The sequence below is a fragment of the Hippoglossus hippoglossus genome, chromosome 16 (assembly GCF_009819705.1).
Source record: "Hippoglossus hippoglossus isolate fHipHip1 chromosome 16, fHipHip1.pri, whole genome shotgun sequence".
Classification (NCBI taxonomy): Eukaryota; Metazoa; Chordata; class Actinopteri; order Pleuronectiformes; family Pleuronectidae; genus Hippoglossus; species Hippoglossus hippoglossus.
Genome location: NC_047166.1, coordinates 23099552 through 23221447, shown reverse-complemented (window position 1 = coordinate 23221447; position 121896 = coordinate 23099552). Strand labels below are relative to the sequence as shown.

Below are 121896 nucleotides of genomic sequence, written 5' to 3'. Positions count from 1 at the left end.
TACTTTTTTTTTTCAGATGGACCACCTCATCACTGGTAAGAAGGACTGAATTTAGCTAATGATACCATAATGACTCAGGGAAAAAAATATTGACTTAGTATAACATGAGATAAGTTTTTAGAATGGCATTCTATGGAGCCAAAACCAAAGCAATGTGTTTAAAGAAGCTATACAATTCTGTTGACGTAGTCGGAGGATAGTTATCTGTATTTGTTGCATTGTTATTATAAATATATTAAATAAAGCACCTTCAACTGCTTTGTAATGAAACAAAATATAATACCTTCCTACTACTGCTACTGCTGTATAAGGCACAAACCTCTTTGTTGTAGTATAAAGGTGAATCTAGGTTACACTTTGATACAAATATAAAGTTACTTCACCACTCACCATAACCACAGAATTAGGTCAAATGTCAGGTGCACATTGTCTTGGTGTCTCATTTAATGAGGAATTCTCAAAATAAGAAATTTGATCCGCGGATCCCCGGCTCAGACCGCCCTCCTGTTGACGTCTAACAAGTGAATCTTTCACACCCACCAGCACCGTACATGCAGTACCAATAACACAGACATGTTTGTTTAAACACAGAGCCCCAGAAGTTTTGAGAAAGAAAGCAGAGTTTTGTACTACACAAACAACAATCAGGTCAAAGTAGTGCCCCATAAGGTTCTGATGTTTTATCAAAACACTGTCCTGTGACTGGATCTCAGCGCGTGTTTCTCATGGATATGTGATATTTCCCAGTGTATCAGAGCAGTGAGGTCACACAGTCAGCAGATGTCATTAGAGGTGGACAGATTTGGATCGGCTCACCCTGGAACATTTAGACTTTTATCCTTTATTTTCTTACTAGAGTGATGCATCTCACAACCAGACAATACACACACACAGTTTACCAAATGTTAGGAACATGGGAGCATTGGCTTAACATATAAATGCTAAATAAGCATTCTTTCGAAAGATTCACATTCCCATGCTTCTTCATAGGATGAAGGTTATCACTCAGAATATCTTTCAAAATATACAGGAACAACCAAGAGCTTGTCTTACACACAGCCTGGTAAACTGTCATTTCAGAGTTCTAATGTGGCTAAACTATAAAGTCTGTTTGTACATGACACTGCAGTTTGTGTTTCAAATGCAGAAGAGGGTGAAACTAGAACAGGAAACTGGTGCTTGATTAATTAGTCATACAGACTTCAGATTAAATTCTCCTGAAGTGAGCAGGAGATTGAGCAATCATTTCTCAGACAAAGGTGAATGTTGTTGTTTCTCCACTCATCCATTCAGGTTTTTCTTTTAGTTTTCCCATCTGTTTAATTTGATCAGATTGTATTTCACTCTATTCCCATTTATACGTTTACCAACTATCTCTCAAGTGCATTCATGAATGGAATGGGAACATACAATATCGGAGCCTGTCGACTATCGACTGACGATGAATTAGCAAATGGCAAAACACATACTTAAAATAATAGGAACAACTGCAATTATGTCAATGAAAAATACTTTGAACCTGCTAAACAATGGATCTAAGGAGTTGTGTGACACAATTGTGCCATTTTATCCACTCTACAAAGAGTATGTTGCATTTCTCAAAAGATAAACCTGGTTGTGTGTATTGAGGGACTTTGCTAAACCTGATCCATCATGTAAAACGCCACAAACTCTAATTAACAACACAACAGAATGTTTTTCTGCGACAGGAAAGAGCAAAGATTTAATTGACATTTGGCAGAAGTTAAAATTTCCCTTAATCCCTCGTCCTGGAAGGATCCAATCAGAATTATTTACTGCATCAAGAGTAATTTGCTTCAACACATGCCTCAAAGGAACATTGTTGTTATGTCTGAAGGAGGGAACAAGTAGTACCAGTCAGTGCAGAGGTGGGTACAAGGGCAGTCAAATGAAATACCATCCAGTGTAGTTACTGCCCAACAGGGGTCATTCATTTGAGCTGGAATTCATGGTGAACAAAAGCCAGGCCAACCCCTGACCAAACACCCACTCACAGAATCACAGACAGCTGTCCACAGTCATCTTCTGCTTGGATAAGCTGGGGTGGGGTTGTGGGTACAAACATCATGTAATAGTCTTTTCCAGCTGAATCTTCATTTACTACAACAATTTTCTAAGCTCCCCTTCTTCCATCTGTCCCTCCTCTCTCCTCTCTTCCTTCCTTATGCCCTTGTTCCCTTCCTCCACCCACCCCCACTGCTGAGAACTTTGGCTCCTGCACTGGATCCCAGGCTCAGCCCTCAACAGTCACATGACACAAATCCAGACATGTGGACTGGTTAAGTTCAAAGCATAATATGCATTCATACTTCACAGACAGGAACATCAGAAGGCCACAGTGATTTTACACATCTGAACGGAGAAACTTTTCATACTGGTTTCCACTGCACTTGACCCATTGTTCACCAGAACTGACTCTGCACTCCCACGAGCAGGTAGGTGGCATCTTGTGTAATGTGGGATGATGAATAGTTGTAATTCAAACCAAAGAAAGCGGTTGAGACACTCCAGCTGCCTAATCTCAAGAGGAAATATTTCAGGAAAAGAGTTTGGCAGATTTCCCACAATACAGTTTTTCAGAATTTAGCTTGACTGCACCTAATGCAGCTTATGCAACTGTGCAAAATGTGTTTTTGTTGCTATTGTACTTCAATCATATCTACTATATGATACATACAAGTATAATTTGACATTGGTTTGCTGTTTTATCACACAAATGTTACTTCAATAATTGACTTTGATGTTTTTTGATTTGTGTAACTGCACGATGGTTTCGAGACAACATTATTTTAAATGTTTTGAATTCACAAAAAACACAATTTGTCAACTGTGCACAGCATATGAAAAGAAGAATCTTTGAGTAATGCTCTAAACAATAATCCTTTTCATTTGTGTTGCTCTGTAGCAGTCTGGCATGCAGCCAATGATCCTATATGTTACTGGCAGCCTAGAAAAAAAGTACTTCAAATTGTTTCAACCCCTTGTGGGCGCTAGACTAAAACTCAGATGATCACCAAAGTTATGAGGATTCATCTTCTGGGGACCATGGATGTTTGTTGTCAATCAATGTTTCAGAGATTTTCAGTCTCAAATTTTCAGAGTGACTGAAGACCATCATTGCCATCCCTTCAGCTGCACTGCTAAAACACAGACACTTTATTATTTACACATTAAAAAATATTTTTAAAAACTTGACTCTGCATCAGAGTGTTTGCCCTAATATTTGGTATGTTCAGAATAGTTAAACAACTAAACAACTAAATGTTGTGACTGTGCAATTGAACTGATTTATATGTCATATCTGCACTGGTAAAGTTGACAAACTGGTCTTTACAGATGAGGACATGTGATCATACCATAAGTGATAGGCATGAGAAAAGCTGACTCATGCTACAGACCTGCTTTTACAGTTAAAATTCCAGGACAGACTCTTCCCGCCATGCTGAAGCAGAGACAGAGTCAATGTGATATTTCTAACTATATATCACATATTATGACTCTTATGGTGAAGCTACTGTGGGGTTAAATGAGGGTAGAATACAAGGTCGCATGCTGGTTGGGGGAGGGAAGTAAAGGAGGAGCTATTCTCACTGAGACCATCCTCTTAGTTCTCTTCCCTCCTATTGGTGAGCCCCAGGACACGCACCCCCACACACACACACACACACAGACCATGTGGCTGGATACACTTGGATTTTGAAACCACCCTCCAACGGTATCATGGAGGTTGAGCACATGTGCGCCTGTGCAGTCCCTCCCACTCCTGTCAAGTACAACAGAGACACGGAAGCAGAGTGTAAACCGCCCGCTCTCTGTGTGTGTGTGTAAAGAAAGGGAGAAGGACAGCACTCACACAGAAAAAACTGTGATCACAATGCAGTGAGAGGCTTTTGAGTGGAGAGAAGAGTCTGATCACCTCCTGGCTTTGTACTGAACGAGGTAAGATGATACAGAACGTTGTGACAGCACCGAACTGAAGCATTAGAGGAAGTCAGGGTTATTGGACTGCTGGGTTATCCTTGAACCACAAGGCCTGTTTTAGTCTGTCTGCTCCCATAGGGTGTAACAAGAGGTCATTGTACAGTCTTACATTTGAGATTCAGAAGCAGTTTTGAGGAAGTTCAGTCAGCACTAGTTTCTTGTTTTGAATGTGACTGATATGTTTGATATAAACATTTTCATATTGTATTTTTAATGATCTGGTTGCTGTAAAAGTTCCTGCCCTCTCCCAAGAGGCAATCGTTTAGATGTCACAACAGTGGATATGTAGTTTTATGTGGCACCTTCACCGTCATTTCCCTTTAATGTGTCTGTTTGTGTCCCGACCACATAGTGCTGTATGTGAGCAGCACTGTGTCAGTGTGTTAAAGGTCACGCAGCCTTCTCTTACCAGAGAGCACATGAGAAAAGGATGGAATTAGAGGCAGAGAAAAGGGCAATACTGGGAAAGTCAATCCCAGCCACCAGGGCCACATGTTTTATATTGAATATTAAATGATGTATGTTTATTTTTTACTTTACTGAAACTGTTTATGCATATGTTGATATGTAGTTACCAAACTTCATCATCTTGGTCTTTTTTAAGCCATGTCAGAAGCTTATGGCTTAATGAGTTGCAATTACGCAATCGGCATTTAAATGCAGCCTCCGAAGGATGGGGTCCCTGAATTGAGACAGCTTTTGTGATCATTGCGAATTGGCAAATGTTACTATGCTAACATGCTAAATTAATTAATTAATATTTTTTGAACATCAGTAAGCACGCTGATATTGGCTTTAAACTAAAAGCAACACTACAGTGCTGCTAGCATTTTTGCATTCAAAGATTAAGTTTGTTTCAATTCACCTGATCCAGCACCTTTTCTGGTTAAATAATAAATAATCTGAGTCGAAAAAACTGTTCCATTAAAGGGATAGTTCACAGAAACATTTTAATTCACTCATTATCTACTCACCACTATGCCAATGGAGGGGTGGGTGAAGTGTTTGAGTCCACAAAACACTTTAGGAGTCTCAGGGGTAAACAGTGTTGCAGCCAAATCCAATACAATTGAAGAAACTGCTGATACATTTTTCAAACGTCACAAAACAACAGAAAAAACATGCCTCCATACAGCTCCTGTGGTGTCATCCAAGTGTCCGGAAGGCCCGACATTCAAATTCCACTTGAAATGGCGTCATTTACACCAAGTACTTAGCCTAAATGTCCTCTGTGATCCTCCTCTGAGCCACGTTCACCAACCACACAAGCCCTCACCCAAGTACAGGCGTGGGGTGCGCGTTAGAAATTAGCAATCTAACCCTAAACCAAACTGTGCTTCATATAAAACTGTAGATTTTTCAGATTGTAAGGATCCCTCAGGTTATACATTCTACAAATCAAACTGGCTCATATTCTGTCTGTTTTTCAGAGAGCGGACGTCAACTTTTCCTGATCTTCCTCAACCTGCCTCCATCATGTCACTGCTCACCCACGTGCTGGCATGTCTGTTTGGTATGGGCTCCTGGGTGGCCATCAATGGGATGTGGGTGGAGCTCCCCCTCATTGTACCAGGGATCCCAGAGGGGTGGTACTTGCCATCGTACCTAACAGTCCTAATCCAGATGGCCAACATCGGCCCTCTCTTCATCACCCTGATGCACCGCTTCCGTCCAGGGGTTCTAGATGAGCGACCGGTCATCTATTGCATTGTGGGGTTGGGGATCATTGCTACATTCCTGCTGGCTTTCTTTTGGAGGCACACAGTGACAATAGGGGGCTCTCTGCACAGTGTTCCCCTGCTGGTGCTAAGTTTCCTGCTCTCTGTAGTAGACTGCACCTCCTCTGTTACTTTCCTGCCTTTTATGATGCGGCTGCGTCCACAGTACCTCACCACTTACTTTGCAGGTGAGGGCCTCAGTGGTCTGGTGCCTGCACTGGTTGCTCTGATTCAAGGTGTGGGTGTGGTCCAATGTCAGAATGCCTCTTTGGCTGTTGGGGCCAACAAAACAGCTGATAATTCAGAGCTACAAGCCATTTACCTGCCGGCTAAGTTTTCTGCCCAGGTCTTTTTCATCTTCCTCAGTGTTATGATGGTCGTGTCCCTGGCAGCCTTCATCTTACTCAACCATCACCCAGCTGTTGCTCGGGAGAGAATGAATGACCTCTACTTCAGTGAGGATCTGGGTGTGGGGAAGAGAGAACAAGGCCTGTCTCTGCATGCTCAAACACCAGAGCAGAAGCCCATGATCAGTCCCCTGGAGGCGGTCGGAAGGGTACCCAGGAGCACTTTTGGGAGGGGGACGTACAGCAACCTCCAGTTGGTGTTCATCTTTGTGGTGCTGGCCTGGGTCAATGCTCTGACCAATGCAGTGCTGCCCTCAGTGCAGTCCTACTCCTGTCTGCCTTACGGGAACAAGGCCTATCACCTAGCTGCCACCATGGCAGCTGTCGCTAACCCAGTGGCCTGCTTCATTGCCATGTTTATGCCAATTAGGTAAGAATGATTTGTGCAACTACCTCTTTACACAAAGGCTCCTTTATATGAAGACTTATGATTGTTTCAGTCTCCTCACAAAACACTAATTTCAAAAACTATAAAAATAAGATGTAATTTCCAAGTAGTGCAGTGTAACATACAGTTTGAATTGCTTCCAGATCTCTCATCTTCATGGGGTTCTTGACCATGTTTGGGACTGGATTTGGAGCCTACATCATGGCCATGGCTGCTCTTAGTCCCTGCCCCCTGCTGGTCCACAGTGCTTCAGGAACTGTGGTCATAGTAAGACTCTTTCTCTAAATGAATTCAGTCAGTTCTTTCTTGTACATGAGATCGCTTACTCACATGAGTAAGATAGATACTTGTCGACTCAAACCTGTCTGACTTTAACTTTTGGAATGATAGTTTTATTGCCAAAAATAGCAAGAAGGCAGGGTCGCAATGAGCATGTCTCCAGCTCTGAAATATTCTTATCCTGACAGGTTTTGAGAGTCCATTTCCCTTTAGTTAAGCATGTGACCTAACAAATCTGAAATTTGTATTAAAAAACTTTAAAAAACAGCTTTAAACTGAGTTACAATGTGCTTAAGAGTAATACAGAGTAAACAAATTGAAGTACTGCCAAATATTTAAAAACTGTTAAATCAAACATGGTAGTGAACGCCTCCTGATCTGACCTGTTTATGATGCAAGGCACTGACAGTTCTTGAGCAAGCTAATATGTTGTCATCAATGTTACAACCTTAATGCTGTCTTTGTAACAGGGACTGGATGTTGTTCGGATAACTGATATTCATCTCTTTTGTGCTACAGGTGCTGACATGGATCCTGTTTGTCCTGTCCTTGTCCTACGTGAAGGTCATCATTGGGGTGATTCTGCGGGATGAAGGCCACAGTGCCCTAGTGTGGTGTGGAGCAGTAGTGCAGTTGGGCTCCATGGTTGGGGCAGTATCCATGTTCCCATTGGTCAGCACCTATGGACTTTTCAAGTCAGGTGATGCTTGCAACACCAAATGTCCACTGTAGACTATAGATATGTTTATGAAAAACACTGCTGTACTAAACTTAAATCCAAGTTGCACTTACTTTGGTAGCACTGAACTTATTGTAAGAGATTAACATGTTCCCAACTTGTTTCATCAGAACTAAGATGTTACAGGTAAATTATCTGCAACTATAACAATGTTGCACAGATGTCTGTATTTATTGACCGATGAACTGTACATATGCTGACATGACATCTAGGGTCATTTTTACACATGAAAGTTCGGACCATGGTCAGAATAAATCCTTAAAACTTTGTTACATTGTTTACATTTGATCCGCTTAGTTTTGATTTCACATTGAAATTTAGGAAGCAGACTAAAGACTGTATGATAAACATTATACTGTTGTCATCACCAACGTAGGCCGTGTCTATCTATACTTGACATTGATTCATTTGTAGACGAGCAAGTTTCTGATGTTGCCGTATTGTCAATTAGGCTAATTGTTTTCACTAACGTTTTATTAATAAACTGTATAGAAAAAAGTAATATTTCGATTTGAATGGAGAAAAATTAGTGAACTGTTTCACTATATTGATTTTGTTGCCTCTGTAATATAATTATGGTATTACTGCTAGATAAATGTTGTTGTTGAAACATTACATTGGCAGAGGCAAAGACTACAAGAAATCCTGTAAGTCGCTTCTGCTTCTTATCCTCCTTCTATTGTTTATAGCTGTCTCAACTTCCTGCAATAGGTCAGAAAGTATGAACTATCCCAAATAATGTTTTTTCACTGCAAACACTCTGAACCATGGTTCGTTTGATCTGGACTGAGACCACCTCTTTTGGTCCGACTCAATTTTGGTCTGTTGATCCGGACCGTGGTCTGAGTCATCTTTAACGTCTGCTATTATGGTTCAGACTAAACTGAAAAGTCTAAAGGTCCAGACCAAACGAGGTAGGTGTGAAGGTGCCCTGAATTGTCATTGCTTTGGACGACACAAGATTCACTGAATATTACTGTACTGCTGAGAAAATTACAATTCCTTCTCAATTCAGAGGTCAAAGCCATTTTACTTGAATTGTTTTGAAATGTGGAAGTATAAACAATTGATGTTGTTTTTTTAAGAACCTTACTCTTAAAAATGTGCCTTAATTTGACACTGACAGATGTGAGTTTTTTTGGTTGTTTAACATTAGTACTTTATAGCTTTGTGGATGTTACTAGAGTGGAGAAACTGTTCAACAATACCAAATAAAACCTTTTTATTTTACTGCTGCCTAAATAAGTTATTTATAGTGCAATTGATCTTAAACCTACACCTCATACGACAGAGGGGAAAAAAGGGAAAAAGACTTCTAATATTACAAGAAAATCTTTTTAAATTTACAAAAATAAAGTCATGTTACCAGAAATTATAATTTTAGGCTACGTTAAAAGGAGCATAAAGTTACGTACATAAATATAGGTTTCACAAATAACAGATTGTGACCTCATTCTCGTAATATACATTTTTTTTTCCTGATCGATTATTTTCCTCATAATATTACCCGTTTATTCTCCACCTTTTAATATTATGACCTTACAAATCTCTGCATTTTTGCCTCTTGCAGTATATGCCAGGGAAGAGCCCATTGAATTTTAGTGCAGATCCAGATCAGGGCTCGATCCAAGATTTTTCCTTTATCATTATGAGATTGCAGCAACTTTCAACATTGTTGTTGATTTCTCAGATAATAACAATAATAATAAAAATTAGGCATGTTAAAGGGACTTATATTTAAGAGTGTGTGCATTTTGGTGCAGTTCCAAATGAAAATCAGGATCTAGCAAATTAAAATGTGATTTCATAAGGGGACTGTTGAGCCTTTAGCAGAGGTATGAACACTGTAGTTAAGTTATAATTTACTATAGGTTTCACAAATAATGAAATCTGTAATCTTTTTTTCATCACCACATTATCCTAAGCATCAGGATTTGAAAAGATTGTGAAGAAACTGTTTCTCTTCTGACTTAAAGGGGTTTTGAGAACAGATTTTTTTCTTTACACTTGTAATATGACTTATTTGTAACTCATTTTATAACTTTAGTGTTATATTATATATTTTTCTCTTGAAATCATGACTTTACTCTCATAATATGATTATGTTCTTCTCATAATATTATCACCTTATTCTTGAAATCTGTTTTTTTTTGCTTTTGTTTATTTTCTGCCACTTCCTGTTTTATTTTGTTACTTGCCCTTGTGTCTCATTGCAGTTGACTTTACTTCCGGCTCTCCCGCTCCTCGCTGATTACAAGCCCTGCCCTTATTGGTTTCACCTGTCTGTTACTTCCTGTATTTAAACCACGTGTTTTCACCTCTTCATCAGTTCACCTCTTCAGTTTCCTTGCAGTGTTCCAGCAGTTTCTTAGTTTGATCTCAATGCGTCTATGATTAAGCTTTGTTTTTTGACCCTGTCTCAAGTCTCCTGTACCTGAATGACTGTTTGATTACTGAACTTAAAGACTTTTTCTTTAATTTGTACAAGTTTGTGTAGAGTCCTGCTCTTGAGTGCTCCACCTTCCCTCAGCTGGTTTCCAATACAAAACAAGTTTCCACTAAACCTTCCTATAAAAAAAATCTACCACCACATAAATAAGCAAGAAGTTATCTGCAAAAATGAAATCATAATAAACCAATGAAGTTAGAATTGAGGTGAATAACATCTGCACATTCAGGTTTTTTAAATTTTAATTCTTACCACAAATAATAAGCTGAGATCACATTTATTGATGTTTCTGTGTAGATTTGCTTTCCCAGGCTAATATTTTGTGTAGGATTTTGCAGACCCGTGATGGTTTGAGATGTGTTGAAGTATTTTGGCTTAGTTAAGCTTGTTTTCTACTATAACTGTTGATTGAAATAAATGATACTTTAACTGAAACATGAAGGAAAGCATGGTAAACAGACAAGGTAAATACACACTACAGCCGTGTCTCAATTCAGGGGCCACATCCTCCGTCGACTGCGTGGACACCGTCGGCTGAACCGAAATGAGACAGTCTAGTCTTATTGCGTCACCAGCTTGTTCTGTCCTTACAGCCGTCACCAAGCAACAGAGTTACGGACAAAAAGCTGAAAAAATGGGGTCAGAAGTTGTCATTTTCTTTATTTTGTTTTTGGAGGAGCTGAGGATGCTTCACCGCCACCGTCGTCGTGTTGTACATTTCAGGCTGAGAGGAAACTATGGGCCGGTAAAATAAACCATTTCATCTGTATAGCCTGTGCAATTAGCCACCAATAATGTTGAATTAACTAACGGTTATTTCATGTATGATTAATGTTGTTTTAATTCTGCAATAAAATTTCATATTTAGGATAACCAGTGATAGAATGTATTTGAAAACATTCACTCATGTACTGCACTTACCTACAAATTTAAGGTACTTGTACATAAGTATTTTCCTTTTTATGAAGCTTTATACTTCTACTCGAACACCGAATCCGAATAACTATTTGCAGATTCCTGGCAAATTCACAAATCTCAGTAGACATTTAGAGATTATTTCCTACATTTACATATCACATTCAACTGTCATGTTTGTGGGTTCTCTGAAGTTGCCTCTGAAAAGGAGTATTTTGCACATTTGCATCTCAAAGCCAATGAAACAGTACCTTGTATGTTCAACAGTTGTACTTTCACGACAAACATTTACGGGACATTTAAATCGCATAAAAATAGAAAGCACCACGGCTACTCTTACAATAACTTTAAACCTGGCATAGTTGTAGTAAGAGACGGTTTTGAAAGTGCAAGTCTTTCAGGTGAAAATGAATACAATGAAATATTGGAAGAAGCCGAGCTGGAGGAGCAGTCAAGTTTTCAGACAGACATCTCAGAAAATGTTGAGAACGTGATAGAAGAAAAATTTGCATCCCGTTCTGCATCCCTGACTCCATTAAATGCCATTGTTTCAGATTTTTGTACCGTACTTTCCGGACTATAGAGCGCACCTGTATATAGGCCGCACCTGCTAATTTTTTAAAGAAAAAAGAAATTGTACATAAATAAGCCGCACTTGTCTATAAGCCGCAGGTGTCCCCGTTGAAACATGAGATATTAACGCAGAAAGATGTTACAGGAAAGTTTTTTTTAAACTTTTAATTAAATACATGCCGGTAACATCCACAACAACAACACAACATACGCAAATTATTTTTTCAGAACAGTGCTTTTAACAGTACTAAAGTTGTCTGCTTCAGTATCGGAATTGAACAGCCTGAGGTTATGTAATTCCTTCGTTACACATTTTATCGGCGAAAATATAGGAACCTACCAGCAAAAGTCATTAATTAAATAAAATCATTTAAATTAAATAAATGCCGGTAACATCCACAACAACACAACTACGCAACATACGCAAATGCTTTTTTTCAGAACAGTGCTTTTAACAGTACTAACGTGAACCTACCAGCAAAAGTCATTAGTAATTAGTCACTATCGCCATCGTCCTCCTGTGCACTAAAACCATCGAAGTCCTCTTCTTCAGTGTCTGAATTTAAAAGTCTCAGAATTGCTTCGTTGCACTCAGTCTCTCCTTCGTTTGCGCTCTCAATGTCACTTTCATCCCGCGTCAAATCCGCCATCGAGCTTGCGCTGTCCTCCTCATCACGCAGCAGTCCAGCCTTTCGGAACCCGTTGGTGATTGTGGATTGTCTGACACTGCTCCACGCTGTTAGGATCCACTGGCAGACTTGAGAAAAAGTTGCTCTTCGCATGCGGCCAGTTTTTGTAAAGGATTTCTCGCCGCTCGTCATCCAAGCCTCCCACTGAACTCGGAGTGCCACCTTAAATGAACGGTTCACACTAATGTCGAGGGGCTGCAAATACTTTGTTGTGCCCCCAGGAATCACAGCTGGAATTGAGTTTGTCTTTTTGACGGCCGCTTTCACAGAATCTGTGATATGGGCCCTCATGCTGTCCAAAACAAGCAATGCCTTTTTTCTGTGAAAAAAACCCCCCGGTCGCTTCCCGTAGCATTCATTCAGCCATTCCTTCATTAGGCTTTCTATCATCCACCCTTTCTTGTTGGTTTTCACAGCGATTCCTTTCGGGAATTTTTCTTTTGGCATCGTCATCCGCTTAAAAATCACCATGGGTGGAAGCTTTAGTCCGGATGCTGTGCAGCTCAGAACACAAGTGAAATGCGTTCTCTCATGGCCAGTTGTTTTCAGCGTGACGGACGATTCACCTTTTTTGTTAACAGTCCTAGTGAGAGGTAGGTCAAACGTCAAAGGTACTTCATCCATATTTATGATGTCATCTGGTCCAATGGAATTTTCGGCTATCTTTCTTTGAGTGAATTCGATGAAGTTTGTAATTTTTTCCTTAAAGTTGGGAGGGAGTTGCTGACACACAGTCGTCCGTGCCCTAATTGACAGGCCTTTTCGTTGCATAAATCTGAAACACCAAGATGGTCCACCTCTAAAATCTTCGATATTCTTTTCGGTGGCGATTGTTTTAGCTTTCAGTCGGATCTGCACGGTGGAAACACCTTGGCCGTCTGCTCTCTGTGTCTTCACCCAGTCTTCAAGTACGTTTTCAAGTTCGGGCCATCTGCTTTTCTTGCCTCTGAAAGCTTTTGTCGTCTTTTTGCAACGAGTCAGTTCTTCATGCTGCCGTCTCCAGCGTCTCACCATCGATTCATTGACGTTGAGTTTACGTGCAGCAGCTCTATTTCCTTCTTCGACAGCCAGACGGATCGCTTTTAACTTGAAACCCGCATCATGTGCAGATCTTCGTGTCTTTTCCATGATGAGGGTGCGTGCATGAAGCGCAAAATGGATGATCTGAAGAATTAGGTTTAGTTTGCCGAAACAGTTTCATTGGTCCACTGTGACCTGTTCGGCAATTTCATTGGTCTGATATGACTAGCAATCGTACAACATGTGGCGCCTTACCCACAATTCTCAGGTGCACTACGTCACACACACAACAGCTTTCTTAAAGGGGCAGGCCATGCCTGCAACACTATGAAAATCCATCAATAAGCCGCACCGTTGTAAAAGCCGCAGTCTCACAGCGTGTGAAAAAAAGTAGCGGCTTATAGTCCGGAAAGTACGGTACTAAGCATCATCTTGGTCTGAATGCGGCAGAAATTGAGGAACTGGCCTCTGCTGTCTGCATCTCTAACCCCTTGACAAAAGCAATTGGAGATCGAGGCCCATTTTGCACTGCTTTTAAGCGGAAACAGTACTTCAAAAACAAGTTCCAAGTAGTTGAACCAGTTGAATATGTTTTGGATGAAGAGCGTAACCATACCTACCAGTATGTACCCTTATTGCAGTCACTGCAGCAGCTTCTAAGCAAAGACGGTATAACAGATGATGTTGTAGAAAACTATAGTGCTCACTCAAATGAAACGTCACAACAAGAGTACAAGTCATTTCATGATGGAGAGTTTTTCAAACAAAATCATTTCCTGTCTGCAGGGGAAATGAGAATATGTGTGACCCTTTACATTGATGACTTTGAAGTGTGCAACCCCCTGGGTACTTCCAGAAAGAAGCACAAACTTTGCGCGATATACTGGATTTTGAGCAACTTATCCCCAGGCCAGCATTCGTCTTTATCATCCATCTACTTGGCATTACTGTGTAAAAGTAGCTACATCAAGGAATATGGATATGGAAAGTGCTTGAACCTCTTTTGCGTGATCTGGTTGTCTTGGAGGAGCATGGGGTGTTTGTCCCACAAATTGGAAAAAATATTAAAGGCACAGTACAATGTGTGGCAGCAGACAATCTGGGGGCCCATGGCATTGCAGGCTTTGTGGAGAGTTTTTCAGGAGAATATGTTTGTCGATTTTGTAGAGGACGTTCTAGTGACTTTCAAACCAAGCCGGTTCTGTCTGGTGACTTTAGTCTTCGATCCAAAGACAGACATAAAGAAGATGTTAAACATGCAGTGGAGAGTGGAAAGCCATGTGTTGGAGTGAAAAGGCCATGTGTGTTGACACAAAATCTTGCTCATTTTGATGTAACAACTGGATACCCCCCTGACATACTTCATGATCTATTGGAGGGTGTTGTTCCAGTGGAACTTGCACAGTGTCTGGGCATTTTAATATCCCAAAAATACTTCTCTTTGGACTCTCTAAATAAAGTGATTCTCAGTTTTCCCTACAAGGGAGAAGATAAGACAAACCGTCCCCATATTGTGCCACAAGCTTTTTTAAGGAAAAACACAATAGGTGGCAACGCAGCGGAAAATTGGACTATCTTAAGATCGCTGCCTTTCATGGTTGGAGATGTTATACCTGATGGTGAACCGGTGTGGGAGATAATTTTGGATATAAAAGAGATAGTGGAACTTGCTGTTGCCCAGATCCACACAGAAGAATCCATTGGATATCTTCAGTTCAAAATTTCTGATCACAGACAGACATATCAAGAAGTATTTCCAAACCGAAAACTTTTACCAAAGCATCACTACTTGGAGCACTACCCTCACGTGATCCAATGTTTCGGTCCTTTAGTTGGAGTCTGGACCATGCGATTTGAGGGAAAACAGTTTTTTTAAGGAAGTTGCACGTCACACCAAGTGTTTCAAAAACATTGCATTGTCAAGGAAAAAACAGCTGATGATTGCCTATCACATACACTCATTACGTCCACAGAAACCTGGAATTCAAGTGTCAAGTATATCAAGAGTTCCTCTTGATGTGCTGAGAGATGATCTATTATTGCCTATCCAGCAGATGTACCCAAACATGGCCGAAGTACACATGGCTAAAAGTGCAGATTTTAAGGGGATCAATTATAGAAATGGAATGATAGTCATCTGTAGATTTACTGATGGGCTACCTGAATTCGGAGAGATAATAAGGATATGTGTAGTTCAGGATACACTGAATTTCATTGTCAGGGCATTCTCAGCTTGGTTTAGGGAGCACTACCGGGCCTTTGAACTACAACCATGTCCAACTCGCAAAATGCCCCTGATATCACATGAAGAACTGGCAGAGAAGTACCCATTACATAACTACTTCATTGGACCCCTTCGACTGGTTACGTTTAAAAGATATCCTTATATCAAAAGCATATGTTGAATATGTGAGTAAGCTTCTGTAATTGATGGCTTAATAAGTTGATGTGATTATTTGATGTGCACTTTTTTCTCTCCAGCATGAGCACCTAATACCTGTCATCTTATCCACTTGGACAAGCTGTATAGTGACTACTTCTAACACTGTGGTAAGATAGCTTTTAAAACCTAATTAATTATGTGTACTTGTATTTTTGTCTCTTCTAGACCGAAGCATTTGGATGATGGCTGCACCAGTAAAACTGCGGATTATTCTTGGTGCCAACAATGCGGAAAAACTGACCATAGAATCGGGCATGCTGGAGTCTGTGGAGGATCTTTCTAATGAGATCAAACGTCAATTTCTTATCGACGGGGCCATTAGACTTCAGTACATGGACAGTGACTTTGATAATAATTTAGTTAACCTCAACCAAATCAGCGATATTCAAGACAGGGGCACAGTGAAAGTCATCTGTATGTCAGATGCTACAGACCTCAACTAATGCAACATGAACCAGAGTGGGGAAGACACCTCTTCGTCATCTTCAACAATAATACTCTCCAGCCCTGATTCGCAAACTGCTCGATCACAGTGGCCAACAACATTCCAAATCCCAAAGTTTCCATATGATGTGGAGATTCAACTTGAAAGCGCAAACCAGGCCTTCTTATCAGATGGAGTTTTTTTTAACCCAGGTCACAAACTCAAATCGGACATCTTAGAAAGTCTTGCTGAGCAAATCATTAAGTTCAAAGCATATCCTTCAAACTTAGAAATAGAAGATGTTGCTGAAGCTTTAATCAAAGCACATCCATGTTTGAGAGAACAAGGATCATTTAGTGGTTTCTATGGATGGAAAATAAGCCTTAAGTACAAGATGGCAAACTATAGGACAAAGCTTAGAAACTTGGGGTGCCCAGAACTTAGCATTAATTCCCTTAAGCACAAACCCACAGATAGATGCCAGCCTGCCTATAATGTCAAAAAACCCAGAAAGGCAGAGGTCAACTTTTGTCCTTCCTATCCTGCTGGGGAGACCCAGGACAGCCTTGATGGTGAAAGATTGGCATTGTTATCTGAGGTCAAGAGACATAACGAAAAAGTAGTCAAAGAGAAGATGGCCAAGACCTTTGCATACAGGAGGCAGGAGGTCGTCAGAGACAAGCCAATGATGGTAGAGTTCAAGATCAGATCAAGTGTCATTCCAACGCTTAATGCATGTTACTGTGACTGCTTTCTGAAAGAGCAATATAAGACAGCTGTAATGTGTAAAGCGCAAGTCTGTACTGTAAGGAGTGTTAAGAGTTATTTCAAAAGTTAGCACTGCATTGTTTTCTGCTGTTTTCCTCTGAAGTGCCGCCGATTCGCACCGCAGCAACCCGCGGCATTATGGGAGATGTAGTTTTCTTGTGGGATTTGTATAGAACGAATGTGAAGTGCATTGTTACCTTTCTAATGTTTGTGAACCCACATTAAGTCATTGTGTTTACTCTGTGATGGGTTAGACATGTGAGGCAGGGCTTATTTGTGTTTATTTTGTCCTTTGGTTTACATTATTATTTCATGCATCCTTTACAGTAGTCTAAGAAGAGGATGTGAACTGATGCAGTCCCTGTCACATGTTGTATCATTACAGGTATGATTGTCAAAAATGAATCACTATACGATCGTTTCAATTGACTGGTTTTGTCTACAATGTATACATGTTTTGTTATACTCTGTCTGCATTTGGAGCTGAAAGAGACAGTAGTCTGAGAAGAGGATGTCAACTGATGCAGTCCCTGTCACATGTTGTATCATTACAGTAAAAGAGATCCAAAGAGAGCTGTGGTGTCGGAGTAATTTTTTGGTGTGTCGCAGATTCGCTACACATTGCTGAAGAAAAAGCATGTTGAAGCTCATTTAAAGTTTGCTGCACAACATTTATACAAGCCTGTGAAATACTGGGAGAATATAGTCTGGTCAGATGAGACCAAAATTGAACTCTTTGGATGACATAATACACACCATGTTTGGAGGTCAAATGGCACTGCACATCACCCCAAAAACACCATACCAACAGTGAAGTTTGGAGGTGGGAACATCATGGTGTGGGACAGTTCTTCAGCATACGGCACTGGCAAACTTCATATAATTGAAGGAAGGATGAATGGAAAAATGTACCAAGACATTCTTGATAAAAATCTGCTGCCATCTACCAGGATGATGAAGATGAAACGAGGGTGGACATTTCAGCAAGACAATGATCCCAAACACACAGCCAAGGAAACTCTCAATTGGTTTCAGAGAAAGAAAATAAAGCTGTTAGAATGGCCCAGCCAATCACCTGACTTGAATCCAATAGAAAATCTATGGAAAGAACTAAAGATCAGAGTTCATAGAAGAGCCCATCCACTACAAGCACACAAGCAGACAGACAGAGAGAGAAAGAGAGGTGGGGGGGGCTATGAAGACCATCATTTACCCCCGAACCCCGACATTCAACGGGTACAACAACAAGCGGAGAAAGCAGAATCGCAGGCTGACCTTATATATACAGTCTATGGGGCTGACCAGCGGAGAAATGCACGTCCCGTGTGAACAGCCAGGCGGCTGCGCGCTTGAGAACGGCGCTGCGCTGCCTCGCAGCGGCGCTTCCGCGTCCGGTGTACCCCGGCGTAACGAGTGGGGGGGCTCTGTGTGTTTGTGCCAGTGTTACAGTAGTGCTGAACACTGCAGAAGTCTTCCACACTGTTGGCTGTGTGGCATTGACACAAATTCCAGCTCACGCATGGGAGAGCAAGCGGTCTTGCCCGAGCAACTGCTGCAGCCTCCCAGTCCCAACGATCCAGACAAATGCCACATGTGAGTGAATCGCGGGCTGACCAGCGTGGAGAAATGCTCGTCCCGTGTGAACAGCCAGGCGGCTGCGTGCTTGGGAACGGTGCTGCGCTGCCTCGCAGCCTCCGGTGTAAACCCGGCGTAACAAGTGTGGGGGGACGGGGGGTGAGGTGGGGGGTGGGCCAAGGCCATGTAGGGAGACTTCCAGTGCCTTGTTACGACACAAAACCCAGGAAGCTCAATCGAGTCACCCAAGCATGACGTTTCTGACTTAGAGGAACCATAACAAAACGCGCGAGTGTTTTTTTCCCAGAGTTTTTGGGTTGGTAGACATGCCAGATACCCACATTAACCTGTAGAAGCACTAACAAAGTGGAATTTGCATGCTATGTCCCCTTTAAGTGTGTGGGGATGCCCTTCGTGTGAATAATATTCTTTAGTGCTGCCACAATTGAATCTGCTTTCCCGTCAGTCAGGCAAATCAGATCCAGGAATTGGCAGAAGACCTTCCCCTCATTGTCCAAGTATCTAATAATGTCCATATGATACAGTTTATACATTTCAATTAACTGTATATTGAAATTGTATTGGTCAATGAAATGTTACACTTTGGGTAGACCTACCTCACATGAATGTCTAGCTGTTTGCACACAGAGACATCTGTGGTCTCATCAATCTCCAAGCCTATGGCTTGTGACTGAGAAATAGCCCTCAATATTGGCTTCTCGATGACAGCGGCCAGAATTTCCAGCATTTCATCAACTATTCGATGTGACCTATAGTTGGTGCTTTTGCCAATCTAAAAAAATGTTGGAAAGGTTAACATTCAAAGACGCTTGACAATTAAATGCAATATATGAATTCTTTAATTTTATGCAAGAAAAATCCAATTCATTGTCAATATAGCCATCGCATAAGACAAAACAAAACAAAAATATGGTAAACATTTACAAAAGAAGCTTACATTGAGCTTGTCAAAATAGGTGCAGCCCAAAAGATGAGCTAGTTGCAGCAAGGCTGAATAGTTGATGTGGTGGGCTATTTCATGCTTTATTCGCCAGTACAAGCACTTGAATGCCCCCACCACAGCCTCATGCTCCAGGACAACTGTGGGCTCAAATGATGCAAGGACAGTGTTGCCTGAAATGACATGCATCATCAGCATTGAAGAGCCAAACATGTTATTGATCAAATCATAATAGAATATCCTATTCATTCTCTATGAACTGTATTTTATCTATCTATCTATCTATCTATTTATGCATGTAATGTATTTAATGTATGTATGTATGTATGTATGTAATGTATGTATTTACTGACTTCCATACCTAACCTGGATTGCCTGAATCCGGAAACATTTTTGGATCCGGTACTTTTGTTTATCCGTCTACACGAAGCCCTGTCAAGAAAACACGGAAACGCTGGAGCGGAGTGGTGGAAATCGCTGTAAAGACGTCATGGAGCATGCACATAAAGTGAAAGAAGACAAAGGTCGAGATCCTACTAGCAATCTTCCCATTGCTGAACGACTTCTCTACCACCTGAAATCACTGTTACCACAGCAATCAAACAGGACTAGTTAGAATTGCGCACTTCGCCATAACCCTCGTTTGTGTTAAGTTACCGTTTTGAAACTTCCGTCTATAATTAAAATCTTTTCACGTCAGATTTGCCGGTTTTGAACAATGGTCCGATGAAAATAGATTAAACAGTGATAGATTAAAGTGTTGCTTGGTAATGTCATCCCTTTCCTAACCAGCTTCTTAACAACATCGATTTGGTTTATGTTGTTGCTGTTATGAAGTGACGCAGCGGGGTTAATAAGGGTTCAGGCTGAGGTTGCGAGGCGTGGTGCGTTCACGTCATCGGGTTAGAAGATGTGCGAACAGGGATCCGCTGGCGGGTTCGTGTGGAGGGAAGGCAGGTCCGACAACATTTCTTTCCAGATTCAGGCAATCCAGGTTACGTGTGGATGGGCCCTTACTTACCAAGATCAGTCTTGTACAGCCAGGGGGAGTATTTCCCCTCTGACAGCCAAGCTGGGTCAAAACCTGTCATCCGGTGGTGACTGGACTGATGCTTGTCTGGGGCAGAGCGTGCAACACTTGGGCTCTTTTCTGCACTTGGACCCGAAGCAGGAGAGCTACTCCGGCTGCTACTCGCAGGAGAGTGAGTGTTGCCATCTTCACCACCCTGGGAGCGTTTAAAAAACGCGGATATTTTATCTGCTTTTCAGGTGGTTAATGCGACATGTTTTCCGATGGATGCTCTCTGTCCGCTGGTGGGACTGTGCTCACCTGTGTGTGCACGCACGTGTCTGTGGAGATAGAAACGGCGCGAATGCAGGTGACAGAACATTTCCTGTCCCAACCTGTTACTTCCCCTGTGACCCAGTTCATGTGGGGGTTATGTTTGGAGAGCCATGGAAAACCCAGAATGAGAGGGTGTGATGGAGAGTTAAAAAGGTGAAAGCTCAGAGATTCAGTATGTTCTTTGGAGATAGTAATTTGAATCGGATCAGTCCGGTGAGTTATTTTACACAGTAAGCGTCCATCTAGAGCGTGAGCCTCTAATGGCTTGGGAAGAGGAATTCATTTTAAATTTAATCTCTTAGCTAACCTCCAGTCCATAAAGCTCTCGTCAGCCCCGGAGTCAACTAAGAAAGGATAAATGACAGTCTGAGATGGTGTGATAAGCACTGCTTGCATGAGAGGTCGAACAGAAGAAACAGTAGTGTGGCTCACCAGTGTATATCTTGCAGTTGCCTGGTCCCTCGCTGGACAGCCTGAGAGGTAGTGGCCCATCTGCCCACAATAGATGCATCTTCCCTCACGGACTCGACGTTGACGCTCCTCTGGACTGAGCTTGGTACGACCCAGCTGCATTGGCTCCTCCGTACCCGCAGAGGGCGCTGGTGCGACGACCGCGGGTGTGAACCGAGCCGGAGCTCGCCAGGACGGTTGAGTGGTAGTCGACTGTCCCCTCTGGAAAGGTGCAGAATAGTCAGGCCTGGATTTCCCACGATCCTGAAGACGTTTATCAATCTTGACGACCAGTGCTATGAGAGAGTCCACATCTTCTGGCAATTCGCGATTGATTAACTGATCCTTTATGGGCTCCGCTAACCCATACAGGAACGCGTCAAACAAGGATTCCTCATTCCAGCCACTATCGGTCGCCAATGTGCGAAATCCAATGGCATAATCAGAGACACGCCGATTGCCCTGGCGAAATCCCATCAGTGCTCTCGCTGCCTCTCGACCTGGGTTAGTGGTGTTGAAGATCTTGCTCAGTGTATTCGTAAACAGCTGAACCGAGGAGCAGACGTGCGAGTTTCTTGCCCACTCGGCAGTCGCCCATTTCTCTGCCCTGCCAGAGAGATATGATATCACGTAAGCCACTTTGGAGCATTCTGTCTGGAAAGATGGTGCATTTAATTCAAAGTGGAGACCACACTGGACCAGAAAGGCCCGACAGTCTCCAGAATCCCCAGAAAATCTCTCGGGACGGGAGAGACGTGGTGGGATAGCAGGCGGAGCAATAGTGGGAAGTGAAACTGGAGTGGGAGCTGTGGCTGAAGCTGGAGCTGGCTCTAGAACAGCATTCGGAGCGGTGAAGGTGTCAAGACGATCCATGAGCTGTTGGACCGATCAGTCAGAAAACTAACCTGACTGTGAACATTCTCCTGGCGTTCCGACATCCCTTGCATCTCGAGGCGAACCGCGTTAAATTGTTCCTCCGTCTGATGAAGTCGTCTGCCTTGTGCCTGCAGTGCAGCGCGCACGGAATCGGAGTCGGCTGAATCCATCTTTATGGCCAGTTCGTACTGTAATGTACTGAGAGGTGTTGGACTCAAATGCTCGACTCGGAGACAGAGATGATCAAGAATAACTTTTACTGTATGGTTACGGTACACGGAGTGGCAGTCCAGTAACAAACACAATATTCCAATAAGTGTCGGGCAGCAGCAGAAGTCGAAGGAGATCCAGTCCAGGTTCGATACACAGGTGAGGCAGTCCAATAACAAACACACAATTCCAATGAGGGTCAGGCGGTAGCAGGGTTCGGTGAAGATCCAGTCCAGGTTCGGTACACGGGTAGACAAAAGTTGAACAGGCAGAGGTACCGACAGGGAGGAAGCAAAAGCGGAGTCGATTACACAGACCGGGGTCGGAATCACTAGAGACTTAATTAACATGGAAATCGCTGGGACGCTTGAGACACGGGGAAACAAAGGCGAACTGGCAACGCGACACAGGAACACACAGACTAAATACACTAGGTGATGAGGAACAGGTGCAAACAATCGGGGAGGAGCAGACAATCAACAAGGTGGAGCACACACAAGGCAGGGAGTGAGGAGTCTGAAACGAGAGGAGAGATGAGTAACCAATCACAACCCAGAACAGAAGAATAAACGATAAACATCAGGCCAACTTAACTAGTACGCAGGGCTGGATGTAACAATAAGTCCATATGCCCCGAAAGCACAAGATGCTTTAAAACACATTTGATTTCATATGGGGCAACACCTTCAAGAATGACATGCATGATGTCTTGTGGGGTTTGATTGATTATATCAAAGTGAGGAAATTCTGTTAATTTGCTTCTCCTGTTTATGCCATATGTCATTTTTAGTTTGTCTTTCAGAAAGTCAGTATTTGCCTTTTCAATGTCATTGCATTGCCTGTTATGACTTGCCATTGTCCTTTTAACAAACAAATCTTCATTAAATTGCTCCTGCATGTCTTCAAAGTTGCATTCGCAGTGCCTGCATTTACTGTAGGCAAACCCCACTCCTATCTTAAATCCAGCCACTTCATGCTGAGCTAGAGTGTCTCCGCACACAGACATAAGTGCCCCATAAATTGTCCTCTCACCAGTTGCAGTGACAACCTGGACACCATCATACAGCTCAGTTAAGTCACGGTTAATCCTCTCAAATATCTCATCAATACCACAATGGGAAAGATCTTTTGATTTTACCATGGCAAGCAGACGAATGGCAGCAAGTCTTGATCTGTATTTAGGGTTGATGTTACCTAAGCTGTAATAAATCAATAACAATTTGTTTTTGTTTGCCCGAGATCCAAGAGGATTTCATAGCTCAATTTCATCTGTATATAAAACCAACTGCAATGCTGTGGGAAATTTCAAAAACAGTGGGTGCGACTTAAAAATGTCTCCATCAATGAAATCATGATAAAATCCATCCTTGCATGTCTGTGGCCTCTCATCAATCATTGCAATAAATCTTGGATGTGATAGCAGCTGCTCCAAACTTTTCACCAACGGTATATAATGAAAACAATGGTCCTTAATGGTAAGAACTCTGGAGTCTCCATGTTTCACATAACATACTGTTTGTTTTGCGACAACAATCTCTGGTTCAACTGGTTTTAACAGTTCTTTGATGGTCTTATCCTGCAAATGGGTGGAAGCAATTTGACTGAAAGGGTCAACAAACTGGTCAAATATCCCCATTGCATCACTCTTTAGTTGATCCAGGTCCCCAGAATGTCTCTCAATCATGTCGCTCATTTGCTGTTTTAGGTGCTCCAATAATGCGGCCTGATATTGCTGGACTCCACTCACCATTTGGGGAGTAGAGAACAAACAAAAAAAATACTACATTATAAAATTAATATAAAAATGCAGTCAACATGCAAACTCACAGACACTTTTTTTTTTTTAAAGTAACCTTTCAATTACATATTGTTAGTGACATGCAATGATCAAAATAGGCTATTTCCAGCAAAACTATCATGAAATAATATTGCCTTCTGCAGCTTTAAGACCTTGTTTACACTTGGTCTTAAAATGCTGTACTGCTTGGTCTTACCTTGAATTGTATGAGCTAGAATTTTGTTTATTGATTTTGTTTATAGTTTCACTCAAGTGAGTGAGAGTTAAAAGGGAACCAGCTAAGGTTAAAGTGCTTGATTTTTATTCCAATTCTGTTAAGGAATAAGTTCTATTTTACTTTCTACCTTTTGAGGTAAATAGACTTACCTCAAGTAACCCCCTAACCCCCCTAACCACTATGGACCTTTGCCTAAACCTAAACCTAAAACCTTCTAACTTGAGAACAACAGTGTTTATCTAAGTCCAGATATTCTGTACAACATATTCTCCAAATTACACTAATCAAAAATCAGTTTGTCTATACGAAATTTGCTTAAAATCACAAGTCCCAGTTCCATTATTAAAAAAAAGACAATTCATAGACGTCACCAAGTAGTATTAACATGATTTATTACAAAAACAATACATGGATGTAGACAACTCAAATAAATAACATGTAATTTGATATGTGAGTTAAAACAATCATAGTTTATCTATACGAAATTTGTTTAAGTCACATGTCACAATTTTATTTTAAATAGAATATAAATAGATAAATATTTCACTTAAGTCCAATAAAATATAATATATTCTATTAGCATTACAAGGCATTAACGCCAAATACTGTTTCACCGGCACTCAGCTGCATCAAAAATCCCCTTCAAAATAAAAGAACAGGATTTTGTTCTTAACATTTTTTTTTTTTTTTTGCCCAGGCAAAGGCCCGCGACCCACTGGAAACGTTAAACACTGGTCTAGATAAAGCCAATGATGTCCAGGATGAACTGAGTAAGATTTATGATGCAGTTCGCAGCCAGCACTCTCCAGACTCTGCGTCCTGGACTTCTCTCTGACCGCTGCTGTATAGGGACAAATAATCACAAGTTATACCTCATGATCATGCATGAAAAAGATAAACAATCTTTGAGATTTTCATGAAATTAAACAAGAGCTTTGGTCAAAAAAGTTGCACCGACAGCAAAACAAGAGCTTTTCTTTACACCCTCAGAACACTTTGCACAACATGAAATACATGTCAGACATGATCAGTTCGCCCTCTGTCTAAAAATGGGGAAATATTCCAGGAATTCCCACATGTTATCCTGGAGAGAAATATTTTGAGCATTTTTATGTTATCACATCACTTCACTCGTTTCTAGGTTGTAAAATATCAGCTCCCTGCGCCACTGACCTGCTCCTTCAGCTGCTGCAGAATCTGCGAATGATGAGGAGCTGCTCCCAGGTTCGCCCCTCCTTTGACAGTAGCTGGGAAAATCTTCACATTCTGACAGTGTTTGGTTTTGTGTTTTAATAACAAGCCTTGACATTGGGCGGCTGTGTGTCTAAGCATGCGCATTTTCCAGGCAAAACAACGCCTTTCCTATCTGCCCTTCAGACTCTGGGGCAACTGCTTGAATTCTTTCTAAGGGTAGGTCACAGTTTCTTATGAAAACAGTGCATTCATGTATGTGTGATGTTTGAATAAAGCTAATGGAGTTTAGGCTGTAATATAGTAAGTTAGGTATGAGAACAAGTTAAAGTACAGTGTATTGTATGCCACAGATTTACAGTCTCCACAACAGGCATTATCAGACAGGTGCAAGACTGAACTGCGATGTGACGCACACACACTAACCAACTTCAAGATTAAAACCAGCCAGCAACGGCTACTAAAAGTCACTATGTGAAGGCCACACATTCTCCACATATTCAGCCCAAACTGCCCCTGCACCCACCCCTGTCTAACATACTGCATTTGTTTAGAGTTCAGTTTCATTGCCATCTTCACAGACACACACACAAAGAAAAACATAGATTTTAGTCTTAACATCAGCCTATCATTAGTGGTGGTCAGCGTTCCAATAATGATGGTCTGCTGCTGATTCTGTTCCTATGAATAGGAATATACATGGAATGGTTATGAAGATATCCTGAGGAGCAAATAAATAATGTATATAAACAACATCCACGTATCCTTTCTGTACCTCGAGAGCCTGAACACGTTCACGTCGACTGGACTGCTGCTTCTTCTCCTGGAATTACACAAAAAAACAGTGAAATCACAAGTGCCTGTTATAACACAGGAAGCTTCAACAAGTTTACAGAGAGGACTATTTCCCCAAATCAGTTTTCAAAATGTAAACTATCTGATCAACCTCACTTCAGATGAGTTGGTAACTATCTCTGTACATTTTCTGCCAGGAGTCGACAAGCAGCTTCAACTAACATGCAAATAATTAACTTAATTTGAATAACAGCAGACAAAGTTCACATGAATTGTGCTTTAAAATTTAAAATCAAAGAAAGTTAATGAATGCATCAAGTTTTCCTTAATCAACAGACATTAAAATTACTCCAGAATACGTACATTTTCACCACTTTCTAATTTTCTGCAAACTTTGGTAACGATTTGAGCATGTTAAAGCCCTCAAAAAGCCAATTCATTTGCCTGAAAAAAAAAAAAAATTAACTATGCCCTTGCTTAACCATGCTTTAAACCCCATGTCATTATTAGCCGGGCTAAAGTGTTCATTGCCCCAGATAGGTGAAAAACAGGACAACACTGGGAAATCTCCAAGATATTTATGCACTTAATGCCAGACACAAAGGGATTAACTGTGTTTTTTCTTAGTTTCTTAAAGGGGACATAGCATGCAAATTCCACTTTGTTAGTGCTTCTACAGGTTAATGTGGGTATCTGGCATGTCTACCAACCCCAAAACTCTGGGGAAAAAACACTCACGCGTTTTGTTATAGTTCCTCTTAGTCAGAAACGTCATGCTTGAGTGACTCGATTGAGCTTCCTGGGTTTTGTGTCGTAACAAGGCACTGGAAGTCTCCCTACATGGCCTTGGCCGTGTAGGCTGTTCACACGGGACGTGCATTTCCGCGCTGGTCAGCCCCATAGACTGTATATATAAGGTCAGCCCGCGATTCTGCTTTCTCCGCTTGTTGTTGTACCCGTTGAATGTCGGGGTTCGGGGGTAAATGATGGTCTTCATAGCCCCCCCCCCCACCTCTCTTTCTCTCTCTGTCTGTCTGCTTGTGTGCTTGTAGTGGATGGGCAGAGGGGGACATTTAATTATGTGATTGGGAAAATTAAAACTCCAGGACAACAGAAGGGGAATACAAAGTATGGGATGCATATTTGATCATTTATATCATATAAAATAGGTAATTTATATCGTTTAAAATCATGGGGGGAGAGGGGGGAGCTGGCTCATTAGCATTTAAAGGAACAGGCACTCAAAACAGGTCACTCTGTGGAGGGCTGTTTTAGACAGGGTAAAAAGGGGTGCTGTTTTAAATGATCCTTGTGGTATTTTGACCAAAGTATGTTACAGACATTTCATTAAGACCCCAAGGAACCATATCAACTTGTGGTAAAATGGGCATGCTATGTCCCCTTTAAGGGTAGCCGAGTATAAAAAGCTATCCAGCGTCAAACCCTTTGAGGACAGCATTTCAATTTGTAAAACCAAAACATTGCAGCCCTCAATTGTGCAGACCAGTAGTACCACTGTAAATTTGGTAGTTGTAACCCTCCCCTATCATAAGGCAAATATAAAAGAGAGAGACTAGGTCTTGGCTTCCTGTTGTTCCAAATAAAGTTTGAAGGTGGAGGAGCTAATGGGATTGATTGAAAAATGTATAAAAATGTAGGCAATATATTAATTTCAATGTTGTCCATCTTTGGACATCTTCTGACAGGTTAGCTAACATGGGCTCATAATTAGTTGCACTAAGGGTGTTTATCTTTGGTGTTATTCTAATACCCAGATATTTAAAACCGTCTATAGCATTTACAAATGGGTGGGATACCGTTGGTTTTCTTCTCTCTTGTTCATTTAGAAACATAATAGATTTATCTTTGTTCACCTTAAAACCAGAGAAGCTACCAAACTGGCTGATCAACTTTAAGAGGGATGGTATTTATTTAACAAGATCTGATAAAAATACAATGGTATCATCTGCATACAATGCTATATGATGTTCCAGATCTCCTGTCTTAATACCACAAATTGAAGGATGTGATCTTATTGCTATTGCCAACGGTTCCATGGCTATTACAAAATGTAAAGGTGAGATTGGTGAGCCTTGTCTCGTGCCTCGAAAGAGCTTAAACGGTTGGGAAATCAAATTACTTGTAGATACTACTGCAGATGAATCAACAAACAGAATTTCAACCCATCTACGGAAGTAGTCACTGAACCCAAAACGCCTAAGCACCTCCAGTAGAAAGGGCCATTTGACTCTGTCAAATGCCTTCTCCGCGTCGAGTGACGGCAGTGTCAGGGGCCCCTGACGATTTTTAACAAAGCCATTTTGGTCTGTGTGTATCATGGGTGGTAGGGCGCTTTCAAGTGTCATAGCCAAGGCTTTAGCAATGATCTTTGTATCAGAGTTCAAAAGTGAGATTGGTCTGTGGGAGCCACATTCTGTTGGCGGTTTACCTGGCTTTAGAATAAGCGTGATCAAGGCACTTCTTAGCGAAGGGGGTAGGTAACCCTGTTCAAAGGATTCTGCATACATATCTAACAATGGGGCAATTCATTTTTCTTTAAATAATTTATAAATGTCTATTGGGAGCCCATCGAGGCCTGACGCCTTACCGCCTTTCATGTTAAGAATGGCGTTAGAAACATCCTCTAAATTCAGATCTTTATCCAGCTCAAGTTTTGTATCTTCAGGGATACAGGGAATGTCTAGCCTATCTAGGAAACTGTTCTGATTTCCTGAATTTATTGGATATTCAGACTGATAGAGGGTCTTATAGAACGAGACAAAAGTATTGTTAATTTCCAATGGATCTGTAGTTATTACCCCCTGTTCATTCCTAATTGCATGTATGGCTCTTTCTGAGTTAAGGTTTTTAATTTGCCAGGCTAACACTTTACCGGGTTTTTCACCCTGGTCGTAAAAGGTTTGCTTAAGCCTTATTAGACTGTTCTCAGCTTTTAGTGTGGAGAGCTCCTCATATTCAGCTTTAAGGGCAAATAATTATTTTTTGTTTCTACCGAATTATCAATGCTACTCGTTCATTTTCTGTTTGAATTTATTAAATTTGGGACTAGTGAAATAATCATTTGCCCTCTAATATATGCTTTAAAAGCCTCCCACCTGATGACCGCAGATGTTTGGTGCGTATTTATACCAAAGTAAATGTCTATGTGTTCCCCACAAATTCTATCATATATGCAGTTAGTTATATTGGGTAGTAGAGATTAAAAAATAATTATGTGAGTGTAGGTTTTAAATGCTGAGGAGTAACATGAGTATTCCATTTTATTTGGGTTTTGAATCGTCCAAGGGTCGCAGAGGTTCAGATCTTTTATGAACTGTTAGCCTGGTAATAACCTGTTTCAATTTAGTCATTTTAACCATCCCCCTTACATTCCAAGAAGTGAATTTTAGATTTGTTTGTAGTAATCTTAAACTAATGATAAACCAGATTGACCAGATATTGTCTGCTCTATATTGTAACAAACCTGTTACTTTGTTGTGGGAATTACATGTGCCATTGTACAAAGTTGTATTGTAAAAAAACACAGACATACATGAAAAATAAACAAATTCTGCCATAACCAAATCCCCTCAGCCGTCATCACAAACAGAACAGCCTCACGTACCCTCCCCCCCCCCCCCTTACCTTGGGATGTGGCTAAGTGCACAAACTGATCCAGTGCAAGCAAGGGAGCAGTTAAACCAAACCAAGCCGCCGGTGTGCTAAAATAAACACCAACAAAACGAGACTTCTGTGTCTCCTGGCAAAAATAAAAATTACAAATAAAAAAACAAAACAAAGTATCCTCTCTCACAGTGTAAGTCTAACGGAGCTCGAAAGACAAGCGACAGCTACTAAGGAGAACGTCTACCTCTCTGTTAATCTAAATGGAAACTATCAGCCCTCGTGAGAAAAAGCTAACATCATAGTAAATGGCGCTTGTCATTAATGAAAATCTCCATAGTACCATTTTTAGCTCCTCTGTGCGTCTTCTGAGTGTTGTATGCCCTGAACGAAGCTCTCAGCGTCTGCTGGGGAGTCGAACTCACGTGTTTGTCCATTAATCGTCAGACGACGCTTGGCTGGGTACATTATTCCATAGCAAATGTTCAGGGATCTCAGTTGTTGCTTTACCCCGTCGAAACGCCTCCTCTGCCGGTGCAGCTCCGCCGATAAGTCCGGGAAGAACATGACTTCTTTTCTTCCGCACAGAACTTTGGCCCTGGCTGCGCGCATTACGCAGACTTTATCTTGAAAGTTCAAAAACCTCATAATAAGGACTCTCTGTGAGGAGGTTCGATCAGACTGTGTCCGACCGGGGAGTCTGTGTGCTCTCTCGATGACAGGTGGTGTAGGAAAGGCTGCAGTTCCCAGTGCTTCAGGTAGCCATTTCTCAAGGAAAGCAACTGCGTCATTATTTTCCACTTCTTCGGGCAAGTTAACCAGCCTGAGGTTGGATCTCCGCGAGCGGTTCAGTCTTGCCTTTTTCTGAGTTAACTGTGTCCTCGACCTCGCTAATACGTTTCTCTGCCTCATCCATGTGACCGGAGAAGTCCCGCACATCCCTCTGGACATCTTGAATTGCCTTAAGGTTTCCATCAATCTTTCTGGCAATGTCATTTCTTATCAAGTCAAGCTTTTGAATGACATCCAAGTTATGAACCGTTTCAGCAACCGCCACTTCTGACTGGAGGGTAGTGTTAGGGCTAGCAATACCTGTTGAGCCAGCAGGGCTGCTAGCTTGGCTGCTAGCATCCAACTCGTCATCCTCCTCGATTGGGAAAAAGTTCGCTTTAGCGGCGTTCTTGGCCTTTTTCGCCTGCATATTAACGAATATGTACACTGCAGAGGTATGACAAACGATTGGTGTTCGTGTCCGTGCTCTTAAGGGATAATGTCAAGGAGTTTAATCGAAAATCGGCAGGAGCTCACAAAAAAGACGTGTGCCTAGTCTACCGCCATAACCGCGCCCCCTCGGCCATTCAAATTTTACTGATCAATTAAGTTGAAATGAAAAGTGCAATAATAAAGGGACATGCAACAGATTTGCTATATTTATTTTGTATGTATATTACATACATAAACGGATTTCTTTACACAAGTTGGTCTGCCTCCCATCTGGATTATTCCATATCATCAGCTACATGGATTAGTGGTCCCTATTTGGGGGGGGGGCACCATTAGTGATGTCATTGAGCCCACGGTAGTTGATGCAGGGTCTCAGCGACTTGTCTTTCTCAATTTGACCTTCTCAATAGATATATTGGGACTGGATCATGAGATAACAGCATCACTTTCACACAAATAGTGCCGTGCGTCAAAACAAGTAATGTCATCCCAGTTGAATATCCAGTTTTTCGCTTCAATGTATGTGGGTGGTACAATGGCAGCACAGTCTTGTCCTTTTAATTTAGTGTCCCAGGCGGCAATTTGGGTTCCCTTTTTTCCAGTAAGTGGCATCTAATTGGAGTCCTTTGTTGTTGACCCACACAAATACGAAGACACATGTCCCTAACTGTTTTTTGTACACGTCTGCAACTCGTGGTGCCGGGGCTGCCCTTTAGGGGGCGCTAGTCAGTTATTTTGCCACGCCCATTCCTTAAAACCATATGAATATTTTCAGGGGGGAGGTTGTTGATGCACAAATGTAGTTTGAGGGACACTGAAGCATGAACACTGAAGTTACAGCAATTTCGTGTGTCACGGCGAGTTGATGAACGTTGACGCCATGCCACTATTATGGCGTCTTGCTATGTTGTTCAATCTAATTTTGCAATACCACACAAAAGCCATCTTCACCAGAACATGGACATGATTAGCTTCAACACACATGTCAAACATGTGGCTGTGCAGCTGTTTGAAGAGATTATTTTCAGAACAATCAGAAAGAACCTGGGTAACTATAGATGCTGTTGTTCCTTTTCCCCGTGGAGCCTTGCCCTCAGTTTTTTAGAAGCCACTGGAAGCATCTTTCCGTATCTTGACAAACTGCAGTTACGCCTGTTGAAGGTTTCTGTAAGCCACCTCTGTTCTTCAAAGTCACAAATTGATACACTGAATCCTCTGAGGTGAGTGCTTCTGAGCAAGGCATACAGGTGACCCTCTGTTTCATCTTTTTCACAATAAAGCCTGTGACATAAGAGATGGCTGCCTCCTTGTACTCAGACAGATTGTCAACATCTGGAAGGAGAGAGAACACATCATTCTCAGGCACTTCCACGGGTTCCACATCCACCATGCGTGCAATATTAACAGTTGCAGGTGTTGAGTCAAGGATGGTAGTATTGTCACGAAGGAGACAGTTACCTGTGCCCCTTTTCCCCTGGTGCCTCACAAGGAGGCGCTTAAATGCCCCTCGGAACTGCCTTACATTAGGGTTGTTGTTGTAACCTCCACGTGCTCTGATAGCAGAGAAGAACAGCTCCAAGTGGACCTGACTGAGTTTGTAGGTCAGAATGTATCGGCATGGGGCAGCTGGCTGCTCTACCAGGTCTTCGTAGATGCCCATGACACTTCTGCAACAAGCAATGAACCCATAGATGGGTGTCTTTTTCTGAGTGGAATACAAGTGTACAAGTCTGTTGCATTTGTCTTTAACTTTCAGCCCTCGGAGAAGGGACTCAGTTTCATCTAGAATGGCTTTGGCACGGTGTTTTGTTGATGGGTGCTTTCTGTCCTTTTCCAAGTGGGTTACGGCTGTTAAGGACATCAAAGGCTGCATCAATTGTGCGCAGAAACTGAGCGGTGGCAGCACATCCACTGAACTGAATATTTTAGCTCCTGCTCACAATAGTCAAGGGCATCAGCCACACTGCGACTGAAGAGCTGGGCTGCAAGATGGACTTTCATTTTTTTGATTGCGCCACTGAGACGAAAGCCTTCCTTCTCCTGAGGTTTGTGGAGCTCCTGAATGTACTGGCACTTTATCTGCTGGCCATCTTCTCTAACCAGAACCTCAACTGTTGACAAAACATTTCGAAGAAGTTTGAGCATGTTACATGGATCCAGGAGCACAAAGATTTTTTGTGTGTGATCCTGAGGATGGATAAAGTAAGATCTCATGTCAATGATGTCTAGGTTGGCACCAAGCTCTCTGATCATTGTGATGTTTTGAGAGGGACCATCACATGTCAAGGACACAACCCTAACTCCAATTTCATGGAGCCTAAAAAGGCTCTCTCGGATGAGGTTTGCTCGCTCCGCTCCTGTCATGCTGTTGATAAAGAAGTAAGCAATGGGGATCTTCCAGGACTCATTGATTGCAACAACCATAAGAACCAATGCTTGTGTTGCCACAACATTTTCCATCTCACCAGCACCGATGTCAACATAGCCATAAATTTGGTCTCCCCCGATCTCTGTTTGCTTATGAATGTACATTTCATCCATCATTAATGCACAAACTGTCTTTTCCGTCCTTCTTCTGCTCAGCAACATGATCTTTTAAAGCTATGAATGAAGCAGCAATAAATCCGGGATCTGCAGAGATGCTACTGTACCAATTTTGTATGGTCTGAGGATGAGGCAGAGCCAAGTGAAACTTCTCTTGCACTTATTCATAAGCCTTTGGAGAGTCGAAGTTCAGCGTAGTTGCCAATTGCTTCAAGGTTTCTGTAAAGACTGCCTTTTTCCTCTTTTGTAGTCTCTGAAAGATCTCTCTGGGAACATCATCAAGGCTATCAAGAAGAGAGGAACATTCAGTTGAAATTAGGAGTTTGTTTTGAAGAACCTCTATAACATTTTTCAAGGAAGAAACTCTTGCCTTCAGTCTCCTTGTCAACTGGAATTTCATCCTCAGCTTCTTGCGAACTGCACACAGCTTTTCCTCTGCAGCAGAAGCTTTCCTTTTAATGGCTCTTGGAGACTGAAAAATGGTGTAGCTGTGATCACTCGTAAAGCAGCCAGACAGCTGTGTTCAAACTGTATAAGAGTGATCTAATGCTGAGTCTGTACATTTTCCAGTCAGATTTTTTGCCTGTATGCTGGTACCCACAAAAACATCGTCACATACATTTACTGTGAGAGAACTGTCGTTGTCCATTGCATTTGAGTAACAAAACCTGTTCAGGTGTGTCTGCCATCATAGCCACATTGCCCTGATCGACAGTAAGATTTTTGCCACTACTGCCATTGTCTACATATTCAACCTCCTTCGTGCTTTTTCCAACAGAAATAGGAATGCCACTTACCTCCTCATTCATACCTACCATTATACTTACCTCTCCCTCTGTGTTGTCCTCTTTGCCCTTGGAGTGTGAGAAAATGGTAGGCACAGTGGTGTTCTTCAGGCATGCCCTTCCCTAAAAAAAATAAGAAAAAGAATATTATTATGTTATTGCACAGTGTGGCAGTGGACCATGCCACGGGGCTCTCCCACACACAGCCAGAGACACAACTGTTGCTTTTAAGCATACTTTATTAACAACCAAAACAAACTCACGAACTCCAAACATAAAGGGCCAGCAATCTCTGCTGGCGACTAGCTTTTCAGCTCAGTGTCGGAGTCCTTCTGAGTCCTTCCCTGTCTGAGGCAGCTCAGACGCCGCCTTTTAAGCATGAGGATCAATCAGCTAACACCTGCGCTGATTGATCCTCTGTGGTGCAGGTGAAGGGTGCTCTCCCAGCCCCCTCACGTCCACACACAGTAACTGAGCATGAGCATCAGAACATCAACTGTTATTGATACAAAAGGCTTGTGTGTTCAAGTTCTGTAGATAAAAAACTCTGTATGTCAATGTGGTTTAAAATTCAGTGTAGAAATGTACAGTACACAGTTCATGCTAAAATTGTAGTTGCTATGTAAATATAAAGATTAAACAATTAAACAATTTACACCATCAAGTTGCTTGTTTTCTCAGAAGTTATTAAAACATTACTGTGTACCCTTGTGTCAATGCTCAAGTGTTGTCTCTCAAAATGTTCACTGCAGAGACGAGAATTCTTCTGCGGAGTCCAGTTCTGTCTCTTCATATTGAGCATCCACAGGTCTAGCCTCTCAGGATCACCTAGAGGAAAACTACACAAATATGTAAATTAATATATCTGTCAGGTTACTTTCTTCATACTTATTTATTTGCAAACATTAAAATGTCATTAACTTCAGTCTCTGTAGATATCACAGTTCACATAATCCATCTGTTGCATTGCCTCTTTTGTTACACATATTTGAAGTTATTTCATATTCAAATTGTTACTATTTCATGCCATATTCACGTTTCTAACACAAGTGACATAAGTTTAATAGTTGTTACTGAGTGTGAAAGTGGACTGAATGCAACCCACAAACTTAGTATTCACTGAAACCACACATAATGACACATCAAGTGAAACAAACATATATATATATAAATATTATAAACATTATTATATATTATTAGTATATATAATTATTATTATTATCATATACCCTTGCCAGATGTAAATAGCATTAACATTAACAAACTAATGCTAAAGAGTTAATATAAGGCAACATTTAAGCTGTTATTCCTGTGACCACGCTTACATATGTGCGTAGTAGTTTTATATGACACACCAACATTGACCGCTGTAATTTATAATCCCAAATTCTACATTGAAACACTTCTCGACTATGTCTAGAATGCCCACCGGTTTACTGTGACTAGCATTCACTCTCCGTAATTCAGCATCAGGACCGCATAGGGCTGTGCTTCTCAACGGCGAACACAAGCTAATTAGCTTAATCTCAACATAAGCTAACAAGCCATGCATCGTGAGCAATCATACCTGCTAATTACTGCTAAGGTTCTAATATATAAATTAAATAAAAATATTTTTTCACTCACCGGAAGAACTGGAGAACAGATTTGTTAGACGGTCTGTTAGTACAATTAACTGCACAGCAAGCCATGTTATGTGTCCAAATTAGCATGCAAAATATTTGCATGCTAAAAGGCAAAAAGGCACTGAGGCCATGTAGAAGTCGAGTGCAGTGGCGGGAATCAGCCGACTTGAACCTATGAGTGGACCTAGCAGCTTGCAGGCGGCTAGCTTGCGGCTAGTGACAACTGTGCCAGCATCATAGACTGTGCCCAGGTGTGATGGAATTGTCATGGTGACACCTATAGCCAATAAATCAAACTTAAATAATGTGTTATGAGTATTATTACATTATCGACTCTGTTTAAGGATTTTTAAAAACCTGACCAATGATGTAACAACTTATTACATTATGGGCAAAAAGTTATTACGTTATTGGTTCAGAAATGTTTTTATGTTATTGGCACGTTGCTACATTATTGGCTTTTATTACATTTCAAATGGAAAAATTATTAGGTTATTGGCTGCTACAATCCCCCCCACATTTTTTTAAAAATAGAAAGCTGTTCGATGAATGATTGAAATCAGCATATGTGTTTCCTCCTTGGAGGGGCAACGGGTGGCAATTTTTATCGTGATAAAAGAGGAGACATCAAAGTGCAATCCAAATATAAACATTTTATCAGCGACACAAAAAGGGAACAAAGCTCAGAGAAATAAAAGGACCTGTATTATGTGTAGTTGTGTTGACTAACTACCCCTGGACTTACAAAAAATGGTTTAACCTTAGTGCTCAGCAGCCAATGAGACCTTGAGGCAATCAACACGTTGAAACTGGGGAAATTACCAAAAGGCTAAAATACACATGAAACGTGTAGTTTGTGTTGTCTACGCGTAAAAAATCGTCACAAGTTCTTAACGTGTTCTTTACGTGTAGTTTGCGTGTGACTAATTCACGTGTTTTTAAACGTTTTAGAGGCCTATAACAACTATACAACACAAATTTGGATGGAGGGCATGCTAGCCAACAGTGAGCAGGAATCAACTGCTCTCAGCAACATCTTTGGAGATGACCCTTACAGCCAAGAAAATCTGGAAGCTTGCTTGGCAAGACATGGCATACAACTCACCCAGTTACAAGCAAACAGTGAAGACCTTTAACGAGCAGTGATTGTGTAACCACCACTAAATAACCTAGGCTTTGAACAACAGCAGGATCTTCAGTATGCAATGGATGGAACAACAGATATAAAGGACAAGTATCTGCTAGAGAGATTCAAAACATTCTTCAAAGAACACAACATAGTTAAAGTGCAGACAGCAATACAGTGTTTTTTAAGAAACAAACACACACAAAACTTAAGACATTGCTACGCAGTAAAAAAACATTTAAAGGGGACATAGCATGCCCATTTTACCACAAGTTGATATGGTTCCTTGAATCTTAATGAAATGTCTGTAACATACTTTGGTCAAAATACCACAAGGATCATTTAAAACAGCACCCTTTTTACCCTGTATAAAACAGCCCTCCACAGAGTGACCTGTTTTGAGTGCCTGTTCCTTTAAATGCTAATGAGCCAGCTCCCCCCTCCCCCCCATGATTTTAAACGATATAAATTACATATTTTATATGATATAAATTATCAAATATGCATCCCATACTTTGTATTCCCCTTCTGTTGTCCTGGAGTTTTAATTTTCCCAATCACATAATTAAATGTCCCCCTCTGCACAAGCACACAAGCAGACAGACAGAGAGAGAAAGAGAGGTGGGGGGGGCTATGAAGACCATCATTTACCCCCGAACCCCGACATTCAACGGGTACAACAACAAGCGGAGAAAGCAGAATCGCGGGCTGACCTTATATATACACAGTCTATGGGGCTGACCAGCGCGGAGAAATGCACGTCCCGTGTGAACAGCCAGGCGGCTGCGCGCTTGGGAACGGCGCTGCGCTGCCTCGCAGCCTCCGGTGTAAACCCGGCGTAACGAGTGTGGGGGGGATGAGGTGGGGGGTGGGCCAAGACCATGTAGGGAGACTTCCAGTGCCTTGTTACGACACAAAACCCAGGAAGCTCAATCGAGTCACTCAAGCATGACGTTTCTGACTTAGAGGAACCATAACAAAACGCGCGAGTGTTTTTTTTCCCAGAGTTTTTGGGTTGGTAGACATGCCAGATACCCACATTAACCTGTAGAAGCACTAACAAAGTGGAATTTGCATGCTATGTCCCCTTTAAAACAATGTTTCTTTGGTTCAGACAATGCAAACTGACTGGGACTATCTGCTAATCAAATCTCATGATACTGCTACTGTAAACCTGCCTGACATGGACTACACCTTTCCAAGTCCCATAGAGTCTCTTATGGCCTGGGAAAGCATCTGATGCAGTTCTTCCTCCTGTGTGATGCCTCTTGTCAGGTACAAGCACATCATGCAGGTCGATGCGTAGGGCATATGATGCTGGCCTGCCTCCTGTTGGTAGAAGTCGATGCAGGGCTTGCTAGGAAAGCCCAGGGCAGGAACTTCATCTGCTCCAGTGATGAAAATCAAAATTTACCTTCAATCATGTGAAGAACCATCTCCCAGCTGTAGATGGTGTCCTCCTCTGCCTCACGATGGTTGGTTCCTCTGCTGCTGTAATTGTAACTGAAGATGGCCTTAAAGGCTGCCTTTGACAGAGGTTCCTGCATGTTGGTGAACAAAGGCAGGGAAGGCAATCCAGTTCTCCTTGACCAGGTACACAGCTTCCCAAATGTATCCATTCCATCTGTGAACTGGTGTATATAGTATAACAGTAGTTAATGAATGTTAATGGACACTAAAAGTATGCATATTGTCTAACTATGACAATAACCCTGCCAACATTGTCAACTGTGTTAAATCCTGTCAACTGTGAGACATTTGATGGGTAACACAGTTGAGATTTCTTTCATTCTAGGCCCTTGTGCTAACTGCTAGCTGCTAACATGTCACCAAATAGCATTAATCAACTCATGTTTCTATACACTTTCTCTACATTTTTGTAAATATATTATTTAACTAAAGTACACAATAGCATGTTAATAACACAGTTGACAGGCAATTAATCCACTGCAAACAATATTATCGATGAAATATTGAAGAGGAGTAGAAATTTACCTCACTGTAATCAACATCATAGGATGTTGGACATGTGACTTTGGAGCAAACCATTGCTATGTTACAGGTTTTTTTTCAATAGGTAACACGGTTGACAGATTTCTCAGACACAAAGTGAATGATTTAATGTATATTAATGAGTCAAATAGTTTTTGATAAACCTTTGTCATGTTTTAATGATTATTTTACACAAATAATGATATTTAATAACATTAATATGTATATCAATGTTAATGTGAAGAGCAAAACTTGGTATTTACCAAATCGGACAGCACAAAAACTGCAAATTCCAGTATAGTATACATATTTTCTGCAAAATAAATGATGGAACCTGTTCACTTTTTGTATTAAATGAAAGATAAATGTTATATCTATATATAACTATTCATTTGATCATTGCTTGAAATGAATATTTAGTAAAATTGACAAATACAACCCATGGACATGAAATGTACCCCTAATTATAGAATGACTCATGTAATATGATTATGATAATAGATAAATCAATAAGTTTTGTTGTATAGTTTCAGGGTAACTTACCTCTAGTTCAGTCCGTTGTGACGACAGCGACTATCCCAGAGCAACAACACCGCAGCGCTAGCCGGTTAGCAGCAGCGGGTAGTATGAAGCCTACGTGAGCTAATCAGGTAACATTGAGCTCTGTGGGCGTGGCTCAGTTGTCAGTCGTCACTCAGCCGACCTCAGCTCCACTTGCGCTCCTCCTCTTAGCCCACTTATGGTAACCCATAAGTGGGCCAGGAACTAGGAGGAGTCAGGCACCGGCAAGATGGCGCTGGGTGAAACGCCCACTGAGAGCCTCATTTTCACTCTTCAGAAACCAACGGGTGACGTCACGGACACCACGTCCATCTTTATATATAGTCTATGGATTGAACACACCAACAACTGTTACTCATAGCTGTTACTGTAACGTTTCAAGTACCTACCATCATCAAACTTTTTTTCTTAACCTTGCCTACCTAAATTATGGAGATTCGACAACTGAGAATGGATGTAGCACTTTCACTACAAATGCCGTAACCACCGATATTCCCGAACTGAAAAAAATATCCAACGAATAGAAGATGAACCTTGGAAACAATACAGAACGAAACAGCAACTACTGCACGCTGAAAGTCCACACGCAGCTTTGCCCACTGGCGACAGCTGACGCTCTGCTCAGGGTTTTATTTGCCACTCCTTGATTTCAGAGTGGCTTCAGCTGTGCCAGTGGAGGTGCCAAGAGCAAACACCTGGAGGAGATGTGAGAGAGAAAGAAACAAAACACGGCACGTAACACCCCCTCCGTTACCCTCCCCGTTAACTGTTCACATAATTAACATACCACCTTACCAATCATTATACAACCACTTCACAGTTTCAATTGGCATGGTCTCACCCACGGAATAGCGTGTCAGCTACCACATTCTTTGCTCCTCTCTTATGCTTGATATTGATGTTGTAGCTCTGGGCAAGGAGGGCCCAACGCATCAAGCGCTGGTTGTTGTTATACATCTGGGCTAGAAAAACAAGAGGTGTAGACTGTCACTTGGGATGAACTCAAGCCAACATACACTTCAAAATGTTGTAGGGCAAGGAGCATGGCTAATGTCTCCTTCTCAATAGTGGAATCATTTAACTGATGTCGCCATACAGGGTTGCACACATCCCCACCACTGTCCTGCAACAGCACCGCACCAACTCCCTAGGCGCTGGCATCCACCTCAAGCTGGAAAGGGCAAGAAAAGTCAGGCGCCGCCAGCACAGGAGCACTACAGAGGAGAGACTTGGCAGCCTTAAAAGCATGTTCACACTCTTCATTCCACACAAACGGAACCAGAGGACTACACAACCTGGTAAGGGGAGCAACAACCACAGAGAAGTTCTTGCAAAAACAACGGTAGTATCCTGCCATACCTACTGCATGAAAGCATCAGGGGTAACAAATGCTGAAATGTCAGCTGCATGATGAGTCAAAGGGACTTGCCAGTACCCTTTGACTAAATCTAACTTTGAAATGCACACAGCTCACCCAGCCCTGTCAATACAGTCATCCATGCGGGACAAAGGAAAATAATCTGACACAGTAACAGCATTTACCAGTGTTGTGCAATAGTAGGTAGACTTGATGTTGGCTAATTATTAATAATCATAAAATATGATTATTAAAATAATAAAATGATTTATCAAAATAATAAAATTATTAATTAAAAACAATAAAGTTATCAATTAAGAATAATGAAATAATTAATGAGAAACAAAAAAATTATCAATTAAGAATAATACAATTTGTAATTATAATTTATCAAAGACGGGGCACCACCCTGGTATCAGGGACCAACAACCAATCTGTAAAGATCAGTATCTCAATATTTACTATTAATGATTATAAAATGAACAGTGAAGGTTTAAGTTCAAGCACTGGCTATCACGTTCCAGCTGTAGTCACATACATATGCACAAATAATCACACAATACCGGTACTTTAAATACAATAGAATTTATTAAAGATAATAACATCAATGTTAATTAATGACTATTATCCCAACAAGAATCCACTATATCAAAGATCACAACACTAGCACTTAACACGATTTATAACACACATGTAATACCTGTGTGTAGGTCTATGTGTGTGTGTGTGTGAGAGAGAGAAGGGGGAGTCAAGATGGCGTACGGAGTCACGGGGATGACGTCGTATTACTGAACTCAAGATGGCGGTCTAACCGCGTGGTGTCGTGTTACTGAATTCAAGATGGCGGTCTAACCACGTGATTTGACAGGATTGAATTCAAGATGGCGGTCTAACCGCGTTGTTTGACCAACAGGAAATGGAGAACAAAGGGATGCTTTTGTCTATCTCGTGGTTCAAAGCGCCGAATGGCGTCGAGATGCGGTCGCACTCTCTAAGTCCCCGAACGGGTATAACACGTGAATTATGTGGATGCAGGTCGGAACGTGTGTGCAGGTGGGTTTAGGAGAAAAGAGAGAGAGAGAGAGAGAAAAGGAAACATGCAAAGAATGATCTCAAACACCGCCAGAGACAACTTTGCGGGGACTCTACCACTCGGTACCCAAGCGGACGAACTAAGATCCGTCCAGCTGTGTACGGATCTTTTAATGGGTTAAAATCTCCGCAAAATGAGTCTGACGATCACACAGTGCGGCGCTATAGCCGGAAACGCAGATTCGTCACGGCGCGCTGGCACAAAACAAAGGGACTCGGCGGTCCTACAGAAATATACACTCAAATAATAACACGCTAATGTTTAAACTAGTCTCTGCCCAGACATAAGCCTCTTACTTGTTGCTGGTCCACTGTTCGTTTATGCGTGAGCAGCGCGTTCCGGGAAGACAAGTGAATTTGTGTTCGTGGCCTCTAGAACAGCTGATTCGCGCGGTGGCAGCGAGGATTGAGCTGGGCCGGTTAGGAGAGAATTCGTCTCGTTCTCCTTGGCGAATGTGTCCTGCCCTTTGTAGCGAATGGTTCTTGCTCTTTGTGGCGAATGTTCTTGCTCTTTGTGGCGAATGTTCTTGCTCTTCGTGGCGAAATGTTCTTGCTCTTTGTGGCAAATTTACTTGCCCTTCTACAGGAATGAACAGCTGGGGAGTAGCTGGGGTTTTGGATCCGGAGAAAAGTCTGTGGAACTCGGCCCGCGAGTGAATAGACTTTGCCGCGGTTGTTTCAAAATAAAGTTCAGGTAAAAAAAGAAAGTTGCATATTTGATAATTTATATCATATAAAATATGTAATTTATATCGTTTAAAATCATGGGGGGAGGGGGGAGCTGGCTCACTAGCATTTAAAGGAACAGGTACTCAAAACAGGTCACTCTGTGGAGGGCTGTTTTAGACAGGGTAAAAAGGGTGCTGTTTTAAATGATCCTTGTGGTATTTTGACTAAAGTATGTTACAGACATTTCATTAAGACCCCAAGGAACCATATCAACTTGGTAAAATGGGCATACAATGTCCCCTTTAAGGGGGTTCTCTGTATTTATTACCTGAGAAGTGTCCGGCCTCCCTCCAGGGGGGGCCGTGGGGTCTGTTGGCTCTCAGCCAATGGGAGGCCTGAGTTTAAACTCGGGCGGCGGTTAAAAAAACATGGAGGCCCCAGAAGGATTCTGGGTGCTCTTCGGCCTCACAGCAGGAAACAATTCGAGGCAGGCTGTTAAAGGCCCATGTAGGCCTCATCCTTCCTTTGTCTGGACCCGATACCCAACACCATGCTGTTTAATAGGGGTAGCATTACCCACGTCAATATCGTGCACCAACACATTGGTCCTTCACGTCCTTCACCACAGAAGGATATGTGTGAAGCAAGTTAATCACATCCTGTTTCCGATGTGCAGGAAGATAAGACAATTGGTGGTTTATAGTAGACAAAAGCTGTGAATTAGCTAGCCTACCACACTGATGACCATCACAGGGTGTCACCAAATCAGACTCCAACTCAGGTTGAACACATGTGAGAGAAGCCCCCACCACAGCAATCTCTGAGGTCTTCTCTGGCTTTTTCTGATCTGCCTCTCTGGAATGAAAAAGTTTCAACATGTTAATATGACACAAACGGGACTCCTTCTATGCTCAGGCGTACAGATGATATAATCTGTGTCCGAAACTTTACACCACCACATAAGGACCTGAGAATCGGGCAGTAAGAGCAGAACCAGGTGTGGGCAAAAATACCAACACTTCATCACCTGGCTGGTGAAAAACTTGACCAGAGCTTTAGTGACTACTGCAGCAGTTATCGTTCGTAGGGGGATTGCTTCAGGAAAACGGGTGGAAACACACATCATGGTGAGAAAAAATTGATTCCTAGATTTGGTTTTAGCCAATGGTCCTACACAATCAACAAGGACACGCTCAAAAGGCTCACCAACAGCAGGTAGAGGGCACAGGCTGATTTGGCTTACCAACAATCTGGCAGGTACTGCAGGTCTTACAAAAATGCACTACATCTGATTTTAGTCCTGGCCAGAAGAACTGTTTAAGGACACGGTTGTAGGTTTTGGTAATGCCTAGGTGACCTGACCATATGTGTTCATGAGACAACGATAACACCTGCTGCCGACAGTTAACAGGGATAACTAAATGATTAACAACTCCCCAATCTTTACCCGACTCAGTTGCCACACACTGACTGAAATCCACCTGCACATCAACACCATTCTCCACATGGCTGTTTTTTGTCACATTCAGACTTTTTGACAGCTGCAGTCAAACATTTGGTTAAAGATGAATCACTCTTCTGAGCTTTAATGAGAGCCTCACCAGTTAGCGGCAATGGTACAGCAGAATCAGACACAGATTCTGTTACCTTCATAGTCTTCTCCAAAGTGCAGCTCTCCTGTACCACCACCAGAGGGCACTTCTTTCTCAGACAGAACAGAAGCAAATAGAGAGTCAGCCAAGTCAACATCATGGGCCTGAGCTCTAGTTAACACACTTGCTACACAAACAAGAGGGTGATTTGTGGCTAAATCATCAGTATCAGGGATGAGAATATTAACAACCTCGGGAACTGGGTACCTCCTGCTATATCATTTCCCATGATTAAGTCAATGCCATTAATGGGGAAGCATGAACGGACACCCACCGTGAAAAACCCAGTCGCTATTCCTGACTTCACATGAATCTGATGCAGAACCAAAACCCATTTCAATACCCCTTACCACTGCACTTACATCAGAATTAACACTTAAGGGCAGAACATCGGAGAGGATAACTGACTGCGAGCAAGCAGTGTCTCGCAGTATCTTAACTGGATGCTGATCCCCCTTTGGCTGTCTCGGGGTTGACCCCTGCTGCTTCCGCTTCCGCTTAAAAACTGTTTTATGTACGAGCGTAAACTCGTCAGCAAGAGGGGCAGCCTGCTGTAGAGTGGGAACTTTCTGCTCATTCAGATAAACAGTGGTACGCTCAGGCAAACAGTTTTTAAACTCCTCTAACAACATTAATTCATGCATTGAGGACAGATCGTCAGCCTTGCATGCTGCACACCACCAGTTAAAAAGGATCCCTTTGTCTCTGGCAAAGTCAACATAAGTCTGGCTGGGTACTAAGACTGCTAAAACGCTGCCTGTAAGCCTCAGGGACTAACTCATAAGCCCGAAAAATAGCACTTTGACTTTATCATAATTCAATCCATCCTCCACAGACAGAGAAGAGCAGAAAAGCTGCAGCAATACGTTCAAATGCGCCGAAATTAGAAATATCGCAATATTAGATTTAGGCCATATCGCCCAGCCCTAGAGGAGGGATTACTTCTTTCACATGCTTCCCTTTTCTTTGATTTGCAATTAAGGTCAACTTTAAGAACAAGTCATGTCCTATAGCCCTAAGAGCCCTCTCATTCCACCTCCACTTCATAAAGCATTGGGCACCTTTAGAGGCACACATGGCTTGGTCTCCAAACTTGACCTGTTGGTTGTAGTAAGGCTTGGCAATAACAATCAAAACCTTGTAACAACAAATTAATTGATTAAGTCAACAGAAACGCTGCATTGCTTTTACTTTAAAAACTGGTACAGGCAGTTTGTGACATAATCCTCAGATAAACATTGAAACTGTGGTGAAAGGAAATTTTCTCGGTACGTAGAGAAAATAGGAGAGACTGCCTGAACCACACTGCTCGCTCAGGAAGTGTAGACACAATCAGTTAACATGGGCACCGAAATGGTTTATCTTTCTTTAAAGTACAATAAATGTGTGTTGTTTCCAATGAGTAATTGTGTTAAATAGTTGTGATTATACTATCGACCAAACTAATCGTGATTATGATTTTTCCAATGATCGAGCAGCCCTAGGTTTGTTGTCACAACACCCTGGCATCAGATGTTCTGTGGAGGACAGATGAACCCAGATCAGTGCTCAGAGTTTGATTGGCTAAAGTGTGTCCAGAAACCCCGACCAGCGACCACCAGCAAATTCAGTACATTTTTAATACACCGAGTACATCTAATGCCAGCGAAGCTTTGCTCAATAAAAATGATTGCTGCTCGTACATGTACTCTTCTCCCCTTTAAAGCAAATCATAGTTATTTTCATATTTTCTGGAAGTGTACCCCACTGCATTCTGGAGGACGGTCACCTCTAACCTCTACATGGTGTTTGAAATCAGCTGCCTTGCTCGACTGTTGCACTAATTCCGAATGACTTGACATATTTGGGCCTTTACTAAAAAACGAGCACGATGAGCTGGGCTTTAAGCAATGAAAAGGTGGTTGACACACACTGGAACTCCCTCTCTTTTCGTGCTTGGGTTCTGATGTATATGAACATTGTATAGAGATGGGTGTGTCTGTGTTTTTCTTGCTTTCCTTTTTTCAATTATTTGTTTGTGTATGTATTTCTGTTTGTAAAACTATTTGGCTGTGCAAAATGTGAAAAGGTAATATATTTTATTCTTTGCCATTGGAAGAAAAATATTTCTAATAAACTATTTATCATAAAATACTGGTGTTAGTGCACTGATTTACTGCATTACTAGTTCAATCTATCTAGCAGAGTCTTTTTACAGTAAATAATGAATTAGTATTTGTTGCCTGCACTTCTATAAAGCTAACACTAGATGTCACTGTATGATTGGTAGATCAGCTCGAGGTGTCATAGCTGCAGTCAAATTTAAAGATTTAAATACTACGGTGCATGGTTTTGATCTGTGGGACTAAATGACTCAGATTGAAATCTCATTAGGTAAATGACACTTTAAATTTTTTTTTGTTTTTTTGCATGCCCTTTATAATTCTGACTTTATACTGCTTTTTGTCATTCCAAAAATACACTAATATTGTTGAACCATACTGAAGGTGAGGAGTGATGCATCTCTCTGGGCTGTTTGCCCAAGTCACCATAGTCACGTCTGCATCATATCCTCCTCACACTAAATCAGAAAGAGAGTTTGTCTTATCCGTGTGTGTGTGTGTGTCTTTATTCTTCCTCCGGTCCACAGGGACATGAAGGAATGAGGAACTCATGGCCAGTCAGACTCTGATTCAGATCCCAGTGGTTCCTCAGAGAACATCTGGGGTCATCGGCGCAGATTCTTATATTTCACCTCTTCTGCTTATCTCTTCCTGTAGTTTCTGTGACTTATGGAGTGCTGAGTTCATTCACTGCTGAACTGCTTGCAGGGATTTTAGCCACAGCTTTATATCTGTGACACAAGGGAAACATTCAAGATTAGGTGGAATTTTGTTTGTGTGTTTCTCTGAAAATGTCTTATAAAAGAGGTGAAGACTTCCCTTTGAGTGTTATGCGATCCAAATCAGAATGAAATGACATTCAGATATGAAGTGGACAGTCTGCCAGTATGAATGTGGGCGGCAGAATGACAAGTAATATAAATAAGAGAAAGAGAGAGAAGAGTGCAAGTCCTTATCACTCTGCCTGGCCGTCTCCTCCCCTTCTTCACTCCAGCCATTTTTTGATATCTCCTTTTTAACCGCGGTCCTCGTCTTCCTCAGATTCATGCACATGGCAGACTCTGTGACTGTAATTTCAATTTAAAACACATGAGGGGAAATCCTAGCCCGTGCTGTTCTTTAATGGGCCGTCATGGGATTGGAGTATGCAGAGAATGATTGAATTTTGCGAGAAGGCCAGGAACGATCAAGTCTCGCCTGCCGTTATGCAATCGACCATTCCCCTCTCACAACGCGATGTCTGGTAAAACCTAGAGGAGGAGGAGGGCAGAGGAGGGTGGGGTGCTGGGGGCTGGAAACCTCTGTCTAGACCAAAAGAGAAAAATATTTTTTCATATAAATGACTCAAGATTTTATGAAAGACAAACTCGGCTATCATATAAAAAAAGAGCCAAATGAGATGTGATCCACCACATCAAACGCAGATTTGTTGAAATGGGCTGTTTTTAATGTTTTTAATGAGTCCTTTTACACCGTGACGCATGACATCCTATATTTCCTCGCAGACAGAAACATATGGATCCTATACAATCCCGGCCATATCGTTTTATGTACTTGATTGTGTCACGTCTGTTTTCTCCCTTGGCTCTCTCCACCTGCTTGGCCCATTTTGTCAACGTCGAGATAAAAACTCTGTTTTACCCCAAGGCATCGAAATTACCACTTTGTCCAAACTTTTTCACACCCACTGAGGTGGATTACACCGCCATGCTTCATCCTCTCAATGAAGCAACAGAGACTACCTTTCCCGTTAAGTCCATTATATTCAAATGGTCCGGGCCCTTTTCCTTTTTTCTCCCTCACAACAAGACATAAAGTAATCAAAAGTTAAAAGCAAACACTCAAGGAGGCACTTAGCAAAAAAGAAAAGCTTTTATGATAAAACATTCATATACAGTGCAGGAGACAGGTAATCTTTGAGGATGATAGGGTTGTCTTGTGGTCAGTTTCAGTATAGTATGGCTTGGGGAGCCTTGTAGATGAATGCTCCTAATAACATCCCCGCCCACCCATCATCCAGCAGACCATCCAGGCAGAACAACTAATACCTGAGTGTATTTCTTCAGTGGTGTGAAGTATGCCTTAAAGAGCTGTTGGAGGCTGCAGTAAAGTAGGGTTCATTACCTTGATAGACTGATGACAGCTAAGATGGGTTGAGATACACATGCACGAGCACGTACAGACACACATGCACACACAAACACTAAAGTAAAGGCTAAATCATCTGCAGTTAGACGCTGTTTCGCTACGCACACAGAAGGATTTTATATAAATCAGAATGCTTGTACACACTCAAATCTTTCTGGAGCTCTAAAATGTAGGATCAATTTCTTGCAAGTCCTTTTAAGGTTATTTACTAAAGACATCAACATCAGTATGTAATAAAAAATGCAGTGGGTGCAGATAAAATATCTGGATTTGAAGCTGGACTTTTAGGGAAGTGCACTTATTCACACTTTGCAAAGAGTTGGATGAGGATTAATGCCTCGCCTATACACTAAATATTTACTGTAGCTGGATCCAGCTGCCTGTTAGCTTAGCTTAGCATAAAGACTGGAAACATAGGGAAACTACTAGCCTGGGTCTGTTGAAAGGTTAAAAAAACATTCTTGCTAATATCATTACCTACTAGTTACCTTTACCCGCACCTGTGCATCTCTCGTATCTCATTTGTTTATTGATGATGAATCCAAAGTACAATAACAAGGATTCATGGTTAAACAGGTGTTAGACAGATGTTTTGGTTGGGCACAGTGTCTTTAATATAAGAAATAGTATGATTAAAGTTGGTGCAACTAACGACCTGCAAGACAGCTTCCAAAAGTGAATACTGCACCTTGATCGCCCACTGGTGGCTGGCTGCAGTATAGGTCATAAATCCTCCATTTTAGTGGATGGGACATGGACCAAATTAAAAAGTGAAAGTACATGTCACATACGTTTTTCTCGAAGATGCTAGGTTTTGCCATTTTAGGTAGTTCTGGTCACACTGATGTATGTTCACAAGTACATTGTTCCTGTAATTTTGGTTTGAATCAGTCATTGCTATATAAACAGAAACATGAAATGGCATGATTGACAGCTGAGACTGACTTACAATTGTATGAGCATGTGTATCAGTGAGACCACGCTACCGTGGATCCATCCCCTGATTGCTACTGCGCAGACACTGGCTCCAAATGCCAAATGGTAGTGTTCGTGTTCAGGATACTTTGGCTTCATTTCTGGAGAGTGGGAGGAAGTAGAGACACATGGTCCATCTTTATTTACAGTCTGTGGTCCTGACTGGTGACAAATCGAGCTTCTCGTTAGGCAGACTTTGATTCCTTTCGTCTGAGGAGGGTAACTAATATTTTTCAGTAAAATAATATAAGATATAAGGATACATTAAAGTCAAATTTAGTCTAACTATGTAACATATTTTTCTCATAATACAATGTTTGGATCCACTCTTTGCACTGGCAACCTGTCCAGGGTCTACCCCGCATTTGGCCCAATGTCTTTCTTTCTACACATTGTAAGGACATGATAAAACCTGTGTTATACTGAATTTTGGAGGTGCTGACAGGTACTTTTCATTACCTGCGGACAGAGTCAGACCAGCTGGCTGTAGCTCTTGCCCCAATAATGAGTTTAAACTCATACCCAAGATTCAGCTTCAGTAACCTTAGGCCATTTAGGATATATTTAAATCAGCATTAACACCACATGGAATTTGTGGTTTGACACTCATAATGACAGTTCCTTCTATTCTACATCACAACCATCTCAGTTAAACAAGACCGATTTAACTAAAGCAGCAAACTCTTACTCCATCATGTCGGGAAGTCAGTTTGCATGGGTTGCATGTGGGGTCAGCCTAAGGTCACACTGGGCATCCATTAGTGGCCTTATTTAGAGTCTTATTCCTTTAAGAGGAGTGATTGGCCAGCAAAGATAAAGAGTCATTACCTTTGCCCGCCCCCTCCCTGCCAGCAGTCAATAATGAGGGATCATTAAAATGAATAGATGGACATTCCCCTTTTCTCCGGATCCTTATTGCAAAATCAGTGTCAGGGGAAATGAAGATTGAGCTTTGAGAAGGCGTCTAAAAGCCTCACAGTGATTGTCGTGAACTCATCTCCAGTGCCAGGCTCCTTTATCTACTGTAAGAGTCTGCACCTGCCTGAACTCTTGACTAGAAAGGGCTTTTACTGAAGCCCATTAAGAGCATCCCTAATGTGCGCTACAGTGTACTTCAACGTAAACATTCTGCATATGTACCGAATCATTTACAGCAAACAATGGAAGAATGATTGGTGGAGATGTCTTGAGGTTTTTTTTTCCTTGAAGAAATGGAGCTCTTAGGGTGAACTAGAAGGGGCTCTTGGATCCACTGACTTTGATGTGGAGAACAGAGAACTCACGTGTTGTGATCGTATAAACACGCACTTAAAGATAATTCTCACTTTTCACATTTCTTAAGCTCGAACATCTGTCCGACCGCTAAAATTTTATAAATCCTTGCACAACATTTCACGCGTCACAAAAGAGAGAGTGAATCAAGCTGAATGATTGCAGATGGAGAATAAAAGACGGCACAAGATTTTCCAGGCCCCATCTGGTTGTCTTTTCTTGGCGTCTCTTAAAGTGTCTTTTAAAAAGGTGATTTGTCTGTGCGGCAGCGACGATGTCACCCTGTCAGCCTGTCAGTGGATCATCTCCGGTGCTGGTGCTGTCACATGTGAGAAGTCCCATGAAAGGGTCTCTGTACACCTGTGGAACCCGAGAGCCACACCCTAAACAGATTGAAAGCACACATGTAAACACACACACACACACACACACACATATGGTCCTCATCTTCTTCCTTTATCATCCTAAACGTAATTGATAAGACGGTCTGTTTATAGCCTTCTGACATATGTTTCTGAAGAATAAAAAGAAATCTCAAAATCTTTCTCAAGGGACCTAAGAAGATCAAGTGTAGAACTGGCTTATGGGACACAACTATCAAAGGTGCCTCAGTATGGTCGAGCAATTATCTCTTAAAGCATCTCTTAAAGCCACCCCCGTGGTTCTCTCAACATGCCCCTCATAACGGAGGTATATCGAGGATTTACTGCCTGCAGATGGCCGATGAGAGACAAGAGCAGGAGCTGTAGCACTGCGCCCATGCACTCACTTTATAAAAGGCCAAATCAAGGGCTCTGTGGGAATACAATCGAGGAGGAAGTGAGGCCGTAAAGCTGCTATAAATCCGCACAATGAAACTTCTAAGTTGTGCCCTCTGCCAGGTGCTGTGTGCATGTGGACCTCGGGGAGAAAATGGCACGCGCTGCACTCGCTGTGATTGCAGGGACAGACCATTTGCTCGTCTGCGCTGTCGTCTCTGCTTTGGCCATCAAGTGGCAGAGTCGCTGTCTGTCTGTTACTCAGCCCAGCAGTCGTTCAGTGAGATCACCGGGTCAGCCGTCAGTCCAGCATTTGGTCAGATAATCAGTGGAATCGTGTCTGACGTCGTAATATTTTACATTTTACACAAATATATTGACTTTTTATTTCTAACATTTATTTTTTCTCTTAATTTCGAAATGTTTCCTTTGTAAAATCACTGAAATCGTGGAAAAAGTTAGTTCTACATAAGCACATCCAATTCCAGCCGGAGAAAGATCAGTTGGCTTGAAGTTAGGAGAAAAAAAAAACCTTGAAGATAACAAATAAATCATTTTCATGCATTATCAGTAGCTAAAGCCAAGTCGACAACCTACCAACACATTTCTGATGCCAAATAAGAAAAGCCAGCATGACTCTTTTTCCTGAATCGCTTGTCAGTATCAGATAGGATGTGCAATAAAACACCTTTGCTGGCACACTGAAATAAAAATGCTGCTGCAGAGCTATACTGTGACCATCAGTCTTTAAATTAAAACACAATACACAGGCCTATGTGAGCCATTTATTTTCCTACAAATTGTGTAAGCCACACAGACACATCATGGGAACATATTCTAGGAAACAGACCAATCCTGCCAGTGTTTGATTCCTGCTTTAAACTGTAGAGCAATCATTCAGTACACTTATTTTCTTTCTTGTTTACATATAGGAAAAATCAATACCACTCTCAATGTTGCTCCATTTAAACCTTGGGTTTAAGAGACTTAGCTTAGCGTAGCTTAGCATAAAGCCTGACTACAGGGATAAAAAGAGCCATCCCAGCTCTGTCAAAGATAAAACGTAGCAATCCATACACAAATTAAAGTAGATATTGTCTGATTATGACTAACTTTAACTGCTTTCAGACATGTACTGAACAGTGGATCATCTCCTGAAATGATCCAGAGGAGCTGTATGTGAGATTCCAAAAGTCTGAGTCCTGCCAGCCCCCTAGTAAAAACTCTGGATAATGTCCGAATTAGCCCACGTGAAAAAAACAGCAGGAGATAATCCGGAGGAATTACTATGAGTGGACATATTGATGAAATAACACACAATTTATGCAAAACGGAATAAAATGAAAATTAAACAAAGATGTGCCAAACTAGTAGGAGACACTGACGAAGATGTCAACGTGGAAAAACGAGATTGGAGAGTTTTTGGTGATACGGGCCGATGCCAGTGTTGATGTTTTGTGTACAAAAACACATGATCTCCGCAGGGGAATTAATGTGAGCGCCTGCTTCCTGCATGATGCCTTGTCTAAACGCTCCAGAAATGTTTCTGTTTTGAAAGCTTATGACCGGAGAATCTCCTGCTGCTTTGTTCATATGTGACAATGTGAAGATCATGTCTAAAAATGGCTATAATCACTGGCTAGATTAGTTCAGAGGCACATTGTCAGAATTTTGAACAGTATGAACAATACCAAACATGTCAATTAATCTCAGATCGTCATTATCTGCTCAGTTTAATAATTTGAAAAATACATCATATGAAGGAAAGGATATGAATTGTCAAATCAATCTGAAGCTCTATTTGTGTTCATATCTTGTATATTTCACTTCTTTAGGTAGTGACCTGACACTCATCTGCTGCTTGGGCAATGGAAACCATGGCCCGGCGTCATCACTCCACTGTGTCAAAGGCGACGAGGCTGTCAGAGGAAGACTAAGGTGAGGAGAACAGGGTGCCAGGAAAAAGGGGCGTGACTGCATCTGTAAATAGCGCTTCTATTTTGGGCTTACCACGGCCGTACAGGGGAGCACCGCCTAGGCCTGCCTTCTGTCACTATGGGGATGGGCGCTTCATAACTTCGCTAGATGGAAAAAGTCTGCAGGACTGGCAGGTGGTACACAGGAGCGTGGCACAGCTCCCATGGTGGAGAGCTGTTTCACTCATAACTACCCACCACTGACAATACTCACCGGAAAACACAGGCCCCTGCTTGCACTTGGCACATCAGCAGCTTGTTGCGTTTTCTCTCGCTAAACTTCCGTGTAGGTTTGTTTGCATTTCAGTTTGAAACACGTGTGGAAGTCGAGACCAAATCCCACCTGTTGTGATTTGCTTCGTGCCCTCTTAAGCTCGCGCTGTGCTGCCAATGGCAAAGGGAAATTTAGCAACATGTAAAACTGTCAGTTTACTACCTCCAAACACTATTTTGTAGAAATGACTGTAAAAATGTTATTAAAGTAAAACAATACAGGCTTTAAAATTACAAGTACTAGGAGGCACTATTTTGTTGTGCACCTTTTCCCTTGTCAATGTCCAACTGTCCCATTTCAGGTTTTATTGGGGATATAGGTACAGGTTGGAAACAGTATAAGGTTTATTAAGGTCAAGCTGTATAACACAAGAAATCACACGGCTGGCTTCGTGAAAAAGCCTTAAAACTAAAGCACAGCCATATGGGCCATGCATGATATAGTAAAAATGTTTTAGCTTGAACTGAGAGGGGAGGAAGATAAAACGAGACAGAGTACATAATTTAAAAATAATCCCCCACAATGAAAAAAAACATTTTAAAAGTCTATAAAATCTTTAAGCTTGACTTTGAACAGGGATCATAAAAAGCCACAGTACAGCAGGGATGTACTCACTCATAATCATTTGGAACAAAGGAAGTGATGCTCACCTTTCACCTTTCCAGTAGAGGAAATATATGTTTTGTTTGATGTAAACACAAAAACACATATCACATCAATAGCTGCCATAAAAACAAAATGACAAAGAGGTTACTTATCCCCCCCCAAAATATATACACTGTGTATATATATATATATATATATATACATATAATAAACTATAAATAAATAGATTTATTTTCTAATACTTGTTACTTTTACCCCAATACACTGATCAGCAAATACCTTTACTTTCTTCTCCTCTATACTTGTACAATGTAATAAAAGTAATAAATTACGAGAGTGGAATTCACCAATCATAGCGAGCAGGACCCTGCATCCAGCAGACACAACGAAAATGGATTCAGTAGAGGTCACTGCTGGGACTCACTGTGGAACTTCACTTTTAATACTTCAGTCAAGTACTTACTACTTGTCTATATATTTGTTCATTTACTTGAGTCAAATGTTTGAATATTTCCTCCCCCCCTGCTTCAATGTAAATATAAAACCAAAATAACAGGACTTTGTTCATATGGTCACCATTATGCCATTTATTAATGAATTGTTGAGAACACATTAAATGCACTTAAAACACATTTCATTTTTCATAAATATCTCATATTAAAGAGAAACATGTTCCACCTTGTGCCTACACAGAAAAGCATTATAGAGTTGCAATGATCTTGTAGCCAAGAAAGAGAGTAAGGCACAAAATAAGAAACCTTATTCATACAGTTGTATCATGCTATTATACTATATGTCCAAAAATGTATTAAGAAGCTATATGGGAAGCTACTGACAGCTAAAAGATCCCCGACATTAGTATGTGTGCATGCTCCAAAAGACAGAAGACATGGAAAAGACTGCAGCTGTGGGAAAGAAGAGTCCATGTAGGTGCACTTATGACATGACAGTGGAAATCAATCTACAATATTTGGTCTGGAGGCAGGAAAACCTGCTCGGCTCCTACGGTAAAGTGCATAATGTTCCTTTTTTTAGTATGGGGAACCATTCTACACTAAAGTCTCTGACAGGAAAAGGAAACTCGGACAATAATTTCACCAAAGATAAAATCCTTTGGTTTGATCAGATCAATTATTGCCAACATCTAAGAAACTGCCAACTCCTCAGTGGAATCACCCAGATGATGATGTAAAACTGAGCCGGTGGCATAACTTCCATTACCCCTGTGCCTATTTACATGAAAACCTGCAGTGCAAGAAGTAACAGACAAATATATATATATTGTCCTGGAGTATTCTTGTTTAAATTCAGCAGGTAAGCATACCATTGTTCTTCTATCTTATAGCTGGAGGGAGGTGGAGGGGTGACTCCCTGCAGCCAGGAACTGTTGTCATAGGATATGTGTTATATATTTCTCTGATTGTCTGTGCATCATCATGTCATGATCTGGGCGGCGGACTGGAAGACCGGGACAGGATGATTAAAAATAGGCACTAAGGTGAAAAGCAAAATGCAGGAGAGTAGAAATGGTACAAATCATACGAGGGGGAAAACAAATGGGAGAAAAAAGGGAACGCTAACATAGCAAACAGCACGACAAAAGCATAAGGCATACATATTTTCAAATACATGTTTATACAAAAGAATATCATACAATAACATTCAGTATAAATGAACAATGGGATAATAAGGAAGCGAGAAAAACAAATACAATTCACATACTCCATACTCCCTATGTATTTTCTAGCCTTTGAATCAGTTTCCCTGTAAACAAATAATTTGAAATGATACAAAAGTGTCGTATAAAAACTTCCACTTTGGGTTACCGACCATTTGCATGTGTGTGACTGCTGCTGTTGTCTGCTGTCAATATCACTTGTAAGGCACCGATTAAGTTGTCGCGGACTGACTGCACAAACAAATGAACCAAAGTGATGAAGCACGACTCGTGTTCTCCCGTTAGTTTGTCCATGCAATAACATACAGATCACGCTCGAAATGAAGATTGTCATTTTTCAACGATAGTAGAGTAATTCAGTCTCGTTGTTGGTCCACTAAAGAATGTCTGCTGTGAATTATTAAGGCAAGTGTACTCGTATACTTTGCCCCTGATATCACTTCCCTTTTCTGTAAATATAACGTTCATCTATTTATTCACATGGAGTTTGCCAGTGATTGTCAATGTGAATCGGCAGCAAGTGTTTGAGAGAGAAGGATGGCAACGATGGTCCAGGGGGAGATCCTGGTCAAAAACGCTTTTCTTCATCATCTTTGTTGTTGTTGTTGTTGCTGCTGCTGTTGAGTGCGTGTCTGGACTCCTGGGCGTCTATGCATGGGTATGCACGGAGATGCTGGAGAGGTCGTTCCTGATGATCTCGTTAACTGTGGAAACAAAAGACAAGTTCATCAGTTAATTTTTGGCAAAGCAAGGTGGCCTAGAAGTTACAGATGTAAGGCATGTGATGGGAAGGTTCCAGAAGTAAATTTCCCATTCATTTTCTCCATTGACTTCAGAAAATCGGAATAAAATGACGCTGACCAGCTATGAGAAGAATTTAGACCATAGAACATTTGATTCAGAGCAAAAAACAAAAGGTACAAGACTGGAAAAGGAAAAGGGACAAGACTGTGTACATAATTATTTTAAGAGAGAAGGAACTACGCATCCCATAAACCATTGTGAATGATCCCTTTCCAACGACTTCCAGCGCACCTGCATGTAACCTAACATAATTTTGGACTCTTATTCTAAAAAAAACACAGCATGTTAGAGAGGGAAATCATGGTTGCTCTTTGGCAAACATAATATAACCCTGAAGCATCCGATTGTTGCTGACATGACGGTTGTGGTAAACATTTACATGGTAACAGTGGTCAGAGATGTTGCTTTTACACATGAGGATTACGGGTGGTGTAGTAGTGCTTCTTAAGGCAAATAAAGCATGTTTTTTCTTAAAACGTTGTTTGGTAACTTTTCCTTGGATGGTTACAGTATTATGGCTGATATTCAAAATCTCTATTCAGAAAATAAATGAGATTTTTACTCTCTTTTGGGTCGTACAACTAATCTTTGCCCTGGGCCAAGCGGCTGACATGCTGAAAATGTGGCATTTACTTTTATTAATCCCTTACCCCTAAAACTTAAACTGGAAATGATGTAACTCCTCAGTGTTTCCCAGGCTGCAATAAATAATGTCACATGTGGCCGTACACCACTGAATACTTGGCATAGATATGGTCCAGTTGAAAAATACTGGGTATCAGTAGTCACAATCCAAACATATCAATGTCATTACCAGCCTTTAAAACTCATATCGGCCCCGTACACCCATCTTTGTTTTTCAGTCATCGTCTTTCCTGCACCGGTTCCTGTGCCCTCGCCTTTCCCACACTCAGGCAGACACAGATCAGTCTCCTGCCTTTATCTGCTCTGTGTTCTTTGGCAAAACAGAGGGAAGTGACTGTGAAGACGGCGAGGACCCCGAGCTCTGTGGCCTAACGCAAACAAGAAGCTCCTCAGCCGCTGAGCTTCGCCGCGATAACGCGACCTGAAGTAGACAGAGAGAAGGAAAGAGTCTGGCGAGACCACCGTCCGCAGTGAGGAGCCGAGACAGGAAGTCCACCCACTCCGAGGTTCAAAGTGGGCATGCAGTTTGTTATCGCTAGATACTGCTTAGTGGATGTCGAAGCATCTGCGCTAATCACGACGAAAACACCAGTTAAAGAAAACAAGATGGAGCCTTTTTTATTACCCAACTATTTTCATGCTGTTAATGGTGATCGATACAATGACATATTGAATGACTATAGTGTGATGCTGATAAAATGCTGAACTGATCTATGGGAAGTGAACACAACACCAATATGTACACTTCTTGCAGAGGAGGAGGAAAAAATAAACAGGTTGCACTTTTTAAAGAAGAAGGCCACACACCTATAATAGCATACCCTGCTTTCTGTGTGTTGTCAAATACCCACCCACGAGTACACACACACACACACACACACACACACACACACACACACACACACACACACACACACACACACACACACACACACACACACACACAGGTTGGTTGGGATTCACCTCCCTAAACAGGAGGAGCTCCCTTTGGAAAAATCCGGCATGTGCCAACACTGCTGGCTGTTTTCACCTCTATTCTGCTGCGGGCTAAACAGGCATTTACACGCTGCACTTATTTTTAGTTCTGCCATCGCAGGACATAAAGGAAGTGCAAGCGCATGTAACAATTAAATGATCAAAACATTAAAATGTCGCTGCTCGTTACTGTTAGCTGAGGAGGGAACACAGCTCCAGGAGGGGAAGGGAAAACCCAACAAATGTACTTTCTTTTTATCTTTCTCAGAGGGAAAGCTGTGACCTCCTTTCTTCTTTTCAGTCACGGTTGAAAAAACCCAACAAGTGACGTCTCCTCCGCCCACATTTTAACGGCAGTTGCTTTATCAACTAATATTTTCCATTAGCATGTTCAATGATTTTCCATTCTTAAGAAACAAGTGATAAAGAGAAGAGAGGGTAAAACACTGGCCCCTGTGTTTTCGTCTTTGGAAATGTGAGAATCTCAGAAACAGGATGTGGCCGACTGTTACACCACAACACAATACCAGGCTGCTATTTATAGGTGTTTAATGAGGTAGCTAGTGTCGCTATTTTCTCACAACGACTTCTGAGAAATGAAGACATTTTACAGAAAAGGTAATGGAACCTACACACACAGGTAATGACTGTGAATATATCTGTGAGAAAAAGCTATAAAACACTTCATCAAGTCCCTTTTTAATTTAGCTTTCAATTTAGTTGAATTCAGTGATTTCTACCTTTCCTCTGCCACATAGCACAGCGCTTCTTTTTCTGACTTTGTTTTACCTTCCATGAAGTGACTAGATAACCACAAATATGCAGCACAGGGGAAGGCAGTCACACATGCTGGGGAACATTTTGTTCAGAGTGGAATTTGGCTCTAAAAAATCTATTCCCTCGCATATTGTGGATGGGCAGGGGTATAAGTACACGATTCCCTTTGCAAACTGGACCTTGTAAAGCTCATTTTAGTGTTTTAAAAAGCCTGCCAGGCAGTTGAATTCCACTTTTCATGATTTCTATATGTTATTGTAAAAGCACCCCTATGGTATGCTACACAATAATGATGCAACTGTCATTAACTGTCACATATGTACATAAATGAACTCTGAGTGGCCTGGCATCCGTCTCACCAGTATTGGAAACTTCTTTTTTCAGTTTCCCAGGTTAATAATGGAAAGCTGTTACTGGGAGGGTACCCTCTCATGAATAAACAAAAACAGCGGAAAACTGAGCTCTGAATATTCCCCTGGTGAAAAAAAAAATTCCTCGCTAGTCTGAGTTACCCAGAGTGACATCCTTCATTAGCCGTAGTGCCAGAGTAATCAGTAAACCACAGTGTGGACCTGTCAGGACTTATACTTTGGGCTGGGCGGCTGGGAGATCTATTTCAGGCAGGTGTGAGAGTGACACAAAAATACGAGTGTGCTTAACTGTGATGTCAGCCATGTTGAACAAGTTTAGTGCACAATTCAGCTCCTTTGTGTGGGCCTACCAGTGTTTTTGACAGTGGCTTATAACTAAACCCCGTCTCTATTGGGCGTAACTGTTGGTTGAATGAATGTTGACCTCACTACAATAATCTGTGATGGAAAATGATATGTCTCTGCCTGCTATAGGCGAGCGGAGAGCTTGCAGTGCACATGTTGCCATTGTAGTGCACACATGAAACAACACGATGTAGCACCCAAACGGGGGCAACAACTGACTCATTGTGAGCCGGGTTGTCCAAGATCAAACATTATTCAAACATAAGGTTCTGACTAAAGTGGGGATTCAAACCAATGATACTTATTAAACCTAAAACAACAACAACAAGGGGCTGCAGAGGTGTGTGCATGTGTCCGTCCACTGCTGCTGCTTTGCTCCAATGGGTACCAGTGACAGGCAACCCATACAGTTGTTTAGGTTGGAGGACTTGTTGGATTGAAGGCTTGTCAGACACCAGACACGACACAACGGTTTATAATCTGATGAGCCAAGATTTTACACAACTGTGGAAAGTTGCTACAGCAACAGTCAGTCTTGATGATTGTAAACTAAAGCCAGTTGAGCCAGTATTCTATTTTATTGTTTAACCAAAGACCTCTGTGGATGAATGAGTAGGATTTTTGGTGCAAATGTGCAGAGCAATTTTACTTTACAGGGAAATTAATGATGAGGCTTTCATTCCTAATGCCTTTTTGGTAACTTGACATCAGAGAATCAGGTTGGACATTGTCTGAAGTGGCCTTTTCATGCAGGCAGCACAGGTTATCTGTTTCAGTTGTGTTCACACCTACTGGAAATATACAGTTGGGTTTAGGCAAGCGTCGGCAAATGGGTTTCTCTGGGATGGGAAATGATAGAAATGTCATTAACATGCTCACTGGGTCGCCATGTATTTTCCATAGAATGACCTGCTCGATCCCGACATCTGCACAATCCTAAATTACACTGGCTTTGTACTCTGGAGCTGCCAGGGTAAAGTCTATCTAATGTCTGGTTCAACTGATTGTGATGTTTCCTTTCACACATACATATTTAGCCACTTGTAGCTTTTGTTTTTGTCTCCACCAACCGCTGAAAGGAAAACCAGGCTCTTTAGCTCCTTAATACTCTGCTTTGTTCAGCATGAGACTTTCTAACTCTGTCTGACAAAGACAGAAATTAACCAACTGAAGGAAAGACACACCTCCATATTCCCATCAGTGACAAGAGATAAATGGTAGGCTGATTATCAGACATAATTCATGTTCATTTTCTGCTTCTGGGAAGAAGGATTGTTTGCCCAGAATTTTAACCAGTAATTTCACAAAATCTGTCCAATTGATGTTTTTTTTTTTCCATCTACACAGAAGCAATGGTTGTGATATCTAGGATCTGCTAAGTCAATGTTTGTCATGCTTATCAACAACCATGTTGATTAAATATTTTTTCTTTCATTTTTGGTTATTTAGATTTGGCACTAGATGTGATGAAAAAACACTTTTCCAGCAGAGCAAATCTGTCATGGACGACTAAATCACCAGCTGCTTGAACGGCTACAAGAAAAAAAAAAGGGAAAAAAGAGCAGTGAATCTGGAACTGAGCTAAAATCATATGACACTTTGTGATTTACAAAGTAAGACAAAAACGTTATGGTGCTGCCATTCTGTTTGTTTTTTATTCTGCAATCCAAGCATGGAGTTCTGACTTCATTTGGCCACTCTGAGAGTTCAGCATGAACCTGACCTACACTGGGGGATTCAGTTAGTATTGTTAGAGGAGAATGCTGTGCATTGGGGTTCGATAACAGCCGGGCTTCCACAGAGAACAGAGGATGCCCTGTGGTCTGGTGAGACGCCGAGCGTTCAGGCCTGAGAGCTTCTGGGAGGTTCCTGCTGTCGTAACATGATCCCCCCCCCCCCCCATGCCAAATCTGGACTTACTGGCAATGACCTGGCAGAGAGTGACTTCACCTTTCCCTAGCTTCCCTCAGCTGGCGATCCAAAACACGACCTCTGACCTGCAGGTTGTAACGGAGGCTTCCTGCCAGGGGCTTCTGATCTCACATGAAGTCTCTTGATACTGAACTTCTCTCACTTTCACTACATGGATTAACTACAGCTGTGTTAGGGTCAAGGACCTTCACACGGGAGCGAAGGGAGTGTTTCCTCTGCTTACTTGTACCTCCTGTAGTAGCACAATCAGGTTTGTGAGAAAGAGGAGGTAGCTTCCTCCAATTGTGGCACTGAGACTCTCAGCAGCATGTGAGGAAGTGGGTCTGAGTCATAGAAGCGCTTTGATATGAACACAGATAAACACTGGCATCAAATCAGTGCAGGAGCTCATAGAGGGTAAAAGGCTGCAAGACAGACTCAAGAAAATAAACCTCATTTGAACTTGCGCTTTCATGCGAAATTGATTTGGTGGCGAGGCCAAACTAAAGCTCAAACTTGCCGGAGAGAGACAATTGAATTTCCTGTTACATATTACTTTTGTTTCCCCGCTATATCAAATCTTCTCTCGGCCTCAGCAGAAACACTTAATGGACAATTTGCTGCCTCCCACACACGGCTCAAACGGCCGGACGGAGAGGCTCGGACGACGTCACTTATCATGTGCTAGTAACCAGCAGCATCAAACCTCGGCAGGGGTCAAAGGTCAGAACACACACAAATGACACCAAGACGGAGCGAGTGAAAAGAGCAGGAGAGAACTGGAGGGAGACACAATCATTATTCCCACAGATAAACACGAACGGAAAGAGACAAAGCGTTCCACTAATGCTTCATCATGATAAAGTGCTTCATAAATTCATCTGAGCCTTGCAGGTAGACGGCTTCCAATCCATCTCAGGGATCCCTTTGGGCCTAATGATGTGATGATATGTACAGACAGCATATTTCATCCCCGCAGCTCAGCTGATGTGTGAAGCCCTGCGCTTTCCCATGTGGAAGCACTCAGTCTCCACAAACTGACAGAGGGGATGGAGGAGCACAGATAGGGCTGCAGACGGAGAGTTTGCTTTAAAACAAAGCTGAGTTTACACTGAGAGGTACTGCGGAGACACCGCTGTGCCATGGGCTGCAGCCAACATCCTCCTCACGCTGCTAAGGTGAACAGCAATGACATGAAATGTACGATTTAGATGTAGACTCCAGTGGAAAGAGAAATAGTTGACGAGCAAGGGCATATTTTCAGCTGGGAACATGTCCCCCTCAAAATCCTATTTTTGTCCCATTTCACTTTTCAGTTTGATTTACTTTCTCGAAATAGAATCATTGTCATGCCCAGATGCAAAAGTCCAGAGGGGAGAAAAAGGAGCTAATAAAAATGTTAATATGCTCATGTAAATCTCTTTTTTTGCGACGTTTTCACAATTTGTAAGTAAACTTACAAGCAGCAGTAAGTTATTTGTGGACTTTCATTGCCTTGTCTTTCAGCTCTCAGGCTACACACACACACACACCCACACCCACACACACACACACACGCACACACACACACCCACACCCACACACACACACACACACACACACACACACACACACACCCACACCCACACTCACACCCACACACCCACACCCACACACACACACACACATACATTCTCTCTATCCTCTGCTAACCTGGATAATACCTGAGAGAAAGACCTGCAGGAATTCACTCTGGGCTGGAATAAATACTCAAACATCTCTGAATGCCTGTTGTTTTACAATCAGTATGTTGGTAAAATACTTCAGTTGAGCATTAGACCAAGATTAAGTAGTGGAGGATTCTATCATTCAGTATCAGGTCTCTAATTCACATCATCAAGCCATGTAAATAATTACGTTTTGTGTCATCTAATTCATTGATAAAAACGGTAAACATAGGAAATAACACTGACATAGATACTTTAACATTTTTACATATTTTGTTTTGGTTTAAAGAACGAAACTTCCACCCAGTGGTGGGATGTAACAATATATATTTACTTTGTTACTGTACTTTTTTCCTGTATCTGTACTTTACTTAAGTAGATTTATTTGGGGTACTTTTAACTTTTACTCCACTGCAAATATCTGTACTTTCTACTCCACAATATTTTTTACAAAACATTGTGTTACATGTTCGCGTTGTAATCAATAACGAGAGGGTAATTGTTCCACTGATCCAATCAGAGCAGCGAGGTAACATTAGACTCCGCCTTCTGCTATCAGTTAGGGCCCGGTCAAACATACATGTTTGCATACATACACTGCAAAGCAAATATCGAGGGTCAAAGTTGAAGCAATTTGCTTGGTCTCAGGTAGCACATGTTATATTTTCATCCTCGCTTGCATAGATTGTAAGTGAACGTGAGGCAAAGGTTCCCCTCTGAAATATTAGTATGACCATACACTTGCTGGTGAAGAAACACCTGAAATTGATTCAGAGGAGGCCACACTACATGACTGTAATGATGTAGTTGACCATTGAATTAGAGAAGAGACTACACTCAGCTTTAAAAGCAAATATGTACTTACTCTTCATACATTACGTTTACATTTTTGTCTTTTTATTAGTACTTTTAATCAAGTAAAATGTTTAAGTACTTCCTCCACCACTGCCTCCACCCTTGTTCAGTGATTGGCAAAATGTCAAAAAGAAGAGCTGCGGGGGCACAGAGCGGCAATGAGACTGATTAGAGAACAAAACAGGAAGTGGTGTGTGTCATGTCGTGTTTGAAAACCAGCAGCAGAATTGTGAAGTTGATGCAACAGCTCAGACGGAGCCGGACAAGTATGCCAAGAGAGGAGTGATATGACCCTTCTTTTGAAGAGACGGAGAGAAAAGAAGAAATAAAGTTTGGAGTGTAAACACTAAGTGCTCTGGTGTCACTAAAGAGATTTGCGATCAATATGGCTGCTGCTGTTTTTAGACAAAGGCTCCTGGCTCGGTTGGATAGCAGAGATGAAGCATCCTTGAGAGAAAAAGCGCTGACATGCTCTCTGAGCCTCATGCGGAGCGGGGAGCCGGGCTCTAACCTCCACCAGTGAGTCTCTGAAGCGCCTCACTTTCCAGAGGACGTGCTTTATGGTTCTGTAGTCAGGTGTATCCGACTTGTTACCAAACCAAAGAGAGTTCAGCTGCCTGCCCGGTCCAGATTAACACTGAGTAGAAATGCTGTGTTCGAGGCTTGGGAACATTAAAACGGCCCAGTTTAGAAATCTAAAGACAACAGCTTTTACTAAGAGCCCCACCACTGATGTGCTTATTTTGGCGGCGGCGGCTGTAACCTTTGTGTTTGATCTTGCGCGGTGTGCTGTGCCCTCTCTCTATCTCACCTCGCTCGGCCTGTCTCTGTGTGAGCCTGCCACTTCCCTCTCCTCCTCCTCCTCCTCTCATTTCCTCCCAGGCCCAGGAGGCCACGGGCGTGCTTGCTCGAGGCCGGTCCCAGGGGAGGATGAGGGGGAGGTGTTTACATGGTTGGAGCTGCTCTCCAGTGTCCTCATCACTGACTTCTCTGAAATCATTGCAGAGTTTGTCAGGACTGCGTCGCAAATGATAACAAAGTCAAAAAATAGACCAAAACATCAGTGATTTGACAGCGTACAGTAAGCTCTTTGTTTTATATGAGTATGAATAACTATACTTAGCATTTGTGGGCATTATTGTCCCACAATGCGATGTGTAAGGGTAGTAAAAGCACCAGTAAAAATTGTGATTGGTGCTAGTAAAATTAATTTAGAAATTGCTTATAAATTATAAAAAAAAATTCATGTGAATTAGGTGAAATAAATAAATAAATATGTAATCCTAAAATCTGAAAACAGTGGCTGCAAAGGAAGAAATTATTAATTATGTCTATATCAATTATATTTAATTATACAGATAATTATTTATTCATATAATATTTGTAAGTTATATTGTGGATAACTGGTTTTGCCAAAATTATTTTTCGTCTAGTTTTTCTTTTCCTTTTTTTGTCCCTAATATTTATATAATGACCCTTTGGGGCCGTTGACCTTTAGATTATGTGCACATTTATCTTTCAACCAGAAGAGTGAAAAGGTTATAGGCCACATTTTGACAAATGACCATAAAAAGTGCAGATGTTGAAAGTTTGTTACCAGCACAGAGCTTTCACTTTTTTGACTGTGTTCAGTTTGATTGTGTTGAGTATTTGCTGGGCTACAGTGGAAAAATACCACAACAGAACAGAACTTAGAAATCAAAGTGCAAACACAAAGAGCTTCTGACATAACGTGTGTAAAGACGAAGGACTGTGAGAAATCAAAAGCCCAGTCTCAAATAACTAGTGATGCATAGCTGCGTAGGGAAACACCCGAGACGGAAAATACACTAAAGAGAGGGAAACACACACATCTCTGTGATTGAGATATGAAAGGAGACAGATTAAAACTTTTTGCATGGCTCATTACCAACGGGTTTATGGTAAAATAACGCAGCCATCTGATAAACTCGCTGTGATTGATTCAGAATTAGAAACGTATGGTGCTGCGGAGGCTGACGCTCTGGACTTTGCTGGTTTTTCAAAATGGCACACAGTGAAAAAAATATGAGCATATTGAAACAATCATACGGCATTGGGTTGCAGCCGTCTGAGGGAGAATTTGGCCGTGCACCTGTGTATGATACGATTTATAACTGCATTTGTAGTGGGCTTCTTAAATCACCTGTTGTCTGTCAGTCGTAATGTGGGATTTCAGAATTGTTTTCTTTTATTTATATACAGAGAAACTATGTTCCCTGTGTCCAAAAAGTCTTAGATCAGTGCAAGCTTTACTGTTCACTATCCATCACAGCTAGATGGCTCAGAGAGGCTCCTTCCTGTTTTTAAGTGTGCCTGTCTGCCTGTGCGTGTGTGTGTGTGTGTGTGTTGCCATCCATGAAAAAAGCACTGGTTTGCTCTCTGTGTCCAGAAAGAGGTTCCCACTGCAGAGATTGGTTCAGTTTGGTGTAAGAAGCAATCAGACCTGTAGGCATAGTTCTTCAACTCCTTTTGTCCTCTTTTACGTTTTAAGGCTACATCCATCTTACCACGTTTTCATTGCAAAAACACATCACATCTGCTAGGGATACACCTGATGTCCACACTACTGCAGTATTTTAGAACCGTTAAAAGTATCAGAACTAAGTATCAGTATCACAAACCCAATCTGTAATTTCTAGTTTAACAACGTTGGAAAGAATACTGTGATGAAAGCAAGATTTGCACTGATCCATCTCAGAGAGCCTAACAGAGGGATTGCAGAGTCGCACAGAGAGACACTGAAAAAGGCACTAAAGGTAACTAAATCTTACAAAACTCCTGCTGTGCACAAGAACATGGCCTCTCCCTTTCAAACATCCCCACTGAGCTCTCGTGATCTGACTAGAGCTCAGTGGGACCCGATCAACACTTTGTCTGCTGATCCCAGAGCCGCCCTAATACTTTAAATCCTCATCGCCTGCAGGGATTCAAAGACACAGAGGAAGAGGAAGTCGCCTCAGGCCACCTCGTGGTCCAGCCTGCAGGCAGGAGAGAGGCCTTCTCAGCAAAGTTCCATTTATCTCCTTTCTCAACAGCCTCAATTTGATTTTCAAAGATGGACAAACTTGTGGAGATTATATAGTTTTCAAGAAACCCTGGTTGTGTGCACAGAGTTACTTATATAGAGACATTTACAGTCACCTGTATATCATCAAACCACATTTCAACCTGCTTCTGTTTGTTTCATTTCATTTAATCGTTGTTGGGGCTCGGGGAGGTAAACCTATATGCCTGAGCAGAAACTGGAGCCTGGTATTGTACTCAGACATGCAGTAAATCTAACTGATTTCATTAAAATGTACGTGACATTTCCATTCAGGCAGAGTGTAGGAGCCAAGCTTTCCAACTCAAACTCGGTGCACATCTGACATTGCTGATTTACAACATAAGCATAAAGAATTGTCTTGTCTCCTGCTCATGCTTGTTCCCTGCCCCGATAGATTTAGGGGGCGTAAAAGAAGAGTGAGGGTTCAGTTTCAGAGCAGTAAACCAAAGGTACCACCTTCTAAGATCAACTCTTTCTAATTATGATGGCTAAATCCTTTTATGCCTTAAAATGTAATAATAATATGTAATAACTGAGTCATATTGTTTAAATATGTTAATCATTTTCATACTGTGAATATCTATCAACTAAATGCAGGGGTTTTGTTGCAATTAATACAATAAATAATAACAGTGATTCTAAACAAGATTTTACCTTAATTACAGTTAATAAACTGCTTGAAAGTGCTAAATAAGGGAGGTGGTGTGGGTTTGAGGGGTTAAATTTAAATAAAGTCTTGGATCAATTTGAAAAGCTAATAATATATAAATATTTGGATGCTAAGATTTCTCATTACTAAACACAAACAGTTTAAAGCACCTTGGCCTTTCTTGGCCGTGAAAGGATTTTTTCCTTTTTTGTTAGCGCGTTGTTTTGAGAGGAATTAGGCTCAGCTGAGTGCGATCGAGAGAGTCAGGGGAGCCATTGAGGTTTATAACTGCGTTGGGTCATATGTCAACAGTAGGACACTTACAGTTCAGTGGTTATGATCATTCCCTCCCCTGAAGGAAACCCATTCACCCACTGCGTGGTAAGTCTCTACAGCCGCTGGTGGGAGAGGAAGAAAATGTGATCTTTAACGTCGGCCGTGTTTATCTTCCTTTGACTTTTAGTGTTTTGCTTTTAACAGCATTAGCTATGAAAGGAGCATGTAGCATGTGTGTGTGTGTGTGTGTGTGTGTGTGTGTGTGTGTGTGTGTGTGTGTGTGTGCGTGCGTGTAAGGAACAGGGGCAATGGGAAAAGCTGCCAGGGAAAATCACCAAGATTGCATGCCTCTTTCTTCCACCTCACATTTTCCCATCTTTCTCTTCGTCTGTCTGTCTCTCTTTGTCTCTGTCTCCTTTATTTCTATGGCTGACCTGCTTCTTCTCATGCTCGCTGAATATTCCTGGATGTGACGACATGGTGAGAATCTCTAAAGTACATCTTGTGACTTTTGTCCCTTCAGTTTAGCTCCATACAATAACAGATAATGTGCTAAAAAGAAAATGTGGTGAGAAAGCAATTGGATGGTGAGATTATAATCATTTTTGACGGATGGATTATTTTGACAGATTCAATTTATGTTAAAATGTCTGTGTTTAAAATGATTTGTCAATGGACTGTGACACTTCAACAGGGGACACGTGGGTTTGGTTATAAGACTTGTGAAAGACTTTTGCCGAGAATCTCACTCCCTCAAAGTTTATATCTGCATCTTCACTTCACTCTCTCATATACTTTCCGTCTTCATGCCACCTCCTCCTCTCCATTTCTCTTAAAGATTATCTCTTTCCCCCTCGTCTTCCTGAGGTATCTGCACATGGAGCAGAAAGAGGCAAAGTCTGCCAAGAGTTGCAAAACCCAACGGCTTTCCCCATCCCTCCCGGCTGGAGCAGACCTCTCTGTTGACATCCGTCGCTACAGGATACTATTTCACTGAGCTAACAAATTTCAGATGGGGAGCTGTTATTAAGTGGTCTGGGACCGAGGCCGACTCCTGTTTACCGATGCCGCAGGTATTTACATCCCCTAAATACCAACCAAAAAACACAGCCTCTGCTACGGGCATCTCAGTGTGGTTATTTAAAATAACCACAAATGGAGAATCCCATCTTTGAACCACGCTTCAGCTGTCTGTGGAAGTGTCCTTGAGCAAGGCATGATGAACTTCAGGGGTTCTATCCTGAAGCTGATCCAGACCTCGGACGTCCCTGTTGAGAAATCAGTTGTTCTTGTTTGGTGTTTAATGCCTGTGTGGACTCTATGAGTTTTCCATGTGCTCACATTTTCAATGCCAGCAGGAAATATCCAAGATTCAAAGTAAATTTATGCTTTCTTTGACTGTGCAACATTTCTGGGTTATCTCCACAGAGGAGTCGTATTTTATGGTTAATACAGTGGTGGTGTAATGTTTGTGGAAATTGTCGGCTGTTTTTTAAATCAGAAACAAACCGACCAGCATCCAATCCTGACCTCTGACATGAATGAAGAGGCTTGCCACAGATACATTTTGCATTATGAACACTGGCCGACATTGGATGAAGACTGACCATTGAAAATTCATCAGAAAAATTGATTATTCTGAAATCACAGTTTAGACTGAGGCACAGATAACGGCCTCGCAGCCTCGTGGGGGAAGGAGACTCCCTCACTGATCATCCTGTCACTGAAGTCTGTCACACTGACATTTGTCATATTATGATTCAGTAATGAGGGAGTCTGGCGGGAGTCTAGCATGAGGTGGTAACTCGGCGATCAAAGATATACACAGGAAGATCCCAGCCAAGCCACAGGCTATGTCTGAGTCCTGACCCGCTGTGATCTGTGTGGCTCAGTGGCTTTTCAACGCGTGTTTCCTAAACCTCAGAATGTGAGCCACATAAACCGAGCCTCTAAACGGCTGTGTCAGGAGAATCTATAAGAAACACATGACGTATGCTGAACTGAAGGAATATCGCTTTAATAAATGCGTCTGGAGAGGGAAGTGTGTGTTACGGCATTTAGTGGTTTTACTCTGCTATATTTTATTGTGTACTTTGTTGAAATCTGTTTTGATGTTCGTCCACTTTTCACCCAGCTTGGAACAACGAATGAAAAAAAGACACAGACCTTTACAGTAGCGAATCTGCAATAGTGAAAAATATAATAAATCCCATTCAAATTCAGAATCTAAGTCTCCTATCTAAATGTGTGTGTGGATCAGGTCCCAGACACAGAAGAAACCCAATTTGTTCAGATAATTTAGCTGCAGGTTTTCAGCAGACACATTCTTTCTCAGTGACGTTGATTTTATGACGGAGCGACTGAAACCAGACCAGATCCTCTGGCTCAGATGCCTGGGATTGGGGTGCACTCAGACAGACACACACACGCACACACGCACGCACGCACACACACGCCCCCCAGCACATTGTGGTAATGAATGGATTGAATACAGACTCATCTTGCTGCACCTTTCAAAAATCCAATTGGTTTTAGAAAGAGCTTAAAATCAAAGCACTGATACAATGACCCTATTATCACTGTCATATGTAACCACTTGGATCCAATTATTTCCTGAACCGCAAGCAATCTTGGACAACAGTGTCTATAATTGAGTGGGTTTCATAATAAGTGATACCAAGAAAAATCTGATCACAACCAGGCATCTAAAGGCTCTTATGTTCAGCCAATGGGACGGAGATAAAAGCGATGTAAGAGGAAACACAGGGCGCTAAGGTAATCCAGAGAACTTCCACTCAACTGCAAAGGTAATCCTCCGCAATGACGAATACGCTGCAGATAGGGTCAGTGTTCCATTACTGTACTTCCATTGTAACATCCAAACTTTATATTACAACTAATGTATTTAAGCACACTGTTCTCTGTGACTTCAACTTTCCAACATGTGCGCTGCTACAGGGTGTAAAAATGTTTTTCATCACCAGTTTTGCATAGGCTCTTCTTTTCCAACGTTATATAACTACAACTACTAGTTTGCAAGATCAGGCTATTAGTTTACAGTACGTCTGATATAAATGTCTTAAGTTTTATAAGCCACATGTTCAATTAATATCACACACAACCTCTCCCACAACCAGATCTTCTTATTTACAGCACAGCACATTCTTTCAGCTCCTTCAGTAAGGTCGGTAATATCTGATAATGGGTAATAAGAGCCGTGGTTGTTCAGTTTGCACATTAAACATAATGGTTTGTGATCCTAATGAGAAGAAATTGAATCAAATGTATTGCTGATCCCAAAAGTGCAGTTGTTGATCCATAGCTAAGGCGGTCTTCGGCCAAACCAAGACAGCAGCCACCTATTAATTTTTTCCTGAGACCATAAAACTTCTCCAGCAAGACCAAACTTTTACTTATACCTCACCGTGTCAAGGGCTGCCAGGAAAACAGCATTCTTAATGTGAGAAGGCAGCATGAACAACAATAGTAAAAAATCCACATCCTCTTTGTAGTCATAAATAATAAAAAAGCCATCACCCTTCTTCTTGTACCCGTCAATATCACTATACGTCTAGAAGGAGACTGTGTTCTTGGCATTGCACTTAACCACAAGACAGCCTTTCTTTCTGGACCCTATTAGCTGGGGCTTGACCTGCTCCCAACAGGCCAGAGGGTCAGAGGTGGAGCATTGTGAAAGCACAGGCTGTCACTGGCCCTGCCAGCTAGAAAAAGAAAAACACATATACACTGTCTAAACATACAGGAGCAGCTCTGCTTTAGTGAGTCCCATTAGACATTTCAACCTCCACTTTAATGATCAACCCCCCTACCCAAATCCTCTCTCTGTTATGCACCCCCACCCTCCCCCCAATCTCAAAGCCAACCTTGCGGCACACTCCAATGTTAGCGACTCAGCATGTTTTCAGCACAGTGCGGGCGCGCTCTCAATCATCATTAGGGGTTTTGCGGAGACCTAGGGTCTGGGCAACTTGCCAGGATGTGTAAAAGTTTCCATGAGGAAAGCCTGGAGATGCCTTCAGAAGCATCAGATGGTGGACGAAGATCCTCGGGAAGGCTAAAATGTATTTTTTGTTGCTGGAGGGAGAGAGGGAGGAACGGAGGGCCGACAACAATCCTGTTTTCAGTTTGGGGGAAACAAGCCGGGTAGAGTCTCAAATGCACAAACCTTGAACTGAAGAGGAAACAATCACAACGACGCAATCAGAGCACATATGTCAAACGTCAGAAATCAGCAGAGGCTGCGTTGCGCTCTGTGTTTTTCTTATTTTGGGGAATAAGGGCCCTCTGTTTCCCAGAGAGGCAGCTGGTAGAAATCTGGCCCTCTGATTAGCACCAGTTCCTTTGCCTTGTGCTGCATTCAGATGTGTTTCATGATATCACCCATCACAGCACCATCTAATGAGACAGGACACACAGCAGCAGCCTTGTGGAGTTGTCTGTGTAAAGTCTAACATCAGAAGTGTATACACATTTGTGTGGGTTTGTAGATGGACATGTTGTTTGAGATGAGTGGGTGCGATGTCATCAGAATTGCTCCCTCAGACATGTGACAAAGGATGACATCATGTTGGTGTGTCTTTTTTGGGGTGTAATTAGTAAGTAACGAGGCAAACGTAAACGCTGCAGACCGTGTTTTTCATAAATTCTATTGTTAGATACACAGATGTCATTTGACTGGTGTTTTGCTCATAGCCAGCGCCTTGTAAAGTACAGATAGTGGGCTGTGAGTAAGCAAGAAATGTCTGAAAACGTTGGTTTTATGTGAGTCCCACCAATGCGTTGTTTATGACAGTGAGTCAACAAGCAGTGTTGGGTGTTTCTCTTCTTGTGTTGAAGCACACGTTACTTGTTGCTTTACTTACGGGAGTGAGAAGGGAGACTTGTATCAGGTGAGAGCCAACATGCCACCGAGAGAAAAATGGCTCCCCCAACGTCAACTGGATTTTTGCCATAAAACCTCATTGCACACACCAGAATCATCACCTCGTATCTCGCACTGTACTTTGTAAGCTTCTATCAGAGTAGAGGGTAGAGTTTAGCACATTAAAGTGGAGAGTGTGTATGACACTCAGGGGGGTTTACATCTCGGACTCCTTGCATACTAACCAAGCTCCTTGCGGTACAGTAGCTCACCGTTGATAAGTTGAGTGATTTCTCAGGGGCTGCGTAAAACCTGGGCCTGGCCAGAGAGACACATTTCCTCTGGCCTGATGAGAGCCGGAGGCCTCAGCGCTCGAGCGTGGGAGGCACTCCGCTCTTGGGGAAGATCAAGTGTGCTCCCGCAGACTCCAAATCACCGGCCCCCAATTGCTGGGGAGGAACGTTACTCTACATGGCTGGCGTTAAATCACTGCTGCTGTGGTGAGGTCATCCGCTTGTCTTTCCTCTCTAATGGAGCGCTCAGCTCGCTAACATACGGCGGTAATGCATGTGGACGGGGAGCCGGACTGCCTGTGAGCTGCTTTCCAATCTTATTTACTTTAGCTTAGGGCTCATTTGATGGAGCTTGAGATAGGGCCGGGCCCAGGAGCAGCAGATGCCTTTGGAGTATGCTGTTACCACCGCACACTTACCAGGAGTCCAGGAGCTCACCACAGCAGCTTGTGCAGACGTTAGGTGATGCAAAACGGCAGCACGCTGAGGTTTTTCATGGGGCTGCCTCACTGTCCTCGGCCAATCAATACACATTCCTGTACGTCCCTAATGCAACTGTAATCACTGACCCAATACACTTGGCCACCGCGCTGGAGGAAGAGCGAGCCTGCTAAAGTGACAGTGGATGGACGAGTGGGGAAGAGAAACAAGGTTACATGATTTCACCTCAGCACTGCTATGATCATTTGCTGTATCTTCATACTGTTGGTGTAAAAGGACCTCTTACCAACCTTATTGCAAAACGTAAAATGAAGCTACAGTTTCACTTTATTCAATTGATAGTGAAATTAAAGCTTCTGCCTGCCAAAATCCATTAAAAACGGAGAACAGAATGTCTATTGAGTTGTGCTGGTTGAAATCTGATTTCCAGAGCATCCGGCGTCACTGGGAACTCAAGAGTAGAAGTATAGAGACACACAGATAAGAAAAGGAAGAGAATTGAAAAAGCTCAAGATTTTAGGTTCAAGTTTTTAGAGCTGACAACAGACAGACACCCTCCCTGCCTTTTGTATTTTGTGTTTATGAGGGGAGGACTAATGGGACTCATCAGTGCTGACAGATATGCTGACAACTGCATTTCAACTCAATTACAGTTCCACAGCAAAACTCCCCTGGTCCCCTCATGCCTATCACCCCCCCCCCCCTACTCCCAGAGCTGTTGAGTGAAGCGTGCACACACTCATACGTGATCACACACACACAGGCACACACTGAACAAAAGGCGCACAGGAAGGCTGATGTTCCTGAGCTCAATGTGGAGTTGTCTACCTCCCCACCTCCACTGGGATGCAGGGGATTTTAACGTTTAAAGCTGGCACAATGCCATTGCTGCGTTCCATGTATATTTATCATAACAACGCGCAGAGCCTCTGCTCACACAGATAACAGGTTGGTGACCTGAGAGACATAATGTGAGATGGACACAGTCGGCAATAAACTTGACCATATGGGCGCTTGGGTGTGACTGGTTTCATTGCCAGAGGGAGATGAGTGACCCCACCGACTCCCTTGATGACGACAGCCGCATGGTGGCGACTCCGTGGGGAAAACACGGGAAAACAAAGCCTCTGCCTCCTGACTCCCAGCATCCCTCCCAGAAATATGTGGAGGGGGAATCGCTTGGTTCAGGAAACCCCTATCCATTGTTTTGCTTCCTTCATTAGTCGTTGTGTCAACAGTTTGGTTCGCTACGCGTGTGCCACTGTTTTTGTTCTGCTGCACCCCGGCTGACCTCAGTGCTCTGATGTTTTGACAGATTGTTTCAAAACCCCATCAAGGCAATTTACTGCTTTAAAGAAAAGCAGCCACTTGGACAACATGAGCTGGGCCGCGCGATACACCAAAAGCAAATAAATTGCCGGGTCTAAATTTAAACAATTCTGACGTACATCTGCTGCCAGAGTTTCATCAGGAAATAGTGAGAGGTGCCGCAGGGTGCGGCTGTGCGTGAGGGCTCACAGATAAGCAAAAGGTGTTAGTGTAGTGTAATATATAACAGCTATATTGGAATGGACGGTAAGCTAAAGAGAAGAGTTGATCTAGAAAAACAAAATGCTTTTCTTTATTCTAATAATTATCAAATGGATACTTCCAAATACTGTCTGTGCAACTTGTTTCCGGTAACTTACCATCATCTAAGTACATCTGGTCCAGTTCTTGTGGCTCCCGTTTGACTGTGACGGCCATCGAAGGGGGGCTGGCATCCTCGGGTACCAGGCTGGGTGGGCTCCCTCCAGCTTGGGCTGAGCCAGCTGCTGCCTGAGCCTGACTGGGGCTGTAGGTCTGAACGAACGGGCTCTCTGCAGTCCCACCGGGAGTGGAAGGGTGGGACACCGGGGAGGACGAGGGGCTGCTGTTGGCATAGATATGGTGGTAACCATGGGGTCCTGGGCTGTTGAGGTGGCTGGGGCTGCCCTGGGAGTGGAGCATCCCATGGCATGTGTTGTGGTCTGGTGAGGTTGGGTGGGTAAGTTTAGGGTGGACAGGGGTATCCGGGGTGGGGGACACCAAAGGACCTGGTGGTGTCGCATGAGTGGGGCTGCTGGGGAGGCACTTGCTGTATGCCGCTGGGGATAGGTCATGCAGGGTGGGGCTGGAGCTGGGAGACGACGATGGAATGGTAGAATGGCGAGGAGGGCAAGGAGGGAAGGCACCAACCAGGCAGGCATCAGGTTCTGCTACAGGCATGATGGGAGCGAGCCTGGGCTGGCTGTAGTAGTGCTTTGAACGCATGGGCAGCCCTGCAGTCCCCAGAGAATCATAATCATCAGTGGGTTCTGTCTTTATTATCGGCACTGGGGGGAAAAAAGTAGAAAGAAAGGTGGAGATATTAAAAAATGTGCTGGGGATCCACGTGGCACAATGAGTGCACGAGCAAGGCTGAGTCAATCAGTGAGCACGCACAATTGTGGCCACTGTACCCTCCATAATCCAAACAAACAACCACCAGTGGATTTGGGCTCAGTGTCAACTTGGCTGAGCACTCTAACAGAGAAACCCTCATGTCTTCCACCCGCCACCCCTCTTTTACCACACCATGAAAAAAAGCAAAAGAATAGGGGGGAAAGAAAAATGGATGAGTCATCAGTGTGGAAAGCCACAGCTGGCTCTAATAATGAATAAGGCCTATTTTCTTTGGACTGTCCTCCAGCTCTGATATCCAATAAAAGAGTACTTTAAAGCGCTGCTCTGCTGCTGCTCCCGCTGCTGCTGCCGCCGCTGCTGCTGCTGCTGCTGCTGCTGCTGCTTGTGAAGCCAGGGACCCCTAGGTTCGCCTCACTCTCTAGAAGTAATTGTTTCTCCCAGGACCACAAGATAAAGGGAGAGAGTGAACAATAGGAGATGATTTGATTTTGATTGGGCGGCCTCAGCTCCTTAAGAGGCTGTGGAGCTGTGCCTGTGGTTACAGGAGCTTTAGGCCTCGGATAATGCAGGAGATGACCCCACTTCATCGTCCTGCCTCCTCTCTCTGATTTCTAGTCCAGCACAGTTTCCTGATTAGTTCTGACTGACAGGTATCACGCACTCCATTTTCACAGTCAAGAGTAGTTACTGAAAATAAGAAATACTATTCATAAAAAATATGTATATGTGTGTATTTTTCATCCGAAGTTATTGCACAATTAAAAATTAGGTTTCCACCTTCATGCAGGTTTTCAGAACAGATTCGATTTGCTCAGTTTTTTTTGCATCTGTCAGAGGCGTTCCAGATAGCAAGGGACAAAACAAGCATATCTGGCATTTGATTTAAGATATTTCACTTCGATTTTTTTGTTTGTTGTTTGTGCCCTGTGAGTGGCTGATAACATATGGACCTAGTGTGTGTGCGTGTGTCTTTGTGTGTGTGTCCCTATTTTATACTGCCAGCAGCTGTTTGGGATCGATTGGATCATGGAAATTAGTTTTCTTCTTTTCAATATGTGGTCCCAGTTACTAGCAGCGTATCGAACTGGACCTCTGGCAAACTAAAATAGACTTGGAAGCAATGTGGATAATTTGCAGCTCCTTGATCAGAGGATGAAATTCTCCTTGTTCCCGACGGCTTCTCAGTATTTAATAAAATGCATCAGACGCAGTGTGAAATGTTTCTGTGTGATTTTTATTGTATAAAAAAAAGAATTGCAAAGACTTTCAGTTTGAAACATTCACAAACTGTAATGTGTGGAGGGGAGGGAAATTACATTAACAAGCTGGCTGTTGTTAATATATATAAGTACAAATATACTGACTGTGCCAGCATAAAGCTAATAGGGTCGTGTTAAGACACCCAGATGTATAGCAAAAGCTTCTGAGTCATAATGGACTCACTGTTTCTATTTCCACACATTGTTAAAATGTGTTAATGGGTGTGGTGTGCGTTTGATGCCAACCGTTGAGAGACTTTGGCTAAACTAGCTCCAAGTGACATTCATACAAGGGAAAACAGATGCCAATATGAATAGCATGTCTGTTTAAGCTGTGTGTTTGCATATGTACACAGCAGAAGCCAAGTGATGGTAAAAGCAAAGGGTGCAGACGAATTGATGAAGCGTTAGTGTGTCGTATGAAAAACAGCCTGTTGTGTTATTATTTTTGTGGGAGCTGGCTTTGAAAAGACGTTAATCGCGCCTGTAGTCTCCGGGGTGCTGGGCCGCCGTGCAGTGACAATGCAGCAGGGAGCACATTTACGTCAGCCCTGTCTGTTCTCAGAGCCCAGAGACCAGGTCTGGTGCCTGGGGTTCATCGTAAGGCGAGTCCCATGATGCACGGGCCTCCTCCTTTAAAGCCTAGGGAATAACAAGTGAGTCACATGGTGCATGCTACATCCACAGTTGCTTCCCTCAGCGATTCTCTTTCTCTTCCTTGTCTTCTCTAGTGTGAAAGGATGGCACCGTGCCAACACTGGGATGTCAGAGTTGTAATGTGGAAATATCATAACCAAGTTTGATTATTTTTCGCGATTTAGCTTCAGTTCAGGTACAAATTTATTATCTAAGTTGAAGCAAATTTAAAATCAGAATGTTAAATTTGTAGAATCCTGAAAACGTATCTACTGCTATAAGTTTTTTTTTGCAGCCACTATGCGATGGGCAGGCATCAGTAAAAGTCATATAAACATCTCAATATTTATAAATATCTAAAGATATCAAAGCCTTGATGTTAAGAAGCTAAGTTTGAACCGAAAAGCAAGTCCGTCTGGTCAGTTATGATTTGTATCAAAGAAATCAGCAAACTGTCTGATCTTGGTGATTCTAGCTTCCTCTGGGTGCCCTTTTTAATTTAATTTGGGGGAACAGGGTGAAACAGCAGTATCACAGAGGGGATGGGATGCTCTTGCCATTTGCAGTTCCTCTTTGTAAAGCAGTCAGAGAAGAAAGGTGTATTTTTAAAGTGGTCAAAAAAAGTATTTCTTTACATTGACGTAACTGGTAAACATAATTCTCCCCTGTGCCCTCTGACTGTGCATAGGACAGGCAATGATGGGAATCAAAATCCTATCACTTCGGACTTATAGACTTCAAAGTTTCAAAATGTTCTTTCCGAGATCCACCCATGTCCTCTGCAGATTCAAACACAGGTCTCCCTCCAGCTCCATCCATCTGTGCCTCTTCTCTTGACTTTGCATGTGAGCTGAGAAAACAGATTCACCAGGCCAGTCTCGACTTCAGCTGGCTTCTATTTCCTCCCAACCTGTGGGTTATGGCCCACAGACAGTGGATGCTCTGCACATGGTTTTCTCTCCAGCTCTGGCAGTTCCCTCTCTGTCTGCTCGTATTAAACTGATCAAGCCTGATCTGTGTCTTTTATTGAGCACTTGTTTCCTCTGAAGGGAAAGACATAAGCTGTCATTGACACAGTAGATGTGTGTCTGGGCCTGTATCAGTGTATTTGATTAGGAGCGGAAAGCAAACAGGGCTTATATAGATTTGTAAATTCTCTTCAGAAGGAAACCCTCTCCAGCTGTACCCTTTGGGCAAGTGGGTTCCGGGGACACAAAATATCGTGACACTCATTTCTGATGCTCGTTGGCTGGGATATGACATTGCGGTAAAACCAGGACTCATCCTGTTGCAGAAATGCTGAACTCATCCTGTTCTAACTGCATGAATCTGCACTGACATTTAATATGGAGCAGGTGGTAGTTCATTAACTCAAGGGTACCTGGTGCTCCATGTCCCACTGTGTATGCAATCTGGTCACCCAGCATACTGTGGGCCTTAGTGTAGCATAGGTGATTCTGACAGAGCCTGAAGCTGCAGGCATGAAAGAATCAGTCTCTTTGTCCATTTTTTGGGGGAAAAATATGACTGTGCAAATATATAAAAATGTGTGGTTCATTAACTTTTCCTGTATGTGTCACACAGAATGGATTTCTGACTCCCCCCCTTCCCAAGCTCAAACCTCAAACCAGTGCAACGGGGGGAGACAGCACCCGTTTGCGTTAAGAATAGAACTTGATATCACGGAGGAATCTCCGAACGGCCTGTAAAAATAAAAGGGGTTCCGAGAAGTTCTTCGCCCGAGCCTTCGGCCACTGCCAGCACTTTTTTTAGCGTTTTGTTGTTTAATGTGGTTGGTGAAAAACAGTTTTTTATTTGAAGAGCAACACATCACTTCTCTTCTCACGCAAGAATGATTGGAAGGGAGCTTGGAAAAGCTCATTCCGGGAGCCAGACGAGGACACTTGTGTTGTATGTTCATCACATACAGTCACAGCAAAGCACTTAGGCTTGGACCACAAATGCTTCTGATGTTTCTCAACAATAAATTGGCTGAAGACAACTTTGGCTCACATTCAATAAGTCTTGAGCCACAGAAAATTGGCTGGAAAACTGTTCTGATTTGTTATGTATTCACCTTTATTCAATAATATCAAATCCTTTAAGTTCTTTTGTTCACTATCGCTCCACTGAAGAATTGATCCGTTCATAAAGAAACGTGACCTATGCACTTACTGACATACTGCACTGCAGAGTGCTCGCTCAAATTTCTAAATCCCGTTTTAACTTCACAATGCATTATTATGGCAACGTTTCAACAGGTCGGCAGGGCCCCTCCACTCATATCAGTGCAGCTTATCTTTGTCTGTCAGCTAGTAAGAGTGAGAGCAGCTATGTTTCCATTACAGCCTGCATCTGATAATAATATGTTATAATTCTGAAGGCAAGGCTGGGAGAAGATAAAAATCTCCTTACATGTCTGAAACAATACATTCCCTATTGAAATAACATGTCTGATTTAAACTGAGGGGAACATGCAGCACAGTGAAACGTCTATCCTAGTGTGTTTTGTTCTACAAACGCAGACATCAGTGCTCAGCAACAGTGGGGGCCAATTGCATTTGCATTACTGTCAAAGAACAACAAGGTGGTCACGTGACCTGAATGGAAAATAAAGGTGGTTTTCACCAGCATCTGTGTCCAACAGACTGTTTGCTTCATCCTTCCGCTGTTTCAAACAAGTTGGGCTATTTTAAGGGTTGGGTTTGCCTTTTTTATAGAAGAGCAGACACCAGAGTGTGAAAGAAATGTTCTCTCTAAACAGCGTCAGAGACCACAACTGTGCTTGAAGTGTGACAACGGGCCGGAAGAGTCTTTTCATACGAGTGAGAGAAAAAGTGATGACAGCAGAGTGTGTGAAAGTGTGTTTGTGTGAAAGTGTGTGTGGTTGTCCTCCTCCCCCTGCACTCTCGAGTACCTGTTGTTGGGTTGTTTCTTTGAGTGTTGACACACACACACACACACACACACACACACACACACACACACACACTGAAACCCTCAAAAGCAAACAGCTTCACTAGAATTTCCTCATTCTTTGTTGCCGTATTGGAGCCATGAAAGTATTACAGTCATCTGCACCACCGAGTGGGTTTACACTGATCATAACCTTTGTACAATATGCTCTGTAAATGCTTTTCATTGTGTTGCATCAAGACAAGGAAACACTATCAATATTTATACTTCTATCTTGATTTATAATTACAAGCTGTAATAATACATTAGACAATGATAAATGCTAGACAGAGAGAGCTGCAGCTCTGCTTGGTGTCACCTCAGTGAGATTCTGCACACAGAGCCGATCTGCCTCAGCTGTTATCCACATGAGGTAACACTACACTGTCTGATTTTAAAACTTTTTTTTTTTTTTAAATGCCGAGTTGTATATTTGAATGTGAGTCTTCAAAAGCGTGGTGGATCTCAAAATAGAACTCTGCGTCCTGTGATTCATGATCTCTTTGGCTCTAAGACTTGTGAGTTAATTATGCTCCTTTGAGAAGACACTGGCCCTGCTTGTGTGGTCCACACTGTACTTGTGGTTTACTTGGCAGCAAAAGAGAGAACACAACAAGTCATCTTTTAATTAGAGCTGTGTTTATGCTCAGGGAAATGACTTAAGAGAGACTGATAAGCCTCCACATCTCTTTCTCTGTGGCAGTATAGTATATGAAATTGATATGCTATATATGGCCACAGTTTGTCTTCCCCACACCGGTCCAGTTACCCACAATGCACCCGTTCATCATATAATCAGGCATCTCCTAATAGGGCCTAGCTCCACTTTCTGTCAGAGCTTCATCCAGAATCCCAATCACTTATCTCCTGTGGCCATGAATACATCTGCTGATAATCTAAATGTCACATCATATTAACAGCTGTGGAGTTAAAACACAATGCATGCTATCCCAGCAGCATTAGACCCATCAGAGACTGATCAATGAAAAAAAGAAACCTTTGTTTTGATCTAATGGATTTCACTGGTTATCACGAAGGGGAGGCGGGTAAATGGAATGTTCTAGTTGGGATCCCTAAACCAGCTGGGACAATGTGCAGAGATAGATGGAGAAGTTTTTGAGTTGTTAAGATCCTGAGGAAAGAAATAAAGTGATAATAGCCAGAGGTGGGAAGTAACTAAGTATAAATACTTTGTTAATGTACTTTGTAACGAACTTAAGTTTTTTACCGAATTGATTTAAACCAAAATATCTTATTTCTACTCCTTACATGCACAAAACAGGCTCGTTACTTTTGTTTTAATGCGTTTGAGGGGAACCATCAGTTTTACATTTTTTGTATTTATTTATTTAATTTCTTTGAAGTTAGAGTGGTTTAAGTTAAATGGTCTTTTTACTTTTATTCTTTAGGTACATTTCTGAGCCTGTACTTTTATACTTTTACTTGCGTAAACAGGTTAAATTAGTACTTTTAACACAAGTATCTGTACTTCTACTAAAGTAAAGAATGTGTGTACTTTTGCCAGTCTCTGTCACATTAGCCAACAGCAGAGATCTGTGGCTCCACATGAAAATGGGAGCTATTGTTTGCTTAGTCAACCTCCTTTCGCATGCATAAAATAAAACAGTATTCAAGTGGGATGCTTGAAACTGATATCACAGGTGATATTTCACCTGTACCCACTGTGAAAAGTCAGTTTTGAAGTTGAACTCTTCTCTACACCCTCACCGATACATTCTTCAAATTCCAATGTGAAAGCCATCTATAAACACTGAGGCCAGGGACACATGATAAACATGCGCTGAGGTATTCCAAGGTTTTCAGGTTGCTACATGAATGACAGGGCAAAGCACTGCTCGTAGATGTGTGTGTGTGTGTTCATAAGGTGTGTGTTTGTGGACCAGGGGGGCATTGTGAGCGGCGGGGTGTGAAAGTCAGGTCGCCGGGGGATTGACTCCTCTACATTAACAGAGCTCGGAGGCTCTGTCACTCAGCAGGTACACCTCATCACTGGGGAACGCTGGTCTCACTACAGAATAAACACTCCTCACATCTTCTGCTCTCATTCACAGGCCACAGCCAAGTGGTGCCTGGCATAACGTTAATAACACAGACTGAAAACCTGGCCACAAATTTCACGTGGCATGTTGACGGCTGCTGTAAACTTATAGCGAATGGATGCCAAGTCTGGGAGAAATACTCTACATGATGAATGCAGAGTGGCAGCTTCTGAAAAAGCATACATGTCCTTAAATGTCACCGCTTATAAAAATGGTGGGGAAATATTTATGATGATTACCATTCGGAGGCAGGTAGGTGAAGCGCTGGCACTGGCTCCTCTTCCTCTTGCCGTTGCAGACGTAGAAGTTGACATGCACGGGGCTGGATATTCTCTGGTTTCTGTATGGTGGGATCTCCACAATGATAGAACTCTGAAATAATAAGAAACGATAAAGACATTTCACTTTTATGGGATTCAATAATTCTACTCACTCATCTGATTTCATGACACTCCCCAAATGTCAATTAGTTGTATATTAATCAAATGTTATGTTTTTATTTTGCTGCTGGCCTGCATTTAGGATACTGTTTCCAAGAGGCAGGTCTGGCATCGGGTCTAAATGAGCTTGTCTGAACGACACAGAAGCAGCAGTAGCATGAGATTGGTCCGGTGCCCGTGTTTGTCTCTGAGGAGAACCCCACGTCTTTAGCTTTGTTCCCATACAGAACGAGAGGAGAGAGGTAGTCATGTCTCCCTGTGGAGAGGCTCCCCTGTCCCCCTTCCCCCCCAAGGCCAGACTTTGGCAAGTCTGGACGGATGTGAACTTTTGACTACGTTTTTTTAGACAAGGCAGCACAGAGAGATTGTGTCTGAACGTTCGTGTCTAATTCCTGGAATGGATGTCACTCATGTGGGGGTCCAAACAGGCCAGAATGGGGCACTGGGGCAGGAAGCAGGTTTTTGTCGGTCATCACTGTGCATGGAAGAAGTGTGGGGAGGTTGAGTGTCGGGTGGGGTTGGAGGGGTCTGCATTCTCAGCCCTGGTCTGCCCTCCAGATGACGAAAAAGATAACACGCAGGTGGCTGATTGAGTGTTTGTTAAACGTGTACGTGCACATGGTTTTCCCTCTCCATCCTAACCAATGAAAGTTAGCACGCTCTGGACAGCAATAAAACCGCAGTCAGGAAGGCAGTCTGGACGACTTTCAAGCAGTTTGGTGGCAACTGACATAAGAGGAAGGCCAGTGCTCCCTTTGCTGTCCCTCCTCATTTGTTTGTTAGATCTACAAATAAACACACTGTAGTATTTGTCTTTCATCGACCTTGCCTCCCCTTACCGCCGCCCCCGGCTGAGCCTTGCACGCCTGCTAATTTTCCAGCATCTGGGACTCCAGCCATAGCACATCAGCCAGCCCTACAGGCCAATTAGACATCAGAGTCCATATTTACCCTCCTGATGCAACCGAGTCATTTACCTGAGTGAAATAACGGCAACAACAAGGAGGAAAAACAGCCTCAAGTAGCAGCATTTAGACGCAAACGGTTTATTTTAGAACCTGTGTATGTGCAAATTGCCTCGGTTAGTTTACACAAAAAAGGGGGAGTTGTGGGGTGGATGACAAGCCACTGATGAAAAAGGCATCAGCATTTCAAAACAGAGTGTCATCACACACAAGCAAACAGGATATTCCAGATCCTGTACTTTACTCTGCACACTGAAAACAGATTTAACGAACCTTAGTGAAATCCTAATTAACTCCGCAGCACGGGCAGGCAGCTTTCTGGGACACGTGGAACAACATATGCTTCATTCTCTCCCCTGACGTTTCCCTTTCACTGCGTTTTATATGAACACAATTGGAATGTGTGACTGCACAGTGCAGCGAGTGAGCTGGCCTATTTCCTCTCATGAAAACCAGCAGGTAAGAAGTAAGGGCGTAATCCACTCTTGGCTGCATGATCCGAGAACAGATGAGGTGTTTAGGTCCAATTCACCACACCACAACACCTTGCTGTGAACTAAGCGTCTGGCTATGCTGGGAGCCCGTGTAGCACGAGTGTATCGGTATATTTGTGTGCGTGTGTACGTTTCCTGTTTGTAATCCCTGCATGTGTGTTTTTGTATTGAATGCACAAACAATATATCCAGAGCTTGTGTTTACATCTGAGGGTTTTTGTGAAAATTCCATTCAGGATTGCATGGGCTGATCGTCACTATCTGTGTTGCAACTTGTAATGCCTTAGTCAAGGTTACATCATTGCAGGGGACAGATGAGGAGGAGACAGAGAAAATGTCAAGGGAGGGTGGGTTCAAGACGGCAGGAGTTATGTCGGGGAAGTGAACTTACAGATTTGGTGGAGTCCTTGTCAACCTTGGCTTCTGTCTCCCACAGATGATGCCCGTCTATTGACAAAAGGATAAAATACAAGATTAAGTACGGCTCATTAAGATGGACTTTAAATGGATGGCGGCTGTAGATGATACTCATTGCGGTAAACAAAAGGAGATGTGTGCCTCGGGGGTGGGCTAGGACATTACGGGTTTTAGCTTTTAAATAAGTGCAATGCTGGAAAAATTAATGATTAGTCAATCAGTTGACAACTGATCTTTAGTCATTAAAGAGGGAGAAATTTGTTGGTTTTAACCTTGAATGTGTGACGTTATGCTGCTTTTCTCAGTATTTTCAAAGGGGAAAAAACTTTAATTCACTACATTATCACTCATTTTATTAAAGTTTGTCTCTATTACCCGAGCTTGAACTAGGACAGGAACTTCATTAAGTTTTCGGGCTACTGTAAATACTTTTCTCTGCTCTCTTCACTTACTGCTATTCTTAACTCTGCTCTGTGAAATTACTAAAAAAGCAGCGGCTTTTGTTTGTTCTCTCCCTCCTCTCATCTCCATCTTGTTGTGGTGAGGAGGTTTCACTGGCTGCCGTGCAATAAAAGGACTGTGAGCTACTGCAGCTGCTGAGAGCCTGCAGAAGCTCAGCTCACATTCTTTGGGTTTTCTCTGTGATTTCATGCCACACCTACAGCGAACAGACGCTCTGGGCTCTGCTAGGGCAATCAGCACCGACCAAAGTGCCATTTCCCCCTCTTTTTTTCAGAACCGATGACTCATTAGTGCTGTCAGAAATAGACGTGACACAGTACAGCCTTTGTGTCAGTGCTAGACCATGTGAGGCTACAGCATGGGCACTGTAGCACTGACACTTTACTCTAGTGGGGCAAGAAGCAGCTGTGCCTTTATTGATACAGCAATACGTTCGCTGCTGAAATGCTGCACTTTGCTTCAGGGACAGGAAGCCATCAGATAAGATAATCAGAGTCAGTTTCCAAATAGTCCAGCAGCTCTGGAAGATGTAAAACCCTTTTTTTTTCTCCTCCAAAGCATTATGTTTTTCACATCATGCAGCGAGCAAAAGAATAAAGGATCCCAGTCACTGTGAACGGTGCTTGTGGGGGCGGGTGGTCAGCTTTATTATTCAGAGAGTGATCATCAGTAGATATCTCTTTCCAAAAAGGCCATATTAAAACTCATGGAAAGAGAAAAACAGACGGTGAACAGATCAGATAAGGGTTTTCTATTTGAACTGGGGGAAATAAGAGTTGCATATGGAGAAATGTGCCTCTCTGTGATAGAGATGATGTGGATGACTGAGGAAGGGAGGCAGGGTTATGTGCCTATAGAGCTGCCACGGGGTGCAGAAATGATACTGCATATGTGGCAGATGACCGAGATGCACGTAATGCTGTTAGAGGCTGCAAGAGTATGGAGGGACAATTAGAGAGAGCACAGACAGGGAGAAGGTCAGAGAGAGGGAGAAAGACAAAGTCAAAGATGAGTGTTCCTCATGTTACGTCTCGGGGAACCATGAGGGAATCTCAACCGCCTCTGCTCTGGGAGACTCTCCAAGAGGGAAACCTTAGCCTACGACGTCAACCCCAAGCTCTGCTAGTAAACATGTTTTTCAAACTTCTCTTCCTCTTATTTTCTTCTGATCTTTCCTCTCAACCTTTATACCCCTAAATCCCTTTGTTCCAACAAACGTTTTCAATGATTACTCAGTCAGACTTTGCAAAAATCTAAAATTGAGACTGAGTTGGGCTAGAGCCACATGTGGCATACCTCTGCGAGTCAGAAAGAGCCGTGCGACTGATAACCACAGAACTTTCCATTCACTCCTTCTTCCCTGCAACATCTGCAAAATGCTTCTGTTCTAGACACCACCTCCTCCTTCACGCAGCCTCCACCCACACATATACACACACACACACACACACACACACACACACACACACACACACACACACACACACACACACACACACACAGATGCAGACACATGCACACACGCAACCGCAGTATCCTCTACCTTTGTTCTGGCCATCAACTTGAATGATAAGGCAGGGGAGCACCAAATAATAGGAGGTGTATGGGAGCTGCATCTGGAAAAGTCTTGGTATAATCCAGCCATGATTAAACATAGGATGCAAGCTCATAGACAAATACTGTAGAGACACACACTTACTCTTAAGGCTTTGTGCTCAAAGAAACAACCCAACAATCTGTCTACTGCTCTAAATGACTCACTTGTGCAAATGGGATCCACAAAGACTAACACCAATACAGACAACCCGGCCAACACACTCATTCATCAGACAATAACACTGCATATATAGGGAGAGGCCTCTTGGAGTCATCTTCTCTTCTGTTCTTGACAACACATAATGTTGTGTACATGGTAGCAACACAGCAACAAGCACAACTGGAGTTTGGGATAATATAGCGATGCTTTTAAATCGACTTAAACCCTGATTAGACCGATCACTCTCTTCTACAGAGCAACAGACATCTGAGCAGTGACATCTTTGTCCTCACACTGACCTTACAGGCTTTGGCTTTTTTTCTCTTTTCACACTGACAGCCAGAGGTGAGTTTTCCTTCTGAAAAGTGTTGTGCTGGCCACATCAACTTCCACTTCCCAAAATATTCCACTGATATATTTCTGAGAATGGAAAACATGATTCACATGCTTAATTATGGAGGTGAAACAACCCAAATGTATTTTTGCAGCTATGTTTCTTTCCAGAGATTATTTCCAGTATTTCTCTCTCATTCCTGTTTACACATGTCAAGTTTATTTTCCGTTTTACCGCTCTGCTGCCGCTGCTACCTGAACTGAGAAATACTTCAATAATTTCACTCTTATTTTTATGGTGATTACCTTGTTGTCTATTGAGGAGCAAAGCCAAGAAGGCCAAAGGGGTTCCCCCGTGACTGATCCCAGAGGTATGGCTGCTTCCCCCTCTGAAGCACCTGGTCTCTGCCAATCTGAGGACAGTTGAAATCTGAGTAATGAGGGTCTGCGTTGGATCGAGACGCTTCTGTATAAATTATGGCCTGGCAGTAGATTTGTGATGGGTTTATAGTCGGGAAGTGAGTTATTATTGGTGTATAACAGGGGAAGCTTGAGCTGACTTGACCTTTGGGTGTCGACTGAGCAGGACGACAGCCAGTAGAGTCAGATTTCTTCCTTTTATCAAGGCTCCGGCTGTGTGGCATTGGAGGACCCTCCAGACTTTTAAATTCATTATTATTAAATATACTATTTGTGTAGTGAATGGAGTTCACAAGGAAGATATCAAGGTTGGTTGGTCTCCATGGTCTTTAGCACTGTGTGTCACACCATAGCAAGAGTATGTTGTTCTGGTTTTTGTGCAGGGACTTTTACATGTCAAGAGTCCCTGTCCCATGCAGTCAGCAACACTAAGATATATCACTATTCTTATTATGCAGTTGGGACATTCCGCAAGACCTGCCTCAGAAATGTTCAAACATGTCAGAAGAAAAGGTCGAGGCCACAAGACAACCTAGACATCTCTTTGTTATGACACGGTCATGATCCAACAGATCCCTTTAATATGCTGAAAACCTTCCATCCACAAAGGTGCGCTGGTCCATGCTGATAAATCATAGAGTGATTAAAAATAAACGAGTCTGAGGGTGAGAGGGAAACTTTTAGTTCTAATTCAAACAGGCTACGCTAACGGGACCATGTAGGTTTAACTATATGCACCCCCATGGACACTGAAAATCTATATAATACAGCTATAGCTAAATTAAATGTTATCAAATGGGTGCAACATATCCCCTTCAAAGACTGTGTGTTATGGTTTTCTTTTCTTGGGTATTGACACATCCATTTCCAACAGGCATGGCCTTAGGTGTGCAGTATATTCATTTTATGGGAGATGAGAGGATAAGCACCTACAGTCATTATATATTATGATTGATTGTGGCTCAATATGCCATTCAAATTATATAGGATAGTGTAACTTCTCTAATCTGTAGCCTGAAGCATGGGTGGAGGCTGACTTTATATTGCTATAATGCCAAAACTATGAGCCAAGCTTATACAGGTTATTCTAGCCTGAGGCCAAACGCCAGTCTAGACATACCGCTAGAAGTACAATACATCGACCAGGCTGTCTGGTGTTTAGACTTGCCCAAGGTAGAAGCATTCAACTAAGCATAAACAGTCTTTGAATGAACTATAACAGTACAGATGAAAGTCTGTCAGACTCAGATTTTGAAGGAATGACAATCCAAATATTCACGCCTGTTGCTGAGGAGCATTCACATGACGAGAGTAACAGCCTGGAGTTATTATTGTGGACCGTACTGTCTTAATGTTACAGATTATACTGTAACTCAGGATTCTCTTAGTCTTGGCTGTAAGCTGGACCAGCCTGAAGCAGAGGTGGATAAGACCAGACTTTTCCCTGCTGCAGCCCAGGCACTGTGGTGCTGCCGAGCTCCAGGCAACGCTCCAATCCGACCAGATGTAAAAACTATCCAGCTCACCAGGGAATTCCCTCACCTCCCCTCTGAGTCAGAGTGTAGGCTTTCCCCAGCTCTCTCTGTCTCTCTCTCTCTCCCTGTTTGTCCGTCTGTCTGTCTCTCTTTTTATTTTCCCTGCCTCTAGCGCTCATTCCATCCATGGAAAGCAGGACAAGCCAGAACACACACTGCAATAGGTGCGCCAGGTATGTCTTCGCTCGTGCGCCAAAAGAGTGGTTTGGGCGAACCAAAACACTGACACAACCTCAACACATACGCATAATAGAAATAACAGAAAAATTGAACCATGCACAACAATGCAAAAGAAGATGGAAAGTTTCATAAATGCCCATGTTGTGGCTTTCTGAGAGGTACAACTCTCCGCTGCAGTGAATAAAAATTGATACGACCCATTAAAAACACATGTCAACAATAATTACTGCTGAAAATAACATTTATGTTGCAGTAGAAACAAAAAAAGTGGACTTGACGTTCTCGAGTCTATCATTATCTAGCATTAATCTGATTAACTTGCTGAGAAAAGCAGTTACATTGATTAAGCCACCGGTGGATTAAATTAGGTTTATCTATAAAAGTCCACATCAGGTAAGGATGGGATTGTTTTTATGCTCTGACGTCTCAGTGCACATAGTCACAGGAAGGATTTCTAAGGAAGCTCTGTCCTCTTTTGCCTCTCCTCTTCCTCCCCTCTTCCTCTCCTCTTCTCTGAATATAACCTCTGAGGGTCTCGTCTTTTCCGTTTCACGCCTCTACAGGGAATCCCTTGTGGATGACTCAACGAAAACACTTCCTTCTGCACAAGGCAAACAGACCCGGAGGCTTCCAGCAATAGTGGGCGCACACACACACACACACACACACACACACACACACACACACACACACACACACAGCAACAAACATACACATGCAGTTTGCATCAGTTATCCTGTGGGTGATGAAGTTGAACAGTGGGGATGGATGTGGCTTTTGAAAAGTAGAGGTCATTATTTTTCGAGGCGCAATACGCTGTCCCATAGTGGCAACAGCTATGAGCTCTACTCATTTGCTACTGCTACATCTCAGAAGGAGACGACACAGTCAAAACAACACAGAGAGAGAGAGGAAAATTAAAGTGGCAGCAAAAGAGCAGCAGAGGGGAACTACAACTTAATGTAACAGAGTTAGAAATAGACAAATAGTTTTTAAACATAACACTAGAATGCACCAGAAACAGAAATGGCAGCTGTTTCTCTCGTTCAGTAAGCGCTGCTACCTCTTATTAGGAGTTAGCAGCTAAATTTAGCATCACTGCAACACGTTACGGACATTCAAAGGAGTCTGCCTTGCCCAATATTACTTGGGCCACAGCGTTCCTCTCTAGTATTTGATGGATCACTGAAGTTGACCTTATCATCACCTACTGGCTCAGCAATCCTTTGATGCATATATTAAGTGCCTTATTTCCAAACAAAAAACTCACTCTTAGATACAATTAGCTCATTTACCTTTATCTCATTATGAATGCAGCTGTGCTCATTGCATTTCTAAACGTGTGGTAATATGGAATCACCAGTTAAAAGAATGAATGTATTTTTGATGAATCTCATTGGTGCAAATCAGCGTTTGTGCTGTGTTTGATCTCCCTCCGTCTCAACTTGGATAAATTCAACTGTTTATAATTATTTACATGAGTTGGATTGGGACGCTCAATAACGTCTGTTGCTCCTTAGGACTGTGGAATTTTCTGGAAGGTGCTCATTGGAGTCAATTTTAGAAAGTGAGCCGCCATTGTGACCTTTGATGGCAGCAACAGTAATGGCTGTCACCACTGTGGCAAAAGCAGTGATTGGTGTTGTGCTGTACAAAGAGCTTGGCTGCACGTGCGCATGTGTGCTTCCCACTGCGTGTGCGAGCAGATGTCTGTGAGTGGTAATTATTGCAGTGCGATGTATTTTAAGGGTGTATTTAGTCGTGAACTTTTCCAGAGGAAAATAAAACCAGAGTTATAGAATAAATCTGTAATATAATTATAATTTTATTGGTTTCTTTTTTCCCCCTCATCCCATTTGGTCCTTCTAAATCAACAATCAGAGAAATTCTCGGAGAGCCGGAGAACCTTCATGAAACAGCAGGGATCTCAGATTAAAATGCCAAAAGACAGTACTTTGCCGTATATCGGAGACATAAATACTTTCCCACACTCATACGTGCTCATAGATAGTTGCCATTAGTGAATGATGTATGTGTTCCTGTGCGTGCATGAGTGTGTAGGTGTATCTGTAATGGGCTTTTTGACTTCGGAGACCCTGGAAGTGGTGGGTCATTAAAGTTTACATAAAAGCAGGCTAAGTAGTAGATGTACAACCTCTCTTTTCAAGCTCTCTCTCTTTCTCTCTCTCTTTCTCCTTCTCGCCACCACAGAGACGGAAAACAAACCACTGAAATGTCGATGGCAGGCACGAGTGTGGGGATCCCGCTAGCGCCGAGCTCCACACTGCCTAATGTCTTTAACGGGTATTGAGGATAGAGGTAAGAAGAACGAAGGATGAGGGAGTGAAAGGAGAGAGAGAGAGGAAACAAGGTATCAAAGTAGACAAGAGAGGAAGAGAGGAGGTGAAAGACTGGAAACACAACATAGAAGGGGTCATGAGTCTCAAATATCAGGAGGTGGAGAGGCAGAAGGTGTTGTGTATGAATGGGCTTTCCTCTCCAGGGCATCCCCTCCATGACTAAGTAAAGCCAGGAGAGGGGAGACCCCAGTTTCCCAAGTTCACCCACCCCCTCCTCACCCAACCTCCGTCTCTCCCTTAACCCTGAAGATGTGTAAAACTTTATAACAGGCTTTAGCGAGGGAAAAACATAAGAAATTCTTTCTTTTTTTTTAACTGGTCTTCTTTTTAAGTTATTTTTTAAAAGGTTTTTTCAATAAATTTTGGGAATTAATAATGAGTTTGAGAATAACTCAATTTTAAGAGAATCACTGATGAAGGGTTCAAACATTTTATTTTGATTGAGACAATAACTATTAGTAGGTATCTAACCCCCGAACTAGGAGGAGGGTCACCTGAAACACTTGGTGGCCCACAGGGGATTGCCGGTGCAATAAACTATAAAAAGCAAGAAAATGTGATCACCGTGTGATTTGGGAGAAGAAGAAAGTGAGTTACTTTTGTACTATAAAAATATGCTGATTTAAGAACATACATTTCCCATAAAAATGGTTTTGCCACAAACTTGAAATATTCTGGTGATCAAATATTTATTTTTGTTGATAAAACTGGTGTCTACAATCCTGGAAAAGAAGACAAGTTGGACTATTAAATCAGTATTTACAATATATAGTCACTATCTTTGTAAGTGATAAATTATTTTTGTTGTGGAATATAAAGGTCTAGTTTTTTTCTGTTGTATGAACATGCATATGGCTGTGTCTTATCATATTTGTGTGTTGTTAGCATGTGAGAGATGGATATAGCTGTTTGCATGGTGCAATAATAAAAACAACATTCATTCACTCTGACAGATAAAAAGACGGGTGCCTTCTGTTGTCAGGGTTATTTTTGCCTGTTAATTATTTCATTACCCTGATGAAACCACTTGGTAACGTTAGTCTTGAATGGTTAAACAGTGCAGATGATGTGAAGTATTTTTGTGGTTAACATGGGTTTGTGACTACCAACACCAGGGAATATAACATCTATGATAAATCCATTATTATTAGGTATTAGCAGAGATTAGAAACATCCTCCTTCAATCCTTCTTCCCTTGTTGCTCATTATCGTCATGGCAGCAGCACTGTGTTTCAACAGACATCAGAGGTTTCACCTTGCATGACCTTTGCATTGATTTAGTGGGTTCAATCAAGGAAATGATCATTGTTATGATCATGATCTTACCACTGTTCCCTCCCACGCAGGGAGGAAATGCGTGGCAGAGAAAAAGATGGGTAAAGAAAAGAATGGCCTCTTAACCATGAATCAGTGAATGACAAGGATGAGTATCCAGCAGAATGGGTAGAAGAGAAATCTAACGACCATAAGGGTTCAGAGGGTTAAATATGAAAAGCAAAAGTGAGTCTGGTGGGGAGAGACAGCAAGGGAGAGGGAGAAAGTGGGAGAGACGTTGCACATGCCCTGTTTGTGATTCATCCCTTAACTTGTGGCGAGCACCAGTGAACAGGCAATGGAAACTTTAGCAAATGTAAATACGCTCTGGTTAAAAATATAGTGGCTTAATGCACACCACATGTGGCTCTCTGGCAGGGCCTGCTGTATTTTGACGGGAGAGAAGACTGAGGAAACGGGACAGAGTCAGAGAGGCAGAGAGACGTTTGAAAGAAATATTAAGAGGGGAAATTAAGAGGCAGTAAACATGTTCTGTTGACTGCAGCTTACCCTGGGCCTTCTCCACAAACACCACCTTCGAGTCGGGGAGGAAGTTAAGACCACTCAGGAGCATCATTTTGCCTCCCGTGGCAGGGTAACTTTCCACACTCTGCTTCTCCACCAAGGGAAGCTCCTGTGCGGAGCGCTGGGCTATTGAAAAGAAACACACACAAACATATTTCAATATAGTATGTGAGCCCCCATAAACTCTGTGGTGATTTCTATCCACCCCAAGAAGCACAGGCCCAGCTCACAGCCAGTAAAACAGCACTACTTGGTGAGCTAAACAGGCTTATCAACTTTAATATGGTGATATCATGTCCCCTCGCTAAGAAGTTTTCAGCCAACAGCATCAAAACAGGTAGAAAACTGGTCAAAACAATATTTTCATGGTGAGATACTTAATAATCCTTTCACATTAAGATGTCTACAGCCAACCACCTGTCTTGGCTTTATCAATGTGGTTAGCTAGTCACTTTTGACCTCTGGCTGTGACTTCAACGGGTAGAACGGGTCGTTCTGTAACCAGATGGTCGACAGTTCGATCCCAGTCTTCCCCATTCCATTTGCAGAAGTGTCCATGGGCAAGATACTGAACCAAACAAATTGCCCCTTAAGGCTGTGCCGTTCTCATAGAAAAAAAGTGCTGCCAATAGATGCACTGTATGAATGTGTGTGGGTGAATGTAACTGTGCTGTAAAGCGCCTTGACTGGTCATTAAGACGAGAAAACTCAATATAAATGCAAACAATTTACCATTTAATCTGTTAAATGTGTCCCATTGCATAATCATAGAATAGTGGCTCATTTAAATATTGACCAAAAAAAAATCTAGTGATAAACCCACTCCGATTAATATCCACTTTGGACCATAAGCTATAATGCCAGCTGTAACTGGCTTTTTGGGTACAAATAACATCATTCCTACACACAAATGAATGGCAAAGAAACAGAGGTTTCTTTCAATGGACCCAGTTAACTGTGCCAAAACTAAGGCTGGCAAATGACCTCTGTGGAACCTGTTCTAATATAGTTCTACCATAGTAACTTGTGCACTTAGTCATAAAATGTGAATTGAAATAGATAACACGTGTGTCTGACATCATGTACAATGCACACATTGCTTTGGCAGATTGCTTTGGTCATATAAATCCTACTGAGTGCTTTATATAACTTACTGGAGCACTGACTTTGCTCCAGAAAGTGGAGAAAAAAACATAGTAGCTCAGTTTATTGGATTTCAACAATACTGTAGATGCCACCCTTTGCTGGGGTGGGGAGCCAAGAGAAAAGGTGTGCAATGAGTTTATTTCTGAGTGTTAGTGTGCAAAACTTACAGCATTCAATGGCGTTGGAGGAAGCCTGTAGGGACAACGTCCTGCCATTGGGCTGGTTGATGTGCACTCGGAACACCAGCCTCACACGTGTGTTTTTACGTCCGATGTCTGTTTCGCCTTTGCGGAGCTCAATGTCCGAATTACGCAACTTCAGGATCCCTGCACAATCGATTCTGGGACAGAGGTAGGGAAGGGCAAAAATATAACAACACATTTCAAAGATTAGGAAACCATCTCAGAATATTTTCTAGAGAAAGATATATACAATGGCCGAAACAGGCAGATTTGATCATTTGACTGTTTAACTGAGACATTGAGCAGAGTTGCTGTGCATTAGGATCAGCAGTGACTGCTGGTGTTACAGATCATGCACCAGAGGTTTACTGGAGCATGACCATGTCATTATTAATCCAGCATGTCATCAAAGATAGAGTCGGACGTAAATTACTTCATATCACTGTTTTAAAGGGTCATAGTGGTCCAAGAATTAGCAATTCTCTGGAGGAATCCTCAAGAATGAACACACTGTGACTGAACACGACCACACGAGGTCCCACCAGCAGTCAGCATATACAAACTCATATACTTCATATATTTAGGGTTTTAACCTCTGTTAATCATCACCACATGTAGCTGTAGACCCTTTTCTAAGCTGTCTCTATTTATTTCATTTCACAATTTGGAAGCTAATGGGGCGAATTTTCTTTCCCCTCTCCTAGTGGAAAAAGGCATTCGTTTTCAGACATGCCCTTTCATGAATTTAAATAAAGCTACAGAGGCTGGTAAAAAAAGTGAGGGAATATGAATAGGATATGGTTTGGCATTTTAGTTATTTTACATGGTGGCTATTTGGGCACTATTCCTGGAACATGGTAAATGTCAGGTTTTATACCAATCAAATTTTCCCCTCGCTTTGGTTTTTGAGAATTTGAGTAAATGTAAATAAGAAAAAATAACATGTTAAGCTGACTAGCTACTCCTTATCAGCCGTGCATGATGTGTTCATGACACATTCTGTCATGCATAGGTTTTAAAACAGACCCAAGATGCTGGATGTCACGGATTAGTTTTAAGTCCATTTTCATGACCTGTGCAATCCAAGATGTCAAGAGCCGGTACATTTTCATAATGTTCAGATAAAATGAAAGAAATAGTCTTCTCTGCCAGCATTGTAAAACGGCAACTTCAATATATCAGCTAAAACCAATTCTTTCATTGAAACTATAATGATGGGTTTTTTTCTATATGTTTTTTATTAAATGACCAAACAGTATGTTGTACTTACTATATTTTGCAGAAGGCAATAAACTACTTGAAATAAGCTACATTGTATGAGTATGAACTTTGCTAGAGGAGAAAAGTAAGACAGATTGAAACTGTCTGAAAGTTTGACTGCAGTTCTCGACTGTCTGCATCCCACACACTGAGCGAATGATTGCTGGCATGAGAGCAGCGAGATGGATGCTGTGTTATCAAGATGACTGTTTAACAGTTCAGTGGAAAGAGACAGTTAAAGGCTTCGCTTCATCTTTGACCTTTCAGATAGTTGGGGAAGAAATAGAGAACTCTCATTCCTCTTCCTTTAGCATGCACACTGACGACAAAAGGGGAAATGAAACTTCCTGTCGAATACTGTTTACAATATCATATTCATCCTAAGGGACACATTAAGTTAAATGGGTGAGGGACGTCCCTAAATATGATACAATATAAGGAATATTTTGGTATTGGTGAAAATGATATAGTAAGGCAGCGTGAATCATCCACTGTCAACCAAAGAATCCCAAGTCCAACCAAGAACTGTATACATATATGTAGGTAAATGGCCTCATGTAACCTATGTTCACATACAGTGGTTTTATCCATTACGCAGAGTTCTGGGCCTCAGTCCAATAAATTCACTGCTCCCTAGTCTGAAAAGAGCCCCAGGAAAGGAGCCACTGCTTGGACTCAGTTTCGAGCACAGCCTCTTGGTTTACCGCAAGTACGGAGGGAGGCCAAGCCTGATTTACCTCAGCCTGGCAAACTTGCTTTTAAAGGTAAACCAAGGTTATATTTAGTTGCGTACTTCATCACACTTTTACACATGGTAAAATGTGCTTGTTTCTGTTGAGCTCACCAGAACTGAGAGAACAGCAACCTTTATTAGCTTGTCAGCTAGCTCATCTTTGGGGCAAACACTGTTGCTTGCTAACGCTTGTGTTATAAGTCCAACATTCAGACGCTTCAGAGTTGGTTAACAATGCTGCTGTTTGTCAGCTTAAGTGCTAATTCCTTTAGGAAAGCTGATGTGTCACAACAATCTAATTTTGATGTTCATTCATACTTGCTCACATAGTTTTATCGTAGTAGGTTCCGTATGGTTATGGTGCTGTCTGTTGTCTAGCAGCTGTTAGGTTAGAAACAGGCCTTTTCTTACCAAGACACTCTGACATATCACTTACATATTTCAGGACCCTGGTCCTGTGCTCCCTGTGTCACTGTCCCTCTGTCATGGCTCATACTGAAACTCTCAAATAGGACTGAGCCATTGTTGATGTTAATATTAACACCTGGGCTTCCTCTACTGTGAAAATGTTCACCATCAAAATGTCTGCTCTGAAAAACTCTATTGTTTTATTGAGCATTAAAGTGCAAAACTGTGCTACTTATACCTTTATACGCTTTTCTGTGTACCAGTGTGTATACCATCAGCTTGGCACAAATGTTTTCATTGCACATTGGCTAGAGGGACCAAGGGACCCTCATGAGTAAAAGTGCTAATAATTTTATTCTTTAAGGTATTAGTTGTACTTTATGAAGGAGTCTTAGGGAAACACAGATTTTGGATCCAGAAGAAGTGGAACTCTGGTCAGCAGGGGTTCCTCTGGCTGGTTATTTGCTAAAGATTTTTTTTCTTACTTTATTCTCGTACTATTACGACTTTCTTCTCAATTACGACTTTAGTCTTGTAATATTGTCAAATTATTCCCAAAGTCTCTGTTGAAGTACAAGCCTCTTGCCTGTAGAGTCCCTGAAAACATTGGTCAGAATCAAGTCACCCATGAAGTCAGTTTGTCGACACTGTGCACTTATGTCACCTCCTTACAAATCATGCATCTCTTGGGGTGAGAGCACAAAGTTTTGAAGGCCTATTTAGAAGTGTGTGCTGTACAGTGCCTATCATCAGGTATTCTGTTTGTAGACTCAAAGAGTAAAGTGCTTAGAGAGAAAGGAGTGTGTGTGGGTGTATTTCAACGCATGGGTTACCAGAGAAAAATGTGGAAAGAATAAGATGGATAGGTGATTTGTGGAGGTCTAAGAGCACTCACATGGCTCTCATGTTGTTTTCAGGCAGCAGAGGGATCTCCAAAACTTTGGTGTTGGATTGCATGACTTCATGGCTAGCGGTGGAGACGGTTTTGCCGGTGATGCGGTGGACCTGGTAGAAGGCATGTGGTCGCAGGAGGCGGTCGTCTGCGGTCCCGATGAACAGCTGCAGGGTGAGCGGCTCGCTTTCCATGTAGCCATAAAGCTGGCGGGAGAACAAAGAAAGCCAGGTGAGACGCAACATTGTGTTCTAAGACTCTCGTCGAAATCAACCCCTTATAGAGACTGAAGGCATATTGGCTAGCGATAGTTAGAGGTACCTGAGAGGTGCTGCGTTCGTTTTTTTAAATTTTTTTAAGAGATGTTAGAGATCCTTTTTCAGCAATCTTTACTGTTCTTTTTTTTACTGATAGTTCTACATTCTTTTAGGGGAAGGTGAAGAAAAAGTGTTTTGATGTCTCTGAGTCTGCCTGGAGTAGTGATCTCCTGGGTACAGAGATGTGGAGGCTGATGGAGAGGCTGTCTTCCCATCACTTCACTGTTCATTAAAATCTCACTGCTCCTATTAAAAAAAGTGCCCACAGAGAGGCAACCAGTAGACTGTGACTCTGCGGAAAGTGACCCCTTAAAAGACAAAATAAGAACCCAGGACAATCATCTCAGGTATGCCTCAAGCTGTGATGCTCACAGTCATTACAGTTTATGAAACTGATGATTGGGCTAATAACAACATTCTTATACAAATAAATTGCATATACAGGAAAACACAGACCTTAGCATACATTCAAATCTTTCGTGTCAATAAAAGCAATAATGGCGTGCACATAACCTACCAGTGAACACAATGTTCCTGTGATGAACATAAATCAAAATGAATTTAGAGGTAAATGACTGTGTCTGTATAGGTAGAGTTGAGCAAAATTTACACCTGAATGTGAGGCAAAACACAAAAAAAACTTAATGGAGTTTTTGGCATGCAGATGGAATGCAGCCCCTTTGCCTTTGGGCAGTTATGAACATACATTATGATTTCCATTAAAGCTCAGAGACTGTGTCCCACTGTGATGAAAGAGACTCCTGTATCAGAACCACCACTTCAAACAACTACCACTTCCTCTTGCGGGGCTCCATTAGCTGCTACTGCTCAACTAATAAAAGATCAAATCTTTAAAAAAAATAGAGAAGAAAAGCTCAATGGCCATGCATAGTTTGAAATGTACTGTTGTGTTTGGGGTCAACAGCACTTTAAATATAAACTGCCAACAAAATGCCTGGCTCATATTTGCACAATGTCTAAAGCAACATAATTTGATGATTTAACCAAGTGTATAATGGCTCAAAATTAAAGGCGGGGTTGAAAGTGCGGTGAAGGACAACTGATACTTTGTGAGTGTTGTCTGACCAGAATAATTTGCCAACCAAATGTGGATTTTTGGTGGAACCAAGTCTAACACTGCAGACCTCCCAGGATACACTTTCTCTTCTTCGAAGTGGTCGTATGGTCATATAGGTGGATGTTGGCGTGGGCTTAGAAATCACCCCAAACCTAAAAGCTGAAAACTAAGAGGAGTAACTTATCATCATGTGGACCTCCGTGGATCCACCCAGGTGACTACTTGACCTCACTATGACATTTAGTGTGACAGAACACTTATTCAAGACCACGGCTAACCATTCCATGGCTGCCACAAGACTCCCACAAATTGTTCAGTTACACCAGCGCATCGCTTCAGACCAATTTTCTTTGAGCTACGTTCAAGTGAAAACAGTGGCACTGTTGAATGGAATAAAAGACCCCTGTTGTTTATCTAACAGACTGAGTCATATAAATTCAGAGCACATGTAACCTATGACATAATCGGATTAATGGGTTTATAATTACCTTTGTGAGAGTGGTCAGGGATGGGGGGGTGTGAGGAAGAGGAAGGCTGATGGAGGACTGGGGAGCTATGTCATGAAAGGTCCATGGAAATTAGTGCTTCAGTGTCTTTGGTTTGAGAACAAATTTGACTGGATAAGTTGTCTGGCCTGATAATTAACATCAAGACTGACTGCCTGTGGGGGTATGGTATTTTTTCCCCCAGTTACACGATTTTCAGTGTTAATTATGTTTAATAAAATTAAGTTATGACTAGTCACTAGAGAAGAGCATATCCACATGTCTCAATAATTTGAGCGCCAGTGGCTGCCTTTGCATTTGATTCAGATATCAAGGGAGTGCAAAGGGAGTGGTTAAGCTAAGGCCGTCATTCATTTCCAGTTCCAACCGTCTATTTTTCTCCTCACCTCCTCATAGTGTCTCTAGCAGCTGTCTTGACCTGTGAGCTAGTCACACATGCAAGTCATCAGTGAGTTAGGCCAAGGTCAGGAGCTTCTTGAAGTCTTGGCATCCCAAGGGACCACTTCATCTATGCAGTGATCTCACCGGCAGACCTCGCTCTGCTTGTTATATTTTACTTATGGTGTCACCAGGGGTAATTATCCATAGCCACACATGCTACCAGTTACTTGTGTATTGACTGTTGAGGGGGCTATGTTGGAGCATGAGGTACAAATCTGAAACACCGTAGCGTTAAATTGCATGAGGTTTTCTCATGATTTAATAAAAAACAGGCCTCCACGCTACAAAGGAGTGTCGTCTGTCACTTTTGCCTTAGCAGACTTCTTGGGATTTCTCAATGACCTCCAACCATTACCTCAGCTGCCACGTGGCGGTAAGGGGGCCTGTATAAGAGATGGCAAGAGGGGGTGTCTTTATCCCTTTCACTCGCCTTGCGGTAGCGTATGATGACGCTGGTGTCCTCACTCAAAGCCATAGTGACCTCATGGAGGAGAGGAAGTGATTAATGAGGTCAGATAGTCCTCCTGGTGACGCTGGTCTTCCCAGCAGCAAAGGAAGGCGGTCTAGTCCCCTCCGGGCGACCCCCCTCGATTCCTTTACCATATGTGCTCCCCTGACCCTCTCCTAAAGGCCCCCACTTCGCTTCTGCTAAGCTCCTGTGACGCTCACACAAATGCACACCACAAGCAAAGCGCAAAACGCACTTCTTTATTTCATTCTCAAAGGGGAAATAAATGGCGGGGGAAAAAAGCCAAGATAGTGTCGTAAACTTTAAGTGTGGGCCGACGACAGAGGCTTCACACACACCTGTGACCTCGGCTTTGTATTTGTCTGTAATGCTGCCTTCGAGGTTGGACCAGTGAGCCACTAATTTTGACCAGATGAGCTTCTCTTGCTGTAACTGCAGCCTATCTGGCACACGCACCATATATTTATTTTGAGATAATCGAAACCGAGTCATGGCTTGATTTGCAGCTGTTTCAAGGTGCCAACTTCTGCCACTGTGTCAGCTAGATCCATTTACACCTCCTACCACAAGCCACTGTTGCACGAGCCATTTTTGATAGCTGAGGCTCAAGCAAAACACTGTGGATATGGATATTGTGTAATTGTATGCAGCTGTATTGTCTGGATCAGTTGTGATGATGTGGGGGGGTCGAGCTGAAAAGGGAGAGGAGGGTACATCCCAACCACTTTCCCCCATTCATCTCCCTGTCGCCTTTGGACCATTGCAGATCCATCATCAGCATAGACAATTTCAGTCCTAGGGACATAGCCCTATTTTTTTTCCTCATTTGCTTCAATCAGTGAAAATCAGTTGTGATGAAGTAATGACGTAGGGTTGTTTTTTTTTTTCAACTCCATGTGCTGCCTGTACCTTGCCTCAATAGTTCAAAGAGAGGATTTGATCATGTAATGTTTAATAATGACTTGCTGGTAAATTTGATGTGTCTGGTCTGGCTAGAAATTGAGTGTGAATACACTCCACAGGCCTGCAGTGGGCTGCCTTCTATCCCTCTGCAGTAATTTCATTTCATCACCGCCTGGAGAAATGTCATGACTCGTAGAAGTCCACGTGGCGCAGAGAATTGGGGAGAGGAGAAGGAAAAGGGGACTGGAAGCAGTAGAGGACTGGGCAAACTGAAGCAGGGGAGGTGGAGAACTACAACAGCAGATTTAGGCTTTTTCCCATTATCATGCTCTCCTCTCTCCAGCCTTTGCTATACCCAATTAAATGTACACTCATCCAAGTTGTCTCTCCTTCCAGACTTTACTCTATCACCCTCCTGCCCTGCTCATTTCTCCAGTGCCTCATACTGAATGCATAAGGACGCACGCGATCCTTTAATCTGCAGCATTTCCACGTCTCCAAATGCTGCTGCTTTTATAAGCAACCAGAAGATATATATCCCTCAAAGTTTTTGTTGAACTGAGTACTTTAGTGTTATGTCATCGAGGGCATAGTTTCAAGCACTACCCCATGTCTAGACCAGTGAGGGTCCAAATTCCATACAAAGAAATGGATTTGTTACCAGCACAGCCTACCATAAGAAATATCATCCAAACCTACAGAGAATTTGAGTAAGATGATGCACAGACAATTGCTGTGTCCCCTAAAAGCAAAACAACCACCCGTGTCTTACCTCATAAATCTGTGGGACGTTTGGTTATCACCTCAAACCAGTGAAAACGATGCACATTTTGCTCATTTTTATCCACTTGTTATTAACTGGTAATTAGTGGTAGCCAAATACCAGTGTAAGGGAAGCCCACGCAAATGGAGAACCACAGTTTAAGAGTGGCATAAATACCCCTTTGGGTAATGAATAATAGCCCTGACTAAGCTGTAGCAGCACTACAGGGTACACAGAGCATTTTGAATATCAAACAAGAGGCAGCAGTAGATTTAATGAGCAATTAGTAGCTACAGTATAGGGCGCTTTAGATCTTGGGTTTTCTTTGGGACATTACGCAGCCAGCAAGCACCGGATCCCAAGGTGAAACCGCACATGCAAAGAACTGAGCACATGTTTACCAAGGTCTTTCATGTCGTCGCGGCAGAAACATGCTGCAAACTTGATGTGCATCACATGCAGTCGCGGAGGAACAGAGATGTGTATTAAGTCACGCACACGTTCATAGGGATGATGGCCACATCCTGCTGAAATTACACTGTGTCTGTTGCTGCTTTAGACTTAATGAGAGAGTGGGTGAGAGAGTTTGTGAATGTGTGAGGAGGGAAGCCCTATAGGCCAGTCATTATCCTATATGAACTAGCCCTATGCAGGACAGTGCTGTGTGCTCTGCGATTGAGTTTAATACTCCACAGGTGTTGTTGTCTGCTGTTACCCTGGGCCTGCCGGATGTCTGTGTGTTTCTGAGTTTGCAACATCTTCAACTCATCCCACATTATGATCCGAGCCAGGTCACATCCTCGGTCACTATATTTTCAATTAAAATAATTCGGCACATAATTTTTTTCCACCACTGCTCTCCTCTGGAAAAACCCATCAATCAATGTCACTGCAGTATTCTGAGTGAAGTTAGACCAGGTTGTTGGGTTTCCTGAACACTGCTTCGAAAACCGTCCTGTAAATGTCTCGGCATAGCTGTGGTGAGAGAGGGGAGCGTCTGGAACCGTGCGTTGGGACCCGAGATCCCCTTAATGGCGCTGTGGTCGGCTGCAGTAAATAAAGTGGAAAAGCAGCCACGGGGGTCACAAAGTGGACCAATCATGGGAGGGAAAGTTAAAAGGCTGCGGATGCGGAGGAAGGGACGGAGGGATGGAGTGCGGGTCCAGAATAAATGAATGAGATTTGAAACAGTGCGGAGAGCCGGTGCAAGCACCAGAGGGGTAATGAGTAGAGGTAACCCATAATCTAGAGGTTTTCACTGGTGTGCGGCTACAGTTTTGACACTCCATTCTCCCCATGCAGCCATCCCACAAGCTCTCCATCCTGCATTGAATGTGTTGTGGTTGATACTGCAGCTTGGGATGATGCCAGACCTTTGCGATACCAAACTTTCCTCTGTGTATATCAGGAAAACACCACCGCTTGTTACTGAATAGTAAAACAACATCGGCAAATGAGCAGTTGAGTATTTTGGTTTAACTATCCGTCAGTCGCTGTCTCTCTGGGGGACAAAGCTAGAGAAACAGTGTATCCCTTCATGTTTTTCATCTTCATCCAGAGATGCTTTCCAACACACATGTCACCATCACTCATTGCGCGTGAGTCTGATCATCCATGAGCTTAAAAAACAATAGAGCTGTGGATGGTGGATGACTGGGCTTTAACCGAGGGAGGCCTGCTGCTGTGGGTTGGGGAGCTGGTTGAAGGATGGATTGTTCACAGGGTGCGACATCATTGGACCCCCCAGGGAGGGAGGGAGGCACCGGTGTGTGGAAAGGGGAGGTGGCGTCCGATGGGCGCTGGGATTCTAAGTCCTATCCCCCCCACCACCACCCCCCACCAAAACAGCCCCAGCACAGCCATGCTCAGTCAACCTAAGGGCCACACAGCCCTAATCAGCAGGATACAGAGCATCTCCAGGGGCAGCTGAGCTGAGCCCCAGCTGCCTGCTGACTCCCTCTGCCCCTTCTCTCTCTCTCTCTCTCTTTCTCCCTACTCGATCTAGTCAAGCACAAACACACACTCACACAAACACACACGTAGAGAGACACTTCCATGGCTGCTTCCTACACCCATGCCCTCATGTCATTATTGACTCATTCTCCTTGACTGCATCCACCCATCCAGTGCCTGCCACTCATTACCACAGGGCACTGGGGACTACAGCGTGCCCTATTCTCTAAGATTACAACAACACAATTTCACACAACACCTCAGCAAAGACTAAGACAGTGATAAAGAGTACACTCAGATAAATGAGAAACCTTGCACTCGGACTGTGCAAAATCACTTTGAAGGTACAGTACATTTTCTTCTCCTATATTTTAGCCTCTGGCATGTACAAATAACAGCCTAATCTGTAAAGATTTATCATTCTGCCAACTGCTATGCTTCCCTCCAGATATCCCAATTGACTGCACAGAGCATAAATCTCTCCACACCAAAAAGTAAGGGTAAAATGTAAGCAATGCCAGTAGGGGGGAGGTGTGATGGTAAAGCAGCTGTCATCATATTTTATCCATGACTACTAATCACTAACAATTGCTTGACATACACAGCAAGACTTGAGAAACATCCTTGCAAAGCAATAAATTTGCGGCAATGCTATACGAAATAAACAACCCATCAAGTCATCAATCTAAATCTGGACAACACTGCGGGTTGCTGACTCGTGACTTTTCACTCTCACTCCCAGAGTGAGTCAGAAAGTGGCATTAACTAAATCAAAACAAGCCTCACCTGCCACATGCAGCTGTGCATGGCGAGTTGAGTCTGGTCAGGCTCACGTGGAAGCGCAGGGGTAAAATGTTGATTCACCAGCATGTTGATATACAAAGGTTTGTAATGAAGGGGAATAATTACCTGTATTTACAGAGAAAACCTGAGGGTTGACAGGCCTGTTTATAACACCACCCTGGCCAACAGCTGTCAAGTGCATTTGACGTTGGGCAGGCGAGGATGTGTTGACAACATCTATTTACAACTGTGGCACTAACAACATCTTACGCTAACTGTAAAACAAAGACAGAACACCAACCTGAATATTTACTGGTCCAAAACAAAACTTTTCTCTGGCTGCTATTCTGGGTGATAAATGGAATTATAGGATGAATAAAAAAAAAAGCACCACAGATGAATGCCCTGCCATTATTCTTATTTATACGTTTTTAATTTGTATACAAGGCAAATTGACCCACAACCTTAAGGACACACACGTCACTAAATCCCCACCTTCAGTAAACTAAGATGTCAGTGCAGTGTGATGACAGTGAAGCAGAGAAAGGAGCTCTGTGCTGTGCTGCTGGCGAGACTGACGTGTGCTCTTTAAGTGTTCGCCAAGTACAATAGTGAGAGGCGATGGTCCTGCTCTATACTAATTGAGTCAGCATGCACTGCTGCTGGTCAGAGCAGCAGTAGATTGATTCTGCGAACATTAATAACACAGTACACAAGCATATACACTGGCACGGACTGGGGTCTGGATATACTGCACTCAAGGGCTTTTAGACAACTGGCTCTAAAAGTTTGCAACAACATTGGTAAACGTATCATACTTTGCATATGTTTTTCTAGTGCAAAGCAATGGTTTTCTGAAGCAAACTTTAATAAATGAAAAAACAGGCAGATATTTTGAAAGTAAATCATGTAGTTTAATACCAACTCATTGTAATCATTCAAATCTCATCTTAAGATTCATCGACTGTGACAAATTAAAACGTTTAAAAAACTAAAAAGAACAAGAGAAGATAATGAAGATTTCATAGCTGTGCTGACTTTGCTCTGTGAAAACATTCTGCCATAAAATCAGCATCTGCCAAACATCCGCTTTGCTTGTTGTCAGGAGGAAAAAGGAGCTGTTAATCAGCATGCACTTGTTTGCTTGTTAGCACTTGTTCTGTAATGACAGCAAATTATCGCACAGCTTAAAGGCACAAAGCTGACTTTGTGTCGGGTGAACCTCAATTTCTGCAGGAACTCATACCAATAAAATTCAGTAAACAATTGCTGGTGACGTACCTGCACTACAGGGTGTCCTCCGGAGAGCGCCTTCACGGCCCCGCGGCTGCCTTCAGTTTCATAGTGGGCCCTGTGGTGGGACTTGGGCTGCACCTCGATCTGTAGGTTGTACGGGCCGGAGCACGATTGAAGCTGCCAGTCAAGAGCTGGCAGAGATGGGCTGGATTAACATGACAGATTGTTTGTTAGTAGGTTCATGGAATAATCTATAAATACAACAGTTTCCTTTTTTTTTTTTTTACTGCAGAAGGAATTGATATAATAGTGAATTCAATCATATCTAGTCCATGAAAGATTTACACTCATGGTCTGGTAATTCTTTCCTGTTTTTTTTTTCAAAAGTGCTTGGAATTGTAGTCCTTTTTGTTTTTTCATTGTAATTAATTCAATTATATTCTTAAAACTAAGTCAGATTAGATTTGCCCAAGTAGGGCCTGTGAGGATGCAGTTTTTCCATGGTTCAATCATTACCAAGAAAGTCTAAATGAAAAAGCTCTAAACTTGCTTTAAATTATCTTCAAATTAGGACACTTAAGTGTAACCCAACTGGCCTGATCCTTCCCCATTTCATCATGGTCCTTAATCTAATCAATTAAACTCACTCGCTGACGTGTGTAATTCCTGGGGCCTGGGTAATAATTAGTGGTCCTTCTTTATGAAAAATAAACGAGAGACGAATGTTCCCTGGTTAGAGTGGTGTGTTTTTTATTATGGCGTGACAGGTGGAAACAGACGCAGGGAGTTAAGAAAGTGACGGGAGGAAAGACATTTCTAGGGCACAAAAACAAATCTCGTACCAGCTGGCAATCAGCCTGTCCTTTGATACAATTATTATCCTTTCCAAATCAATAACTGTGAAATTATAAAACACAGCACACTGGAATTGCAGTCAACAGAGTTCTACAGTTGAATAAGGTCAGCAGCACACTCTGCCTTGGAGCATGATATCGTTCCCAGAGCTACAGCTGGCATCATTGTTCTGGAGACGGGGAGTCAGAGCTTCCCATGTGAACACCGTGGTGATATCTAAACCAAAACAAACATGTGCAAGACAATATTTCTCTGCGCCGGATGCCTGGTAAACGCAAACCCCTGACCTGAAGGGTGGCTCAACTGAAACCAATCTCTGACATCTTTGTGGAACTCGCGGGCTGTTTGTTGACCCAAAACGAACTGATTTCCCCCCGCAGGCCTTTATCTGCCCAGTCAGTGCATGACATCACGTTAGCTCCGCAGAAAGAGATGGGCTGATGGCGCAGCAGGCCAGAGCAGTGAGCCGCCTGATTAACCCGCAGACTGCTTCCCCTTCAGCCAGGCCTGTCACCATCACTTCCTGTTGCTCACTATCTTAATCAAACACTTGATTTCCGACAGGAAACAGTGTTATTGGCTTGGAAAAAAAAAAGCCATGTGGGACACAATTGAAATTGAAAAAGCTTACCTTGCTCAAAAGTAAAAAATCAATGACATAGCTGAGCGCATGCACAATGTGTGTGTGTGTCTGTTATATCGCTATAGCAACAATGGCACACAAACACACACGCACACACACACACAGGGCAACTCCTCTCTGTGAAATATGATTTATGAAATAGTTTGGATCTTCAAAGAGAACTCTTTTGAAAGTGAAGAGCATGCAACTTTTGGATTTCTGCCTTTTGATATGGCCTTTGAAGTTTAAAAACTAAAACAATCGTGTCCTTGCAATAAATAAATAACACTAACTCTGTAGATATAAAGACAACTGTGCAAAGTAGTGGAACAGCTGGATGAATTGTTTTTCTCTTGGACTGTCTGGAAATACGTTGTTTCCTAACGCACAATGCTATAAACCATGAATCTGTCTAAATAAGTAGACTTGCCTCATTGTCTTCTCACAGAAAACAACTGCTGGGTTGGTTTCACATTGAGTGGTTTAGTCATAAACGTTTCATCTTGTGGATTCACATGATTAGCTTTGCTAAAAGGGCCACATAATTTATTGACACAGCAGCCACGTCAGAGCAGCTCCACCTACCTGAGGTAAGGTTTGGGCTTCGACCAGGAGTACGGATGCTGGGGCACATCCAGGAACCCTCCACAGTAGTTCTCCTTCTTGAGGGCCAGTCGGGAGGGGTAGTCCTCATGGCAGAGCTCCCCGTCAAGACCCAGCTCCTCCCCACCAGGCTCCACTTTCAGGCTCATGGAGGACGAGTGGTCAAGCATTGTCTTCCGTGTCTTGATTGGGATTCCCTCCCCCATGTCTATAACTCCATCTGTGGTTAGAGCGTTGATGGCAGCCACAATGGCAGAGTTGGTGTACTGGTTGGTGTTGGCAAGCCAGTTCTCATCTGTGATGCTGACCCTGGGGGAGATATGTGGAGACAGGATGGGGGACTGGTTGGGTGTGCAGGATGTCTGACGGTAGGGGGCACCGTTGAGGCTGTACTTTCTCTTCCCAATTCCTCCTCCTCCACCGATTCCTACACCACCTCCGCTGTAGGAAGGCGAGTTAGGCCTGGACCCGCGAGGTTGAGCCGGCCAGCCATCCTCAGCCACAGCTCCTATCTGAGGGGAGTTGGAGGGTGAATTGTGTGGGGAGCCTGCGGGGCCGGTGGCATGTGGGCAGGACAGGAGCATGGATGAGCCTTTGGGAGAAACACAGGGAGACTGCCAGGGCGAATTCTGTGGGGAGTTTTCATAGTTGTAGAACCCAGACTCATAGGAGGACGCCTCAGAGTTACAGCTGCGTGAGGAGATGCTACTTGCAGGGCTGAGGCAGCTGGGATCGCGGTAGCCATCAGCATTGGGCAGTGTCAGTGTGACGATGGAGTTGACGCCTCGTTTGATGATGTGGTCCTCACTGCTGCTCTCTTCTACCTCATCCTCAGGGTACTGGCTGTAGGCAGTGATCTCAATACGGGGGCTCTCCAGGGCTGGAGCCCCATTGGGTCTGAGGCCGTGGGGCAGGTAATAGCCTGATGCTGCATGGATATCATTCTGGAGGCTGTAGCCTGTCTGGTGGCAAGAGGAAACTGAGATGACTGGGCTGGACTGTAAGGTGTGGTATTGGGTGGCCAGACAGGGGTTTCCCATGCCCAGTGGAAGGGACAGGCTGACATTTGGTGTGTAGCTGTATGCATCTGCAAAAAAAAAGATTGAGATAGTTTTACTTTTACTATTATGGTAATAATTATCTCTGATTACATTTTAGAACAATACCCCTACACAACTCCCACCAATATGTCTTGCATAAACTTCCTCACAACATCTGGAGAAGCTTAGCAATCATCTCAAAGCAGTTCCTGTATGTGGCGGCTGTGTATAGTCGCAAAGTTGCACAGCCACTCTATTTGTTTGATCAGTTCATCTGAGGCTCTATTTGGCACACCCTGCTGTCATATGTACTCTACAGGAATTCCTCCAGCAGCGCTGATGGATGCTTTGTTTGATTGATTGCATCACTCACTGAGTGAATTAGGCCCTCCCCTGTGGAAAACTGACAGCACTCTCACATCGCTCTGAGCTCCTGATTAAGACGGAGAGAGTTTGCTGCAGCGTTACACACAGATGCGCCCGTGGCAAACAGAAAACAATGGGCGCCCGCAAGTGAGCACACAAGGAAATCGCAGGCAGACAAGTGCAGTGAGATAAAAGCTCAGTCAGTGGAGGCATGTATATCCTGGCAGGTAGCCACTTCAGTTAGCTTTGTAGCAGCTGGCTGCTGCTTCAACAGCTGTAAACCTCTCGTCTGCTTTTTATTGATAATGTCAGTGAGGGTAAAAGTGGTCACAGAATGAAAAGGATTCAGTCTGAAACCCAATGAAGGGCATTCCCCTTGTTGCAGCGTGCTATATTTGTTAACCACAATGCTGCGCATCACATGAAATGATGAATCTGTCTCACCGCACATAATGTGGGTAGGCAGCCTAAAATTTGTTTCTGAGAATCTATTTTCAGAGGTGATAATGCGATGTGCACGAACAGCAGATAATATACATGCATTTTATAGAAAATCCCATCTGAGATTTTTGCTTCCTTTTAAAAATTGGATCACTTATTTTTCACAAAAAAGGGTCTTAAAAATGTGTTTTTTGGCTAGCAGAATGCTAAATGGCAGATCCTTAACAGTCTTTTAACCACAAACAAAACTTCCATATAGCCACCTTTCTCAGGCTTAGTCTTGACACCACGGCTGAACTCATATCCCTCATTCACATATCTGATATATAACTCTTGTTGTACATGCTGTAAACTCATCTCTGTCCCACTGATTATAAACTTGAACTATAATCATAACTAAAACTAAACTACAAAGACTGGCAGCTCTGTCTCCTCGATTCTTTCCTCTGGTTTTCTAGTGCTGAACAGATGATAATCTCCTGCCCGCTCCACCCGTCGTGACACACCTCCTCACTTCAGGCCTGGCTGACTTTGCTTACAGTCTCAGCTGTTTCTTATTTTTTATCTTGAACATGTGTGCAATACAGCACTTCTAATACCCACCCAAACACACTGAGGCTGTGTGTCACTCCTGTGTGCTGCACAGTCTTGGGGTCTGGGGTCACATGTGTGTTGAGCAAACAAAATTATATCAGATCATAACTTTTGGGGTGAAACAAATGAAAGAAAAAGAAAAACTGCTCTTGGACTCAAGGCAATGCGTCTGCAATTGTTTGCAGTGTGCTCAAAATGCTGCGTAAGCAGGGTTCATTTGAAAACACTGAAGATCACACAGATTATAGCATGCTCTCTCAGTCCTCAACCATTTTTGTCAATCATGTTATCACGATCAAAACTCTCTCTCTCCCCACAGCCAAACCAGCGTGACTAAAGAATAGATGGGTTTATCCACAGGGATTGTGGTCTAGGCTGGGCTCAGACTGACGGGACCTCAGGGAGAGATAGGGGGTCGCCCACAGAAGTCATCCGCAGCCTGTGGAACTAAGAACCCTGGGGCCACTTACCGCACATGGCTGACTATGGGCTAAGGCAAAACACCAGCGGAGTGTGTCTGTGTGTGCTGGTGTGCTAGTGTGTCTGCACGTCTGAGTTTATGTGTGATAATAAAGCAGCCCTCGGCATATTGCTGAAGCTGTGTGTGGTTCAGCATGTCTCCATGTCAAGCATGCTACCCAGCATCCCTGAACGCTCAGATCACATCTCTCTCTCTCTCTCTCTCTCTCTCTCTCTCTCTCTCTCTCTCTCTCTCTCTCTCTCTCTCTCTCACACACACACACACACACACACACACACATACACGCGTTCTTGTACTTATATCTTAGTGAGCCCCTTACCCTAACCAGTACCATCAAAACAAAATGCCTGAGCCTAACCCTAACCAAATTCTAACCCTAACCCTAAAACCAGCCCTTTGAAGTGAGGAGTTAGGACTGGCCAAAATGTCCTCACTCTGTAAGGTCTCTGCTTAAAATTGTCCTCACAAATACACACACACACGTCTGTTACCAATTATAAGGCTTAGGACTGAGGGACTGAAATGAATAATAACACAGCTCGATCAACTGAAACCTCAAAGACAAAATTAAATTCTAAAAATCCACAAAAAAGTTACTTCAGTGCTGGCAGACTTGAGACAAGACCGACTGTCAGCGGCTTCTGATGGACCAAATCAAATTCTGATTCCATGACTGCTCAATCAAAGAGCTGAAAAAAATAGGCTTCCTTTTAATGGCTGAATCATCATCTATGCTTGAGTGTCTCATATAAGCAAAGCATAGAAACCTTAGGAACTCCTGGGGTCTGCTCTACAACTGACCCCTGACCTCTGACCTCCCAGTGCACTGGGAGATTGGACATTTTCAATACTATAAAAACATATTTGAATTTAACATACGTCTAACCATAAGGAGAGCAGGGGGCAGCAACAGTTTCACCCCGTTTACATACATTGTGCATGGTGAGAAACACCTGCAGGCACAGCTGCAGACACCTAATGGTGTGGATGCCACTCAATTTAAAAGAGTGACTGTGTGTGCAGAAAAACAGTTAAGTGAGATGTGTTCAAAATGCAGTTGGTGGCATCCAAATAATATACAACATTAAAGCTGTATTTGTAGATGTTTCCTTAATAATAATTTGAATGGTGTCAATGTATTAATGACCGAATAATATATTGTCACTTCCTCAACAGTGATTCAAGTTTGCATCCAGACACTTCTAGTTGAAATAATTAATTGATTTAATTATTTACTAAAACGTATTTAACAAAACAGCAGAAAGTTGCTTAAAAAAGCAGACCTCTGAAATAGCTGACATGTAATGTATGAAATAATAACAGCAGTTCAGTGAAACTTCGAAATTCATATTCCATTTTATGAAAAACACTGAAGATAAAAGTTTGCATTAAGTGCAGCACCTAATGGCAACAACACACCTTAAAGTCTCACTTTACATGATGCCCACAATGAACAGCAGCTATAGCGGAATCACACCGGAGCTGCAAGGACTTACCTTCCTCTGCAGACTTCATGTTGGCGGGGACAGAGGTGAGACACTGGAGTCCTCGCTCCTGGCCGGCTGCTGCTCCAAACCTCAACTTGGAATCGACGCTCAGGCAGAAGACGGTATCCTGCATTCAACAAGCGATGCGCAACTTTCTCCGCTTGTGAGGCTGTTAACAGGCGAACCCCTTCACCGGCGGCAGTACTGCGGGACTGGGTGCACTTCACACACCATTCAACAAAAGCATAGTTTGCAAAGAAAAGCGAGAGTTCAAGTTTGTACGCGAAACGCGGCGCAAGGCTGTGCGCTCCAGACGAGCGGGGACGCACAACTGCTGGATGTGGAGACCCGGCACAGGTCAGGAGCCGCGGAGGGGAGCGGGGGTGAGGTGAGTGAGTCGGGCTCTCTTCAGACCCAGTCAAGGGTTTCAAGAGTCTCCCCAGGTCGATGACGCAGCGTGGTTTGTCAGAGGGGCCGGCTCCGGTGCTTTTAAAGCTGGAAAACACCCTCCGTCCTCCCGTCAGCGCGCCGCCCATCAAGGGATGACGCGGGCGGCTGGACCGCCTGGTGATGTCCTCCACCCTGGGATGCCGTCCGAGGGGCTGCTGGGAGGTGTGCGAGACACACGCACGCACACGCAAGCGAGCGTGCGTGCGCGCGGAGAGAGAGAGAGAGAGAGAGAGAGAGAGAGAGAGAGAGAGAGAGAGAGAGAGAGAGAGAGAGAGAGAGAGACCTAACCCCAAAGTTAGGTATATTTGAACGGTTCCGCTTTTGCACCGTTGCATCCATGATTTACTACTATTATTACAAATTCTAAAACTGTCCATAATAACTTATGAAAAGGTTTAACTTGTAGAAGTCATAGTTTGCTGGATACAAATAGCACAAAGTTATTTATGAAGCATTTTTTTGTTCTTTTACATTTGTTTTATACTTCAAGGTAATTTAAATATGTTGACTCTTCTGGATAATCCAGGTGCTTTACCTCTGTGGCCTAAATTCTACAATGCATAATACTAGTTTATATGTATTTATATATGGATTACATAGATGCAGTGAATATAATTCTTCCCTGTGTCCTTGTGTAGCTGACCCTGACGTTTGACTTCCCTGCAGAGGAGGGGGAGGACGAGGGCTGCCCCTGAAACAAATAACAAAGTTTGGTAATTCAGCACATCCACTGATATAACTATAATGGCCTCCCTCGTTAACATTGGCAATTGTGTTATTATCTGATCATTAACATTATTCTAACATTCAACCTATTCCCTCGTGATTAAAATCAGAACTCGTATGCTATCAAATTTCATTTGCAAATGTGTTTTCCTCGTGTTTGAGGGAAATATGGTTTCACAGCTTCACCCAAAATAACCATCCTGAACCACTGACAGCGCAAACACACCGTGTTCCTCATCTCCGCTTTCCTCTACTCTCTATCAAGTCAATCCCCTGTGAATCTGCGGACACAAGCTCTAGTGCTTTGCCTTTGCTAAAGGAAAATACTGAGGTTCCCTTTACAGCTTATTTCCCTAATTGCACTCCTATTACCATTAATCAAACGTAATAGTTCCCATTGTATGATTCTGATGTTATATTATGGCATTACAAACTGCAGAAAGGTGACACACATGAAGGTGTTGTTATTTGACAAGATACGGTCAGATACTGTATTTTATAGATTCATGGCAAAACATGTCTATACTGTATAAACCTTTAAATGTACTGTACATTGCTGAGCATTGAAATGCCACTTATCCTTGGTTGCCAGCTGCAGAGATTACCTAATGGGAACACTTAAGCAGTTGGCAGAATAATGGCCACTGTAAATTTAGACCGATAAATGAAGTTTCACTTTGCAATGATATGTCCCATTATGATTCCTGTTGATGTTTTTAAAATTAACAGCCTAATGTGCGGCAGAGTTTACCCACTGAATGCACATCTTTCAGCATTTACAAAGCCCTGACAGTCTTCATGTGGATTCCAAATAATCTGGAAATTATAAAGAAGAGTAAAAAAAAAAACTCAGCAGGAATATGACTGAGTGCTGGTAGCTGCCATGAGCGCAATTAACGATGGCTTAGACAAGCTACAATGTAATTCCTTTTGAATGAGGGCCAGATTTCAAGAAAAAACAAAAAAGACTCCCGTGAGTCTGAAATGTAGCTGGCAAGCTCGGGGATGATCACACATAATCAGAAGCAGACAGCCTGTTGGGGGCAGGCGGGCTGTGGGGCAAGCGTGAGCAGACTGCATGGGGGGAAAGTAATAGTACGCTGTGTTTTCTTTGCCTACAGTAGCTCTCCGGCGTCAGCTGCGGCTTGGCCAACGAGCGCGTGTGAGGTCAAAGATGAAAAAGCAGCATCACATACTTTGGGAGATGAATTACGATGCAAAGAGGCGGTAGGAAAAAAGTAGCTGCACGACTGATTGGCACTGTCAGGGGGACGGGGCTGCGCTGGTTGCTGAACAGCTTTCAAACTCTGTGGTGGGGCACGGCTCAGTGGCAGTCTGAAGGCTTATCTTGATGGATTCTGTGCTACAGAGTAAAGAACCATTAGCTTTGTCTGTCAACAAAAGTCAGGGCACCTCAGACCATCTCAGTGGTGACAAACATTATAGCCACAATGTCATTAAGCACTCGATACTTCATTAAGAACGTGCCTATGATGTAAAAACCTGATGCTTCTCATAAAGTATATATATGTAGTACAACTTTACCTCTACTTCAGGATCAGTTCATAAGTCGGGCAGCGTCTTTCTCAGCAGTGCGATTCAGGCTCTGGTTCAAATCCCCTCTAAGGTTTAACTGTACGAGGTAAGGATTTTATGTAAAAGAACATCCATACTGAGACTGTGTTGACTTGCCAAGATAAGCCCTATCGTGGTGGTCACATCCACATTTGCAGAAAACAGCCAAATCATAACTTAACAGAGGTTCAAATCCAAATTGTGTCAGCAAGTGCTGACTGAGAAAAAACCGGACTGACTTCTTACAAAGTCACCACAGATGGGCTGCAACGTTAACTCTCAATGTGCATTTTGAGCTTCTTTACATATGGTGTACCACAGGAAACTGATTGTCTTGAAAAGGTGAGCAAATCTAACCCTTAAGCTGCTTTCAGATATGCAATGAACACAAACGGACCAGACATTGTCTGAAGTGTCTCTTGCAAGCCCCCGAGTAAAGACTCTGGAGAATGTCCGAATTAGCTCATGTGAGAACACAGTAGGAGATTATCCAGAGGATTCACTGTGACCAAGTGTTGATGATGTTTCAAACATGAGATAACATAAATAAAACTACAAAAAACTAAAAAGCCAAAAGAATACAAAGATCTCTGGATAAAAAGAGGTCACTTATACATAGAAGACGCTGAAGACCAGATGTGCCATAGACAAAAAACCTGCTATCTCCGCAGTGGAATTGATATGTTACTCAAATTGTTATTGTATTGTTATGTCATTTATGCTGCACCACCCCTCACCTGAACGCTTCAGACATTTCTGTGTTTTGAACGTGAATCTCTTCTCCCTGCTGCGTTATTTATGTGTAAAAGGCAAACGCTGGAGAATCACCAGAACCGATTGTGTGGACATCCGAAGTTCATGTCTGAAAACTGCTTTGTTCTTGAGTTGTGTTTGCTTTAAATCTACTTGTTAATTTCACTCAAAACTTAATTGTATTTACTTAATTTTTCCAAGTTGTTTCAGCTTAAAAATGGCAAGTTAAATTAATTTGTCTCTTTGAATTCAAGTAAAACAACTTAGTCTGATTTAACTGTTGTGTTTACTCAGTTTATATCTAGATTTGTTCGCAATAGACAAATAGCTTGAGCTTGGCTCTAATCATTATCCATGACGACAATACTTTCCAGTATGATGCTGTGATTGACTTAAATTTCAGAAAGGCAAGAACTCAAGGCTTTAGAGAATTGCTCATTTTTGTTTCCCTATTCAAAGAACGCAACTGACCTTATGTCTCCAACATTGTCTATCCACCCAAAACTTACTAAAATACCAGGCTAGTTCCTACACTGCTTTATTGCACATGTGCACAGCAGAGCTCTCAAATTCACTCCAGGAACACATGTCCAATTTATTACTACCAGTGCTAACCAAACGTAGAGAAACCAGTGTATAGCTGCCATTGCTGTTGTTTCTGGTGCATGCTCATTACACAAAGCATCAGTGGGCATACAAGAAGTAAGCTGTGATGTCCTAATCATTTACGTTTTTTGAAATCTGCCCTCTGTGGAAAAGGTTTGTTTTGTAAAATATCTACATAAGTGTTGACAGGGCATTAGTATTATATCTGTTATATTTTCTGTTTTAGGCAAGTCAATTACTAACTTTGCATGAGTTGAATCATCTGGATAGAGAGAACTACTAACAAACAATAACATAACATGAGAAAGCAAGGGTGTTACATTTTACAATGTACTCAGTTCTGTTCTGTGATGGGCTTCAAAACATCTATCCTCTAAACAGGTTGTATGGTTGTGTCGAGGAGTTGGCTTCACGTTAAATCTCCTCTGGAAATGTTCGATTATAATTTATAGCTCTACTACATCTGGCCCTGTGACAGTGCACATACTGAGCAGCCACAACATGTCTGTGGAGAGCATTAGAGGCATACTACGTCTCGCGCTCAGATTTATGGCCAGCCCGCTCCTTGCTCGTGTGTTTCACAGAAAATCATCACAGCTCCCGTTTTGTAAACAGCAACATGCTGCTTTCATTTACACAGATTGAGATGTTGCTGTTGTCTTTGTTTCTTTCTTTTCTTTTCTTTTTGCTCTTTTTCTCACTCAGGCTGTTTGTGATACAAACACATCGTTATGTGCCAAGAACAAGCTCAGCAGTGTCCAATGGTTCCCTTGCTTTCTGCTCTTGGTAAATTGCTTGTCTCTGGTACATCACTGTCAAGGGAGTGGAAATCTTTCCCTCTGAAGCAAACAGAGCTGATGATATGATAAATGACAGGGGTGGGTTTTTCAGTGTGAGTGCTGTTATTATTGCCAGTTTACTACCAGTGGTTTTGCTCGGGAGTCAGGCAACATGTTGGCATGGTTAGACCCATTTCTTAAAACTCTCCATAAAAGATTTACGCATAAAAACACTGACCAAAACTTGACAGGTATAAATAATCACATTTAAAGCTTCCAAGTTGTGGGTTTAGTCCTGTCATATTTGTTTGTCTAGACAGCGGGAATGGTACCACTTGGAAAAAAAGTAGCTTGAGGCAGATATTAATGTGGATACGGACACTAACAAGACATGTAAATGCGGAGAAGTGCAGGAAAGTGTGGGTGAATCTCTTAGATACGTATAAATTCAAGGCTACAAATCCAAGTTCTCCCCTCAAAGCTGCAGTTAATCCTCTCTTTTTACAACATATAATTCATGTTTGACATATCCGGGGAAATAAGTACACTGGCATCTTGGGTTCTCTACACTGTTATTATCTATTTTTTAAGTTTTTCTCTGTGCTGTAACTTGAATCAGACAGCATTTAATAGCTGTAAACACTCATTTGTGTGCACTCTGTTGATACAAGTTTATTACTCAGCCACGTTTATCCCTGCAGCATCGAGGAAGTAGCGACCCTAGCCCCAGACGTGGTTACTAGTCATCTCATTTGATGGTTGTCAATGGTGTTAAATGAAGAAGTTTGCGGTTAATGAATGCAATTTGTGAATGGCCGTGGTCACTTCCATCCTTCCGTCTGGTGTGAGTGTAGCACACATGGACAAGTTGTACGCACTTCCCCACTTCTCCTTTTTTCTCTGTCAGTGTGTAGGAGCTTGGAGGCGCATACTTCAGCGCTCACAATGGAGAACTGCTCGGAGCTATCTTAGGCATGTCTGGACACTGCTGTATGTTTAGCTACTGGCTTTTTTCAGAGATTCCTCTTATGAACAGGAAGTAATGTACATGTCTGGCTTGTAAACCGAAGGAGCAGTGGCCGTCATTGTCACACGGACATTGACTAAGATTTGAGTGCTGCTAGAAAATGGGGAAGGATCAGTGGGAGGCTGATAGTTTGTCACTGTTGTTTACATGATGCACTGAACATCGGCCTTTTCATTCACATGTGTCATTTGCTGGGGTAGAGTCCAATTGAATAAACCACTTACACCTATTGCCACCATTGACTTTATATAAAGATGGACAGCTCGTCTCCACTTCCTCCCACTATCCAGAAATGATGCCAAAATATCCCTGATACAAAAGTTGGAACCAGAGTCTGTGGAGTGCTGTTTGTGTGATGGAGCCAGTGTGGTGAGGTCCCGTCGATACACGCACTCCACCTATCACAAGCCAGTCCCAGCTGTCAATCATGACATTTCACCCTGTTTTTATAGAACCGAACCTACCTAAAACTAAAACTACCACTACCTAAAATGACAGATCCAACCTTTGAGAAAAAAAAATTTGACTTTTTAGTTTGGTCCCTGTCCCATTCAGAAAACCTGCCCACAAATGACAGTGAAACCGCTCTGTGCTGCCATTTTGAGAGTGTCGCCGCCCAACCAGGTAGGAGCGTCACCCCTGGCATGGTGCACCCCCTGAAATTGCCATGTAGCGTTGCGCTCAACAGTTCAAATTACTTGAACTTTGACCCAGTGGCCACTGACCTTCCAAAGAACACAACAATTTCATATAACTGTATCTGACGAAGTCTCAAGTAAAAAATGAAATTCTTCAGCATTTCCCAAACTCTATAGCAAGGCAATAAAGTAAACCACGATCTCAACAGGAAGAGTTATACACCCAAACTCCTCTTGATCTCCCTTTTTCAGTGTCTGGTCTGAATGGCAGTTGCCAGGACTTTCTTTTGAAATACATCTTACACAACTATTGACTGTTATGCTGCCTTATACCTGCACTGTTCTTTGCAAGTGTCTGTGCCCCATGCTGGGTCCTACTGAGTGGTAAGCGAAGACCAAGGTTCTTATCAAGTGCAGGCAGCTTAACAGGGAGAAGGTAGGTTTTTGACCTGCAGACACTTTTGTTTCTTTTTTGGGTATCAGTCATCATCCAGCTCCATGTTGTCTACTTTTAATGAAGCTCCACAAGGTGGAAATATCTGAATTTTTATTGTTTTTATTTAACTAATGACCTATTACTGCTCTCTCTCTCTCTCTGTTGTTTTCTCTCTGTCTGGTTTTGCTGACAGTGTGAGTTGTGATAAGAGCTCCACCATGGGTACTGTATTGTACCCACATGTGTAGCTAATTCAAAACCTGTGGCCAATAACAGTTTCTATAGGTCAAAGACATATGACCTATGAGACAATTTTCCTACACCACTTCTAACACAGATAATTACTCAAGCATGACATCTGAGGGGGGCTGTATTGTCAGTTTCAAACAAAACAGTATGATATAAGCAATGTGTGTTTTTTCCCCTTCCTCTATCAAAATGTGTATCTATTCAGTTTTTGTTGCATCCCAGTAATGGTTATGGGATTATGAAGGCGGATGGTTTCATTTTTCTAGCCTATGACTGTCACATACAGGTCCATTA

General features: G+C 42.5%; 3 protein-coding genes across 5 annotated transcripts; 2 read left to right on the top strand and 1 right to left on the bottom strand.

The window, feature by feature from the left end:
• Positions 1-2293: 2293 nt before the first annotated feature.
• On the top strand, positions 2294-8778 carry LOC117777143 (riboflavin transporter 2-like). 2 transcript variants are annotated; one of them, XM_034611716.1, is made up of 4 exons: positions 2294-2456; positions 5433-6497; positions 6659-6782; positions 7314-8778. In XM_034611716.1, the coding sequence occupies exons 2-4, from the start codon at positions 5479-5481 to the stop codon at positions 7524-7526; spliced, it is 1356 nt and encodes a 451-aa protein (XP_034467607.1). In that variant the 5' UTR covers positions 2294-2456; positions 5433-5478; the 3' UTR covers positions 7527-8778. The 2 variants fall into 2 exon arrangements, with proteins under 2 accessions (XP_034467607.1, XP_034467606.1); XM_034611715.1 differs by lacking the exon at positions 2294-2456 and adding an exon at positions 3507-3960.
• A 2284-nt stretch (positions 8779-11062) lies between these two features.
• On the top strand, positions 11063-16750 carry LOC117777260. Of its 2 annotated transcripts, none has more exons than XM_034611923.1 (4): positions 11063-11258; positions 13593-15588; positions 15661-15729; positions 15788-16750. In XM_034611923.1, exons 1-2 carry the CDS (start codon positions 11154-11156, stop codon positions 14469-14471), a joined length of 984 nt encoding a protein of 327 aa, XP_034467814.1. In that variant the 5' UTR covers positions 11063-11153; the 3' UTR covers positions 14472-15588; positions 15661-15729; positions 15788-16750. The 2 variants fall into 2 exon arrangements, with proteins under 2 accessions (XP_034467814.1, XP_034467813.1); XM_034611922.1 differs by having other exon boundaries at positions 11063-11461; positions 13601-15588.
• Positions 16751-55161: 38411 nt separating this feature from the next.
• Positions 55162-114908, bottom strand: LOC117777201 (nuclear factor of activated T-cells, cytoplasmic 1-like). Its single transcript, XM_034611816.1, has 10 exons — positions 114373-114908; positions 109937-111041; positions 107920-108079; positions 99429-99631; positions 96118-96290; positions 94790-94930; positions 85894-85949; positions 83843-83975; positions 75958-76623; positions 55162-56976 (listed from the first exon to the last, which is right to left on the bottom strand). Exons 1-10 carry the CDS (start codon positions 114494-114496, stop codon positions 56921-56923), a joined length of 2817 nt encoding a protein of 938 aa, XP_034467707.1. The 5' UTR covers positions 114497-114908; the 3' UTR covers positions 55162-56920.
• Between the last annotated feature and the right edge of the window lie 6988 nt (positions 114909-121896).

Coding starts and splice junctions, on each gene's coding strand:
- LOC117777143 (XM_034611716.1), top strand. CDS start 5,479: ATGTCACTGCTCACCCACGTGCTGGCATGTCTGTTTGGTATGGGCTCC. Junction 6,498..6,658: donor GCCATGTTTATGCCAATTAG/GTAAGAATGATT, acceptor AATTGCTTCCAG/ATCTCTCATCTTCATGGGGT. Junction 6,783..7,313: donor CTTCAGGAACTGTGGTCATA/GTAAGACTCTTT, acceptor TTTGTGCTACAG/GTGCTGACATGGATCCTGTT.
- LOC117777260 (XM_034611922.1), top strand. CDS start 11,154: ATGTTCAACAGTTGTACTTTCACGACAAACATTTACGGGACATTTAAA. Junction 11,462..13,600: donor ATTGTTTCAGATTTTTGTAC/CGTACTTTCCGG, acceptor AAAGTACGGTAC/TAAGCATCATCTTGGTCTGA.
- LOC117777201 (XM_034611816.1), bottom strand. CDS start 114,496: ATGCAGGATACCGTCTTCTGCCTGAGCGTCGATTCCAAGTTGAGGTTT. Junction 108,080..109,936: donor AAGCCCAAACCTTACCTCAG/GTAGGTGGAGCT, acceptor ATGTTAATCCAG/CCCATCTCTGCCAGCTCTTG. Junction 83,976..85,893: donor ACAAGGACTCCACCAAATCT/GTAAGTTCACTT, acceptor TTATTATTTCAG/AGTTCTATCATTGTGGAGAT.